Below are 144,179 nucleotides of genomic sequence, written 5' to 3'. Positions count from 1 at the left end.
TACAATGGAATGGTTCACAAATAAACGTATCCAGGTGTTAAAATGACCAAGTCAAAGTCCAGACCTGAATCCAATCGAGAATCTGTGGGAAGAGCTGAAAACTACTGTTCATGAACGATCTCCATCAAACCTCACTGAGCTCAAGTTGTTTGCATAGGAAGAATGGGCAAGAATTTCAGTCTCTCGATGTACAAAACTGATAGAGACATACCCCAAGCGACTTGCAGCTGTAATTGCAGCAAAAGGTGGTGTAACAAAGTATTAAGTTAAAGGGGCCAAATAATATTGCATGCCCCACTTTTCAGTTTTTGAATTTCCACAAAAATTTAAAATAACCAATAAATTTCGTTCAACTTCACAATTGTGTCCCACTTGTTGATTCTTCACCAAAAAATTTACATTTGGTATCTCTATGTTTGAAGCATGACATGTGAGAAAATGTTGAAAAGTTCCAGGGGGCCGAATAGTTTCGCAAGGCACTGTATGACCCATTTTTAATGTCCTGGTGGAAGGAAGGAGGTTGTCACTCAGGATTTTACAGTACATGGCTCCATCCATCTCCCATTGATGTGGTGAAGTAGTCCTGTTCCCTTAGCAGAGAAACACCCCCAAAACATAATGTTTCCACCTCCATGCTTGACAGTGGGGATGGTGTTCTTTGGGTCATAGGCATCATTTCTCTTCCTCCGAACACGGCGAGTTGAGTTAATGACAAAAAGCTCGATTTTTGTCTCATCTGACCACAGCTTGTTCTCCCAATCATTCATTGAATGATCCAGGTGTTCATTGGCAAATTTCAGACAGGACTGCACATGTGCCTTTTTGAACAGGGGGATCTTGCGGGCACTGCAGGATTTTAAACCTTTATGGCGTAATGTGTTGCCAATGGTTTTCTTGGTGACTGTGTTCCCAGATGCCTTGAGAATATTAACCAGTTCCCCCCGTGTAGTTTTAGGCTGATCTCTCACCTTCCTCATGGTCAAGGATTGCCCACGAGTTGAGAATTAGTATGGTGCCCCAGTTCATTGTCGATTGACAGTCATTTTGTATTTCTTCCATTTTCTTACTTGACCCTGACATCCTTAGAAAGCTCTTTGGTCTTACCCATGTTATAGAGGTTAGAGTCTGACTGATTAATTGAGTCTGTAGACAGGAGTCTTTTAAAAGGTGACTATGCGAAAGAGCTGTCTTTTATGCAGGTAACAAGTTGATTAGGAGCGTCTAACTGGTCGGTAGGAGCCAGAACTCTTAATGGCTGGCAGGGGATCAACTACTTATTTCTCAGTGCAAAATGCAAATAAAATTATATAATTTATACAATGTGATTTTCTGGATTTTATTTTTTGATATTCTTACAATGTTAACATTAACCTACCCTTAGAATTATATTATATTAATTATAATTAGCAAGGGATCAAAGAATTATTTTCCTCACTGCATGTATAAATATTGCATATAAAGTGTATTGTCTAGTGTGACATTAACCCCTTACCTACAAAGGACGTAATATTCCGTCCATGTGATCCTGGACCTAACTACCATGGACGGAATATTACGTCCCAGCGATCAGCGGCTCCCACGTGGTGAGCGCCGCTGATCGTGGCCGGGTGTCAGCTAATTATCATAGCTGACACCCGGCACAATGTGTCAGGGGCGGTCACGGACCGCCCCCGACACGTTAACCCCTTGCACACCACGATCAAACGCGATCACGGTGTACCGGAGGTTAAAGGGAAGCATCGGCAGGGAGGGGGCTCCCTCCGTGCTTCCCTGAGCCCCCCACGGCAGCGCAATGTGCAGCGCTGCTGCGGAGGGCTCTTTCCCTACAGGCCCCCAGATCCAAGATGGCGACGGGGGCCTGCAGGGAGCTGACTTCCTCACTGCCTGCAAAGCGCAGGCATGAGGAAGTCTGCAGCAGTGCCTGTGATATATCGCTGATCTGTCACAGTGATCTGTGATGTGACAGATCAGTGATCTGTGATGTGACAGATCAGCGATCTGTCACAGGACAGTGATGTCCCACCTGGGACAAGGTAATAAAGTAAAAAAAAAAAAGTGTTAAAAATAGTTAAAAAAAAAAATCGCTAAATAAATTAGTAAAAAAAAAAAAAAAATATTCCCCAATAAATCCATTTTTTCAAAATAAAAAAACCAAAAACAATAAAAGTACACATATTTGGTATCGCCGCGTCCGTAATGACCTGCCCTATAAAACTGTCCCATTAGTTAACCCCTTTAGCGAACCCCTTAAAAAATAAAAATAAAAAACGAAGCAAAAAATAATGATTTATTATCATACAACCGAACAAAAAGTGCAATAACGCGCGATCAAAAAGACGCATATAAATATCCATGGTACCGCTGAAAACGACATCTTGTCCCGCAAAAAACGAGCTGCCATACAGCATCATCCACAAAAAAATAAAAAAGTTATAGCTCGCAGAATAAAGCGATACAAAAATAATTATTTTTTATATAAAATTGTTTTCATTGCAAAAAACTGACAAAACATAAAAAAACGACCTAAATGAGGTATCAATGTAACCGTACTGACCCGAAGAATAAAAACGCTTTATCAATTTTACCGCATGCGGAACGGTGTAAACGCACCCCCCAAAAGAAATTCATGAAACGCTGGTTTTTGTTCATTCCGCGTCCCAAAAATCGGAATAAAAAGCGATCAAAAAATGTCACGTGCCCGAAAATGGTACCAATAAAAACGTCAACTCGTCCCGCAAAAAATAAGACCTCACATGACTCGGTGGGTCAAAATACGGAAAAATTATAGCTCACAATATGTGGTGATGCAAAAACTATTTTTACAATAAAAAGCGTCTTTTAGCGTGCAACAGCTGCCAAACATAAAAACCGCCATAAATAGTAAATCAAACCCCCCGCTATCACCCCCTTAGTTAGGGAAAAATAATAAAACTAAAAGAAAATGTATTTATTTCCATTTTCCCGCTACGGTTAGGGTTAGGGTAGGGTTAGGGTTAGGGTTAGGGCTAGGGTTAGGGCTAGGGTTAGGGCTAGGGTTAGGGTTAGGGCTAGGGTTAGGGCTAGGGTTAGGGTTAGGGCTAGGGCTAGGGCTCAGATTAGGGTTAGGGGTGTGTTGAGGTTAGGGTTGGAGTTATAATTGGGGGGTTTCCACTGATTGGGCACATCAGGTGCTCTCCAAAGGCAACATGGCGTCTGATCTCAATTCCAGCCAATTCTGCGTTGAAAAAGTCAAATGGTGCTCCTTCCCTTCCAAGCTCTGCCATGCGCCCAAACAGTGTTTTACCCCCACATGTAGGGTATCAGCCTACTCAGGACAAATTACAAAACAACTTTTGGGGTCCAATTTCTCCTGTTACCCTTAGGAAAATAAAAAATTGGGGGCAAAAATATAATTTTGCGGAAAAAAATGTTTTTTTTATTTTCACGCCCAGGCGTTATAAACTTCTGTGAAGCACTTGGGGGTTCAAAGTGCTCTCCACACATCTAGATAAGCTCGGTGGGGGGTCTAGTTTCCAAAATGGGGTCACTTGTGGGGTGTTTCAATAGTTTAGGTACATCAGGGGCTCTCCAAACGCACATGACACCCGCAGACCAATCCATCAAAGTCTGCATTCCAAAACGTCACTACTTCCCTTCCGAGCCCCGACGTGTGCCCATACAGTAGTTTTCTCCCACATATGAGGTATCAGCGTACTCAGGACAAATTGGACAACAACTTTTGGGGTCCAATTTCTCCTGTTACCCTTGGGAAAATAAAAAAATGGGGACTAAAAGATGATGTTTGTGGAAAAAATACGATTTTTTTATTTTCACGCCCGGACGTTATAAACTTCAGTGAAGCACTGGGGGGTTCAAAGTGCTCACCAAACATCTAGATAAGTTCCTTGGGGGGTCTAGTTTCCAAAATGGTGTCATTTGTGGGGGGTTTCTACTGTTTTGGTACATCAGGGGCTTTCCTAACGCGACATGGTGTCCGATCTCAATTCCAGCCAAAAACGTCAAATGGCGCTGCTTCCCTTCCGAGCTCTGCCATGCGCCCAAATAGTGGTTTACACCCACATGTGGGGTATCAGCGTACTCAGGATAAATTGCACAATATCTTTTAGGTCCTGTTACTTTTGGAAAAATAAGAATTGAGGGTGAAAAGATCATTTTTGTGGAAAAAATATGATTTTTTAATTGTACTGCTGTACGTTATAAACTTCAGTGAAGCACTGGGGGGTTCAAAGTGCTCACCACACATCTAGATAAGTTCCTTGGGGGGTCTAGTTTCCAAAATGGTGTCATTTGTGGGGGGTTTCTACTGTTTTGGTACATCAGGGGCTTTCCTAACGCGACATGGTGTCCGATCTCAATTCCAGCCAAAAACGTCAAATTGGCGCTGCTTCCCTTCCGAGCTCTGCCATGCGCCCAAATAGTGGTTTACACCCACATGTGGGGTATCAGCGTACTCAGGATAAATTGCACAATATCTTTTAGGGTCCTGTTACTTTTGGAAAAATAAGAATTGAGGGTGAAAAGATCATTTTTGTGGAAAAAATATGATTTTTTAATTGTACTGCTGTACGTTATAAACTTCAGTGAAGCACTGGGGGGTTCAAAGTGCTCACCACACATCTAGATAAGTTCCTTGGGGGGTCTAGTTTCCAAAATGGTGTCATTTTTGGGGGGTTTCTACTGTTTTGGTACATCAGGGGCTTTCCTAACGCGACATGGTGTCCGATCTCAATTCCAGCCAAAAACGTCAAATTGGCGCTGCTTCCCTTCCGAGCTCTGCCATGCGCCCAAATAGTGGTTTACACCCACATGTGGGGTATCAGCGTACTCAGGATAAATTGCACAATATCTTTTAGGGTCCTGTTACTTTTGGAAAAATAAGAATTGAGGGTGAAAAGATCATTTTTGTGGAAAAAATATGATTTTTTAATTGTACTGCTGTACGTTATAAACTTCTGTGAAGCCCTTGTGGGTTCAAAGTTCTCACCACACATCTAGATAAGTTCCTTGGGGGTCTAGTTTCCAAAATGGGGTCACTTGGGGGGGTTTTCACTGTTTAGGTACATCAGGGGCTCTCCAAACGCGACATGGCTTCCGATCTGAATTCCAGCCAATTTTGCATTGAAAAAGTCAAACGGCGCTCCTTCCCTACTGAGGTCTGCCATGCGCCGAAACAGTGGTTCCCCCCCACATATCAGGTATCAGCGTACTCAGGACAAATTGCACAATAACTTTTGAAGTCCAATTTCTCCTGTTACCCTTGGTAAAATAAAGAAAATTGAACCTGAAGTATTTTTTTTGTGAAAAAAAGTTAAATGTTCATTTTTTTTAATATTCAAAAAATTCCTGTGACGCACCTAAAGGGTTAATAAACTTCTTGAATGTGGTTTTAAGCACCTTAAGGGGTGCATTTTTTAGAATGGTGTCACTTTTGGGTATTTTCTATCATATAGACCCCTCAAAGTGGCTTCAAATGTGAAGTGGTCCCTAAAAATAAAATGGTGTTGCAAAAATGAGAAATCGCTGGTCAATTTTTAACCCTTATAACTTCCTAACAAAAAAAAATTTTGGTTCCAAAATTGTGCTGATGTAAAGTAAACATGTGGGAAATGTTATGTATTAAGTTTGCCGTATCGCTGTGATTTAAGGGCATAAAAATTCAAAGTTGGAAAATTGCGAAATTTTCAAAATTTTCACCAAATTTCCGTTTTTGTCACAAATAAACGCAAGTTATTTGAATGCAATTTTACCACTAACATGAAGTACAATATGTCACGAGAAAACAATGTCAGAATCACCGGGATCCATGGAAGCGTTCCAGAGTTATGACCTCATAAAGGTACAGTGGTCAGAATTGTAAAAATTGGCCCGGGAGTTAACGTGCAAACCACCCTTGGTAGTGAAGGGGTTAAGGTGATTAAATCATAATTTATCCTTGGGCTGCTCTTTTATCTTGATCCACGATTCTATATGTCTGTATTCTAAGTTTTAAGTTCACATGCCAGCGGGGCTGATTTCTGGCCTGATATAATTCTATTAACAGACTGGGCTTACATCTAACAAGGAACTGGTGGCAGTCCTACCGGATTGGCAGAGCTCTGTTTCACTGGTGCTAGTGAAAGGGGCCTCTCAGCCTGTCAGGATTGTAAGCGAGTGTGGTGCCACATCAGGGGCTGCGTGGGCTAACTTCTCTCACTCCCCATGCCTCCCTGGGTCCATGTGGAAAGGGGGTGTCTGTATAAAACTCTGCCAAGCTTACCCTATGTGTCCACAGAGGGCATGGAATGTCACGTTGGTTCAAGTGAGGAGACCGTACATACCGCATGATCCCTTTGACGTAATAGTGACGTCAGGTGAGGTGAAGGTTCATTACATTTAGTGAACACTAAAATACTAATCAAATACTGAACATGTGAATATGGCCTAATAGTTGCTTTAACACATAAAGTGCCAAGTGTAATGAGAATTTTTTGCAAGTGTCTATAAGTATACACAGCAACAATCCACTTATATTAAACCAATATTGTGTAAAACATTGTTATTGTGGGAGCTTCGTCCTTGAGGGTATAGAGAGACTCCATCAAATGGTCTTATATACAGTCATGGCCAAAAGTTTAGAGAATGACACAAATATTATATTTTCACATGATCTGCTGGCCTCTGGTTTTTATGTGTGTTTGTCAGATGTTTTTATCACATACAGAAATATAATTGCAATCATATTATGAGTATCAAAAGGTTATATTGACAGTTAGAATGAGTTAATGCAGCAAGTCAATATTTGCAGTGTTGACCCTTCTTCTTCAGGACCTCAGCAATTCTCCCTGGCATGCTCTCAATCAACTTCTGGATCAAATCCTGACTGATAGCAGTCCATTCTTGCAAAATCAATGCTTTTATTTTGTCTGAATTTGAAGGTTTTTGTCTGTCCACCCGTCTCTTGATGATTGACCACAAGTTCTCAATGGGATTAAGATCTGGGGAGTTTCCAGGCCATGGTCCCAAAATCTCTATGTTTTGTTCCCTGAGCCATTTAGTTATCACCTTTGCTTTATGGCAAGGTGCTCCATCATGTTGAAAAAGGCAGTGTTGATAGCCAAACTGCTCTTGGACGGTTGGGAGAAGTTGCTCTTGGAGGACATTCTGGTACCATGGCTGTGTTTTTAGGCAAGACTGAGAGAGAGCCCATTCCCTTGGCTGAGAAGCAACCCCACACATGAATGGTTTCAGGATGCTTGACAGTTGGCATGAGACAAGACTGGTTGTAGCGCTCACCTGGCCTTCTCCGAATAAGCCGTTTTCCAGATGTCCCAAACAATCGAAAAGGGGATTCATCAGAGAAAATGACTTTACCCCAGTCCTCAGCAGTCCACTCCCTGTACCTCTTGCAGAATATCAGTCTGTCCATGATGTTTTTTCTGGAGAGAAGTGGCTTCTTTGCTGCCCTCCTTGAGACCAGGCCTTGCTCCAAGAGTCTCCACCTCACAGTGCATGCAGATGCACTCACACCTGCCTGCTGCCATTCCTGAGCAAGCTCTGCACTGCTGGTAGCCCGATCCCGCAGCTGAAACACTTTTAAGAGACGGTCCTGGCGCTTGCTGGTCTTTCTTGGGCGCCCTGGAGCCTTTTTGGCAACAAGGGAACCTCTCTCCTTGAAGTTCTTGATGATGCGATAGATTGTTGACTGAGGTGCAATCTTTCTAGCTGCGATCCTCTTCCCTGTTAGGCCATTTTTGTGCAGTGCAATGATGACTGCACGTGTTTCTTTAGAGATAACCATGGTTAACAGAAAAGAAACAATGACGCCAAGCACCAGCCTCCTTTTAAAGTGTCCGGTGGTGTCATTCTTACTTAATCATGACAGATTCATCTCCAGCCCTGTCCTCATCAACACCCACACCTGTGTTAATGGAGCAATCACTGAAACGATGTTAGCCGTTCCTTTTAAGGCAGGGCTGCAATGATGTTGAAATATGTTTTGGGGGATAAAGTTCATTTTCTAGGCAAATATTGACTTTGCAAGTAATTGCTATTAAGCTGATCACTCTTTATAACATTCTGGAGTATATGCAAATTGCCATTAGAAAAAATGAAGCAGTAGACTTTGTAAAAATTAATATTTGTGTCATTCTCTAAACTTTTGGCCATGACTGTACTAACAGCTAAGGTTACCTCAGGTGCAACAAAATGGATGGCGCTGAGAGTCGCTGGCCTTCATCTCGGCATTTATCATCACGTTCCAAAGCCCACTTCCTGATCCATTTTCAATATTGCCTACCATTTTAAGGATATTCTATTTGGCTGTGCCACATGATCTGTTATTATTGTACTGCGTCTTAGCTTTCTTTTATTTTTACTGTATGTATTGTTAATTTTTAATAAAGTTTGGTAACTTTTGTAGTAGAGTCTAACTCTCTTTATATATAGTAATGTAATTTGTGGTGATACTACAAATAAAAAAAATCGTTAGGCAGGTTTATTGGTTACTCCTAGCACTTCCAATAGAGTTCTCCCTCTCAGGCTATCTGCATATTTATGAATTCTGAGTGGAGCATTGCATGGCTTGCAAGTCTCCTCATGCTGGCTTGGCACTTTCCACAATTAGAAACTTTACCCCTTTTTGATCTGTTAGTTTTCAGAACTATGCAAACTGTATAGGGGATGCATTATTTTTGGGAACGTAAGACAAATGTTTGCATATGTGGATGTTGGAATAATGTACACACATTAGAGAAAATGAATGTGTCATTGGGCTAAGATGCTTTTCTTAAACAAAGCAGGATTGTGCTGAAGATTCTGAATTGTGCATCTGTGGAATCTTAATAATGTTTTATATAAAATTTAGTGTTTTTCTTAAAAAGCTCCGATAGCCCAATTTTATTAGGAGTAAGATTGGCAAAACATGAAGCTAAAATTTTGCGTTTTATTTTGAATTAGATTAGAAACTAAGACATAAAAAAGGATTAGTTACCTATTTAAATCAGTAGTGAGATTGCAGGTCCTTTCTACTAATTACTGCCTGAAGTCAAGTAGATGTGTAAAGGAAACAAATGGATGATTTATGCCTAATGATTACATGTCTAATGGCACTGTATATTGATATGTACCCATCTACTTAGTGTCACTGAGTTTTCTACACCAAAAATGACAAATAAGTGGCTCCTGTTTCATTAAAAGCAGAATACCGTATATGGATCTGTTGGTGCTGTTTGTCTATAACCCTATCTAAGATCAGCAAGCGCTGCCATACTACATACAATATATTTCATGTTTTTTATAATGTTTGTTTCCCAACTTTCATTTTGTATTGATAAACGGAGAGAAATAAAAAGTCTTTAAGTTCCATAGCGCAAAAGACCCTTAAAAAAAATATCGCAATAGTGGCGATCCAGATGGGGATCTAGGTAATAGGATCACCTTGAGCAGATTTGCGCATGGCAGGCAGAACTTTTTTCTATAGCTAGACACAATTCCAGTTGCAGCAGTCCCCTCAGCCTGGACCATGAGTACTTGCTTGCAGAAATTTCTGGAAGGTTTCTGCATCTCTTGGTAGGAAAAATGCTGCAGCAAAAACACGTGTTTTTGGTGCATTTTTTATGCGTTTTTTGCACGTGTTTTTGAATGCGTTTTTTTTGTACAGCAAAGAAAGCTTTTTTAGCTAAATAAATATATTTAAAAAACATTTGTGATGTAATTTCTTGTATCAACACCACCTTTTTCATTCTGATGCAGTGGCATCAGGGTAATAGGATTAGGGCTTTGTGTCAACAGGTGTCATTTACATCAAGCATTAAATTTAGTAATGAGCAGGTGTCAGACTCATTACTAAGCCGATAAGTAAACACAAACACACACACAAGCAAACACACACACATTGTCATCAGCCTATGTAGGAGCATTAACAGAACTAACATACTTAGGCTGTAACCAAGCAGCAACTGTTAATTTTAATGAAAAAAATGAAAAAGAAATTGCGTGGGCTCCTGAGTAATTTTAATAACCAGCAGAGGGAAAGCCGATGGCTGAGGGCTGATGTTAATATTCTGGGAAAGAGCCAATAGCCATAAAGGTTCCCAGGCTATTAATATCAGCTCACAGCTCTTTGCTTAGCCTTTACTGGCTAGTTTACAGGGGGAGTCCAGAAAAAATGGACATAGGGTCCCCCTGTAAAATCTAACCAGCAAAAGCTAGGCAGACAGCTGCGGGTTGATATTAATAGCCTAGGAAGGGGCTGATGTGACTATTCTACACATCAGATCACCTTGGGACATTTGGGATTACATGGACTTTGGCAGACAGGTAAGTATATGATGGCTTATTATTTTTAATTATTTCTAGGAGACGAGGGCATCAGGGATTTGGTGTTAGGTCAGTATATTGTTTTCTTTATTTTTATTTGAATATGTATGTAATTATTTTACTTTTTTAAACTGTGAGCACAGGCGCCGGCTGATGCTAGGCCCTGACTCTGCCTCCTATCTGCACTATCACCCTAAGTTTTAACTGTCAAGGCTGAACAACACATGCATACCAAGGGTAGGGGTTTCATAGTGAGTCATTCACCAGAGACATTCAAACATGCATAAAACACTCACTCCACATGGTCTATACTAGCACACGGCTGTGCGGCCATGCAATCCTTTTATAACCACAGCCTTCCAGGACCTTGCTAATGGCCCAATCTGAGCTGATTGAGGACCTGAGCATGTGACCTCCGACCACCAATAAGCGGTCGCCTCACGGGCATGTTCAGATGGAGAAAAGCAGGACTTAGTCCCAGGAGCGTCTGCTCACCGCTGACTAATGCTGAATGCTATAGCTGAACCTGGCTCAGCAGCAGCAAGCAAATGCATAGCATTAGCCTGAGCAAGATGCAGAGGATATGGCTCGAGACTCCCTCTGTGCAGTGGTGGGAATTCGATGTCTTACACAAGGAAGTTTTTAATTTATGGGTCTACGTAACAATGATATAAAAAGCCCCCTTTGTTCTGTTCATGCAAAGTTGACATTTTGGTAACAATCCTTTGAAAATATCATAACTCTGGTTCAGATTGAGGCAAATATTTTGCTCAGGGTGAATTTCTAAACTCAGCACAGTCAATGTGAGTGATTCTGGAACTACATAGTGGCTTTGTTATGTCATGAGAGCCCTGCAGCCAGTTCTGGCTCCACTGTCCTCTCCTACAGGTGTAATTGACATCTGAAGGAAGAGATAGCTGTGGTTGCTCTCTCACTTCCTCAAAGTGCCTTGATTTGTCCAGAAAAGAGGAGAGTGAAGTCAGGGTGGATTCACCACATGGATTACATAACATAACAATGTCACACAATCCCCTGAAGAGCCAGTGTCAACACCGCCGAAACAGCCCCATCACCAGAGGTGAGTATAGGTGTTATTATTTTACTTAGGGTAAACATAGGTATTTATAAGGGTTTGTTTGTATACTCAGATCATCAGAGTTTGCAACTTTAGTTTGCCATTGATATTGAACAGAACCCAAATCCAGAAATAAAGCCTGCTGACTTTCACAGACTCACAGACTGAGCAAAATGTGAGCTCACAGTGATGTGTTCTGATTTCCTATTTTATAACTACTTAATTATGCGATTTATAAAAAAAAAACCTAATATTGGAAATAAATGTATTGTCTTGATACGTTTGGCTTGATTTTTGCATTTTTGAAGCTAGAATAAGTTGGATAAATTTAGCATGTACTCCATTTGCAAGCAAAAAATAATAGCTTGTCCCTTGAGGTAGTCTCCTGATCACCAATGGTCTGGGCTGATCTGTACCGTAGACATTCTGTTGGCATGGAGACTTAGGACTACTCAAACTTCCAGACAATCAGTTGCTTAGCAACCCAAAATCAGCAGCATTGTGAAAGGTGAAAGGTTAAAAACAAGGGCACGGAAAGAAGATTAGAACAAGATAGACAGAGGAGAAGAATAAGTGAATATCCTTCAAGATTTAAACTGTAATAAATGTAAGCTATCCATCTTTATTCACAGTTTATCATACATGAGAAGACACCAAGGCCCTGGCGCTGCCATGAAATTGCCCCTATTATGTCTCTGTAATTACTCTAGCAATGCTGATACTGAGACTGTAGATCAACAATTCCCTGTGTGATTTCTATGTCTACACGATATTCCCAGCACAGACGCTTTTATAAATATAACCACTGTTTAAATATTCACCGATATTAAAGTACATTGCAACTGGAATAGCTGCAAATGAAATTGTAAAGTTTCATTATACATGACTTTCTTACAATGAAGATAGAGTGTGGTTCAGGGCAATAATAGGAGCAGTTCCCTGTGCTTTCTGCACAAAATCACAAAGGTTTATAGAGCACAAATGCTTGGTCAGTAGAAGATACAGAAGCTTCCTCTCCCACTCAAAAACTTAATTGAGGCCCTCAGAATGCCTTAAAATAATACAAGAAATCAAGATGAACAGAAAGATTTGAGAGGTCATTGTCCCATGGTCACATCAATAGTCTGTAGCCATGTAAAGGAGTGGAGAAGCGGTCGATACCCCCCTTGAAGACCTTATGGTTATCTAATACATTGTAGCATTTTAAGTGTTACTTAACGTATTTTGTGGCCTGCAACACTTAGCTAACGTGTGAATATAGTTACCTACTGGGGCCAGCCCATAAAGGGAGGACTTAAAAGAATATAGGAAACTCAGTTTTTTGTTGTTGGGCAGATAGTAAAGAGTTCTGGATAGAGAAAGGGTCCCGTTACATTTAGCGATGCACCAGCGATCCCGACAACGATCAGGATCGCTGATGCATTGCTAAATGGTCGCTAGTGAGCTGCCAAACAGGCAGATCTCACCAGCGATGCAGCAGCGATGATGACATCTTCCGACTGCGTCCATGCGTTGCTAGTCGGCGCCAGCGGGACGCCAACGAGAAACAAATGGCCCGGGACGTTCGAGCGCGATCAGCAATATCCAGTGGGGGAGGCCAGTCGGAGGTAAGTGTCACATGTAGCTAGCGATATCGCTGTTGCGTCACAAAATCGGTGACGCTTTAGTGATATCGCTAGCGATCTCGCTATGTGTAAAAGGCCCTAAAGACCTATGGTCTTATTATTTGTAGACCAGCATTGAAAAAGGGTGTTCTGTGTGAAGAGAGAACATACTTGGGCAACATGTTCTGAAGTAAACAAGGATTAAGTGCCAGATGAATTCCTTATCTCAGGCTAGAGGGGGCCTACAGCAAATCTTATCTATACTAGATGAGAAGTGGAAGTGTAGCTAGACCTGAGTGTCTTAAGCCCCCGTCACACATAGCGATCTCGCTAGCGAGAGTTTTGTGACGCAACAGCGATCTCACCAGCGAGATCGCTGTGTGTGACAGTGACCAGCGACCGGCCCCCCTGCCGGTTATCGCTGATCGCTGTAAGAAATCTCTGGACATTTTTTTGATCGCTGGTCTCCCGCTGGCCAGCACACATCGCTGCGTGTGACAGGCGGGAGACCAGCGATCAGCGATCAGCGCACTGGTAACTAAGGTAAATGCAGGGTTTCTAAGCATCGGGCGGTGCTTAGAAACCTGATGTGTACCTTAGTTACCAGCGCACTGATGCAGGGAGCTGGTAACCAAGGTACACATCGGGTTTCTAAGTGATGCACGTCCCTTAGAAACCCGATGTGTAATTAGTTAACAACTCCCTGCATCAGTGCGCTGGTAACTAAAGTACACAGCAACACCGCCTGCTCGGCGTCGCTGGTGCTGATCGCTGGTGAAGCTGTCTGTTTGACAGCTCACCAGCGATCATGTAGCGACTCACCAGCGATCCTGACACGTTGATATCGTTGTCGGGATCGCTGGTGAGTCGCTATGTGTGACGGGGCCCTTAGAAGTAGAAGATGGCCAGGCTAGGGCACTTGTTCTTTTACAGGGAACTGAAGATGCCGTGGCACACCAAGGAGTGTGTGATCCACTGGACTTTGAGGATAGTACTGAGGTAGTTGTAGTAATGCACATCAGGCAGTAAGGTCCTGAACAAAGGCAAAATTAAGATTCCCCTAAGGTTTTGCTGGCATATACTGTAGTATCATGTAACAGACATGATATACAACCCCATGTTACCATGAAATTCCTGCCTCTAGATAGTGCACAAGATGTTTTCTTTAAACGTTATGCCTTCTCATCAGTTTGTTCAGTAAAGAAAAGTTTATTTTTGGACTCTGGTCTCCCTCATTCATTTCTCATATCAAGCAGTAGCATGCGGTCTACAGTGACATTTTGCTAAGTAAAAGCACACACCCAGCCATGATCCCCATTTTCCTCTAGCATAGTGGAGCACGGAACCTCAGCTACGGCCTCCCCACCCATTGAAGTCGTCAGAACAGAACTTTGCAGACCTTATCATAACTGACACCATCCTTCACTCCTCTATTGATTAGTAAGCCAAAAACAGTGTCTTGTGTAGGTCACAGCAGACCTTCTAATTAGAAGAAATGCCAGGGATTCCAGGAGGTAGGAGGAGGTTCACAGGGCAATGGACTTCTGATGGGGCCCCTGGACCTGTGAATATTTTTAATCATCTCTAAACATAAATAATACTTACCTTACCCATCTGTTATGACTCCTGGTCCATCTCTCCCATAGTCATGGCAGATCTCCAAACTGTTCCAGACAGGCTGGTTGGTTGCGGTGGTGACCAATCCATCACCACTGTTGACAGTGAATGACGGCAGTCGTCACATGTCCTTATAGACTGAACAGAAAGTATACATCCAATGTCTGTACTTTCTGTTCTGTGCGCCAATCTGGACCATTTATTGAGTATTGCTGGAGACTTATGCAGGAAATTGAATTTTCTACAAGAGGAAGATTTAATGGTGCGAAATGCCTTTTTAAACAAGTTAGGTTTAATTGCAAATTGTGATGAAGATTTGTGATAATTAAACCAATAAGGACTTTGAAAGGACATGGGTCATGTTCAATTTCCATTTCATGTGACAAGCAACCAATCGTTGAGGTTAAAATGGATTTTAGCCTTTGGCAACTGACATGATTGCATTGTGATTCCCGCTTTCTGCTTCAAATACTGCTTCAAACTCTTGCAGATTGTAAGGGTTACCTCCTCCAATGTACCTGTCCATCACTGTTAGTTTGTTATTGTACTTGCTTGTACTTTCTATTTTATACAAACAATATGTAAATCCTCTTTCACATGTACAGCTCCCTGGAATAAATGGGGCTTTAAAATATGTGGTAATTAAACAAACTAAAATTTTATGTCTTCCAGTCTGCATTAGCTGAAAATAGAGCCTGGCCTCTTAAAACATTTGTGGTCTCGCAAAATAATTCTAGTCCTGCTAATGAAGCAAGAAGCCATTATAGAAGATAACAGCCAGTCCTTGGATAAATATGGTTGACAGCTTGAACTAGGAGATGAAAAACAGATACGGTACAGTGCCTTGCGAAAGTATTCGGCCCCCTGGAACTTTTCAACCTTTTCCCACATATCATGCTTCAAACATAAAGATACCAAATGTAAATTTTTGGTGAAGAATCAACAAGTGGAACACAATTGTGAAGTTGAAGGAAATTTATTGGTTATTTTAAGTTTTTGTGGAAAGTCAAAAACTGAAAAGTGGGGCGTGCAATATTATTCGGCCCCTTTACTTTCAGTGCAGCATTCATCTCTGAATGATCCAATGTTGTCCTAAATGACTAATGATGATAAATATAATCCACCTGTGAGTAATCAAGTCTCCATGTAAATGCACCTGCTCTGTGATAGTCTCACGGTACTGTTTGATGCACAGAGCATCATGAAGACCAAGGAACACAACAGGCAGGTCCGTGATACTGTTGTGGAGAAGTTTAAAGGTGGATTTGGATACAAAATGATTTCCAAAACTTTAAACATCCCAAGGAGCACTGTGCAAGCCATCATATTGAAATGGAAGGAGTATCATACCACTGCAATCTACCAAGACCTGGCCGTCCCTCTAAACTTTCATCTCAAACTAGGAGAAGACTGATCAGAGATGCAGCCAAGAGGCCCATGATCACTCTGGAGGAACTGCAGAGATCTACAGCTGAGGTGGGACAGTCTGTCCATAGGACAACAATCAGTCGTACACTGCACAAATCTGGCCTTTATGGAAGAGTGGCAAGAAGAATGCCCTTTCTCAAAGATATCCATAAAATGTGTAATTTAAAGTTTGCAACAAGCCACCTGGGAGACACACCAAACACGTGGAAGAAGGTGCTCTGGTCAGATGAAACCAAAATCAAACTTTTTGGCAACAATGCCAAACGATATGTTTGGCATAAAGGCAACACAGCTCATCACCCTGAACACACCACCCCCACTGTCAAACATGGTGGTGGCAGCATCATGGTTTGGGCCTGCTTTTCTTCAGAAGGGACAGGGAAGGTTAAAATTGATGGGAAGATGGATGGAGCCAAATACAGGACCATTCTTGAAGAAAACCTTTTGGAGTCTGCAAAAGACTTGAGACTGGGATGGAGATTTGTCTTCCAACAAGACAATGATCCCAAACATAAAGAAGAATCTACAATGGAATGGTTCACAAATAAATGTATCCAGGTGTTAAAATGACCAAGTCAAAGTCCAGACCTGAATCCAATCGAGAATCTGTGGAAAGAGCTGAAAACTGCTGTTCACAAATGATCTCCATCAAACCTCACTGAGCTCGAGCTGTTTGCCAAGGAAAAATGGGCAAGAATTTCAGTCTCTCGGCTGTAATAGCAGCAAAAGGTGGCGCAACAAAGTATTAAGTTAAAGGGGCTGAATAATATTGCACGCCCCACTTTTCAGTTTTTGAATTTCCACAAAAATTTTAAATAACCAATAAATTTCGTTCAACTTCACAATTGTGTCCCACTTGTTGTTGATTCTTCACCAAAAATTTACGTTTGGTATCTTTATGTTTGAAGCATGATATGTGGGAAGAGGTTGAAAACTTCCAGGGGGCCAAATACTTTCGCAAGGCACCGTAAGTAGAAAAAAAGTAGATTCTGTGCATAGTGCTAAGGGGTTTTTTTTCAGACTAAAAATGGGAAGTTTTTGCAGTGAAAATGACTTCAAATATCCATTAGCTGTAAATACATACAGTCTTTTTTTTTTTTTTTTAACTTCGCAGCAGATACATAAATGTCACAAATTTATAATATTGGCGCATGACGAGACTCCAATTGATATTTACTTTTTTTCCTAAAAAAAAAAAGTAATTCCACTACTTTTCCTCCTCTTTATCTGGAAAACGATGTACCTGGCATTACAATAAAAATAACTAGAAACCCCAGAACAGCAGTCTATGACCTTTGGGTCACCACTGGCGTAAATGAATTCACCTGTCCATTAAAAACATGGTCAAGCTGGGTTCTATTATTTTATTTTTGTGAACTATGGTTTTCTAGAGGTATAATAGTATTAAAGGGGTCTCATGGTCTAACAAAAAAGTCTTCAGTCTCCTTGATTTCTTGTGCGAATGGGCGGTTATATAACCACATGTAACGCGATTTGCAATTCTATGAGAAAAGCCAGATGAGATTAGTCAGCTTGTAAGCGCAAGTATGCGAATCTCATACATGCGTTTAAGTGACTGCCCCTTTGCATGGGAAAGGCAAGAGAAATTCACCGCACACTCATTGTGATAAAGACCCCAGTCGGGTCGAAACGTCCTTACTTTGTCGCATACTTCAAAGTCACAATTAATGTTTTTTGTTTGCATGAAATAAAGAAACTTACATCACCATAAACAGAGTGTGCAGTGAATCTCTCTAGCCTTGGTCAAGTGGTCCCAGGCACCATTCCACCTGCACTTTGACACTTTGACTGAGTGCATGCAAATCTTCCAGGAACCTTTGCAAGGGAAATAAAGGGCTATCCTGACAGTGTGCCCATCTGCATTCACATTCAGTGACTACAGCCATTTCGTCTTAAATTGGAAATCCTCATCAATAAATAGGGTCAAGAACAGGAGTAGTTTTTGCAATGAGGTAAGACTTACGATATTGATTATTAAGCCGATTGTATTTTCAGTCCGAGGACGATTTGACGAGACGTTGGATTGCAATCGGACAAATGTTAGTCGAAGGGGCTATGAACATGTCCAGTTGTTTCCTCGGGCAGAGTCTGTAAGAGGACAAAATCACAGCATGCACGATTTGCATCCAATATTTTCGGTTCACAAGCGGCCATGCAAGTCAGTGGGACCCTGGAATACCCTGGACAGTGCTTGAATGACATGAGATAAGTGCGGTGCAATTTTCATGGAATGGAGAAGATGGAAAAATTTCCATGTTCTCCACATCTGAGAAAATCAGGTCACACTATGATCATACACTGATCAAACTCTGATCAGAGTGTAATTAGCCTAAACAGTCCGATTCTATTGGATGAGAAAAAATACGATGGTGTAGCCCTAACCACTAGGATAGGTCATCAGTGTCAGATCAATGATGTTCCCACCAACCATGGTGCATCTGCTCAGTTTGCCATTTACATCCGTCCCACCAGACCTGAAAACAGCAGATTGTGGGGTTCCAATTCTAGCTGCCGGACTGCATCAAACAGATATTGATGATCTATTCTAGCGATAGGCCACCAATACTGAAATGTTGAATTTCCCCTTTAAGGAAATGCACTATGAACAATCACCTCTCTCTTATATCAATTAATATCAATCACTAAAAGAATGAATGAGAGATTCTACATTTACAGGCAATGCAGTCACTGTGCTGTTAATGATGTATTTATTCTACTGATAACATCATGAATTCAGACACATGGTATTTTAATTCCTCGCTACTGTCCTTCATTGCCAAAAATCCTCCCTGTACAATAATATAAAATTAATGCAAAAGTGGAACTTTACATTGAACACTTATAATTTATAATAGACTATCTCAGTTATGGTCCCACAAAAAATAATTGCTAATGTAAAATAAAAAAAAATAACATATTATATCCAAAGCTGCAGGGAAATTGATGGAGATACCTGGCCTTAAAATATATTTCTAGAAGTGCTCACCCATTGTCAGAAATAGACTACTATACACTTTGCTCATACCTCATACTGTGAAATAGCCAATATAATTCTTTAGATTCGGTTTTCATTTCTTACATCAGTCCTCTAAACTGTAGCTTTGACAAATCCTGGATATGTATGCTATTTTATAGTCTGACAGCTGTATCTAAAGCCATTACATTTTTAATTGTTGGTACACAAGATGGAATTGTTCTGGAAACAAGACATCTGCTTTTTTTCACGCCTTTTAGTGTGCACCATCAGCAATAATAAAATGTCCTACATAAACAGAATCTAAACATAAACCTTAAAGCTATAACCTACCGTATAAAAATAAATACACTTACACCACAGATGTCATCATAGTAAACAAGGCATGAGATAAAAAAAAACTGCGAGAAAGCATTTTTCATGTAGAGCTAATTAAAAAAAATCTTGAGATTAAAATAAATAACAGATTTTTGCCTGGTAAAAGAGCTTAGGTACAGGGCAAAAACCGCTCTGTGCTCAAAATACGTAAAAACTCACAATTTTAATTCATCCAATTCATCCATTGACCCATCAATTGTGCTATAAATAAATAATTTAAACATTTTTTACATGGGTTACCCTGTATTTTTGATAACAAGCAAGGCAAAACTGACAGCTGCGGGCTGCAACCCTCAGCTGTCAGCATTAGCATGGCTGGTTATCAAGAATAGAGGGGTCTCCACACAGTTTTTATAATTATTTAAATGAATAATTAAAAAAAAAATGGTGTGAGGTCCAGCCCCATTTTTGACAACCAGCCAAGTTGAAGCTGATAGCTATAGGGAGGTATTCTCACGCTGGTAAAGGGCCATGGATATTCGCCCCCCAGCTTAAAAATAGCAGGGCGCAGCCGCCCCAGAAAAGGTGCATCTATTAGATGCCCTAATTATGGTGTTTTGCCAGACTCTTCTCATTTGCCCTGTGGCGGTGGCAAGAGGAGTTCATATTTGAGGGGTTGGTGTCACCTTTGTATTGTCCCGTGACATCAAACCCATGGTTTAGTAATGAAGAGGTGTCTATAAGATGCCTTTCCATTACTAATCTTATAGTTATATTGTAAATAAACACACATCCAGAATAAAGTCATTTCAATTAAAGAATTACACAGACTCATTTAATGAATCTAAATGAAATAATATTCACATCATCGCCCTGTCCACAGAAGCCAATGTCTCCTGTAACAGAATTAAAATAATAAACAATATTTCTCACCTGTTCACAGAGAAGATAATAATCCATTTGTCCGTAATGTATCTAGCTCTGCTACATCTACATGGCAGGCTGCATTGTTGCATGATGCGACTATACAGCCTGCCATCCAGCAGAGACACTGAACAGTGTGTGCTACCACTACTCAGTGTCTCATAGTGAACTCATATGACTCCACAGATCTCAAGCTCACGGTGCTGTCAGAAAGGTCTTGGGAGTTCACAGCCAATTAACTCAGTTCAACTCACTGTTGTCACTGATAGCGCCATTACAACTTTTCCCATTGCGCTTGATGACATCAATGAGTTGAACTGAGTTCTTTGGCTGTGAACTTCTAAGACCTTTCTGATGGCACTGCAAGAGTGAGAACTTTCTTATAGATGTTGCTCTATTACTAAGCTATAGGCTTGATGTCACTGGACAATACAAAGGTGACATCAACCCCACAAATATAAATGCAAATTGCTACCATCAGAGGGCATGTGGAAAGAGCAGGGCAAAGTGTCAGAATTGGAGCATCTAATAGATGCGCCTTTTCTGAGGCAGCTGCGGAATACTATTTTTAGGCTGGGGGGCCAATATCCATGGCCCCTTACCAGCCTGAGAATACTAGCCCTCAGTTGTCTGCTTTAGCTTGGCTGCCTGTCATCAATGGGGGGACCCCATGCCATTTCTTTAAATTATTCATTTAAATAATTAAAAAATATGGTGTGAGGAACCCTCTATTCTTGATAAGCAGCCTTACTAACGCTGAATGCTGAGGGTTTCAGCCCGCAGCTGTCAATTTTGCCTGGCTGGTTATCAAAATTACAGGGGAACCCCACATAATTTTTTTTATATTTATTTATTTATAGCACATGAGAATATGGGTGTATTCATCAGCTGCCACCTGCTCTCGCTGTTAACAGTTGAATACAGCTTTCAACATAATCCCCTGTTGGAGCTGAGCTCAGCGCGATCAGGCAACAGTGATGTGAGCTGTCTTCTTCAGCATCCAGCCTGGGGAACAGCGTGTACAGTCAGCTGATTCCTAGGAGCCGGTATGTGTCACACTGATGACACAGGGATGCAGTATGTTTTACAGCCCATGCTGCTTCCAGAAAAACTTACGTCTCAAAGAGCACTTAGTGAACTCAATCATTTACGAAAATTTGGCTGACTTTTGCTATTTTTTAGGAAAAAAGATGGGGAATCCGAACATGAATCCAAATGTGCAACTTTGTGCTGAATTTGAGATGGGAGAACGTTTTCCAAACAAGTTTGTTCATTTCTAGTTGCTATCTCTCAGGGTTATGGACTTTCACCAGGATATCCCTAGATCATTTTTCTGACTTAGTCTCCAATAATGCAGACAATAGTTCTAAAGCGAGATATCAGAATCGGTAAGCCGAAGTATGGTTGAACAAATCCTCATTCAGTGCAGAAAGAAATTCATGCAATATGATAATTCATTGAGTGAAGCAGAAAATCAAGTGAACAAGTTTCCCATGGAGCAGTTTCATTTGAGTCCACACTAGAATGATAAAACTAACCCCAACATCACATCCGCTGTATATGTAAGTCAGAAATGAGTGTATTGAGTAGACTCATGAGTTGAGTCTGCCCCATACCTTGCAGGTAATGGCTGTGCATTAGAGCCAGGACCTGCCTCTAAGAATACGTGGTGCGAAGCACCGCCCGCAATTGTTAACCTTTTAAAAGCTTGCCAGCACGGTGGTGCATTAGTTTAAGCACCTCTCCGCATGCCAGTGACGTGATCGCTGATCACCAATGGGTTGCTATGACAGTTGAGGGACTAGTGAAGACCTCCATACTTGTATTTCCAGATACAAGTATGGAGGCATTGCTGTATATAACACAAGCGATCAGACGATCGCAGTTTCAAGAGGACTAAAAGGACTAATAAGGCTGGGGTCACACTGCGTTAAACATATTAACATAGTTTTGAAGGCTGAAGGAAGACCTTATGTCCATCTAGTTCAGCCTATTTTTAGTGCAGCTGTTCTGCATTGTTGATCCTGGGGAAGGCAAAAAACCCACAGAGTAGAAGCCAATTTTCTCCATAGGGAAAACAATTCCTTCCCCTAAGCTGGGTCAACCATCTACCTATAATATACTGTTACTCACAAGAAAAGCATCCATCCCTTTCTTAAATTCATTCAGTGAGTTGGCCATCACCACTTCCTCAGGAAGAGAATTCCAGAGCCTCACTGCTCTTACCGTGAAGAACCCTCTTCTATGCTGGTGCAGAAATTCCCTTTCCTCCAAACGAAGAGCATGCCCCCTTGTTCTTGTCACAGTCCTTGGTACAAACAGTTCATTGGAGAGATCTCTGTATTGCCCTCTGATATGCTTGTACATATATATAAAGTCTCCCCTAAGTCTCCCCTAAGTATTCTTGCTATGGCAGTCCGTTTAATGGACTGCATTACACCGCGGTATAATGCGGTGTAACGCAGTCCGTTAACGCTGCCATTCAGCCCCATTATGTGGCGCATCGCGACGCATGCCGTAAAGCGGCACGCGTTCGCGATGTGCCATCATTCACTGACGGAGCCTCGGACGCGGGCTGCAGCGTCTGAGGCTCCGTCACCGCTAGCGCTGATGAATCATCAGCGCTAGCAGTATAGCATAACGCATATCGCGTTATGCTATAGTGTTAACGCAGCCCGTCAACTCTATGCGTTGAACGGGCTGTGTTAACACTATGTGAACCTGGCCTAATAAGAACAGTTTCAAGTTTCAGACAATGGTGACACAGCCCCCAAATTTTTGTTTGCAAGCTTAGGATTTTTTTTGTACCAATGTAATCGCACCAATGAGGAGAATCATACTGTAAGGTAATCATTCCAACAAAATGTGCAACCTAAACAGAAATCCCCAAAAACAATGTCAGAATTTAGTTTTTTCACAATTTCTCATCACGTGGATTTTTTTTTTCCCTTTTTCATAACACTATGAAAGTCATCCAAAAGTATATCTTGTCCTGCAAAAAACAAGGCTTCATATGTCTATGTGGACAGAAAAATAAAAAGTTATGGCTCTGGGAAGAAGAGGAGGAAAACACAAAAGCCTAATCACGGAAATTGGTGGTGTCATGAAGGGGTTCAGTTATCTTAGCAACTTATGGTTATTGTTGCTAGTTGAGCCGGGTCCAGGATTTCAAAAGCTGTCATTATTGTGGGTTTTTTTGTGCAACCCTGTCGAGTATACTGAAAATAGTGTGATCAAGAAAAAACATCCAGTGAAGGGAGTCCTGTCGGAGTAAGCAATTCATCTACAAAAGGGGTTAAAGGTGATGTCAAGAATCGTTACCTGAAAATGAAATCACTGATCAGTAAGAAAACATTGCTAGGTCAGGTGAAATCAGATTTTGTTGCATCATACTAATGGAAGTGTAAAGCGCTAAGGCTAGGTAGCTTCATCAGGAATAATTGGGCTTTTTGGGGCTTTTTTGATTGTCATTTACTGTTGGTATAGTTATCTACAAACCAAAAAAAGTATGGGGAGTGGGGCCCCAATCAAATAGCTAAACCACCAGAAATAGACCCCTAAAATATAACCTTTGTTAACCAAGTTAAAAAGTCACAAAAAACTAACCAGAAAAATCTAAATAGAGGTATGTTTCCAAACATGCGTTAATAGCTAGAATCTAAATGGGTCCACTAAAAAATGACAGAATATGATAAAAGGAACTAGCACACTCTAATACTCCCTATAGGAATCTCTACCTGCCAGCGGAGGTTGAATAAACAGTGACTGTGAAGGGTGAAGCACACAATAGGGTAAAACAGTAACATAGGAGACAGTAAACACAATAGGTTTGATTACCATGGGTGGTAAAGGTTGAGACAGCCAATTGCCACTGCCGCGTGGCTGGGGGAAGGATCTGCCAGAGGGAAATTACCTAAACAGAAAAATACAATGATGAAAAATTGTCTGCAATGCTGGATAGAAGTCTGTGGCTGCAGTTTTCATTAGAAGGTTCTTTATTGTCCACTACACGTTTCAATGCCGTGCTGACATCTTTATCAAATGTCAGAAAAACCCAACAGGTTGAGCAGAGGTTGGCACCCTAAACTGTACAATGTGGCGATATATTATTGGTATAGGTGTCTCTAGGATTTTGTACCCTAATGTATTTATGTTTTCTAGCCCCTTTTCATCAGTGTCTTGTTTGTGTTTATAATAAAATCTAATGATATATTTTATATATTTGGATGTGAACTTTCCCTTTTATTGTTTAGCTCCCCTATTTTTATTATTACTTACTTGACACAATGAGGTACACTCCCTATTTTATTGACTGTGGTGCCCACAATTCATCTTTCAAGTGTCAACAGTCCATATTTTCTTGACAGACCTTAGATCTTCTAAGAGCTGTGGATGAATGTTTGAACTGTAGGGCTAGCCAAGCAATCTGGATCACCAAGATCATCCCAATTTTGATGTCCTGTGGAAAAAATACACCATGTGAAAAATGTTATATAGTCATGAATTGGTCCCAGGAACACAACAGCCTGTTTTCTATGTTTCCGTGGCCTCCACAGTGTCAAGATCCTAATTCCATTGAGCATCTCTGAGCTGTGGTGAAGGAGGCTGCTTATGCCGCATCAGTATCTCCACCTAATTTACGAAAAGCAATCCTGGATTGGATGGGCCAACATTCCTGAAGAATTATTTTAACACCTAGCACAATGTATGCGATGATGAAATGCTACCATTCTGAAGACCAAACAAAGTCTAGCACACTTCAGTACTTGACTGGTATCTGATAAAGTGGCCATTCAGTGTATGTGCAGTGATTAGCAAGCCATGACACATTTTCAGAACAGCAACTGCACACTAAATTGTAAACTGTACATCAAAGCATGAAAACGGGTGAAAAATGTTCATTCAAAATTATAAATCTCTCCAAGGGACACATCTATGTAAAAAATATAATGTATAATTATAAATGACACACAATACAGCTACGTACTGTATGTATCAAGTATAAAATTATATAAATGATCTTCATAACAAACCATACACAAAGCAACCTTTAGAGTGTATAGTAAATCAATAAGACTACCCTGCTAAGTAGACCACCAAACAACTTAGGGATCAATTCAGGAGAATGTGTGGCATTAAAGGGAACCCATCAGGTGATGATACATGCTGCTCAAACAGTGGACAGCATGTGTCAGCCACTGGCTGTATGATAACAGCCAGGTATGTTTAACTCTGAAATGTTGCTGTGTTTCAAAGACATACTGTAAAAGCTGTCAGGGACCAAAACGGCACAGGCACGAATATTGAGAGACTTGCCAGTCACTGGCAGTGGTTGTGTATGTAGGGTTTGGGCTGAGTGAGGCGATATTAGGTGTTGTTGATGCTGATAGGCGGGGGAAGGTGTGCTGTTCCCACAGAACTGGGGGGGTGACCCACTTCTTAGCGTCGACAGACTGGAGACTGACACAGAAATTGGGTTCAACAGATCTGTGTTTATTCGCCGTTCTGGACGACTTCCAACACTTTGTTACAGGAACTTCACATCTCCTTTATATACAGTCCCGGGATACCTTCTCTTCCTCTGTTTCACTGTCGTGGCGTCCTTTGTGACTCTGTCCACTATGGCTGCCCTAGGCCCATCCACCACAGCAGTTCGCCATTCAAAGTACGCCGTTATCTGTCGCTCTCAGACCGTCTCTGTCTGACGCCACTGTCCTTTTGGGTGACCCCCGTGACCGTCTCTCCTGTCAGATACTCTCTGAGGGCCCTCCGCTGCCTTTCACTTAACAGCAGACCCTCCTATCTAGTGAGCTCCCCTGGCTGACTGAAGCTTCTGGAACCTTCCCTCAGCCTATATACTACCAGTCCCAGTAGCTCCGCCCATTATCACCTGACAGTTATTCTTTAGCCAATGACAGTGACCTTGACCCCTGGCAGTTAAGTAACCACTTTCTTCTTCGCTCCTCACTGCCCTCTAATGGTCACACTCAGCACAGCACCACTATTCTCTTCATCTCAGTGCTTCCATTCCTACACTGAGCTACCCCCGGGCCCCTAACCACAGGCAGATCCATCCGCCAGCTCAACCTCCCCACATTCTACCTTCCTTTAACCATTGTCGTCCTCGACAATCTTGTCCTATTCTCCTGGGGTGTACGTGGTGTCAGGGACCTGGCACTGTAAAACAAGTCATGGTTGGCATCTTGGTCACACAGACCCCTTTGTCACACAGACCCTCGGTCACACAGACCCCTTGGTCACACAGACCCCTTGGTCACACAGACCCCTTGGTCACACAGACCCTCGGTCACACAGACCCCTTGGTCACACAGACCCTCGCTCACATAGACCCCTTGGTCACACAGACCCCTTGGTCACACAGACTCTCATACCCGGAACTACACCAAATGTAGTGGCATGGGCCGCACTGAGGACCTGACTCATGTACCCCGGTCTGTCTACCTTCTTCGTGTCTCGTCATCCAGTCACCTTGAGTAAGTCCACAGCCGTGAAGTCCCGGGATTCTTGGGGTGTCTCTATGAGTCCCTTTTACGGGGGCACGTAGTCCTCATCCTCGGGGGCAGTACTCCTTATAATAAGAGACCCAGTCTCCTTCCTGTAGAGCCCGGCGGTGACCGATGGATGCCACATTTAAATACACTTTTTCTCCAGTGGCGCAATCCCGGATAAAGCCATACCCTTTCTCCCGGTTCGCGTGCACCAGCCTCCAGATGGAACGTGGAACCGCCATACCAGCCTCTCCTTTTTCATGTAGCAGCCCCCAGATCTCCTGCTCTCTGGCCTTCTTTCCTTCGATGACCTCCGTAACCCAGTTCGAGGGTCTGGTATAGGCCGCAGAGTCCGATGGGCAGGCCGCGGTCGAGGTCGGGGGCGGGGCAGAAGCGGCCGCAGGCGCCGGTGGTGAGTAGGCCGCAGCCGGCTTTGACAGCGACGTCGGCGTGGCCGCAGGGGAGGCCGCAGCTGGTACCAAGGTGTCCACAGGCTCCGTCAGAGCAACCACAGGTAGGTCCGCAGATGAACCAGCGGCCGTAATTGCAGGTGAGTCAGACACTGCAGCTGATAGCCTAATTTCAGCAGTGACCGGGAGTGGGACCGATGCGGTGGCAGTCAGCTTGATGGGGGCCACGCCGTTGCTCAGAGCGGGAGGCACCACTGCGTAAGGAGGCGAGCGGGGAGGCCGAGGACCGGTGTCAAGGCCCCGTGGTCTGTCTGCTGCATGGTGCATGGGGACGGAGTTTGCCCTGGGTGTTGCCGGCGGGGCCGGGGACACGCTCACCTTCTCAGCCGCCGTGGCTCCCAGCAGGCTCTCCCACCGCTCCTTTTTCGGCCATGGATTTTCACCCCACCGTCCGAAAGGGCCAGCCTCCAGGCCCGACAGCTCCGCGGGGAGGCTCTCTGGGCAGGTTTCCCGACGAGTCTTCAATTCTTGGCGCCACCGCTATTCCTGGCATCCGATACCCCGACAGCTGCAGCGTCTCATGCCGTCCGAGATCCAGTAGCTGAATGGCACCAAACAGCCGCAACAGGTCTCTCCACCTGGGCCACTCCCATTCTTGGGTGTTGCGGCGGTGGGCTTCTACACCCATCTTCCAGGGTCCAACATGAGGGGACAGTTCTCTCCAGATGAACACCACTTCCCCCAGGGGCGGATTTGATATAGCCCCGGATCATCCAGTACAATCAGCAATGTCTGTATCTCTTTCTTTGGACGCCAAATCACCACAGTCATATTTTTTTTTAAACAGTGCACTTTTCTGCTCCGGTTGTACTTATTGGCAGCCAGCAATCCACAGTCCAGTTTTAAATTGTAATCCACAGGGAACAGAGAGAGAAAAAAAAAACTTCTTCACCCCACACAGCTTGGGGGGCCTCTGTTACTTGGTGGCAGGCTTGCCGCTGAAGATGTTGCATTGGCAGCAACGATCCTGCCGACTACGCCAAATGTAGGGTTCGGGCTGAGGGAGGTGATACTAGGTGTTGTTGATGCTGATAGGTGGGGGACCGTGTGCTGTTCCCACAGAACTGGGGGGTGACCCACTTCTTAGCGTCGACAGACTGGAGACTGAGACAGAAATTGGGTTCAACATGTCTGTGTTTATTTGCCGTTCTGGACGACTTCCAACACTTTGTTACAGGAACTTCACATCTCCTTTATACACAGACCCGGGGTACCTTCTCTTCCTCTGTTTCACTGTCGTGGCGTACTTTGTGACTCTGTCCACTATGGCTGCCCTAGGCCCATCCACCACAGCAGTTCGCCATTCAAAGTACGCCGTTATCTGTCGCTCTCAGACCGTCTCTGTCTGATGCCTCTGTCCTTTTGGGTCACCCCCGTGACCGTCTCTCCTGTCAGATACTCTCTGAGGGCCCTCCGCTGCCTTTCACTTAACAGCAGACCCTCCTATCTAGTGAGTTCCCCTGGCTGACTGAAGCTTCTGGAACCTTCCCTCAGCCTATATACTACCAGTCCCAGTAGCTCCACCCATTATCACCTGACAGTTATTCTTTAGCCAATGACAGTGACCTTGACCCCTGGCAGTTACGTAATCACTTTCTTCTTCACTCCTCACTGCCCTCTAATGGTCACACTCAGCACAGCACCACTATTCTCTTCATCTCAGTGCTTCCATTCCTACACTGAGCTATCCCTCTGCCCCACACCACAGGCAGATCCATCCGCCAGGTCAACCTCCCCACATGTAGAAGACACTGGGGACCCACCTGTAAAACTAGTCACCCACCTCGGTCCCCAAAGGCTATTAAAAGTATGTTTTTTCCCTGAAATACCACAGTGTTTTAGAGTCAAACATACATGACCGAGATCATACAGACAGTGCCTACCTGATATATGCTGCTCACGGATCTGGCAGCGTGTCTCACCTGACAGGTTGCTTTTAATATTTTATGCATACTGTTCAGAGATTACTTGACTTGAGGGGAATAAATTAGTACAAACCTCAATACTGGAAAGCTTGTAAATGCTTGAAAAATACACATGGTGCAGAGGAGATAGAGCAAGCACAAGGCTGAAGATAAGACCTCAAACACTACAGAAGAGAGAGAGGAACCCGCTCATCACAAGAGCGCACACTCTACTGGAGAAAGATAGAAGGAGGACCCAGCTGACCATAAGAGCTTACACACTACAGAAAAAAGAGACTTACCCAGTGACTTTGGAGATGGAAAATGACTATGTGGCGCCCCTGAGGCTCAGTCGCCACAGAGGTACTGCACCTTCTCCTAAGGTGTAGTGCCCCACCATCCAGGTAAGGTGGGAACTCCTTTACACACTCCAACACTCGCACCCCACACAACAGGGTAGTTCTGCACAACCACATTGCGGCTCAGTGCTTAGAGAGTAGCAGAGCACCTTTGGTGGTTCCCTGCTTGGAACACTGGATGTGCTGGGAGGTGGGTGGAGTTAAGATACATAAAAGAGTGGGAAAGTGTAGGATGTGAGGTTCAGTCTGACAGAAGGTCAGTCGGGTAGGAAGTCACTTAGACAGGAGTGAGGATCCCTGGAAGTAGGGATGAAGGAAGGAGTGCTGCAGCTGCCTCAGTGATCTGAGCCAGCTGGCACGGGAAAGGAAAAGAAGGAGAAAGACGTAGAACTGAAACCTAAGCTTCCATAAGAAAGAAAGACAAGTACGGAACGAAGGAGTAGAGAGAACAGAGAGGATATGGATTAGAAGAGGAACCCCGCATAGAGGTTCTCAGCGCAAGGCCGGGGCCCGGTCCCCGAGGTTGTATGGACACTTATGGTTCTGCAGCAGAAACCGGTGGAGTAGTTTGCTGTAAATGCACTACTCCCATCTAAGACTTGGGGCACAACAGCAATTGGATAGAGATCCGGGATTCAGGAGAAGGGAGTCCCCGAAGCAGGCTACAGCTGTCTGCCGTACTAGTGGAGTTCTTGGGAACATCTGTCAGGAGGAACTTCAGAGTACCACGGTACTGGAGATCTTCACACTAAAAGGCGCTATAGAGGAGACATTCAGGAAAGGCACATAAGTTGGCAGAGTGTGGAGAGGAGCTTTCCATCTTGCCTGGAGGTTGACTGAGTCCCTGACCCGGAGGACACGGCACAGAAGTGGGCACTACTGACTGTGAGTAAAGCGTTGGAACTACATGCCCTGGTGTCCTCCATTCCTTCCTGCGTCCGTCTGCCTGACACTGCTACATCCCCTGCGCTGGACACTACACCACCTAAGTGTCCCCACATCTACACTGCTCTGGGACAACAGCCCTGCCTGTGGAGGGCTATACCATCATTGCTGCACCACACCATCTGTCCCGGACGATCTGCATGCAGCGTCGGCTTAACACCTCCCTTGCCGAGCACCACAGGTGGCGTCACGAACTATTCCATTCCATTAACTACATTCCCCCATTACTTGGGCGCCCAGGGCCACGGACCGGGTCACTGCTGCAGTGACACATTCCCCTGACACCGGCCCGGTACCGAGTACCCCACGGCCCTGGAGGGCGACCCAACTCTGCCATACATTCTGTGGTAAACTGGGAACTGTTAATCACTGATGGCCACTGATGGCCAGTGGGAACCGCTATTCCATGACTAAGCATTACTGTACAAGGTATGCTAGATGTCATAGCTGTTGGACAATATGGGGAAATCCGCGCAGCTATGCAAAAAGACATTAGCAAACTCTCTGATGCTTCACCAGTATACAAAAAGGTGCAAAGCATGTTTTTTTTGCGTGCTGTAAATCGAATCTCATAGGCAGCAAGCATTACAGGGTCAAGCTGTGATCAAGAGAAGTCATCGTGGCGGCCTGCTTCAGAGAAAAAAGGGAGAGAGAACAAATTTAGTCAGTTCTCTATGAGTTGTTAAACTTAAAGGAGTTGTCCACTACTTGAACAACCCCTTCTAAATCATTATTAGAGATGAGCGAGCAATAAAATGCTAGGATGCTCATTACTCGAACCAAGCAATTACAAATTTTCGTTTTGAGTAACGAGTATAATGGGAGTCAATGAGAAATTGCAAGCATTTTTCCAGGGAGACATACAAATAGGTCTGGGGGGGGCAGTGAAAATGTTGAAATGGAATGAAAAAGTGCTCAATGAGGAGAACAGCATGGGGAAGACCACTGGAAGTATCTTTGACTCCCATATTGCTTCTGAGAACAATGGTGTCATACTTTTACTCCACTTTAAGGACTACTTAAAAAAAATTCAAAATCAACAAGAAATTGGAGTTTACATTAAAAAAATTAAGAAATATTTTTTCCTGTATAATGACTTTTATATAAGGCAAATATTAAAAAGGATTTTTTTAAAAAAATGGTAAATTAGTAATTTTTTTAGTAAAAAATTGTCAATTTCAGTGTAATTTATGAAGGATTGCCAAAAATGTGATGTAAGAGAGACACAGATACACTCTGTATTATACATAAAGGAGGGACTCATATATATTCTGTTCAAATTGTCATGTAGTTTAATGTATCAATAACCATGTTCAACTGTATAAATGACTAATTGAATCAAGAAAAATGTATTTAATGTAAATATTTAGAAAGTGTAGTTGATGTACTTCTACACTCATAAAAGCTTTGCAGAAAATACAAAGCTAGGAAAAAATTATAAGAAGGGTCATTCATAGACCCTTGAAAGGCAGAAGCTGGCAGGCCTCATTCAGATATTTTTTAAATGTAGTTCAGTGGTTCCCAAACTCCAGTCCTCGCGGACCCCAACAGGTTATGTTTTCAGGATTTCCTTAGTATTTCACATGTGATGGAAGTATAATCAAGGCATCAGGAATTCTCTCACATGTGTAACACTATGTAAATCCTGAAAACATGACCTGCTGGGGTCCGCGAGGACTGGAGTTTGGGAACCACTGATGAAGTTGCTGTACTTCTCCCCTCATAAAGGCTTTACACAGAGGACAAAGCCATGGAAAAGTTATAAGGAGGGTTATCCATACAACCTTGAAGACAACAAGTGTAGTGCCTCAAAAAAACATTAACAATTTAGTGCGGTTGATCACCTGTTCACACTTCTTCAGTAGTGGTGTACCATGCTTCCGTGCAAAGTGGGGCAGGAAACTGTCATGGATGGGCATGTTTCTTTTGCTCCAGTAACAGTCGCAGTCGCACATGCCCCACGTCTTCGGCATCTTCAAGCACCATCATCAGCACCTCAATTTCCCCGTCACTTACCACACGCTTTACTACCAAAAGTACAGAGCGCAAATGATAGTGCACACACAGCATGTACCGTAAATAAAAAGGGCTTTATTGATACAAAAATGCCAAACCGACAGAAAATCACTCAGCTTAGAATGGCCGTTGTCAAAAATAGTATTAATTTACCCTAACTAAGGGGGTGATAAAGGGGGGTTTGATTTACTATTTATGGCGGTTTTTATTTTTGGCAGCTGTCGCACGCTAAAAGACGCTTTTTATTGTAAAAATAGTTTTTACATCACCACATATTGAGAGCTATAATTTTTCCATATTTTGACCCACTGAGTCATGTGAGGTCTTATTTTTTGCGGGACAAGTTGACGTTTTTATTGGGACCATTTTCGGGCACATGACTTTTTTTATCACTTTATATTCCGATTTTTGTGACGCAGAATGAACAAAAAGCAGCATTTCATGAATTTCTTTTGGGGGGTGCGTTTACACCATTCTGCGTGTGGTAAAATTGATAAAGTAGTTTTATTCTTCAAGTCTGTACGTTTACAGCGATACCTCATTTATGTTTTTTTTTATGTTTTGGCGCTTTTATGCAATAAAAACAATTTTATATAAAAAATAATTATTTTTGGATCGCTTTATTCTGCGAGCTATAACTTTTCTAATATTTGGCAGATGATGCTGTATGGCAGCTCATTTTTTGCGGGACAAGATGACGTTTTCAGCAGTACCATGTTTATTTATATACGTCTTTTTGATCGCTTGTTATTGCACTTTTTGTTTGGCGTTATGATAAAGCATTTGTTTTTTGCCTAGTTTTTTTTTTGAAGGGGTTCACTAAAGGGGTTAACTAGTGGGACAGTTTTATAGGGCAGGTATTTATGGACGCTGCGATACTAAATATGTGTATTTTTATTGTTTTTGCTTTTTTACTTACAAAAAAAAAGAATTTATTAGGGATTTTTTTAAAATTATTTATTTAGGATTTATTTTATAAATTATTTTTACACTTGTTTTTTTTTTCACTTTATTATATTGTCCCAATGTGGAATATTACAATAAAGTGTCAGATCGCTGATCTGACAGTTTGCACAGCACAGCGATCTGACAGGCGCTGCACAGGCTTTCTCTGTGCCTGCTCTCAGCAGGCACTGAAGAAGCCGCCTCCCTGCAGGCCCCCGAAGACCCCCTGTGGCCATCTTAGACCCCGGGGCCTGTGGAGAAAGAGACCCTCAGAGCAGCGCAGCACATCCCGCTGATTCGGGGGTCTCAGGGAAGCACGCAGAGGAGCCCTCTACCTGCAGGATTCTTCCAGGGGCTAATGTGCCGGGGGCAGTCCGTGACCACCCTGACACATAGTGCCAGGCGTCAGCTGTGATAATCAGCTGACACTCGGCCGCGATCAGTGGCACCTCCCCCCCGGGAGTGAAGCTGATCGCTATGACGTACTATCCCGTCCCCGGTCTTACGGGCCAGGGTACCGTGGACGGGATAGTAAGTGTGATGTCAGAAAGGGGTTAAAGGGAATCTGTACCCATTTTTTGTGATATGATGTAAAAATATCTTTCGATTTAGTGTCATATAAGCATTATAGCAGTACTTTTGATACCCCCTGACTCCCCACATTTGATGCATAAATACCGTTTTTATTCCTGCTGCGGTGTATGTAAATGTCGTCGGTCTGGTCTGATGGGCAGGGCTTTTCTCCTTCTCTCTCCCCCTCCTGTCTTGCTCTATGCATTTCTTTCTGGTCTTTCCTGCGTTCACGTAGAGTTGTAGCTTGTGCCCATTGAAATGACCTCTCGCATGCGCAGTATGCTTTGCAGTCAGAAATGGCTTATTATTCAGTGTGATTTGGAGAGACTAAAGGGTACTTCACACATAGCGAGATTGTTAGCGAGATCGCTGAAGCGTCACAGGTTTTGTGACACAACAGCGACCTCGCCAGCGATCTACGTGTGACACATAGCGGCGACCTCCCCCCGCTGGATATCGCTGATTGTGCTCGAATGTCATAGGCCATTTTTTGATCGTTGTTGTCCAGCTGGCCAGCATGCATCGCTGTGTTCGATGCCATAACAACGACGAGCGACCTCATTTTCGACTCAGAACTCACGGACGCAGGCGTGATTTTGCTTTGTCTTTTCAACGCCCCTCAGCTCCGATTGGTGGTCTCAAGGTAGGATCTTTGTAGCGTTTCCTTCCATAGGTCAGCTATCAATTATATGCAATCAAAACATTTAGCATGTACAGTTATAATAATCGCGTGCCCCATGTCAGTGACTGTGGATCCACGAATAAATAGCGCACTAACGACTCAGACAGGGACACTGAAGCAAACCGCGTAGTGATAGCGCAGTAGTGGCCACCAATCGGAGTAGAGGGGTGTGGAAAAGGCAACGCTGAAGCACGCCTATCGAGGTCTGAGTTGTCAGAATAGCTGCTGTGTGACAAGGTCCCAACAACCGCCGAGATCGTTATATGGATCGCGGTATCGTTGCTGTGTCGTTGAGTAGATCTGCCTATTTGACAGCTTACTAGTGACCATGTAGCGACGTACCAGCGATCCTTACCAGGTCGTATCGTTGTCGGGATCGCTGGAGCGTCGCTATGTGTAACGGGACCCTTAATTTATCACAACGATATCTCTTCACTATTGGCACTCACTCACAATATAAGCGCTTCTAGAGAAGTTAAGCTGCTCTGTTATGTACTATGTACAAAGTTCTGGATGTATCATAGGTGTAAGAAAATAAGCTGTGATATTTAGGTTAGATGCAAACGGTTGTGTTTGACAAATGCTGATCAATTGGTCATCTTCAGCACTGCTCACTGCTGCAGCTCTCGTCTCCCAGTAGTGGCATGGCATCTCATTACAGCCCTGGAAGAAGAGATCTGCAGTGGTGAACAGTGACTAAGATGATCGTGAGAGCAAAGTTTGTTACATACAACTCTCTGGAGCTTTCTCAGGTATCATTGCATATTCACCCATACCTAATATACCTAATATATATTCAGAGCATTGAATGTAATAACATTACAGTGCAGCTCTCCTCTCCCAGCTCTTGATGCAGTAAGTGATGACTAAGAACATCTAAGTGTGATTAGGTTTAGATGCATCAAGTCTCACCAAATAGTGCATGTAATAGGGATCATGGAGCTTTGTTTCATGAATCTTTAAATACTTCACTTCAAGAGCAATCAGAAGAAAAATACTGGAGAGAAACCCCATGCTTTACATGATGTCACTTCGGTTTTGCCTGCAAATGACAAAGTGCAAATTACAGCATTTTTCTGTAAATATTATACATGGGTTGGGAATAGGTGAACCTGTGGATGTTCGGGTCCAGACAAAATTTTTTAGAAAAGTTAGTTTCGGGTATCACTTTTTGTGGGGATAGTTGTACTTTTGAATAACTTCATTAATTTTATCATATGATCCACTGGAAAATGGGAAAAAATTCAGAACTCGATGAAATTGCAATAAAAAAGGGGAATTTCCCAATTTTGTGGGGTTTATTTATTTACCCTATTGACTATACGGTAAAAAATAATCTCTGAAAGCTCTAGACCAAGCCTACAAATTCCTCCCTTCAGCCCGTTTTCTAGAAATGAGATTAAAATCTGTCATGGCTCTTATTGACTCCGCAAAAGGGTCATAGAATGGGGCTGTAAACAACTTCTGTTTTAAATGCCATTCCCCAGAAGCCAACCTGTTTCACTGCTTGTGGGCATGCCCGGTCATTAGACTATTTTGGGAAAGAGTACGATAATATATCGCCACACATGTGACAAACTTTGTTCCTGATGAACCCGTATGAGACATATTTGGATACCTAAAACCAGATAACTACGCCTATTCTCCAGGGGCCTGTAAACTATTGCATTTGGTGGCGGCACCCAGTGCTAAGCCCATTTTACAGACATGAATTTACGACCATGTCTCTCCTTCCAAAATCTTTCTAGAGAAGCTGTCATTCTTGCTTCAAATGGACTGGGTTGAGGCCTCTTTACATAAAGAGGGAAGGGTGCAGGCATTTCTCGAAACTTGGGAAATGTTAATCTCTCTACTCCCACAACGCATCCAGAGCGATATTAAGACCTGTTTTCAGCTGACGGTCTGGTACCAGGAGCAACTACTACTAGGGGAGACGCCTGCCCAATGATGTCGCTTGGTGAACCGCTGTGGAGAGATACTTCAGGGTGTTTGGGGTGTACTTTGGTGTCAGTGGGTCCTGAACATAGGGTTGGACACATGTGCTGGATGTCTGATGGGTAAACATTATGCTTGATTCTGACACACCCCCTTTCTTCCCCCTCCATTTTTCCCTTCCCCATTTTTTGTGTTTGTCTTGATTTATTGCTCCATATGCCAATGCTATCTCTAATGAGGATGTTTTGTTATATATGCCTCGAACATTATCTGCATTGATATATGAATGTGTAAAGTTCTAGCAGGAAGGCGGGATGCAGTGACGAGCAGGAGGCAGAGCAAGAGTTAATGGGTGTTTTATAAGGAGTTGTTATAACAGGGAGAGAGGTAATATAGATGAACAAGGGGTATACCACAATAGCGCAATAGAAAGAGTTCAAATAAAGGGTTAACTTATCAGTCTGTGATTCCCGGACGGCGGACTCTGCAAAATCCCATGATGGCGTCTTATGTGACGCGTGAGGTTCCCGAACTGGTCCCGGAGAAAGGTGAAACACTGTCTCTTAACAGAAGAGACATATCCTGGCCTTCTCACGCATAGTCTTGTGGTCCTGGAACAAGGTACTGCTCGAGTTGTTATCTGCGGTACCACGGTTAGTGAACTAAGTCCCGGAGTGGAAGCTGCAGTCATGCTACCTGCTTCAGCGTGCAGTGTTTGGTGAGTACTGTGACGCGCGCCAAAAGCGGTCAGCGGTATGGAATGGTTTGTCTTAGTCACGTCAAAGACTACAGAAGTAGTGGTTTCTGGAGGTACACAGTCTGTGTGCCCGGGGGAATGGAAAGTGCAAACCGGGCCTGCTTGTTGGCGTCGGTCTGCTGAGTGGGAGTCAACCCCCTCCTGTGGCACATGCTGTCTTCCCGCCAAAAGCCCCATTCTGGTGTGCCCCATCCCTTTTATGTCAGACCCGCCCCCTGCTGTCAGGTGCAAAGGTCCCTTCCAGTCAGAAAGTCCTTCCCCCCGGCAACAATGGTGACAGTCCTGACAGTACCGGCCCTGATACAAGAGGAACACCACCAGCCTGGTCCATCTCCCTTCATATTTATGAAAAACATTTTTTGCATTCAATTAAATCAAAGTTTAAAAAAAAATAAAAATAACCTGACAATATGATTCTCTAGGTTAGTACAATTATGCAGATATCAAACATATATTTTTTTTTATTTAAGTGGTGAAAACAAATCAGAAATTTGTAAATTAACAAAAAAAAATTCTAATGAAACCATTTTGGGCTAGATACAATATTTTGGTTACCTTTTATTGCATTTTATTGCAATGTTGTGGCAGTCAAAAAAATTTAATTCTGGTCGTTTGATTTTTTTCTCGTTACGCCGTTTACTGGTCAGATTAATTTACTTTTTGCTTTGATAATTGGACTTCTAAGAATGCAACGATACCAAATATCGGTATTTTTTCATTTTTGTACACTGCATGCAGAATTATTAGGCAAGTTGTATTTGATTCTTTTTATTATTGAACAACAACTATGTTCTCAATCAACCCAAAAGACTCAAATATCAAAGCTTAATATTTTTGGAAGTTGGAGTGTTTTTTTTTTTTACTAAGGAGGATATCTGTTTTTTCAGGTAACTATTACTGTGCAGAATTATTAGGCAACTTAATAAAAACCAAATATATATCCATCTCACTTGTTTATTTTCACCAGGCAAACCAATATAACACAAAATGTAGAAATAAACATTTCTGACATTCAGAAACTAAAAAAAAATCAGCGACCAATATAGCCACCTTTCTTTACAATGACACTCAAAAGCCTTCCATCCATTCTGTCAGTTGCTTGATCTGTTTACGATCAACATTGCGTGCAGCAGTCACCACAGCCTCCCAGACAATGTTCCGAGAGGTGTACTCTTTTCCCTCCTTGTAGATCTCTCATTTTATGAGGGACCACGGGTTCTCTATGGGGTTCAGATCAGGTGAACAAGGGAGCCATGTCATTATTTTTTCTTCTTTTAGACCTTTACTGGCCAGCCACGCTGTGGAGTATTTGGATGCATGTGATAGAGCATTGTCCTGCATGAAAATCATGTTTTTCTTGAACGATGCCAACTTCTTCCTGTACCACTGCTTGAAGAAGGTGTCTTCCAGAAACTGGCAGTAGGTCTGGGAGTTGAGCTTCACTCCATCCTCAATCCGAAAAGGTCCCACAAGTTCATCTTTTATGATACCAGCCCATACCAGTACCCCACCTCCACCTTGCTGGCGTCTGAGTCGGAGTGGAGCTCTCTGCCCTTTACTGATCCAGCCTCGGGCCCATCCATCTGGCCCATCAAGAGTCACTCTCATTTCATCAGTCCATAAAACCTTACAAATATCAGTCTTAAGATATTTCTCGGCCCAGTCTTGACATTTTATCTTATGTTTCTTGTTCAAAGGTGGTCATTTTTCAGCCTTCCTTACCTTGGCCATGGCCCTGAGTATGGCACACCTTGTGCTTTTTGATACTCCAGTAACGTTGCAGCTAGAGATGAGCGACTTTGCCTTTTTTCGAGTCGAGTCGGGTTTCACGAAACCCGACTTTCGCAAAAGTCGGGTCGAACGAAATCGGCCGATTATCGTGAAAAGTCGAAGGCCGACTGAAACACGAAACCCAATGTACGTCAATGGGGAAGAAAAGTCGGCAGTGAGTGGAGGACAGGAAACACACCTAGAGTGCCCATTTTAATGCTAAAAACATCAATTCTTATTCCTTAAGCTTGTCAACCTTAATTTACTTTATAATAATAGTTAGGCATTGAAAACTGGGGGTTATTTTGCTAAAGTCATGGGGGGGAGTGCTGGCTCCAGATTTTCGTGGGCCCAGGGCCAAAGAGTGTCACTGGGCTCCTTTAACCCCTTCATGACCCAGCCTATTTTGACCTTAATGACCTGGCCATTTTTTGCAGTTCTGACCAGTGTCCCTTTATGAGGTAATAACTCTGGAACACTTCAACGCATCTTAGCGATTCTGAGATTGTTTTTTCGTGACATATTGGGCTTCATGATAGTGGTAAATTTAGGTCGATAATTTTTGCGTTTATTTGTGAAAAAAACAGAAATTTGGCGAAAATTTTGAAAATTTCGCAATTTTCAAATTTTGAATTTTTATTCTGTTAAACCAGAGAGTGATGTGACACAAAATAGTTACTAAATAACATTTCCCACATGTCTACTTTACATCAGCACAATTTTGGAAACAATTTTTTTTTTGTTAGGAAGTTATAAGGGTTAAAAGTTGACCAGCGATTTCTCATTTTTACAACAATATTTACAAAACCATTTTTTTTAGGGACCACCTCACATTTGAAGTCACTTTGAGGGGTCTATAAGGCAGAAAATACCCAAAAGTGACACCATTCTAAAAACTGCACCCCTCAAGCTACTCAAAACTACATTCTAGGAGATTATTAACCCTACAGGTGCTTCACAGGAACTAAAGCAACGTGGAAGGAAAAAATGGACATTTTATTTTTTGCACCACAAATTTTCTTTTATCATTAATTTTTTTCATTTTCACATGGGCTACAGGATAAAATGGATCCTAAAATTTGTTGGGCAATTTCTCCTGAGTACACTGATACCTCATATGTGGTCATAAACCACTGTTTGGGTGCACGGCAGGGCTCGGAAGGGAAGGAGCACATTTGACTTTTTGAATGGAAAATATGCTGGAATATTTAGCGCTTGCCATGTCGCGTTTGGAGAGTCGCTGTGCGCCTAAGCACTGGAGCTTCCCCACAAGTGACCCCATTTTGGAAACTAGACCCCCCAAGGAACTTATCTACATGCATAGTGATCACTTTAAACCCCCCAGGTGCTTCACAAATTGATCGGTAAAAAAAAAAAGTACTTTTTTTTCACAAAAATTTTCTTTTGGTCTCAGTTTTTTCATTTTCACATGGGCAACAGGATAAAATGGATCCTAAAATGTGTTGGGCAATTTCTCCTGAGTGCACAGATACCTCATATGTGGTCATAAACCACTCTTTGGGCTCACGGCAGGGTCCGTAAGTGAAGGAGCGCTATTTGACTTTTTGAATGGAAAATTCGCTCCAATCGTTATCGGACACCATGTCGCGTTTGGAGAGCCCCTGTGTACCTAAACATTGGAGCTCCCCCACAAGTGACACCATTTTGGAAACTAGACCCCTTAAGGAACTTATCTAGATGTGTAGGGAGCACTTTGAACCCCCAAGTGCTTCACAAAAGTTTATAACACAAACAAAAAGCACAGAATGACAAATGTGCAAAAATACCTTGCAATAAGACATATAACAGTAGTCAGCAAGTGCTGATAAAAGGTAATAACAAACACAGGGTATTTAGTCTATACGTTTTTTTGCAAAAAAATGTATACCAAGCTGCCTCACCAACGTCAAGGTAACCCGTATTGAAGCAGTCCCTATCTAATGTATTTAATACCTGAACATATGAACTGTGTCTAAATGAGCAGGATTAAGATAGGCGCTTTCTGGTATGGGCACGTGATGCAAGACAGCTCCTTATGTGCATGTCACACAAGAGAGGGGTGGGGTCTCTCAAATCATGCATAAGCATGAAAAAAACTGGATTAAAAACACACATGTGACATGCATAATGTGAACAAGTCTGTTGGACCATGTTCACTCCACCCTGACTGAAACACAAACAAAAAGCACAGAATGACAAATGTGCAAAAATACCTTGCAATAAGACATATAACAGTATTCAGCAAGTGCTGTTAAATGGTTATAACAAACACAGGGTATTTAGTCTATACGTTTTTTTGCAAAAAAATGTATACCAAGCTGCCTCACCAACGTCAAGGTAACCCGTATTGAAGCAGTCCCTATCTAATGTATTTAATACCTGAACATATGAACTGTGTCTAAATGAGCAGGATTAAGATAGGCGCTTTCTGGTATGGGCACGTGATGCAAGACAGCTCCTTATGTGCATGTCACACAAGAGAGGGGTGGGGTCTCTCAAATCATGCATAAGCATGAAAAAAACTGGATTAAAAACACACATGTGACATGCACAATGTGAACAAGTCTGTTGGACCATGTTCACTCCACCCTGACTGAAACACAAACAAAAAGCACAGAATGACAAATGTGCAAAAATACCTTGCAATAAGACATATAACAGTAGTCAGCAAGTGCTGATAAAAGGTAATAACAAACACAGGGTATTTAGTCTATACGTTTTTTTGCAAAAAAATGTATACCAAGCTGCCTCACCAACGTCAAGGTAACCCGTATTGAAGCAGTCCCTATCTAATGTATTTAATACCTGAACAAGGTATTTTTGCACATTTGTCATTCTGTGCTTTTTGTTTGTGTTTCAGTCAGGGTGGAGTGAACATGGTCCAACAGACTTGTTCACATTGTGCATGTCACATGTGTGTTTTTAATCCAGTTTTTTTCATGCTTATGCATGATTTGAGAGACCCCACCCCTCTCTTGTGTGACATGCACATAAGGAGCTGTCTTGCATCACGTGCCCATACCAGAAAGCGCCTATCTTAATCCTGCTCATTTAGACACAGTTCATATGTCCAGGTATTAAATACATTAGATAGGGACTGCTTCAATACGGGTTACCTTGACGTTGGTGAGGCAGCTTGGTATACATTTTTTTGCAAAAAAAGTATAGACTAAATACCCTGTGTTTGTTATTACCTTTTATCAGCACTTGCTGACTACTGTTATATGTCTTATTGCAAGGTATTTTTGCACATTTGTCATTCTGTGCTTTTTGTTTGTGTTTCAGTCAGGGTGGAGTGAACATGGTCCAACAGACTTGTTCACATTGTGCATGTCACATGTGTGTTTTTAAAAGTTTATAACGTAGAGCAGTGAAAATAAAAAAATCATTTTTTTTCCTCAAAAAAGATTTTTTAGCACGCTATTTTTTATTTTCACAAGGGTAACAGGAGAAATTGGACCACAAAAGTTGTTGTCCAGTTTGTCCTGAGTACGCTGGTACCCCATATGTGGGGGGGAACCACTGTTTGGGCGCACGGCAGGGCTCAGAAGGGAAGGAGTGCCATTTGACTTTTTGAAATGAAAATTAGCTCCAATCGTTAGCGGACACCATGTCGTGTTTGGAGAGCCCCTGTGTGCCTAAACTTTGGAGCACCTCCACAAATGACCCCAGTATGGAAACTAGACCCCCTAAGGAACTTATCTAGATGCATAGTGAGCACTTTGAATCCCCAGGTGCTTCACAGAAGTTTATAACGCAGAGCCGTGAAAATAAAAAATATTTTTTTTCTTAAAAAAAAATTTTTAGTCCGCAATTTTTTATTTTCACAGGGGTACCAGGATAAATTGGACCCCAAAAGTTGTTGTACAGTTAGTCCTGAGTACACTGGTACCCCATATGTGGGGGGGGGACCACTGTTTGGGCACACGTCGGGGCTCAGCAGGGAGGTAGTGACATTTTGAAATGCTGACTTTGATGGCATGGTCTGAGGGTGTCATGTTACATTTGCAGAGCCCCTGTGTGCCTAAACAGTAGAAACCCCCGGCATGTGACCTCATTTTGGAAACTAGACCCCCCAAGGAACTTATCTAGATGTGTGGTGAGCACCTTGAACCCCCAAGTGCTTCACAGAAGTTTATAACGCAGAGCCATGAAAATAAAAAATCATTTTTTTTTCCTCAAAAAATGATTTTTTTAGCTCGCAATTTTTTATTTTCACAAGGGTAACAGGAGAAATTGGACCCCGAAGTTGTTGTACAGTTTGTCCTGAGTACGCTGATACCCCATATGTGGGGGGAAAACCACTGTATGGGCACACGTCAGGGCTCGGAAGGGAAGTAGTGACATTTTGAAATGCTGACTTTGATGGCATGGTCTGCGGGCGTCATGTAACATTTGCAGAGCCCTTGATGTACCTAATCTGTTGAAACCCCCCACAAGTGACCCCATTTTGGAAACTATACCCCATAAAGAAGTTGCCTAGATGTGTAGTGAGCACACTGAACCCCCAAGTGCTTCATAGAAGATTATAACGCAGAGCCATGACAATAAAAAATAATTTTTTTTCCTCAAAAAATGATTTTTTAGCTCGCAATTTTTTATTTTCACAAGGGTAACAGGAGAAATTGGACCCCAAAAGTTGTTGTCCAGTTTGTCCTGAGTACGCTGGTACCCCATATGTGGGGGGGAACCATTGTTTGGGCACACGTCAGGGCTCGGAATGGAAGTAGTGACGTTTTGAAATGCAGACTTTGATGGAATAGTCTGCGGTCGTAATTACGTTTGCAGAGCCCCTGATGTGCCTAAACAGTGGAAACCCCCCACAAGTGACCCCATTTTGGAAACTAGACCTTCCAAGGAACGTATGTAAGATGTGTTGTGAGTACTTTGAACCCCCAAGTGCTTCTCAGAAGTTTATAATGCAGAGACGTGAAAATGAAAAAATCATTTTTTTCCACATAAATAGTTTTTTAGCCCCCAATTTTTATTTTCCCAAGGGTAACACGGGAAATTAGTCCCCAAAAGTTGTTGTGCAATTTTTCCTGAGTACGCTGATACCCCATATGTTGGGGTAAACCACTGTTTGGGCACATGTCAGGGCTTGGAAGGGAGGGTGCACCGTTTGACTTTTTGAACGCAAAATTGGCTGGAATCAATGGTTGCACCATGTCGCGTTTGGAGACCCCCTGATGTGCCTAAACAGTGGAAACCCCTCAATTCTAACTCCAACCCTAACCGCAACACACCCCTAACCACAGCCCTAACCCCAACACATCCCTAACCACAAGCCTAACCCTAATTCCAAAGCTAACCCTAATTCCAACCCTAACCCTAATTCCAACCCTAACCCTAATTCCAACCCTAACCCTAATTCCAACCCTAACCCTAATTCCAACCCTAACCCTCTTTCCAACCCTAACCCTAACCCTCTTTCCAACCCTAACCCTCTTTCCAACCCTAACCCTCTTTCCAACCCTAACCCTAACCCTCTTTCCAACCCTAACCCTCTTTCCAACCCTAACCCTAACCCTAACCCTCTTTTCAACCCTAACCCTAACCCTAATGGAAAAATAAAAATAAAAATATTTTCTTTACTTTATTAGTTGTGATCCCCCTATGGGGGTGATAATCGGGGGGTTTATTTACTTTTTCTTTCATTTTGATCACTGTGAGATTGATCAAAATGAAAGAATGGAATCTGCAGCCGGCAGATGCGGGCGCACTGCGCTTGCGCCCACCTTTTTCAAGATGGCGGCGCCCATGATCCGGACCCGCCGGACACCGGGAGCGACAGGGGGACTTAGAAGGTGCCGGGGGAGGGGAGATGGAGTGAGGGGGTTATCGGAAGCTGGCGGGGAGCAGAGGGAATGGGAAGGGGGCAGATGATGACAGCGGCGGCAGATCGCCGCTGTCATTCAGTTGCGGGGGGGGCGATCGCTGGTGGGGGGGTGGAATCGGTGTCTCCAGCCATGTCCGATGCTACAGCAGCATCGGCCATGGCTGGATTGTAATATTTCATCAATTTTCATTGATGAAATATTACTATCGCTCTGATTGGCTGTTTCACTTTTAACAGCCAATCAGAGCGATCGTAGCCACGTGGGGCGAAGCCACGCCCCCTGTGGTGAAGAACAAAGCCCCCTGTATCTGCGGGTCAGGTGACCTTTCAGTGACCCCGGTCACCCGACCCGCAAGGGGGCTTTAAAGTCATGACGCCACATAGGCGTCATGGGTCGTTCTGGCACGACTTTTCATGACGCCTACGTGGCGTCAAAGGTCGTGAAGGGGTTAACACATGACACAATTCATGATCCTTTGTTACGGCAGAGAAATAGCGGTACAGTACAATGAAAAATACTTCAATTCGTACATCACATGACTGATATCCATTTTAAATTCTCCAATAGCTCCAAAAACAGACAGTATATTCCTCCATAAAGTATTATGGCCACCGCATAGTGCGCCATACAGAGTAATGAGGCCCATATATTTCTCCATACAGAATCATTGGTCCCATATAATGTTCGATACAGTATATGATGAGCTCCACATAATGCTACAGTATACGGTATGTTGTTCACCATGGATGAAGCTCCAGTGTCTTATGGGCCCAAATAATGCTTCATACATAATGGGCCACATTTCTAATGCTCCAGTGTATAATGTAATGGGCCCAGTAAATGCTGCTCCAGTGACTGATGTCCACCTTTGGAATGCTCCAGTGTATGGTAGGCCCCAGATATCATTCTCCAGAGTATCGTGCTCCCAACCTTTAAAACAATTAAATAAGTCTCCTCGCTAGGGAATCCCTGTACTCTGGACTCCTCGTCGTCCTCATCTTCCATCTCTCTGCACTTGGACTGTTTAGGCAGAGGGCGTACAGACGTGATGTCATCGCGCTCTTTGACCAGAATGTCACTGTCAGGAAAAGTGTTTGGTTTCCGGGGGCAGTATGGTTGCAAAGCTAAACCTTAAAGGAATGTCCAGAAGGGCACCACCAGGAGTGGAGCCTGTGGCTTAATTGGACTCAACACGGGCAACCTCAACCATGCCATCCACAAAAAAGCTGCACAGATTGCAAGCTTAATTCCGTTAACGAACGAGACTCAGGCATGCCCCTGCGGTCCGCGTCGAGCTTACTAGAGGGACACGCGAGGCTCTGGCACGCGAGATCGGCCAATAACAGGTCTGTCATGCCCTTACATGTCTGGGACTGCACGCGTGCTACAATGAAAGGACCAGCGTGTATCACTTACAGGTGCGGATAATGCGCTGAACCCCGTTAGTGATGGGGATCTGGGATTACAATTCTTCCCCGCGAACAAGCATTTCCCAGTAAGTGCAGGTCAATCGTAATTCCGGAATTAGGCCTAAACAGCATTCCAGAAAGAATGTGAAAAAATTAAGTGTCCAAACCACAGGTGCTGTAGCTTGCTTAACAGCTGGGCTCCTCTGCTGAGTAGCACACAGTTCTTACATAAACAGGCGGCATAGCTTGGTTCACGGGTGGCCAACTCTGCTGAGTAGCATACACAGTTATTAGGCCCAAAGTATTAAGTGGTGTAAATGCAGTCAAAAACTGGTTCTTTCATAAACAGGCGACATAGCTCGGTTCACGGGTGGGCTCCTCTTTTGAGTAGCAGACACAGTTACTAGGCCCAAAAGGATTTTCGGGACAATATGCGGTAAAAAATTATTAGAAACACACAAGGCGTAGCTCCTTCACAGGTGTACTACACCGCTGGCTACCAAACACCGCTACTATGCCATAAAACTGTCTATTATCATTGAAAACCATTATTAATGTGAAAAAAAAGATACGCTTTTGTTTAACGACACGTTCTCGAACAGCCGAATTTTAAGCAAAGTGTTGTAGTTCGACGAACGGATCTAACACCGCCCAAAGCAGCTAGAATTTGAACTTGGCCAACAGTTCTACTCAAACACCACTCATCTGTAATCAGGAGGCAGACTCAGATGGTCTCAGGCACAGTATGGATTCAACAAGATTGCAGAAAGTTGAGAAAGGGTACAGTATCACTGGATAACAGGTACAGTTGTGGCCAAAAGTATTGACACCCCTGCAATTTTGTCAGATTATACTCAGTTTCTTCCTGAAAATGATTGCAAACACAAATTCTTTGTTATTATTATCTTCATTTAATTTATCTTAAATGAAAAACACAAAAATAATTGTCCTAAAGCCAAATTGGATATAATTCCACACCAAACATAAAAAAGAGGGTGGACAAAAGTATTGACACTGTTTGAAAAATCAGGTGATGCTTAATTTTTGTAATTAACAGCACCTGTAACTTACCTGTGGCACCTAACAGGTGTTGGCAATAACTAAATCACACTTGCAGCCAGTTGACATGGATTAAAGTTGACTCAACCTCTGTCCTGTGTCCTTGTGTGTACCACATTGAGCATGGAGAAAAGAAAGAAGACCAAAGAACTGTCTGAGGACTTGAGAAACCAAATTGTGAGGAAGCATGAGCAATCTCAAGGCTACAAGTCCATCTCCAAAGACCTGAATGTTCCTGTGTCTACCGTGCGCAGTATCATCAAGAAGTTTAAAGCCCATGGCACCGTGGCTAACCTCCCTAGATTTGGACTGAAAAGAAAAATTGACAAGAGATTTCAACGCAAGATTGTGCTAATGTTGGATAAAGAACCTCGACTATCATCCAAACAAGTTCAAGCTGCCCTGCAGTCCGAGGGTACAACAGTGTCAACCCGTACTATCCGTCGGCGTCTGAATGAAAAGGGACTGTATGGTAGGAGACCCAGGAAGACACAACTTCTTACCCCGAGACATAAGAAAGCCAGGCTGGAGTTTGCCAAAACTTACCAGAAAAAGCCTAAAACGTTTTGGAAGAATGTTCTCTGGTCAGACAGACAAAAGTAGAGCTTTTTGGGCAAAGGCATCAACATAGAGTTTACAGAAGAAAAAAAGAGGCATTCAAAGAAAAAAACACGGTCCCTACAGTCAAACATGGCGGAGGTTCCCTGATGTTTTGGGGTTGCTTTGCTGCCTCTGGCACTGGACTGCTTGACCGTGTGCATGGCATTATGAAGTCTGAAGACTACCAACAAAGTTTGCAGCATAATGTAGGGCCCAGTGTGAGAAAGCTGGGTCTCCCTCAGAGGTCATGAGTCTTCCAGCAGGACAATGACCTAAAACACACTTCAAAAAGCACTAGAAAATGGTTTGAGATAATCACTGGAGACTTCTAAGGTGGCCAGCAATGAGTCCAGACCTGAATCCCATAGAAAACCTTTGGAGAGATCTAAAAATGGCAGTTTGGAGAAGGCTCCCTTCTAATATCAGGGACCTGGAGCAGTTTGCCAAAGAAGAATGGTCTAAAATTCCAGCAGAGCATTGTAAGAAATTCATTGATGGTTACCGGAAGCGGTTGGTCGCAGTTATTTTGGCTAAAGGTTGTGCAACCAAGTATTAGGCTGAGGGTGCCAATACTTTTGTCTGGCCCATTTTTGGAGTTTTGTGTGAAATGATCAATGTTTTGCTTTTTGCTTCATTCTCTTTTGCGCTTTTTCATTTAAGACAAATTAAATGAAGATAATAATACCAAAGAATTTGTGATTGCAATCATTTTCAGGAAGAAACTGAGTATTTTCTAACAAAATTGCAGGGGTGTCAATACTTTTGGCCACAACTGTATATATAGCATAGTTTAAACATTTAAAATCTCCGTGTTTATTTCCGGAGTCCGACAAAGACACTCACAGCCTCAGTATGGATTACACAACAATCTAAAAAGTAGAAAAAAGGAAATGTTTTTGAAGCGTACACCAGTATACACTGTTGGGGTATTTTTAAATCTTCATATATATTTCTGTCTCAGTAAGACAGTCCAGACTCTCCGCAAGAGGAAACGAGATGGATAAAAGTACAGACATAAAGTCGATTGATTGCAGAAATTTAGGAATTACTAATCAGGGGAAAAACTGCCGGGAGAATTCTCAGAGGCGATGCTGTTCCTCAATTACTTTGTGTGTGGAGACAGCGAAAACAGTTCTTTGTGAAGAAAGGGTTGCTATATCGCAGTACCGTTGATCCTATCACTGTTACTCATCTCCATCAAATTTTGATCACAGGGAGAGATGTAGACATGGTCCTCATTGCCTATCATGATCTATCAGGTAACTTTGGAGTGCAAAAGACAGAAGCCACAGGCTGTAGGCGATTCTATTGGATTGGCATGAGAGGGCACATATAAAAATGTGGGCAGGAATGTCACATGTCTGTGAGTAGGAAAACTGTCAAAGCTGATGATAAACCACCACTGCCTCTCATTGTGAGTCGACATCCATAAGAAATGGAAGCCATTGATCATCTGAAGCTAAAGCCCGGCCAGCAGGACAGGGCATAGCTACGTCTTAACCATCATCTATCAGTTCACCAAATTTGTAGTGGCAGTCCCAGGGAAGGATTTGACAGCCCAGACTACACAGCGGAGGAGCAGGGAGAGGTAAATATTGCAAATGCTGGGGCCCTGCCCGAGCAAGGGGGGCCCACTCGTGGGCGTCGGTACTGGCACTGGGCCCAACATAGTACGCCGGTGTGTCTGACAGCGGGTGTGCACCCCCACCGTCAGAGACACTTGATTGCACTATGAGGGACCCTGTGCCAGTGACGGCGCCCAAGAGTCGGCCCACCCACATGTCCAGGGCAATGGCACTCGCACGGTTGTGTGCGCTAGGTGGTGACCCCGGCCATGGGGGGACAAAAGCGAGCCATTTTTCTGCCAACCTATGTGTCATCAGGGGAAGGTGGGACAAAATCCTTTGAAACCCATGCATGGCTCACTTTAATGAAGGTTAGATCATCAACATTTTAGGTCAACAGACGGGTCATTTTTTCTGTCAGGATTGAGCCAGCAGCACTGAAGACTCTTTCCGATAGCACACTAGCAGCAGGGCAAGCGAGCTCCTGTAAGGCATATTGTGCCAATTCAGGCCAGGTGTCCAGTTTAGAGGCCCAATAGTCAAAGGGGAATGACCTGTGAGGGAGAACATCGATATGGGATGAGAAGTAGTTTGAAACCATAGTTGACAACTGCCGTCTCCTGTCACTTTCAATCGATGCAGTATTACCAGTCGTGTAAGCGGGACTTGAAAAATCAGTCTACAACATGGTCATGAAACCCCTGTCTCCAATGCCACTTCTGATGTGTGCACCACGAACACCTCTTCCATGTTGCCCCATACGGTTCGTTGGAGAACCATCACTGCTGCTGTGTGCTGGGAATGCCTCAAACAAACGGTTTACCAGAGTTGCTTGCTTGTTAGCCAATATTAGGCCAAGGTTCTCCTGTGGCATGATATTTTGGAATTTGCCTTTATAGCGTGGATCCAGGATGCTGGCCTACCAGTAGTCATCATCGTTCATCATTTTGGCAATGCGGGGGGTCCCTTTTTTAGGATCTGCAAGGCATAATCTGACATGTGGGCCAATATTCCAGGTGTCAATGATGCCCTGCTAGTGCTGGTTGGAAAAGCACTTTCTGGCAAATCCACATCCCTCCAGTCACGCACAAACCCTGTACCAGACCTTGCCATGCCAACATTTTCTCTTACCCCACGAGAAGCATTCTCGTCCCCTAAATAATCATCCCCATCATCATCCTCCTCCTCCTCTTCTTCCTCCACCTCATCCAGGAGAGGTCCCGGAGCAGACAATGGCTGACTGTCATCAAGGCTTCCCTCCTCCTCTTCCTTATCCTCCTCGGCTGCAGACGCCTGCTCCTTAATGTGCGTCAAAGTTTGCATGAGCAGACGCATAAGTGGGATGCTCATGCTTATGATGACGTCGTCTGCGCTTACCAGTCGTGTGCATTCCTCAAAACACTGAAGGACTTTACAGAGGTCTTTCAGCTTCGACCACTGCACACCCAACAACTCCATGTCTTCCCTCAAAGTGCCTGGCCGTGTATCCTCCCACAAATGCATTACAGCCTGCCTCTGTTCGCACAGCCTCTCAACCAGGTGCAGGGTGGAGTTCCACCTTGTTGCAACGTCGATAATTAGGTGGTGCTTGGGAAGTTGGAGCAATCGCTGCAGCTTCTGCATACAACTGGAGTGTACGGGCGACCGGCGGATGTGCGAGCACAGTCTTCGGACCTTCTGGAGCAGGCCTGTTAACTCTGGATAATTATTGAGGAAGCACTGCACCACCAGGTTCAAGGTGTGAGCCAGGCGAGGTATGTGTCAGAGTTTTGAAAGGGCTATGGCTGCCACAAAATTTTGGCCGTTATCACTAACTACCTTGCCTGCCTCAAAATGTAGACTGCCCAGCCATGACTCAGTTTGTCGCTGCAAGTATTCGGCCAGTACCTCCGCGGTGTGTCTGTCGCCCAAACACATCATCTTTAACACAGCCTGCTGATGCTTACCACTAGCTGTTCGATAGTGGGACACCGAGTGTGCAACACTGGCAGCTGCGGATGGAGTGCTCGTGCGACTGCGCTCTGTGGATGAGCTTTCGCTTCTGGAGGAGTAGGAGGGTTGAATGCCTACACCCAACTGTTTCCTATACCGTGGGCTAGGCAGCACTGTCCCACCGCCACTGTCCCCTGTGGACCCTGCATCCACCACATTAACCCAGAGCGCAGTGATGGACACGTAATGGCCCGGGCCATGCCTACTGGACCATGCATCTGTTGTGAGGTGCACCTTTCCACTCACTGATTGCTTGAGTGCATGGACAATGCGGTCTTTCACATGAAGGTGGAGGGCTGGGATGGCTTTGCGAGAAAAGAAGTGCCGACTGGGTAGGTCATAGCGTGGTACTGCGTAGGCCATGAGTTCGCGGAAAGCTTCGCTTTCAACCAACCGGTAGGGCATCATCTCTAACGAGATTAGTTTGGCAATGTGGGAATTCAAACCCAGTGTACGCGGATGAGAGGATGAGTACTTTCTTGTCCTACTCATAGTCTCTGGTAGGGTGAGCTGGACTTGAGAGCTGCATATGGTTGAACTAGTGGTGGACATGGCGGACTGAGAGAGGGTTGATGATGGTGATGGAGTTGGTGTTCTTTCTGATGGCCTAGATTCAGTCTTTCGTAGCAATAACATTGGGATTCCCTGACTGCTTTGGCCTTGCGACAACTCAACATTTGCTGCTGGTGGTGTGCTAACTGGTGGGCTTACAGTGGGGGAAACGATGTAGCGTTGCTGACTACCTTCATTGGGAGCAGTTACACATGTGGTACGTGAGGTTAGGTAGTCCGTCCATGCTTGCAAGTGCATGGTGGTTAAATGTCTAAGCATGCAATTAGTATTCAAATTTCTCAGATTTTTCCCTCGGCTAAAGGTCTTTGCGCACTTCTTACAGATAACCTTTGCCTGATCATGAGGATTTTGTTCAAAAAAGTGCCACACTGCACTTTTCCTACTATGGAAGACATTTTGAGGCCTTGCATGCTATGCTAATTTGACCGTCTGGCCTAGCTGTCCTGCAACTATTTTGTAACCCGTTTTTGGACTGCTCCGGGCCTGCCAGATAACAGCTGTTGCGATGTCGATGCCTGCTTCGGATGCTCCTCCTCCTCTTCTGAGCTATTGGCAGCTGCACCCTCTTCTCCCAATGGATGCCAATCTGGGTCAACAACTGGGTCATCCATCACCTCCTCTTCAATGTCATGTGCACCTTCCTCTGTGTCACCATGTAAGGTGGAATAGTATGCGGGAAGGGGCACCTGAGTTTCATCAGTGTCAGATTCTGGCTCAGTACACTGCGAGGACAATGTAGTGCTCTGAGTGAATGTACCAGCAGATAAATCTAGCAGTGGCAGTGCATCAGTGCACTCCATGTCAGATTCTTCTTGGACTGGGTAATTCACGATTTGACTTGATAACCCAGGCATGGTATGTGAAAAGAGCTCCATGGAGTAATCTGTAGTGTGGCCTGCCACATCCTTTACTTTTGGTAGGGGTGAAGAACACAAGGAAAGGTGTGGTTTCTGACTATGAGCCTCCAATGACGACTCAGTGCTTTTATTTTTTGAAAGTTCAGAAGAGGAGGCGATAGAGCTGGAGGCTGTGTCAGCAATGTAAGCCAAAACTTGTTCTTGAAGCTCCGGCTTTAAAAGCGGTTTACCTACTCCCAGAAAAGGGAGCCTTCGAGGCCTTGTGGAGCCAGACGATGAGATGATGCAGGCTCAACACCTCCTGCATTAGGTGCTATTGAACTTTTGCCACTACCAGCACATCCACCACCACCACCAACACCATCATTACCAGCTGGCAACCCCCGCCCACTTCCACGGTCTCTTCCAACACACTTCCTCATTTTTGGGAAAATGTACCCAAAATACCACCAGCAATATGGTACTGTAAAACAAGGTGCAAGGTGTATATAGTATTGGGGAGAATTTGAATATCCCTACAGACTTGAGGACACTGAACTAATATCTCAGGCCCAGTGTAGATTATACCTTAATATAACAGGCTGAAATTGGATGGTGTATAAAATGTCTGTATAGGACTGGGGAGAATTTGAATGTCCCTACAGACTTGAGGACACTGAACTGAACTATTATCTCAGGCCCAGTGTAGATTACACCTCAATATAACAGGCTGAAATTGGATGGTGTATAAAATGTCTATATAGGACTGGGGAGAATTTTAATCTCCCTACAGACTTGAGGACACTGAACTGTTATCTCAGGCCCAGTGTAGATTACACCTCAGTATAACAGGCTGAAATTGGATGGTGTAAAAAATGTCTATATAGGACTGGGGAGAATTTGAATCTCCCTACAGACTTGAGGACACTGAACTATTATCTCAGGCCCAGTGTAGATTGCACCTCAATATAACAGGCTGAAATTTGATGGTGTAAAAAATGTCTATATAGGACTGTGTAGAATTTGAATCTCCCTACAGACTTGAGGACACTGAACTATTATCTCAGGCCCAGTGTAGATTACACCTCAATATAACAGGCTGAAATTGGATGGTGTATAAAATGTCTATATAGGACTGGGGAGAATTTGAATCTCCCTACAGACTTGAGGACACTGAACTATTATCTCAGGCCCAGTGTAGATTACACCTCAATATAAAAGGCTGAAATTGGAGCAGAAGCAGTTTTTTGTATCTTCTTCCCTGCCTAACGCTCTCCCCACAGAATCATCAGCAGCAGCAGCTCTCCCTATTCTGAGATCAGCAGAAGTAAGATGGCGGTCGGCGTGCATGCCCTTTTATTGCCCCTGTGACGCCACACAAAGCAAGCCAATCACTTGCATGCCCTTCTCAAAGATGGTGGTGACCGCTGCCTATGTCATCGCGTTCCCCACAGTGTGCGTCCTCCATCATTAGCTGAAAAAGGGCGCTGGAAGCATCTTTTGAAACGCGACTTTGGCGCTCTGGTCGCCGACCTCATGGCTGACCTCAAGCTATGGTCGGGTTTCATTTCATGAAACCCGACATTTGCGAAAGTCGGCGACTTTTGAAATTGACTGACCCGTTTCACTCAACTCTAGCTACTGCCCCTCTGGGTTGGGCTGAAGCCTCCACCCTTGACCTCCTAGATGAAATCATTCCTAATATCTATGATGGGTCATAACTTCCTAGGGGAGGTCCAAACGGGACGACTGACATCTCAATGGGTTTTGAAATTGACCGACCCGTTTTGCTCAACTCTAGCTGCAGCTCTGAAATATGGCAAAACTGGTGGCAAATGGCATCTTGGCAGCTTGACGCTTGATTTTCCTTAACTCATGGGCAGTTATTTTTTGCCTTTTTTTATCAACACGCTTCTTGCGACCCTGTTGGCTATTTGCCATGAAACGCTTGATTGTTCAGTAATCACGCTTCAAAAGTTTGGCAATTTCAAGACTGCTGCATCCCTCTGCAAGACATCTCACAATTTTTGACTTTTCAGAGTCCGTCAAATCTTTCTTCTGACCCATTTTGCCAAAGGAAAGGAAGTTGCCTAATAATTAAGCACACCTTATATAGGGTGTTGATGTCATTAGACCACACCCCTCCTCATTACAGAGATGCAAATCATCTGATTTACATAATTGGCAGTTGGCTTTCAAGCCTGTACAGTTTGCAGTAGGACAACATGTATAAAAAGGATGATGTGATCAAAATACTCATTTGCCTAATAATTCTGCACACAGTGTAATTGTTTTATTTTTAATGGGGCAAAAGGGTTGCTGATTTTAACTTTTGTGGGGTTTTCTTCATATTTTTAAAAACTTTTTGTAACTTTTTACTATACTTAATAGTCCCCCTTAAAGCTACAATCTTCTGAATGCTTGTGCACTGCTATGTACAGTGAAAATCGCAATCCACTATGAATGCTAGTTACAGTTTGGTTTTCACAGGAGAGCCATCATCACAAAAATGAGGAACTTCAGCAGATCTCCGGCTGTCATTATAACCCATCGCTGTCCCGTGATCTTGTCATGGGCTCGACGATGGGAGAATGGAATGACGAGCCTCATTGCTGGCCAGTGTTAAATGCCGATGACAGAGATCAACAGGGGCATTTAACAGGTTAACAGCCATGGGTTGAGCGGAGCTGATTAAATCATCCATCATCTATTGGGAAAAATGTGGGCTCGGCGTGCGAGCGTGCATTAAAGTTAGGGATGTTACATATGATGTAAAGGTATGTCATATGTCATGAAGGGAGAAAAAAAGAATAACAAATAAGTATAGTGATAAATAAAATTATTTCTCTTTTCCTGACTTACAGCAAATAATGACAATATACATTCCCATTACTGTGATTTAATACTGGGTTTGAAATGGCTAGGTGGATAACTCCTCCCATGCCTTTATAGTGTTAAGTGCTATTGTAAAGTCTGTATAAATCTGTTATAAAGCAGTACAATGCACCAGAGACATCGTCATATTTGGTATATTAATTCCTTTGCCCTACATCACATTTGCTCATTCATAAATGCATCAGATTCTTTCTTTTCAAATAATTTATTACAAGAACGATATTCCTGCCGAGCCTTTTTGTTGCGATGAAACAATCACAGAGCTTCAGGATTACACTTGGGTACATCCAGCAGTTTCCCCTGGTGATAAAACGTTCAGGTAACCGTCTTCACAAAAAATCATTGTGAATTTTATCCTAGGAATTATAAATGAAATGTATTCAGGATGAAAGCAAATCATAGTGATATTTACAAAAAGTCATCTATCTGAAGCTTAACCCTTCTTCTAAACAATAGTGTGGTGCCGGACAAAAGCCATGTAAGGCTACTTTCACACGTCCGTCGGTGGCATTCCGGCTCCGTGCGGCAAAAAGATGGAGTGCCAGATCCAGCCGTGAATGGAGGGACCGGAAGTATATGCGGCGCATCTTACGGCGCCTGACACAGCTATGTTGCGGAGTCGCCGGGGAAGAAAAGGATCCACGAGCCAGTGAACCGGGTATGAAAAAGAGAGAACGGGGTATGAAAGAGAGAGAGAGAGAGAACAGGGTATGAAAGAGAGAGAGAACGGGGTATGAAAGAGAGAGAGAACGGGGTATGAAAGAGAGAGAGAACGGGGTATGAAAAAGAGAACGGGGTATGAAAGAGAGAGAGAACGGGGTATGAAAGAGAGAGAGAACGGGGTATGAAAGAGAGAGAGAACAGGGTATGAAAGAGAGAGAGAGATATCCGGGCATGCGCACAGGGTAAAACCGTGCATGCGGTGGCTGGATCAGATAGAAGCCTGATCCGGCGGCCGGAATGTGCCATAGCGTAACATTGTCCCGCAGAGTCGGGAGGGCCGCATCCGGCCATGTCCGGCTTTTTTCGCCGGACAAAAAAACGCTGCAGCACCCGTCCTGTCCGGCCACCGGACAGAGGAATTCAGCCGGATCTGGTAAAAACCGGAACAAACGGAAGCACATGCGGCGCGATCCGGCGCATGTGCTTCTCAATGACAAAAAAACGCATCCGGCGGTAAAAAAAAACGGATCCGGTTTTTTACACACATGCCGGATTGTGCCTGACGGCACAAACTGGATGTGTGAAAGAGGCCTAAGAATGCCTTCGAAATTATAACGACATTCAATTGTGGTGGATAAAGTCTCAAATAATAGCATCAAATCTTTACTCACTGCCAAAATAAAATCTTGATTTGTTTTCAATCTTAGGGCTCAGTCAGACATCAGTTTTTCATGTACATTATGAGTTGTAGCCATGTTTCTTAGGTGCACTGATTCTTGTCACAGCTGAAATTCGCCAATGCAAGTCAATGGGTCTATGAAGAAACCGGACAGTACTCAGATGCAAACCATGAGCTGTCTATTTTCACTGACTGTTTTATAGAAGTTTGAAAAAACCCAATCATTTCTTTTTTGCATTTGAGAAAAAGCTTGACGATAAAATAAGAAGAAACAATTTGATTACCTTCTATATATACAGATGTGCTCAAAAGTTTACATACCTCGGCAGAATTTTTGCTTTCTTGGCCCTTATTTCAGAAAATATGAATGACAACACCAAAACTTTTTCTCCACTCATGGTTATTGGTTGGGTGAAGCCATTTATTGTCAAACTACTGTGCTTTCACTAAATATCAATGACAACCCAAAACATCCAAATGACATTTATCAAAAGTTTACATACCCTGGTGACTTTGGCCTGATAACATGCACAGAAGTTGACACAAATAGGTTTGAATGGCTACTAAAGGTAACATCCACACCTGTGTCCTGTTTGCTTGTGTGTGCATAAAAGCAGAGTGATTTTCTGGAATGCAGACAGACTGTTGCATCTTTCATCCAGCCACTGACGTTTCTGGATTGTGAGTCATAAGGAAAGCAAAAGAATTGCCAATGAATCTATGGAAAAAGGTAGTTTAACTGTATAAAACAGGAAAGGGATACAAATAGATTTCCAAGGAATTGATAATGCCAGACAACAGTGTACAAATTGTGATTAACAAATGGAAATTCAGGGGCTCTGTAAAAACAAAACCACGGTCAGGTAGACCAACAGAAATTTTGTTCACAACTGCCAGGAAAATTGTTTAGGATGCAAAGAAAAACCCACAAGTAACATCAGCTGAAATACTGGACTCTCTGAAAACTAGCGGTGTGGCTGTTTCAAGATGCACAATAAGGAGGCACTTAAAGAAAAATGAACTGCATGGTCGAGTAGCCAGAGGAAAGCCATTACTGCAAAAATGCCACAAAGTATCTTGCCTACAATATGCAAAACAGCACAGAGACTTCTGAAAAAAGGTAATTTGGAGTGATGAGATGAAAATTGAACTTTTTGGCCACAACCATAAACGTTACATTTGGAAAGAGGTCAGCAAGTTGCCTTGCTACACTCATCAGGAGATCTTTAAACTAGAACTATGTGGGAAGGGAATCAAAAGGCCAGAAAAAGCCATACACCTGACAAATACTATTGAGAACTCTGCTATTAGAAGTGGAAAGAACAAAGACAAAAAATCTAAATAATAAAAATATTGGAGAAAGAGAAACCAATCACAAACTAAAATGTTTCCATACAAATGCACAAAGCATGGGCAACAAACAAGGAGAATTGGAACTACTAACACAGGAAAAGAAATATGATATCATTGGAATCACTGAAACTTGGTGGGATGATACACATGATTGGAATACAAGGCTAGAAGGATACAACTTATTTGCAAGAAACTGACTTGATAAACGAGGAAGAGGTGTTGCATTGTGTGTTAGAAAAGCATATATCTGCACAGAGATTGAAGCTTCAGAGACTGGGAGTTCTGTGGAAACTGTTTGGGTAAGAATACAAGGAGACAACAACGGAAATGACACAATTGTAGGCATTTACTACACGCTGCCCATACAAGCTGAAGATATGGATGAACTCTTTATGCATCAAATGGCCAAGTTCTCCAAAAAATATTACATAGTGGTTATGGGAGATTTCAACTATCCAGACATTTGTTGGGAATCTCACTCAGGCAAAACTAACAGGTCAAGAAAATTCTTATGCTCTCTTACTGACAACTTTATCTTCCAAAAGGTAGGGAAGAAAACAGGGGGATCTGCTAACATGGATCTAATCCTTATAAACAGGGAGGAAATAGTTGAGGAGGTAAGAGTGGCTGGAACCCTAGGAGGTAACGACCATGCTATTTTAGAATTTTGGATAACTATAGGAGGAAGACCTGTGAAGACTCAGACTTCAAGGTTAGATTTCAGAAAGGCAAATTTTAAGCGACTCAGAGAGAGAATTGGAGGGATCCAATGGCTGGATAACCTTAAGGACAAAAATGCCCAGGAAGGATGGGAAATCTTGAAAAATTAGATTCTCAAAGCACAATCATTAACAATTCCAAAAGGAGGGAAGAATAGGAAGCATTTAAGGAAACCAGGATGGATGAACACAGAACTTAAACACATGCTAAAAAGGAAGAAACAAATGTTTATAAAATGGATAGAAGGAGGCATATCTAAAGAAGAATATAATGCTGTCTGCAGAACCTGCAGGGCAAGAATCAGATTACTAAAGCTGACAGTGAATTAAGGCTTGCAAGAGATGTCAAAAGAAATAAAAAATGATTTGGGGAATATGTCAAAAGTAAAAGAAAAGTCAAAGATGCTATACGATTTTTAAAGGATGAAAATGATGAAATGGTAAGAAATTTTAAATTCATATTTTGTTTTCTGTTTTCTCTCAGAAAGGACATGTAACATCAACTGATCGTCACTGTCCTATTAAAGGAAAAGAAGAATCCAGGATATCTATAAACAGAGAGATAGTGAGGAAATACTTAGCTAACATAAATGAATTCAAGTCTCCAGGTCCAGATGAATTACATCCCAGAGTACAGGAGATAGCAGAAAATAATTTTGAACCACTCTCCATTAACTTTGAAAATTCTTGGAGAACAGGAGAAGTCCCAGAAGACTGGAGAAGAGCAAATGTTGTTCCTATTTTCAAAAAGGGGAAGAAGGTGGACCCAGAGAAATATAGGCCGGCAAGTCTGACTTCTATACCAGGAAAGATCTTTGAACAAATTATTAAACAACATGTATGTAAATACCTGGATAAGAATTGCGTGATTAGCCAGAGTCAGCATGGGTTGGTAACTAATAAGTAATGTGAGACTGACTTAATTTCTTTTTATGACAGAATCACTGACTGGGTGGATCAAGGAAATGCTGTAGATATAGTATATATTGACTTCAGCAAAGCATTTCACAAAGTATCTCACACAATCCTTATTGAAAAAATGACTAAGTATGGAATGGACAAGGCAACTGTTAGGTGGATTCATAACTGGCTTAGTGATCGGACACAAAGAGTGGTCATAAATGGCTGTACATCCTGTTGGAAGAATGTCTCAAGTGGGGTACCACAGGGCTCTGTCCTGGGCCCTGTATTGTTCAACATCTTTATCAATGATTTAGATGAAGGAATTGAGGGTGAACTGAATAAATTTGCTGATGACATAAAGGAGGGATAGCTAATACTAGAGAGAGAGAGAGGATTAAAAAAGATATAAATAAACTGGAGCAGTGGGCAGCAACTAACAGAATGATTTTTAACAAGGAAAAATGCAAAGTACTACATCTGGGCAATAAAAAAAGCATATACAGAATGGGAGGAATAGGGCTAAGCAACAGCAAATGTGGAAAAGACTTGGGTTTACTAATAGATAACAGACTGACCATGTGTCAACAGTGTGATGCAGCAGCAAAAAAGGCAAATACAATTCTGGGATGTATTAACAGAAGCATAGAGTCTAGATCACGTGAAGTCATTTTCCCCTCTACTCCTCCTTGGTCAGACCTCATCTGGAACACTGAGTCCAATTTTGGGCACCACATTTTAAAAAAGACATCAACAAACTGGAGCAAGTTCAGAAAAAAGGGACCAGAATGGTGACCGGTCTGCATATGACGATCCTATGAGGAACAGTTACGGGATTTGGAAATATTTAGCTTGCAGAAAAGAAGACTGAGAGAAGACTTAATAGCTGTCTACAAATATCTCAAGGGCTGTCACATTGTAGAAGGATCATCTTTATTCTCATTTGCACACGGAAAGACTAGAAGCAATGGGATAAAACTGAATGGGAGGAGACAAAGATTATATATTAGAAAATCGTTTTGACTGTTAGGGTGATCAATGAGTGGAACAGGCTGCCATGAGAGGTGGTGAGTTCTCCTTTGATGGAAGTCTTCAAACAGAGGCTGGACAGACATCTGTCTGGAGTGATTTAATGAATCCTGCTTTGAGCAGGGGGTTGGACCAAATGATCCAGGAGGTCACTTCCAACTCTACCATTCTATGATTTTATGATTCTATAAGGCCTATGATGAAAGGAACACTATTCCTACTGTAAAGCACGGAGGTGGATCTCTGATGGTTTGGGGATGTGTGAGCTGCAAGGCATAGGAAACTTGGTCAAAGTGGAAGGAAAGATGAATACAGCACATTATCAGCAAATACTGGAGGCAAATTTGTAATCACCAGCCTGGAATGTTTGCATGGGACTTACTTGGACGTTCCAACATGACAACAATCCAAAACACAAGGCCAATTCGACTTGTCATTGGCTACAGCAGAACAAAGTGAAGGTTCTGGAGTGGCCAGGAATTTACAGGAACTGGAATCTTTTTGCCAAGAAGAGTGGGCAGCTTTACCATCTGAGAAAACATAGAACCTAATTCACTTCTACCACAAAAGACTTCAAGCTGTCATTGATGTTAGAGATGTTACCAATTCATATGATATATCCTGCCCCCTTCATACATATGTTGTTTTATTTTTTTATCTTCTATGTGTGATCATGTTTTATTATTCATTTGTTGTGCAATCATGTTTTATTATTCAGTAATAAAATATTATATTTGTACCCACTTTCGTTGAATACTCTATAGGGCAAGAGAAGCTGAACTGATTGATATGTATTTATGTGTGAAAAGATACACCTACCTCAAATTTATTGAAATTTGAATTTGCCATGTTTTAGAAAATTTTTCTAAATTCCATTTAGGCTGTGTGCCCACATAGCGTTTTTTAAGTGTTTCCGCGGCAATTTTAAACTCGTGATTCTGCCCCGGAAATGCTTAAAAAAGCATCCCATACATTAAAATGGAAAACGCATATGTTGTGCTAATTTTGCGATTTTAACCGCTGCGGTATCGCTAAGCGGTAAAAATCGCAGCATGTTCATTAATTTGCGGAATCGCATGCGATTCCGCCTACATACAGTTATATTGAAATGCTTGAAAATCGCAAATGTAACAAACATTTGCGGTTTTTCAAGCATCTCAAACCGCACACTACAGGAAGTGGCATCGGCCTATCCCATAATGCGGTCCCATGAGCATCCCATAATCCAGGAAGACAAGAAGAAATCCTATAAATCCTGCCTTCCCGGATCATGGCTGCCGGAATGGAGTGGTACCGCAGGATGGACCTGGATGTGGGCCTCCTCATCAGTGTGGTAAGTGTCGGTGTGTGTCTGTGTGTGTGTCTCGGTGTGTGTGTCGGGTGTGCGGTGTATATGTGGTGTGTGTGCGGCGTCTGTGTGCTGTCTGGCATAGGCCGATAAGACTACTCCTCCCATCGGCCTATGTCTGTTCCCCTACACACGAGTGGCAGCAGGCTCAGCATGATGGGAGCAGTATTTCCCATCGAGCTGTTCCTGCTGTAAAAAAAAACACTTTTTTTATTGTCCCGCCCCCCGTCCATCCATAAAATAACCCCCCCTTATATATCTAAATAAATATATATATATATATATATATAATATTTTTTGGGGGCCCTTCTGTTAAATTTTTTTTTCAAATTTTTTTTTTTACAAAATTATAAAATGTGTCCAATAATTTTTTTTCATTGGTGGCCAGTGGTTACCTGTGGAAAAAAAATTATAATTACCTGTCCCCGATGTCGCCACCTAAAAAAAAATAAAATAAAAAACCCATACTCACCTACACAGCTAATTCCCCGAAGACCATGTTCCACCTAAATAAAAAATATAAAAAAAACAAACCACAAAAATACCTACCCTCCGCAGCATCCCATAAAAATGAGTGTCCCACGAAGATCTAAAGTTTAGAGCAGCCACATAACACGTGGCCGCTCTAAACCACCGACGCCGCTACAATGAACGGGGCCGTAAAGCGCCCCAGTTCATTGTATACCGACTTCACCCGAAGGCAGCTCGCGCTGCTCGGGTGAACTCGGGCGGTGCAGTCTGTGTATGCGCGGACTCCCAGGCTGAATATATATATTTCCCATTTTTAACCCCCCCGCCAGAAAATTTTTTTTTTAAATATATATATATATATATATATATACATATGGTAGTCCCCATTTTTAACCCCCCCTGTCAGAAAAAAAATTAAAATATACATATATGTGTGTATATATATATATATATATATATATATATATTTCCCATTTTTAACCCCCCTGCCAGAATTTAAAAAAAAAAAAAAAATATATATATATATATATATATATATATATATAATTCCCCATTTTTAACCCCCCTGCCAGAAAAAAAAAAATATATATATATACCCCATTTTTAACCCCCCCGCCAGAAAAAAAGAACTATATATATATCCCAACTCTATGCTAATCATTAACCATAATCCCATCCCAAATCCTAATTTGAATTAAAAATGACAATTTAAAATTATGGTTTTGTTTGGGATTGTTGGAGTTGGGATTAGGGTTAGGGTTGGGATTAGGGTTAGGGTTGGGATTATGGTTGGGATTGGGATTAGGGTTAGGGTTGGGATTACATAGTAACATAGTAACATAGTTATTAAGGTTGAAGGAAGACTTTAAGTCCATCTAGTTCAACCCATATTCTATCCTAACTTGCTCTAACATGTTGATCCAGAGGAAGGCAAAAAAACCCATATGGCAAACAGTAAGCTTCACATTGGGGAAAAAAATTCCTTCCCGACTCAACATACGGCAATCAGACTAGCTCCCTGGATCAACGCAATATTAAGGAAACTAGTGTATATACCCTGTAATATTATACTTTTCAAGAAAGGCATCCAGTCCCGTCTTAAATTTTATTAGGGATTAGGGTTAGGGTTGGGATTAGGATTAGGGCAATCGTAATGGAGAGTAGGCTGAAAGAGCCGTGTTGGGGTGGTTGTGTGTGTGTGCACATGTGTACATGGATTCATACATATCTATATTGGTTTTGAAAGTGTGTTTGTGGGTGGATATATATGAATTTATGGGTGCAAATGTAGATATTGATATAATATTCATATTGTTGACCACACAATTATTTAAAAAAAATTTCTTCACTTTATTGTAGATTGAGAAATATCCGGCTGTCTGGGACCGCTCCTGTGAACAGTACAAGGGTTCAAAGCGGGATGTATGGCCTGCAATCGTAAAAGAATTGAACCCACAGTGGGCTAATCTGCATTCAGCTGGCCAAAAAATAATTAGTATGTATTTCAAAAATTGAATTTTTCCAAGTTTTGTAATGATTTCATTTTAAAAATCCTTTTCTTATTTTTTCATTTCAGTGGAAGATGTTAAGAAACGCTGGAGGTCTGTCACAGACCTCTTCATGAAGTCCATCAAACCTCCAAGCGGAAGCTCGCCTCCGAGGGGGAGAGTCCAGTCTGCTGACTAGCTCCAATTTATTCTAACTAGCCGGAATTTGCGGAGGTAAATTTTATATATAAAATGTTTTTTTCATTTTGTTAACATTTTAAAGTATTCTTAAATTAATATGGCTTTTGTCTTCCTTCTACAGAACTGATGGCAACATCAGGGCCGAAACACCACCGGCCCATCAAAATAGCCCAGAGCAGAGTCTGGGAGAGGAGGTGGAGGAACATTTCTTCTCATCCCCGGATGGATCGGAGGACAGGCCATCAGCCTCGACGCCCACAGATACATTATCGGAAACGGCAACAATTTATGCAGCGGGCACTTCGGCATCTGGGGTGGAGGTGGTGTCAGAGTCCTGTGTTGCTGCTCCTGCCTCGGGCGCTGCCTGTAGCTCTGCTGGTAGCATGTCAAGGCCCACTCGGATGGGGGCACCTTCTGCCCATCCCGTGGCATCAAGAAGGGCGGCACAAAAAAAGGTCCCAAATACTGAGACTTTGACTAGTGCGTTAGAAAACTTCATTAGTCGAACCCTCAGTATGCTCGACACTTAGTCGAAGCAAGATGAGCTCGGCTCATTTTTAGCCGGCCGCCTATGATCCATGACACGGGACCGGCAGAATGTTTTGATGTCAGCAGTCAATTTACTGTTAATGACTGTTGACGTCCCATCCCCAATTCCCCCGTCATCAGCTATAATGACGGGGATTTTTCATATTTTTAATTCCCTAATTGGGCCTCCACCAGCAGCAGCTGCATGGCAGCGTTTTGGGCAGGCGGCAGCATACAGGCCTGACGCTGCCGAACCATCTGGTTATGGCCGACCAACAACACCACATACCTCAGGCCATAATACTACCCCCAACTCTACAAAATGTCATCCCAAAACATGTATCCAACCTATGGGTATGACCCAGACTATCATACTTTGTGATAAATTGTCTGGTATCACCACAAACCAGTCTTGACATCCCACCCCACCTACTCTGTCCTGTTGACAGGGTGCTTTTGTAATTTCAAGATTTTTTGTTTTTTAAAAACATTAATGTTTATTAAAAATTTTTTCAAAAGAAAATCTGTGTGTATTTTAATTTCTTAAAAAAAAAAAAAAAATTAAACACCCATGACTAGGGAGGATGATGTAAAAGGAACTGACCTGGGATGGGAGGGGGGCATTTTTACAGGAAGAAGACATTGAATGGGGATATTTTACCAAAAAGGGTTCAGAAGGGTATGTTCACATGTTGTATTTTTTTGCAGCAGTACTTTTCTGCGTTTATTATTTTTCCAGCATTTTTTTTTTGCATTTTTCATCCATTCAGCAAAAAAAATGAAATAATTGACATGATGGGTCTTGTAAGAAATGCAGCAGAGCTCAAATTATGAGTAAAAAAATAGATTATGCTAATACGATAAAATGCTGTATATTTTATGCACCAAAAACACACCAAAAAATGCGTGTGAACATACCCTTAGGCCGGAGTCACACTTGCGTGTGCAATGCGAGGAACTCGCGCAAGTCTCTCTCATCAATGCGCGGCACTGCCGTCAACACTTGGACCGAAGTGTGCGGCTGCATACAAATATATGCGGCCGCACACTCCCGTCCCGAGTGCAGCAGCATTGATGCGTGAGTTTCAGAATGTCTTCAAACATCCCCCAATAACTGCCCTTACCAACAACCACTATTATTGAATAATAATAATAATGGAGACAAGATTTTATTTTGAAAACAAAGTTGATTTTTAATAACTTTTTTTGGGTTTTCACATTTTTATATAACAACAGACCTTGCTTGCTTGTAGTTAGTCTTCAGATCTTCTCTGCTGTCCTGGCTGCACAACACCAGCACAGGAGTATTGCCAGTGCACGGCACCTTCAGGACTCATGAAGTAGTCAGTGAAGGATTCACGCACATCCGAGTTGAATACCCTTCCTTGACCCAAATTTGCAACAGCATTTTATTCAGACAGCTGTGACTCCTCTTCTACGTCAGTGCTATATTCTCGAGCGTAGTTGTGGAGTACACAGCATGCCTTAATTACTGTGTTAGCGGTCTGCGTATCCCACTGGATGGCTGTGTGAAAGATCCGCCACTGACTACACATGATCCCAAAGGTGCATTCCACATATCTGCGTGCACGACTCAGCCGATAATTAAAAACCCTCCGCCAGTCATCCAGTGCCCTTCGTGGGTATGGGCGCAGCAGGTTGGTCTTTAAGGGAAATGCCTCATCCGATACCATCACAAAGGGTACTGGATGTGTGGAACCCGGCAAAGGTCTTGGGTCTGGGAGCGTTCCGCCATCTTGAAGAATTTGCAGTCCAATCTGTGATGCTCGCAACACCCGAGAATCCCCAGTACTGCCATAAGCACCAACGTCAGTGGCAAAAAATTTGCAATGTGCATCAGCCACCGCCATCAGGACCACCGAAAAATACTTCTTATAATTAAAAAAGCGTGATCCTGATCGTGGTGGCTTCAGCACTCTCACATGTTTGCCATCAACAGCACATATGCAGTTTGGGAAATTGGCCACAGACTGAAAGCCTGCTGCGACCTGCAGCCAAGTCTCCTCAGTTGGGGAAGGCATCACCATGGGCTGCAACTTCTGCCAGATGACGACACGTGCACCTCACAATTCTAGAGATGGTGGTTTTACCAACCCTAAATTGGAGGTGCAGTGATGTGTAGCTCTCTCCTGTGGCCAAAAACCTGAAAAAAAAATTGATAAGCAAAAAAAAAGGCCATGCGTAAATAGCACATTCGAAATATAGATATAGATGGCAGCAGTATGGGGGCAGTGGCGGGCAGTGGCTGGCAGCAGTATGGGGGGCAGTGGAAAGGGCAGTGGCTGGCAGCAGTATGGGGGCAGTGGCGGACAGTGGCTGGCAGCAGTATGGGGGCAGTGGGGAGCAGTGGCTGACAGCAGTATGGGGGCTGTGGAAAGGGCAGTGGCTGGAAGCAGTAGGGGGCAGTGGAAAGAGCAGTGGCTGGCAGCAGTATGGGGGCAGTGGAAAGGGCAGTGGCTGGCAGCAGGATGGGGCAGTGGAAAGGGCAGTGGCTGGCAGCAGTATGGGGCAGTGGCTGGCAGCAGTATGGGGGCAGTGACTGGCAGCAGTATAGGGGCAGTGGCTGGCAGCAGTATGGTGGCAGTGTGTCTAACAGTCTTTTGGGGGACAAATGTGTTACCGAAACCCAAAAAAAAAACTTACCGCAAGGTGATGAGCAGCCTTTCCGCAGCAGAGATGGCTCGTCGCATGACCGTGTCCTCATAATCTAAAGCTGGAGAAAGAAGGCCGAGTAGGCGATCAAATGCTTCAATTGGGATCCTGCAGAACTGTATGAATTTTTCAGGATGACTGTGAAAAAAAAAATTACGATTAAGCACACAGATGAAAATTTGACATAACTAGAGTTGAGCGATACCGTCCGATACTTCAAAGTATCGGATCGGAATGGATCAGCCGATCTTAAAAAAAAGTATCGGTATCGCCGATTCTGATACCGGAAGTCCCATTCAAGTCTATGGGACTTCCGGTATCGGAATAAGAAAAATCCTGTTTTTCCCTTGTACAGCCTCTCTGGGGTCTGTACGGGCCTTTCGGGGGGCTGTGCCGGCCTGCCAGGGGGTCTGTGCAGGCTCCGGTGGTCTGTGCCGGCCTGCCGGGGGGCTGTGCAGGCTCCGGTGGGCTGTGCCGGCCTGCCGGGGGGCTGTGCCGGCCTGCCGGGGGGCTGTGCAGGCTCCGGGGGGCTGTGCCGGCCTGCCGGGGGGCTGTGCAGGCTTCGGGGGTCTGTGCAGGCATCGTCCGATGGGACTACAAGTCCCATCGGGCGATGCCTGCTACCATGATAGTGATTGACACATTAACCAATGATGGGACAGTAGTAGTCCCATCATCCAGCTAATGTGTTGAATGTAAAAAAAAAAAAAAAAAATTACATGCTACATACATGCTACATACATACAACATGCATACTACATACATGCTACATTCATACTACATACTACATACATGCTACATTCATACTACATATATACTACATGCAACATACATACTACATGCATGCAACATGCATACTACATATATACTACATGCATGCAACATGCATACTACATATATACTACATGCATGCAACATGCATACTACATATATACTACATGCTACATACATACTACATATATACTACATACATACTGCATGCTACATGCATACTACATATATACTACATGCATGCTACATACATACTACATGCTACATGCATACTACATATATACTACATGCATGCTACATACATACTACATGCTACATACATACTACATATATACTACATGCATGCTACTTACATACTACATGCTACATACATACTACATATATACTACATGCATGCTACATACATACTACATGCTACATACATACTACATATATACTACATACATGCTACATACATACTACATGCTACATACATACCACATACATACTACATACATACTACATGCTACATACATACTACATATAAACTACATGCATGCTACATACATACTGCATGCTACATGCATGCTACATACATACTACATACATACTACATGCTACATACATACCACATATATACTACATACATACTACATACAATACATTCATACAATACATACATAGACATACAGTACATATAACATAGAGTAACATACTTACCAATACTTGTCACATTGTTCCCCGAAGCCATTGTCTTTTACGGAATAAATATTAACATAACAAACCACAAAAATACTCACCCACGATCCAAAGCAGTCCATGAGTGTGTCCCACGACGAGTGTGTCCCACGACGATCCCACGAATTTCCCACGCAGCAATGGCATAAAGTGAGACTAGGGACTTTTTTTTTTTTAAGTGGCGGAGGAATACAGTGCGGAAGGATACCTACCTTCCGTCATTGGATTCCTGCAGCCCGTAGAGAACGGCAGCAACAGCTGATGCTGCAGTTCTCTACCCAAGATCGTCGTGGGACACACTCGTGGACTGCTTCGGATCGTGGGTGAGTATTTTTGTGGTTTGTTATGTTAATATTTATTCCGTAAAAGACAATGGCTTCGGGGAACAATGTGACAAGTATTGGTAAGTATGTTACTCTATGTTATATGTACTGTATGTCTATGTATGTATTGTATGAATGTATTGTATGTAGTATATATGTGGTATGTATGTAGCATGTAGTATGTATGTAGTATGTATGCAGCATGCATGTAGCATGCAGTATGTATGTAGCATGCATGTAGTATATATGTAGTATGTATGTAGTATGTATGTAGTATGTATGTGGTATGTATGTAGCATGTAGTATGTATGTAGCATGCATGTAGTATGTATGTAGTATGTATGTAGTATATATGTAGTATGTATGTAGCATGCATGTAGTATATATGTAGTATGTATGTAGCATGTAGTATGTATGTAGCATGCATGTAGTATATATGTAGTATGTATGTAGCATGTAGCATGCATGTAGTATGTATGTAGTATGTATGTAGTATGTATGTAGTATGTATGAAGTATTTTTTTTTTTTTTTTTTTTTTAACATTTAACACATTAGCCGGATGATGGGACTACTACTGTCCCATCATTGGCTAATGTGTCAATCACTGTCATGGTAGCAGGCATCGCCAGATGGGACTTGTAGTCCCATCGGACGATGCTTGCACAGACCCCCGGACATCAGCACAGCCCCCCAGCAGGCCGGCACAGCCCCCCGGCAGGCCGGTACAGACCCCCACAGGGTGCACAGACCACCGGCAGGCCGGCACAGCCCCCCGGCAGGCCGGTACAGACCCCCACAGGGTGCACAGACCACCGGCAGGCCGGCACAGCCCCCCGGCAGGCCGGTACAGACCCCGGGCAGTCCACACAGCCCCCCGGCAGGCCGGCAGAGACCCCCGGAAGGCCCGAAATGACGGCGCATCATGATGCGCACACACCGCGCATCATGATGACGTCAGGCTGTCAATCAACTTTGAACTTCCGATTCCGATGCCGACTTCCGATATTGAAAAAATATCGGAAGTCGGTATCGGAATTCCGATACAGCAAGTATCGGCCGATACCCGATACTTGCGGTATCGGAATGCTCGACACTAGACATAACAACAAAAAATAAACTTAACTATCCATTAGGTTCACACGGCTACCAATAGACCGATTTTCCATTATATATCTTACCTCCATATATCCTGGTAAAGGAGATGGAAGTGGCCCTTTGCCGCCTGCTCTTGAACTATCGGGTGCACCCACATTCTTGTTCTCCTACTCCTCCTCTTCCTCCTAGAGCGCTCCTATGAGAGAATATAGACTTTAGTCAAAAATACATAAAATATTTAATAAAATATTAAACAGATCAAAATATCGAATGACATTATGTTACCTGCTCGTTGTGGTGTAGGTGTAGCAGATCCAGTAACAAAGTCAGCAGCAAAATCCGCAAGTTTTCTTCACTCAGACTCCACTGGTGCTGCATGTGAGACATTTTGAAAACAGCCCTAAAACAAAATGGAGAAAAGGGGTTGGAAAAGGAAATGACCTCATAGTAGCCTTTTTTTTTTATAAACAATTTTATTTGGGGGTCAAAAACGCTTAAAAAAACGCAAAAAAAAGCATGAAAAACGCGTCAAAATCGCGTCAGAAAACGCGTAAAAAACCTCATGCGTTTTTCATGGCAAGGGTATGCGTTTCTGCTCAGGAAAAAAACACTTCAAAAGCGCATCGTGGGCACATAGCCTTATAGATAGTAAATTGTACTCCAATTGCCCAGAAGACATTTGCAACACTCTGAGATTTCCACGGCTGTGTCCAACCATTTTTCATTTCTGAGGCTAGTTTCACACTTGCTTTTTTTTTCAGCGCGTTTTTCCCGCAAAAAAACGCATTGAAAAAACGCATACATAAGCATACAACTGCTGCGTTTTTTTCAAGCATTTTTATGAGCATGCATGAAAAAAACGCAGCGTTTTTATGCGTTTGTATGCGTTTTTAGCGCGTTTTTACCGCGTTTGCGTTTTTTTCCAACATTTTTAGGTGGCCCCTCACACTACCCAAACCATGACTTTACTAACCCTAACCCTGACCCTAACCCTAACCCTAACCCTGACCCTAACCCTAACCCTAACCCTGACCCTAACCCTTAACCAAATCATACTTAACCCTAACCCAAACCCTAAACCCTAACTAACCCTAACCCTAACCCTAACCCTGACCCTAACCCTAACCCTAACCCTAACCCTGACCCTAACCCTAACCCTAACCCTGACCCTAACCCTTAACAAAACCATACTTAACCCTAACCCTGACCCTAACCCTAACCCTAACCCTAACCCTGACCCTGACCCTAACCCTTAACCAAACCATACTTAACCCTAATCCTGACCCTAACCCTGACCCTAACCCTAACCCTAACCCTAACCCTGACCCTAACCCTTAACAAAACCATACTAACCCTAATCCTGACCCTAACCCTGACCCTAATCCTTAACCAAACCATACTTAACCCTAATCCTGACCCTAACCCTGACCCTAACCCTAACCCTAACCCTAACCCTGACCCTAACCCTAACCCTAACCCTAACCCTGACCCTAACCCTTAAAAAAACCATACTTAACCCTAATCCTGACCCTAACCATGACCCTAATCCTTAACAAAACCATACTTAACCCTAATCCTGACCCTAACCCTGACCCTAACCCTAACCCTAACCCTAACCCTGACCCTAACCCTAACCCTAACCCTAACCCTGACCCTAACCCTTAACAAAACCATACTTAACCCTAATCCTGACCCTAACCATGACCCTAATCCTTAACAAAACCATACTTAACCCTAACCCTGACCCAAACCCCAACCCTAACCCTGACCCTGACCATAACCCTAACCCTAAACCCCCTTAACTAACCCTAACTCTAACCCAAACCCCTAAATTCCATGGTTTAAAAAAAAAAACGCATATGCAAAAAAACGCATACATGAGCATGCCAGTGCGCACATATGCGCATCCATAGGCTATAATGGCCATTTTTAGCGCAAAACGTGCGCATATGTGCGCATGCGCTTTTTTGCAGGGCCAAAAAATGCAACATGCTGCGTCTGGAAAATCCCAACGCACACCCCAAAAAAACGCAGCGCATGAAAATCGCATACATGCGCTTACCAGCGCGCAGGTATGCGCACCCATGTTAAATATAGGGGAAAAAACGCATGCGCAGGTGTGCGTTTTTTTCCAGCGCTAAAAAACGCAAATGTGAAACCAGCCTTAAACTCTTTCTTAACATATGATGTACATGCACAGCAACAACATATGTTCAGGGCTGCCACTAGGAATTTCGGGGCCCCATACTGGCAAATTTTATGGGGCCACCCCGAGTTCCGCCTCCACTCTTGCTCCTCCTACACCACGCAAACCTTCCAAAATCCCTCTGCCCTTTCTTGGAAAAACTCCACTTCTGCACCACGCCCTAACCAATCACACATTAACACCATATCACATACATAACCATCTGCTTTTGTTTTGACCAAAATATTTTTTAAGCTTGCCACCACGACAATGTAGACTCTATTGACTGATTTCCCCCTTTCAAAAATTACAGTGCCATAATAATAAAGATTTTTCCCAATCATATATACTCACTTCCATCAATAATTCCCCCACCCCCCTTCCTAACCCCAAGCAAAACTTATAAACTACTGGATTATCCTGAGCACTGCTGCCTGATGTTACAATTGGGCATTTGGTTTTCCAGCAAGTCAGGATCATCCAGTAGCTTTTATATACATTGCTACTGGGGAGTCGAAAGGGGAGGGAGAAGGAATAATTATACAATCATTCCTTCCCCCTCCCCCTTCGACTCCCCAATAGCAATATATATATAAGTACAATCATGTACTGAAATGGTGAACAAACGAATACATGGACTTGTTATTTACTCACACAGCCGCCGCGCCCACCACCCAATCAAGAAGAATCTAAAGCCCCCGTTACACACTGCGATATCGCTAGCAATATCGCTGTAAAGTCACCGATTTTGTGACGTTACAGCGATATTACTAGCGATATCGCTGCATGTGATACTTACCTCCGACCGGCTCCCCCGCTGGTTATCGCTGATCGCGCGAGAAGCTGCTGGACCATTCCTCGTCGTCCACTTCCTGCGGCGCTTCCTGCTGTGACGACGAGCGACGCGTGGAGCCGGGCGGGAGGACGCAGGATGGCCGCGTCTGACAGGTAAGTAGCGACCCCCGTCCCCAGCGATGTCGCTGGTGAGATCTGCCTTAGTGGCAGCTCACAAGCGACCACCCAGCGATTCACCAGCGATCCTGACCACGTCATATCGCTGGTCGGGATCGCTGGTGAGTCGCAAGGTGTAACGGTACCCTAATGGTCATCTCAGCCTGCCCACTGCTGCCCCCTCAGCCTGCCCACCAAATAGATAGAAAGTGTATATTATTGCATATATAATCACTGATTACACACTACAAAAAACTCTTTATTGGTATTTATTAAAAACCTATAAATTATAGAACATAAATACACCTCAAAACATAACTCTAAGGGATTATGTAAAAAAACAAAAATAAATAAAATAGGAGTCGAGTAAAGGGCTGATCACCCCATTTGTTTAGTTTACTAATTTTTATACAGTAAAAATTTCAAAACTCTTTAGGGTATGTTCCCACGGTCTGTAAATGCTATGCTAGGAACGGCAGAACGCACTAAATAAAAATAAATAATAAAGTGCGTTCGCCGCTCGGGGTCCACCGTGCAGTAGGTGTTACACCACTGCTAGGTAATGACAGAGGAGCAATATGGCGGTATGATGCGCATGGGTTCAACTTCACCCGGAGTGCGCAGAGCGGGCTCTGTTCACACACAGAGGTGCCTCAAAAAAAACATACCAAATGCTGAACCTGTTAGAGACACAGGCCTCAGGTAAATGCACACATGGTATCAGGTCACAGGAACAGGAACTAAGACAGAGGGGCTGCGTCCGTCTAGACCTACCGTGTGTGCGGAGTCGCTACTGCGAACGCCAAGAAGGGCTGCAACTGCAGCGTGGCGCAGGACACTGCCGCTGGACGACACAGCTACAAAGCAGGCGCTATGACGGACGCTAGCGCAGAGGTACGGTGTACACAGTGGCCTAAGGCTTGCCACAGACTGGCGCAGACTACTGAACTAATTCCCTAACCACATGGGTAATATCAGAGGGAAGGGGTTTCATAATAAGTCAGTCACCAGAATCATACATCCGTCACCATTCACTCATAGCAGTATAGTCTATACTAGCGCATGGCGGAACGGCCATGCGCACTTTTTATAGCCGTGCGGGACCTTCCAGATCTCTGAGATGGACCAATGAGATCTGGAACAGGACCTGGACACATGACTCCCGATCTCCAATGGGAAATCATCTGGTGAGCATGTCCAGTAGGAGCACAGACGGACTTAGTCTCTGGAGCGGTCTGCTGCAAAGTAATCTCCTCTGCAGTAGAAAGACAGCAGGAGACCGCAGAATGTGAGGCTGTGGATTCCTTCAGAGCAGACGCAGAAACCTGATGCCTAACATGCTATGGTAAAGTAGACACCTTAAGGAACTTATTTAGATGTGTGGTGAGCGCTTTGAACCCCCAAGTGCTTGACAGAAGTTTATAATGTAGAGCCATAAAAATAAAAAAATCTTATTTTTTTTTCACAAAAATGATCTTTTCACCCCAAATTTTTTATTTTCCCAAGGGTAACATGAGAAATTGGACCCTAACAGTTGTTGTGCAATTTGTCCTGAGTAGGCTGATACCTCATATGTGTTTGGGCGCATGGCAGAGCTTGGAAGGGAAGGAGCACCGTTAGACTTTTTCAATGCAGAATTGAGATCAGACGCCATGTCACGTTTGGAGAGCCCCTGATGTGCCTAAACAGTGGAAAACCCCAATTCTAACTCCATCCCCAATCCCAACACAGTCAGCAGCATGCTGGTACTGGTCAGCACATTCTGTGCTGACTAAAAGGAAAGGATTACGGGCTGAGCTGCAGGTGGAAACTGTCAACATGCTAGTACTGGTCAGCACAGTTTGTGCTGACTGAAAAGATAGGACTATGAGCTGAGCTGCAGGTGGAGACAGTCAACAATGTGCATGGTAATCATGGATGCTGGAGATTTGCCCCCCTGGCTCACCCCATCATCAGCCCCCTTGCTCACGCCATAATCGATCAACACCTTGGCTCACCCCATCTTCGATCATCCCCCTGGCTCACCCCATCATCCATCAGCCCCCTGGCTCACCCCATAATCCATCAGCCCCCTGGCTCACTCCATCATCCATCAGCCCCCTGGCTCACCCCATCATCCATCAGCCCTCTGGCTCACCCCATCATCCATCAGCCCCCTGGCTCACCTCATCATCCATCAGCCCCCTGGCTCACCTCATCATCAGCCGGGCCCCCTGGCTCACCCCATCATCAGTGCTTCTGCCACGGAGAGAGAGTGAGAGAGAGGCAGACAAGACAAAGACTACTTACCTTACCCTGGTCGCTCACCGCTGCCTCGTGACTCTGCCTGGCTGCAGTCTGCGCCTCGCCGTCCCGCCAACGCCACCACCCACCATCTTCTGCCACCGTTCCCAGTCCTACGTGGAACGTGCACAACGCTCTGCTACAGACTGAGGAAGAGTAGCAGAGCAGCGTGTGACATCACATGAGGGGGCGGCGCTGGACCATGGGGTACCGAGGGGGCCGTCATGCCTGGGTCATGATTTAATTCGGGGCCAAACTGTGAAACCTGAACAAAGGGTAGGGGGGCCCGGGGCCTGAGTGCGGACCGGGCTGCAAGTGACAGCGTGCTCAGGCGCCGGCCGGGCCCCCCTAATCACCGGGCCCCATACACTTCTTAGGGGTGTCAGCCCTGATGGCGGCCCTGCATATGTTGTGACCCTGCCTTTGTTGCATGCTCCCATGCAGTGCGGGCATCTTTCCTGGCACAAGATGGCTGATATAAACAGCCTTGAGTAGAACGGAGTGGCTGTTAACATGTTAAATTCTGCTGTCAATCTCCGATAGCAGGATTTAGCACACATTGGCAGAGGGGACTCATCATTTTACACTCACATTGGCGCTTCCATGACCGTGATGAGATCGCGAGACAACGATGGGTTGTCATGACAGCTGGGAGATCGTGATTTTATGTATATACAGCACAAGCTAGCTGCCTAGCTTGTGCTATACATAGAGTAAAGCACAACCGATCAGATGATCCCTAAGGGGACTAACAAATGCAGTAAAAAGTGAAAAAAAAAGTTTTTAAAAATGAGAAAAAACTAAAAAAAATTGCAAAGGTTCGATTCACCCCCTGAAACAATAAAAAAAATATAAAATACACATATTTGGTGTTGTATTCATTAGAGTCAAATCTGTCAAATTATTAATTAAATAATGCAATTTGTAAACAACATAATGAAAAAAAAATCAAAATGCCAAAATTATGTTTTTTTGGCCTCCACACTGCAATAACATGCAATAAGAGGCAATCAAAATATCATATCTACCACAAAATGGTATCAGTAAAAATGTAAGCTCAGGTTGCAAAAAATAGGCCCTTACACCACCCCATATTCTGAAAAATGTATACATTACTGGTTTTGGAAAATAGTGAAAAAAGCAATTTTTTTAAACCACTTAGTGAAAAAAAATGCATGCTTGGTATCTGCTTTATTGTTATGCCCTGGAGAATCATATTGGCAGTTCAATATTAACAAATAATGAACATGGTAAATAAAAAACAAACCAAATATTTGTGGAGTTGAACTTTTGTTTTTGCAATTTCACCGTATTTGGAATTTTTTTCCCTCTTTCCCAATACACTATGTGGTACAATTGAATAGTTTCATTGAAAAGTACAAATCGTCCTGCAGAAAATACGAAAGTGAAAAAAATGAAAAATCGCTATGTCATGTTAATGCAAGCACAACTTTAGTAATGTCAAAGAGGCCTCACTATAGAATGTCATGTAGTAACGCAGCACACTTTCCCCAAATATGCATGGCTATATCCTGGTGTGGCATCTAGAGTACGCACATTGGTGGCTTGAGTAAAATAGTGCCTGCAGTTTATATTGCCCTTTGTGGCTCATAAAAAGTCCTGACTAACGTCTTTTTCTGGTACATATCTCCTAAAAATGTCCCCATAATGCCCACGAGAGTTGTGACTATCGCCTGAAATTTGGCCTTTTTGAAGTTGGGAGGTGTGTCAGTTTGAGCATTTCCTAAAACTCCACTATGGCTTATTTCAAACCTTTTAAAACTTTACTGGTATGTCTATTTTGGACCTCCTATCTTGAACAATTATTTCCTAGTCAATGTATGTTTCCTTTTTTACAGGAAGTGTAAGAATTAAGTCATATACCTAAATACAAGTTCTTCCAGTATTTACAAATTCGGCATGCTAGTTTTTCAGAACTTGGTTCATTGGAGGTCCAGTTAGAATGCTCATCTCTCAAGTCCCTACTTTGTACCATAGATTTATTTATATCTGAAAAGATCTAAAAAAAAATTAAAGTTAAAGATGACGCATTTCCTTTGTATATTGGGCAAAAAATAATAAAATAAATAAATTATATATATATGTCATTTTTTACATTTTAAAAATTGCAAAAAATGAAAAAGGGCTGATGCAAAAGTTTGGGCACCCTTGGAGATTTATGTGCTGAGATAACTTTGACTACAGTGTCAGACCTTAAATAACCTGTTAGGGTTATGGCTTGCTTACTATCATTGTTAGGAAGTTAGGAAATGCCAGGCAATGCAAATTTCCTAGCTTTATAAAAATCCAGCCTCCTGTAACCTTGTGCCAAAAAACTACAGCCATGGGCTCTTCTAAGCAGCTTCCTAGCACTCTGAAAATGGAAATGGTGGAGGCCCACAAAGCAGGAGAAGGCTTTAAGAAGATAGCAAAGCATTTTCAAGTTACGAAATGACAGTTAAAAAGAACAGTGGAGGTCAGGATAAGATCTGGAAGACCAAGCAAAATTTCAGTGAGAGCTGCTCATAGGATTGCTAGAGAGACAAATCAGAACCTCTCACTTGACTGCAGAAGACCTTCAGAAAGATTTAGCAGACTCTGGAGCTTTGGGAAATTGTTCTACTGTTCAGAGACGGCTGCACAAATATTGCCTTCATTGAAAAGTCATCAAAAGGATACATCTTCTGCATCTGTACTATAAAACTCAGGGTGAGAAGTATGCAAAAAGTACATCTAAACAAGCCTGATGTATTTTTGAAAACAAGTCCTGTTGACCATTGAGGCTAAAATAGTCCACAATGATCAAACGTTTGTGTGGAAGAAAAAAAGGCACAGAATTTCAGAAAAAGAACATCTCGCAAACCAATAAGTATGGGGATGGATCAATGAAATCAGCTGACATGTGTCGGGAAAGTTGCGGGCTCACCGCCAGAGCCCACAGCAAACAAGGGGAGCCCACCTTAGATGTAATTATACATCTAAGGTAGGAAAGGGGTTAAGACCTTTATTAATTTTAAAGTAAAAAAATCGGTGTGCGTGGAAAGATGTTAATGAAAGCCCTTTTAAGATCTTCTGAAATAAACCCTTTATTAAAGATATCGTTCACTAACTCATCTATACAGTATCTATATATATATATATATATAAAACTGAATGTATGTATGTGTGTATCACCAACCAATCACGAAGCATCTTTCATTTGTTCAAAAGAAGCTGAGCTGTGATTGGTTGCTATGAGCAACAGTTTTCCTTGCAACCAATCACTAAGCATCTCTCATTTCATCAGAGCTGGTTAAAAGAAGCTGAGCTGTGATTGGTTACTATGAGCAAGTTTTCCCAATTAAAGGGGATCTGTGACCCTTTTTAACCTCTATTAGCCGCCGGCATAGACATGGGGGGCTTATCTACAGCATTCTGTAATGCTGTAGATAAGCCCCCGATGTAACCTGAAAGAGAAGAAAAACACGTTATATTATACTCACCAAGGTGGGTGGTCCGGTCTGATGGGTGTTGCGGTCCAGTCCGGCTCCTCCCTTCTCCATGCAATGACGTCCTCTTCTCTCGTCCTGAAATGGCTCCGGCGCAGGCGCACTGCTCAGCCCTGTTGAGGGCAGAGCAAAATTGTGCAGTGCGCAGGCGCCAGACCTCTCCCGACACCTGCGCACTGCAGGACTCTACTCTGCCCTCAACAGGGCAAAGCAGTGCGCCTGCGCCAGAGCCATTACAGGAATGGAGAAGAGGATGTCATCGCATGAAGAAGGGAGGCGCCGGACGGGACGGCGACACCCATCGGACCGCCGACCTCGGTGAGTATAATATAACGTGTTTTTCTTCTCTTTCAGGTTACATCGGAGGCTTAGCTACAGCACTACAGAATGCTGTAGATAAGCCCCCGATGTCTATGCCAGCAGCTGCAAAGCCAAAAAAAGGGTGACAGATTCCCTTTAACAACACCTCAGCAGACACAGAAAGGAGCAGAGAGCACTTTGGTTTTGACCCCAGGCCTCTCTTAAAAGGATCTCCGGTATGGAAGTTAAAACCGTTCCACTCAGCTCTGTGGTTCTGACCCCAGAGTCAAGTAAAGGGATGATTGGTATGGAAGTTAGGGCAAATCCACTCTGTGCTTTGGTACTGACCCTAGGCCATTTTTAAAGAGATCTCCAGTATTGAAGTCAGGGTGAATCCATCCAGTGCTTTGGTTCTGACCCCAGACCCCTCTTAACAAGATCCCCGGTATGGAAGTCAGGGCAATTGCCTTCAAATGCTCTGGTACTGACCCCAGGCTCTCTTAAAGGGATCTCCTGTATGCAAGTCAGGGCTAAGCCACTCTGCTCTCTGGTACTGACCCCAGGCCTCTCTTAAAGGGATCTCCAGTATGGAAGTTAGGGTAAATCCGTCAGCGCTCTGATTATCACCCCAGGCTTCTCTTAAGGGGATCCATGGTATGGAAGATAGGACCGTTCCACTCAGCGCTCTGGTTCTGATGCTACGCCTCTCTTAAAGGGATCCCCGGTATGGAAGTTAAGACCGTTCCACTCAGCGCTCTGGTTCTGACCCCAGGCTGACGGGATGATGTGGGATATTAGTGGTAGTAGTCCGATGGCTCTGGCTCACGGGATGATGTGGGATATTAGGGGTAGTAGTCCGGTAGCTCTGGCTGATGGGATGATGTGGGATATTAGGGGTAGTAGTCCGGTGGCTCTGGCTGATGGGATGATAGTAAACACCTCATGAAATACATTACACCAACAAGATCTAGAAGATTATCAAAGGTGTAATATTGGTACGGACATCATGTTGGAAAAATCTCAAAACAACATAGAAAAACAAAGACAAACTGCGACCAAAAATTCCAGTACTATATACTGTAATTGCAAGGGTATCTGGAGGGGAAGGGGTCCACCAGATGACACATGTTAAAAGGGAAGCTCACCGGACATCTAAATGGTGATCATAATAGTGTATACATACATATATCCATTCTTAAGAAACCACAGATAGGATAATATTCATTTAATCAAAAAGATATATTGCCCATATCCCATATGGCCTAAGAGAAACTAAAGAGGCATGTAAAACCCGCATAGATAATTAATCATCCTTATATAAAATTACCAGATTATTAGGCGGGAGTATGTCCAGGAGCATCCACCCATTGATGGTTACTGGAAGCGGTTGGTCGCAGTTATTTTGGCTAAAGGTTGTGCAACCAAGTATTAGGCTGAGAGTGCCAATACTTTTGTCTGGCCCATTTTTGGAGTTTTGTGTGAAATGATCAATGTTTTGCTTTTTGCTTCATTCTCTTTTGTGTTTTTTCATTTAAGACAAATTAAATGAAGATAATAATAACAAAGAATTTGTGTTTGCAATCATTTTCAGGAAGAAACTGAGTATTATCTGACAGAATTGCAGGGGTGTCAATACTTTTGGCCGCAACTGTACACAATAGACTCTATTAAATGATTTTACCCATGTTTATCCTGTCGAATTGTGCTGCTATTATTATTTTTTTTAAACTTGTTTTATTGAACAATACTTCATAATAAATGTTACAAACATGCAGGAAAACAAAAGTAACTCAAAGTCATGTTATTAACACACAGAGGATTAGAGATCATAAACGGTAATGTAAACATTATAACCTACAATTAGCAACGGTAATTGCAATACATTAGGGTATGCATAAATATAAGGAATAACTGAAAAAGTAGAAAAGAAAAATTACACATATTTTATTTATGCAAAACAATATAAAAATAATTTGAAAAGCTCATGGTCTTAGAGAGTTGACCAATCAACCTGTAATGGAGCTGTGGCTTACCCTAACCAAACAAGTAGCACAATAAATATACACAATAATATGTACAAAAATAATTTTTTTACTGAATAAATTGTAAAAATGATTCACAATAGTGACTCAGAATAATCCTGCTCAATTGTTATTATAATAGCGGATAATATAATGCCACCATGTACAACAAAGAATACAAAAGGAAAGCACCAAAAATGCATCTGAAATCTGATGACAAATAAAAATAAATCTGAAAATAATGGCACCACACTCACTTGTAATACACCCAATGTTAGTTATCTTTTGAAATGTGGGAAATCCAATGTTGGCAAAACTGTTTGAAGATGCAAAATACTAATAAATAAACATAAATCATCTATTCAGGTTTTTGAAAAGAAAACATGGGGGACGAATGAAGATGATACTAATAAAGAAGGGGTTAAAAAGAAAAAATTAGTAAAATAACAATAGCTAGACATTTTCATGAAGCCAGTCATCAGGTTTATGGTCTGAGATGGCTTGTTTTGGAGGATGAGAGTGGCCCTTATAATGAAACAACTAAAATTAGATTACTCCAACAATCAATGTTCTGCATATCTACACTGGTACTCTTAGTCCCTATGATTAAATAAATCTTGTATTTGTATTGTTCCTTTGTAGTCTATAACTGCGAATATGCAGCGGTTTACTGTTTATTTGAATTTTCATTGTAAATATACTGCTTTTTAAATATGCATCGGTCCTCATATAGGTGCCAGATTGAGTGTAATACTGACCATTAATAGTGTCGTAGGTAGCAATAAATGCTACGCCATGTATCACATTAAGTGCATTGACTGAAATTATAGTTGATGTATTTGTTTTATTGTGAATATTATTAAACTACTTTGCATGCCTATTGTATCCACACAATGTAAGTTTAAAGCACCAATCTAGCATTTTTTTAATTTTACCACTGAAGTGGTGCTCCAAATCCAAGTCCCCTGTCCGCTGTCTGATATTGACCTACTGGCGTCTTTTTCTGTTATCACCGCTGCTCCCATCGGTCTCCGATATCTTGTGACCTGTCGGCTGCTCCAGTGTTTCATAAAGCAAGACTGAGGTAGCAGTGCTGAAGGGGTTGCAGGAAGAAGGCAATGACACGACAGGGTGCAGTTTCCTTTACCTTTACTTTGCTTTGTAAGTGCAGTCCAGGATCCAGATTACCGATGGAACAGGAGCTGATCAGCCTGAAAGCAACTTAGGAATCTCTCTATGCAGATGGGTTGTGTAGTCTCCTTCCTAGCGCTTATCTGAGGTACTTGCAGTACTGAGTTACACTGAAGTTCCTCTTGCTTGCTCTCTTTTAGAACTCCCCTTGTATGGCAGGCAGCTGTAGTCTCCTCTTTCTGGCTCACACAAGTTGCTGCTGTGCCTCTGAGTCTTAGCTGGGAACAGAGCATTTACAGCCTCTTTGTTCCTCACGTTTCTGCTGCAGGACCATCAGCATCCATACAACCTCGGATACCAGACTCTGGACCATGCGCTATAGCTAGAAGTGAGCCTGAATTCTGCTCAATCCTCCAGCTCCTCTCTCCACGTCTCCACTTTTTTCCCTCTCCACACGAACTGAACTAACTTCCCTTTCCTGGCCCCAGAGAGCAGCTCCTCCCCCAGTTTGGTTCAGAGCTCCCTCTGCTGGCCTGGAGTGGGAACTGTGCTGTGTGCTAGATTTGTCTGATAGAGAGCTCCTTCATTGCTTCCAAGCATGACATCACACTCCCTAGGAGGAAGGTAATGCCACTGTGGCGACCATACTCCTGGGGGCACCACACATCAAAGTCTTAATTTAGTTTCTCTTACATCATTCAGAGGTGGACTTGCTGGTATGTTTTGGTCCATTGTCCTGCAGCATAACCCAAGTTCTCTTCACCTTGAGGCCACAAACAGATGGCCGGACATTCTCTTTCAGGATTTTTTGGTAGACAGCAGAATTCATGGTTCCATTTATCACAGCAAGTCTTCCAGGTCCTGCATCAGGAAAACAGCTCCAGACCATCACACTAAAACCACCATATTTTTCTGTTGGTATGATGTTCCTTTTCCGAAATGCTGTGTTACTTCTACTGTACACTAGATGTTCAACTTTTGTCTCGTCAGTCCACAGAGTATTCTCCCAAAAGTCTTGGGGATCATCAAGATATTTTCTGGCAAAATTGAGACAAGCCATTATATTCTTATTGCTCAGCAGTGTTTTTTTCTTGGAATTCTGCCATGCAGACCATTTTTGACCAGTCTCTGTCTTATGGTAGAGTCATGAACACTGACCTTAACTGAGGCAAATGAGGCCAGCAGCTCTTTGGATGTTGTTGTGGGGTCTTTTGTGACCTCTTGGATGAGTCGTAGCTGCGCTCTTGGGGTCATTTTGGTCTGCCGGTTATTCCTGGGAAGGTTCAACACTGTTCCATGTTTTTGCCATTTGTGGATAATGGCTCTCACTGTGGTTCACTGGAGTCCCAAAGCTTTAGAAATGGCTTTATAACCTTTTCCCGAGTGATCAATTTCAATTACTTTATCATTTCTCATTTGTTCCAGAATTTCTTTGGATCATGGCATGATGTCTGTTTTCTGAGAATCTTTTAGTCTACTTCACTTTGTCAGCCACATCCTATTTAAGTGATTTCTTGATTGAGAACAGGTGTGGTAGTAACCAGGCCTGGGTATGGCTATGGACTTTGAACTCATCTTCCCAAAGATGTGATAAACCACAGTTAATTTATGTTTTAAGGGGAGGGGGCAATCATTTTTTTCACACAGTGTCCTGTAGGTTTAGATTTCTTTTTCCTTTAATAATAAGACCTTAACTTAAAAACTGCATTTTGCGTTTACTTGTGTTATCTTTTTCTAATATTTAAATTTGTTTGGTGATCTGAAATATTTAAGTGTGCCAAACATGCAAAGGAATAGGAAATCAGGAAGGGGGAAAACACTTTTCACACCACTATATATATATACCAGGTTGAGGGGCCCATTTGAAATATTGCATCGGAGCCGATGGAACTCTAGCTATGTCACTGAGGACCACCATTGATTAAAAGAATGATGGACTGTACCCACTATTTCAAATGAGAGATGGTCAGATTACAGCGCCATTGAACATCTATGTGACTGACAGAGATGGATGAGTGTTATACTAACTTAGCCAGTCCCCTAGTCCTTTAATAACAATTACAGTGTGCGCACTTACGCATGAAAGGCGGTTAGTCAGTGAATAAGAGTTCTCTCTGGACTTCTATGGATAGAATGACAAGGATCCCTCCTGCATCATTTAGCCAGAAAGGAAAACATGGGAACAGCATAGTTTAGCAAGTTCTAGCCTCTCCCACTTCCTTTTCTGTTCGCTAATGATAACTTTTTGATGAGTTTAGTTCAAAGTCAGCAGGCCGAGCTCATGAGTTTTTTGGAAGATTGTTTGGAGGGCTCAGGTTCATTTGATTTGATTAGGGACACTTGTGAAGATTTGGCAATAAAAGGCTAGCACAGTGAGAAGAATCCACCTTAAGAGGACACCTCGATTCCCCCCCCTTTCATTTGACTGCTGTATTAGACGTGGTTAGTCATACAGTTATTATTGGGTAAGCTTGATTTGCAGAAAATTATATTTCATGATTCTTTAAAATTGCTTCATTATTTAAATATTTAGTTACCTTTTATAAGCATGGTGACCTTTATATAACTATAACCTCTATTATTATGGTATTAGGACGATGGGGTTTGTGCTACCATGAGCAAGGAGTTAATAAAAAATAAAAGGTTTTCTGATTTGTTTCCCACAATCTGTAGAATTCTGCTCAGCAAATTCAGTTCGGATTGGACACTATTTTCAAAGTAACTGGTTCCCTTTCAAAGGCCATGTAGACCTTGTAACCATTTTTTTAAATAGCTTTTGTTTTTCAAAATTATCAATTGATTTCATAGTCTAAAATATATTTCTATTTTTTCATCACCAATTTAAATGATTAACAGTTCAGTGACATAACGAATAAATAAAGAGGAGGACACCAGGTAAAAATACAAACTAGTCCCTCAATAATGAAAATTTATACCAGAATGTAGAGATGCTTTGAAACGCTTTAAGTGAATTTCTTTATTTGGAAGATTAGGAAAAAGTTTGATATCTAAATATAGAATTATGGTAGATGTATGAAGCACAAAATGAAATCTTAGTATTCCATATGACTTTTCTCATTCACACTCACTCCTCTGAATAGTTGTATTCAAGTAATCAGCCTTGACTTTTATATGTATTTTTGACAAGTAACTAATTGCCAATTAAAAGATAATAGTTGATAACAATGGACCATGGTCTTGTCTCATCACTTCATAAAAATATAATTGACATTGTTTCACTTAACGATCGAGTATTTGTTTCGCAGCAATAGATTTTCTTTTGATCCCTGTAAGAACACAGATAAATTGTGATCCAGCGAGGTTGAAGAAAGCAAGGAGAAGCATGTCTATGTATCTTAATAGCATGTATTAACTAGCATCTACAGATTGATTTAGCTCTTTTCTTTTTTACTGTCACATGTCTGATCATAGGTTCTGAATCCATTTATTGAGGTGTCCTTTTGATTCTAAAAAGAGATGTCCTACAAGAAAGATGTTTAGTCTCTTTAAATCCAATCTTGACCAGCCCTATTGGTTTCTTGAGTGGTACTCTCACTTTTTAACTCTCCTTTTGTTATCAATAGAGTTGAGCGATACCAGCCGAAACTTGAAAATATCGGATCGGAATGGATCGGCCGATCTTAAAAAAAAGTATCGGTATCGCCGATTCCGATACCGGGAACCAATGCAAGTCAATGGGGCCAAAATATCGGAATTAAAAAAACCCCTTTCTTTCCTTGTAGGTTAATTCTACATGAAGAAAAACAACTAAGAATAATGTAGAATGTATTGTGGGAGGTGGAGGAGACATTAAAGCCATAGAGGTTTATCCCAATCAAATGGAATAGCAGGAATTAAACATTTTTTTAAAGACGTTAGGAGTTACAAAGATATTGACTATGTTAGCCTCATTTATATTTTGCCAGACATGTATGTCTTCTTCTTCTTTCTTCTTTCTTCTTCTTTCTTATTCTTCTTCCTTTTTTTACCTTCTTCTTCTTCTTATTCCTTTTTTTACATTCTTCTTCTTCCTTTTTTACATTCTTCTACTTCCTTTTTTTACATTCTTCTTCTCATTCCTTTTTTTACATTCTTCTTCTTCCTTTTTTTAAATTCTTCTACTTCCTTTTTTTACATTCTTCTTCTTCTTCCTTTTCTTACATTCTTCATATTCTTCTTATTCAACAATTATTATTCTACATATTCAACTTCTTCATCTTCTTCCTATTCTTCTTCATCATATTCTTGTTTGTGTCAGGCATTCCTGTAGTTGTTATCTAGAAAAGTTAGAAGTTTACACCTTCCGTTCTGCCTGTCACAAAAGATTTACAACAGGATTTGTCCGTGTTCAGTTTGGCCTGCAGCAGCAGGCCTTTTCCAGGGGCACCACGAGGAGGAACAGACTCACCCCCATACACTGCTTAGTCTTCTTCTGCTTATAAATAAGATAATATAGAATCATAGAATCATAGAATCGTAGAGTTGGAAGGGACCTCCTGGGCCATCTGGTCCAACCCCCTGCTCAAAGCAGGATTCGCTAAATCATCCCAGTCAGATGTCTGTCCAGCCTCTGTTTGAAGACTTCCATTGAAGGAGAACTCACCACTTCTCGTGGCAGCCTGTTCCACTCATTGATCACTCTAACTGTCAAAAAGTTTTTTCTAATATCTAATCTGTGTCTCCTCCCATTCAGTTTCATCCCATTGCTTCTAGTCTTTCCTTGTGCAAATGAGAATAAAGTTGATCCTTCTACAATGTGACAGCCCTTTAGATATTTGTAGACAGCAATTAAGTCTCCTCTCAGTCTTCTCTTTTGCAAACTAAACATTCCCAAATCCTGCAACCTTTCCTCATAAGACAGGGTTTGCAGACCGGTCACCATTCTGGTCGCTCTTTTCTGAACTTGCTCCAGTTTGTTGATGTCTTTTTTAAAATGTGGTGCCCAAAACTGGACACAATATTCCAGATGAGGTCTGACCAAAGAGGAGTAGAGGGAAATAATGACTTCACGTGATCTAGACTGTATGCTTCTGTTAATACATCCTAGAACTGCATTTGCCTTTTTTGCTGCTGCATCACACTGTTGACTCATATTCAGTCTGTGATCTATTAGTATACCCAAGTCTTTTTCACATGTGCTGTCACTTAGCCCTATTCCTCCCATTCTATATATGCTTTTTTCATTTTTATTGCCCAGATGTAGTACTTTGCATTTCTCCCTGTTAAAAACCATTCTGTTAGTTACTGCCCACTTCTCCAGTTTATTTAAATCTTTTTGAATCCTCTCTCTCTCTTCTCTAGTATTAGCTATCCCTCCTAGCTTTGTGTCATCAGCAAATTTAATCAGTTTACCCTCAATTCCTTCATCTAAATCGTTGATAAAGATGTTGAACAATACAGGGCCCAGGACAGAGCCCTGTGGTACCCCACTTGAGACATTCTTCCAACTGGATGTGCAGCCATTTACGACCACTCTTTGGGTCCGATCACTAAGCCAGCTATGAATCCACCTAACAGTTGCCTTGTCCATTCCATACTTAGTCATTTTTTCAATAAGGATTGTATGAGAGACTTTGTCAAATGCTTTGCTGAAGTCAAGATATACTATATCTACAGCATTTCCTTGATCCACCCAATCAGTGATACCGTCATAGAAGGAAATTAAGTTAGTCTGACATGACTTATTAGTTACAAACCCATGCTGACTCTGTTTGATCACTTCATTCTTATCCAGGTATTGACTTACATGTTGTTTAATAATTTGTTCAAAGATCTTTCCTGGTATAGAAGTCAGACTCACCGGCCTATAGTTGCCTGGGTCCACCTTCTTCCCCTTTTTGAAGATAGGAACAACATTTGCTCTTCTCCAGTCTTCTGGCACTTCTCCTGTTCTCCAAGAATTTTCAAAGATTATGGAGAGTGGTTCAGAAATTTCTTCTGCTATCTCCTTCAGTACTCTGGGGTGTAATTCATCTGGACCTGGAGACTTGAATTCATTTAGGTTAGCTAAGTGTTTCCTCACTATCTTTCTGTTTATAGATATCCTCGATTCTTCTATTCCCTTAATAGGACAGTGAATAACAGTTGGTGTTACATTTCCTTTCTGAGAGAAAACAGATGCAAAATAGGAATTTAAAAGTTCAGCCTTCTCAACATCCTGTCTTACCATTTCATTATTTTCATCCTGTAAAAATCCTATAGCATCTTTGACTTTTCTTTTACTTTTGACATATCCCCAAAATCCTTTATTATTGCTTTTGACATCTCTTGCAAGCCTCAATTCATTTTCAGCTTTAGCTAATCTGATTTGTGCCCTGCAGATTCTGCAGACAGCATTATATTCTTCTTTAGATATGCCTCCCTCTTTCCATTTTATAAACATTTTTTTCTTCCTTTTTAGCATGTGCTTAAGTTCTGTGTTCACCCATCCTGGTTTCCTTAAATGCTTCCTATTCTTCCCTCTTTTCGGAATTGTTAACAACTGTGCTTTGAGAATTTCATTTTTCAAGATTTCCCATCCTTCCTGGACATTTTTGTCTTTAAGGATATCCAGCCATTGGATCCCTCCAATTATCTTTCTGAATCCCTTAAAATCTGCCTTTCTGAAATCTAACCTTGACGTCTGAGTCTTCACAGGTCTTCCGCCTCTAGTTATCCAAAATTCTAAAATAGCATGGTCGCTACCTCCTAGGGTTCCAGCCACTTTTACCTCCTCAACCATTTCCTCCCTGTTTATAAGGATTAGATCCAAGGTAGCAGTTCCCCTTGTTTTCTCCCCTACCTTTTGGAAGATAAAGTTGTCAGCAAGAGAGGATAAGAATTTCCTTGACCTGTTAGTTTTGCCTGAGAGAGATTCCCAACAAATGTCTGGATAGTTGAAATCTCCCATGACAACTATGTCATATTTTTTGGAGAACTTGGCCATTTGATGCATAAAGAGTTCATCCATATCTTCAGCTTGCACAGGCGGCCTGTAGTAAATGCCTACAATGGTGTCCTTTCCATTGTTCTGTCCTTGTATTCTTACCCAAACAGTTTCCACAGAACTCCCAGTCTCTGAAGCTTCAATCTCTGTGCAGATATACGCGTTTCTAACATACAATGCAACACCTCCTCCTCGTTTATCAAGTCTGTTTCTTGCAAATAAGTTGTATCCTTCTAGTCTTGTATTCCAATCATGTGTATTGTCCCACCAAGTTTCAGTGATTCCAATGACATCATATTTCTTTTCCTGTGTTAGTAGTTCCAATTCTCCTTGTTTGTTGCCCATGCTTTGTGCATTAGTATAGAAACATTTTAGTTTGTGATTGGTTTCTCTTTCTCCAATATTTTTATTAATTAGATTCTTTCGTCTTTGTTCTTCCTTTCCACTTCTATTAGCAGAGTTCTCAATAGCATTTGTCAGGTGTATGGCTTTTTCTGGTCTTTTGCTTCCCTTCCCATGTTGTTCTAGTTTAAAGCTCTCCTTACAAGTGTAGCAAGGCGACTTCCAAATACATGCTTTCCAGTCTTCGTAAGGTGCACCCCATCTCTAGCAAGTAGTCCATCGTATAAGTAGTTCACTCCGTGATCCAGAAATCCAAATCGTTGCTGACGGCACCATCGACGTAGCCAGTTGTTCACCTGCAGAATCTTATTCCACCTCCTTGTTCCATGGCCATCCACTGGGAGGATGGAAGAGAAGACCACCTGCGCTCCCAGTTCTTTCACTTTCTTGCCTAAGTCTTCAAAGTCTCTGCAGATGGTTTCCAGGTCGTTTCTTGCGGTGTCATTTGTCCCCACATGTAGTAGCAGGAATGGGTAGTCATCTGTAGGTCTGAAGAGTCCTGATATCCTGTCAGACACATCTTTAATTTTTGCACCTGGTAGACAGCACATTTCTCTTGAAGTTATATCCGGTCTGCAGATAGCGGCCTCTGTTCCTCTCAACAGGGAATCCCCCATGACCACCACTCTCCGTTTCTTCTTCACAACATTTTTCTTTCTCCATCCAGGAGGACTCTGAAGGCGTACAAGGTTGCTGTTTGTTGGCAAAGTCTTATCCTGATGTATTCTTCATCATTTTCCTGCGTGAGAGCCTGGTACTGGTTTCTGAGCAGTATGGGTGCTGACTGCCTCCTGATCCTCCTGCTTCTCTGGGTCACATGTCTCCATTCCTCTGTTTCTTCAGGTGCACTTCGAATTTCTTCTCTTTCTGTAACATGAAGAGATAATTCTGCTCTGTCCAAGAACTCTTCACCTTCCTTAATGATCTTCAAAGTAGCCAACCTCTCTTCGAGATTTTGCAACTTTTCCTCCAACAGGGACACAAGCTTGCATTTGTGGCATGTGAAATTTGGCTTTTCCACTGGTAAGTCTGTGAACATGTAGCAAGAAATGCAGCTCACCAAATGGCTCCTGGCCTCTTCCATCTTGAGATTTCTTAAAAACGATGAAAGATGAGCCAAAATTCGCGCGCCGGTAGGCGCGCGGTTTTTCCGATTTCCTCTTTTCAGCTGCAACGGCCAAAACCCAGTGATCGTAGAGCTCGCGGAGACTCTTCACTTATCCCAGAAGGCACTGGGAATATGCAAATGATCTCCTCAAGACTCTTCCCCTGGTTTTCCGATTTCCTCTTTTCAGCTGCAACGGCCAAAACCCAGTGATCGTAGAGCTCGCGGAGACTCTTCACTTATCCCAGAAGGCACTGGGAATATGCAAATGATCTCCTCAAGACTCTTCCCCTGGTTTTCCGATTTCCTCTTTTCAGCTGCAACGGCCAAAACCCAGTGATCGTAGAGCTCGCGGAGACTCTTCACTTATCCCAGAAGGCACTGGGAATATGCAAATGATCTCCTCAAGACTCTTCCCCTGGTTTTCCGATTTCCTCTTTTCAGCTGCAACGGCCAAAACCCAGTGATCGTAGAGCTCGCGGAGACTCTTCACTTATCCCAGAAGGCACTGGGAATATGCAAATGATCTCCTCAAGACTCTTCCCCTGGTTTTCCGATTTCCTCTTTTCAGCTGCAACGGCCAAAACCCAGTGATCGTAGAGCTCGCGGAGACTCTTCACTTATCCCAGAAGGCACTGGGAATATGCAAATGATCTCCTCAAGACTCTTCCCCTGGTTTTCCGATTTCCTCTTTTCAGCTGCAACGGCCAAAACCCAGTGATCGTAGAGCTCGCGGAGACTCTTCACTTATCCCAGAAGGCACTGGGAATATGCAAATGATCTCCTCAAGACTCTTCCCCTGGTTTTCCGATTTCCTCTTTTCAGCTGCAACGGCCAAAACCCAGTGATCGTAGAGCTCGCGGAGACTCTTCACTTATCCCAGAAGGCACTGGGAATATGCAAATGATCTCCTCAAGACTCTTCCCCTGGTTTTCCGATTTCCTCTTTTCAGCTGCAACGGCCAAAACCCAGTGATCGTAGAGCTCGCGGAGACTCTTCACTTATCCCAGAAGGCACTGGGAATATGCAAATGATCTCCTCAAGACTCTTCCCCTGGTTTTCCGATTTCCTCTTTTCAGCTGCAACGGCCAAAACCCAGTGATCGTAGAGCTCGCGGAGACTCTTCACTTATCCCAGAAGGCACTGGGAATATGCAAATGATCTCCTCAAGACTCTTCCCCTGGTTTTCCGATTTCCTCTTTTCAGCTGCAACGGCCAAAACCCAGTGATCGTAGAGCTCGCGGAGACTCTTCACTTATCCCAGAAGGCACTGGGAATATGCAAATGATCTCCTCAAGACTCTTCCCCTGGTTTTCCGATTTCCTCTTTTCAGCTGCAACGGCCAAAACCCAGTGATCGTAGAGCTCGCGGAGACTCTTCACTTATCCCAGAAGGCACTGGGAATATGCAAATGATCTCCTCAAGACTCTTCCCCTGGTTTTCCGATTTCCTCTTTTCAGCTGCAACGGCCAAAACCCAGTGATCGTAGAGCTCGCGGAGACTCTTCACTTATCCCAGAAGGCACTGGGAATATGCAAATGATCTCCTCAAGACTCTTCCCCTGGTTTTCCGATTTCCTCTTTTCAGCTGCAACGGCCAAAACCCAGTGATCGTAGAGCTCGCGGAGACTCTTCACTTATCCCAGAAGGCACTGGGAATATGCAAATGATCTCCTCAAGACTCTTCCCCTGGTTTTCCGATTTCCTCTTTTCAGCTGCAACGGCCAAAACCCAGTGATCGTAGAGCTCGCGGAGACTCTTCACTTATCCCAGAAGGCACTGGGAATATGCAAATGATCTCCTCAAGACTCTTCCCCTGGTTTTCCGATTTCCTCTTTTCAGCTGCAACGGCCAAAACCCAGTGATCGTAGAGCTCGCGGAGACTCTTCACTTATCCCAGAAGGCACTGGGAATATGCAAATGATCTCCTCAAGACTCTTCCCCTGGTTTTCCGATTTCCTCTTTTCAGCTGCAACGGCCAAAACCCAGTGATCGTAGAGCTCGCGGAGACTCTTCACTTATCCCAGAAGGCACTGGGAATATGCAAATGATCTCCTCAAGACTCTTCCCCTGGTTTTCCGATTTCCTCTTTTCAGCTGCAACGGCCAAAACCCAGTGATCGTAGAGCTCGCGGAGACTCTTCACTTATCCCAGAAGGCACTGGGAATATGCAAATGATCTCCTCAAGACTCTTCCCCTGGTTTTCCGATTTCCTCTTTTCAGCTGCAACGGCCAAAACCCAGTGATCGTAGAGCTCGCGGAGACTCTTCACTTATCCCAGAAGGCACTGGGAATATGCAAATGATCTCCTCAAGACTCTTCCCCTGGTTTTCCGATTTCCTCTTTTCAGCTGCAACGGCCAAAACCCAGTGATCGTAGAGCTCGCGGAGACTCTTCACTTATCCCAGAAGGCACTGGGAATATGCAAATGATCTCCTCAAGACTCTTCCCCTGGTTTTCCGATTTCCTCTTTTCAGCTGCAACGGCCAAAACCCAGTGATCGTAGAGCTCGCGGAGACTCTTCACTTATCCCAGAAGGCACTGGGAATATGCAAATGATCTCCTCAAGACTCTTCCCCTGGTTTTCCGATTTCCTCTTTTCAGCTGCAACGGCCAAAACCCAGTGATCGTAGAGCTCGCGGAGACTCTTCACTTATCCCAGAAGGCACTGGGAATATGCAAATGATCTCCTCAAGACTCTTCCCCTGGTTTTCCGATTTCCTCTTTTCAGCTGCAACGGCCAAAACCCAGTGATCGTAGAGCTCGCGGAGACTCTTCACTTATCCCAGAAGGCACTGGGAATATGCAAATGATCTCCTCAAGACTCTTCCCCTGGTTTTCCGATTTCCTCTTTTCAGCTGCAACGGCCAAAACCCAGTGATCGTAGAGCTCGCGGAGACTCTTCACTTATCCCAGAAGGCACTGGGAATATGCAAATGATCTCCTCAAGACTCTTCCCCTGGTTTTCCGATTTCCTCTTTTCAGCTGCAACGGCCAAAACCCAGTGATCGTAGAGCTCGCGGAGACTCTTCACTTATCCCAGAAGGCACTGGGAATATGCAAATGATCTCCTCAAGACTCTTCCCCTGGTTTTCCGATTTCCTCTTTTCAGCTGCAACGGCCAAAACCCAGTGATCGTAGAGCTCGCGGAGACTCTTCACTTATCCCAGAAGGCACTGGGAATATGCAAATGATCTCCTCAAGACTCTTCCCCTGGTTTTCCGATTTCCTCTTTTCAGCTGCAACGGCCAAAACCCAGTGATCGTAGAGCTCGCGGAGACTCTTCACTTATCCCAGAAGGCACTGGGAATATGCAAATGATCTCCTCAAGACTCTTCCCCTGGTTTTCCGATTTCCTCTTTTCAGCTGCAACGGCCAAAACCCAGTGATCGTAGAGCTCGCGGAGACTCTTCACTTATCCCAGAAGGCACTGGGAATATGCAAATGATCTCCTCAAGACTCTTCCCCTGGTTTTCCGATTTCCTCTTTTCAGCTGCAACGGCCAAAACCCAGTGATCGTAGAGCTCGCGGAGACTCTTCACTTATCCCAGAAGGCACTGGGAATATGCAAATGATCTCCTCAAGACTCTTCCCCTGGTTTTCCGATTTCCTCTTTTCAGCTGCAACGGCCAAAACCCAGTGATCGTAGAGCTCGCGGAGACTCTTCACTTATCCCAGAAGGCACTGGGAATATGCAAATGATCTCCTCAAGACTCTTCCCCTGGTTTTCCGATTTCCTCTTTTCAGCTGCAACGGCCAAAACCCAGTGATCGTAGAGCTCGCGGAGACTCTTCACTTATCCCAGAAGGCACTGGGAATATGCAAATGATCTCCTCAAGACTCTTCCCCTGGTTTTCCGATTTCCTCTTTTCAGCTGCAACGGCCAAAACCCAGTGATCGTAGAGCTCGCGGAGACTCTTCACTTATCCCAGAAGGCACTGGGAATATGCAAATGATCTCCTCAAGACTCTTCCCCTGGTTTCAATTTCAATATCACTTGCTCAGAGTATTAGTCTTATGCTTAATGTTCTTCTGCTTTGTTTTTTTATGCTTCTTTGTCTTCTCTCTCTTGTTGTTCTGCATCTTGGTGGTTGTCTTCCTGTTCTTTGTCCTCTTGAACCAGCTGACGGTACTGGCACCCGGAGGGGCAGCAGAAGGAACAAGAGCCAATGGCACAACCGAGGACCAGCTGACGGTGCTGGAACCCGGTTACTAAGCAGGAGGTACCTGTGCTACAAAGCACTACCAAGGACTAGCAGACGTTGCCGGAACTCGGATACCGAGATGGAGGCACCTAGGCCAAAGGCTCTGACAAGAACCAGCTGACGGTGCTGGAACCCGGAGGGGTAGCATAAGCTGCAAGAGCAAATGGAAATAGCGAGGACCAGCTGACAGTGCTGGCACCCGGAGGGGCAGCAGAAGGAATAAGAGCCAATGGCACAACCGAGGACCAGCTGACGGTGCTGGAACCCGGTTACTAAGCAGGAGGTACCTGTGCTACAAAGCACTACCAAGGACCAGCAGACGTTGCCGGAACTCGGATACCGAGATGGAGGCACCTAGGCCAAAGGCTCTGACGAGAACCAGCTGACGGTGCTGGAACCCGGAGGGGTAGCAGAAGTTACCCCTGAAAAGCAAAGTTGGCATGCCGCAAGCTGGCCGCAGTTACCGAATCACACAGTCCTACAGGGGGTGCTTGTCCTACTGGCACTACGGAACAAGCCTTTCTTACCAGAACCCGCAGTCCACATAGGAAGCACCTAAACTGCTGGCACCCTAGCCTCGGCTAACCCAATCGCAACACGACATGGCAACTTGGGGTGGCAAACTGACATTGACACTTCCCGGAAACAGCAGGCAGGGCTGGAACCAAGCTGGGCAGGAGGGAGTACCCGTGCCAAAGTCAGTTATGAGCAGCAACTGGCGATGTTGGAGCCCAGGGACAAGCACTTAGCAGGCTGAGGCCTGATGTGCTGTCAATTGGGAGGCAGCAGGACAGATTGCCATCAAAACAGCAGGGGAACAGCTGACGTTACTGAACCCCAAAAACACAGGAGCTAGTATTTTACTCTGTGAAGACGGCACTTCCGAGCAACAACTGGCTGTGTTGAAGCCCAGGGACAAGCACGGAGCAGCTGAGGCTGCATTGAAGAAATTTTAAGATCGGTTGTAGACTTCTACTAATTTTAACCAAGCTCCACTTAGGCCTGTGGCTTCACTGATTTTCGTATTTCCCCTGTCCTCCAACCCCGCCAGTTACAGCTCCGAAGTGGCGTCTGCACAATCCACACTTGTTCCTGTGTTACAGGTGTTCAGTCCGGTCAGTTAATCCCCTGATGTGTGTCCGGCAATGTCGCCTGCTCTGTCCACATTCCCATAACTAGTGGACAGAGCAGGCGACATTGCCGGACACACATCAGGGGATTAACTGACCGGACTGAACACCTGTAACACAGGAACAAGTGTGGATTGTGCAGACGCCACTTCGGAGCTGTAACTGGCGGGGTTGGAGGACAGGGGAAATACAAATATCAGTGATACTCGTATTTCCCCTGTCCTCCAACCCTGCCAGTTACAGCTCCGAAGTGGCGTCTGCACAATCCACACTTGTTCCTGTGTTACAGGTGTTCAGTCTGGTCAGTTAATCCCCTGATGTGTGTCCGGCAATGTCGCCTGCTTTGTCCACATTCCCATTATGGGAATGTGGACAGAGCAGGCGACATTGCCGGACACACATCAGGGGATTAACTGACCCGACTGAACACCTGTAACACAGGAACAAGTGTGGATTGTGCAGACGCCACTTCGGAGCTGTAACTGGCAGGGTTGGAGGACAGGGGAAATACGAGAGACAGTGGAGCCACAGGCCTAATTGGAGCACGGTTAAAAATCAGAAGTGGTACGACTGTGTAGGCAGCAGGAGACTTTGCCATCCACACAGCAGGGGATCAGCTGACGTTACTGAACCCCACTGAGACACGGGAGCAAGTATCTCTTTCCGTGTGGACGGCACTTCCGAGCTACAACTGGCTGTGTTGAAGCCCAGGAAATAGGAGGGTGTAGGCAGAGGCCTACTGTCTTTGGAATGTGGAGACAGCAGGAGAGACTGCCATCCACACAGCAGGGGATCAGCTGACGTTACTGAACCCCACTGAGACACGGGAGCAAGTGTCTCTTTCCGTGTGGAGGGCACTTCCGAGCTACAACTGGCTGTGTTGAAGCCCAGGAAATAGGAGGGTGTAGGCTGAGGCCTACTGTCTTTGGAATGTGGAGACAGCAGGAGAGACTGCCATCCACACAGCAGGGGATCAGCTGACGTTACTGAACCCCACTGAGACACGGGAGCAAGTATCTCTTTCCGTGTGGAGGGCACTTCCGAGCTACAACTGGCTGTGTTGAAGCCCAGGAAATAGGAGGGTGTAGGCAGAGGCCTACTGTCTTTGGAATGTGGAGACAGCAGGAGAGACTGCCATCCACACAGCAGGGGATCAGCTGACGTTACTGAACCCCACTGAGACACGGGAGCAAGTGTCTCTTTCCGTGTGGACGGCACTTCCGAGCTACAACTGGCTGTGTTGAAGCCCAGGAAATAGGAGGGTGTAGGCTGAGGCCTACTGTCTTTGGAATGTGGAGACAGCAGGAGAGACTGCCATCTCCACAGCAGGGGAACAGCTGGCAGTGCTGAACCCCACTAACACTTGAAACGAATGTGTTTGGCTCTGTGGAGATGACCCTTCTGAACACCAACTGACGCTGTTGGAGCCCAGGATTAGGCGAGGAGCAGGCTGGGGCCTGTTGCTTTTGGCAGGTGAAGGCAGCAGGAGACTTGCCATCTCCACAGCAGGGGAACAGCTGGCAGTGCTGAACCCCACTAACACTCGAACAAATGTGTTTGGCTCTGTGGAGACGACACTTCTGAACACCAACTGACGCTGTTGGAGCCCAGGATTAGGCGAGGAGCAGGCTGGGGCCTGTTGCTTTTGGCTGGTGAAGGCAGCAGGAGACTTGCCATCTCCACAGCAGGGGAACAGCTGGCAGTGCTGAACCCCTCTAACACTCGAACAAATGTGTTTGGCTCTGTGGAGACGACACTTCTGAACACCAACTGACGCTGTTGGAGCCCAGGATTAGGCGAGGAGCAGGCTGGGGCCTGTTGCTTTTGGCTGGTGAAGGCAGCAGGAGACTTGCCATCTCCACAGCAGGGGAACAGCTGGCAGTGCTGAACCCCACTAACACTCGAACAAATGTGTTTGGCTCTGTGGAGACGACACTTCTGAACACCAACTGACGCTGTTGGAGCCCAGGATTAGGCGCGGAGCAGGCTGGGGCCTACTGGATTTTGGCAGGTGAAGGCAGCAGGAGACTTGCCATCTCCACAGCAGGGGAACAGCTGGCAGTGCTGAACCCCACTAACACTCGAACAAATGTGTTTGGCTCTGTGGAGACGACACTTCTGAACACCAACTGACGCTGTTGGAGCCCAGGATTAGGTGCGGAGCAGGCTGGGGCCTACTGGATTTTGGCAGGTGAAGGCAGCAGGAGACTTGCCATCTCCACAGCAGGGGAACAGCTGGCAGTGCTGAACCCCACTAACACTCGAACAAATGTGTTTGGCTCTGTGGAGACGACACTTCTGAACACCAACTGACGCTGTTGGAGCCCAGGATTAGGCGCGGAGCAGGCTGGGGCCTACTGGATTTTGGCAGGTGAAGGCAGCAGGAGACTTGCCATCTCCACAGCAGGGGAACAGCTGGCAGTGCTGAACCCCACTAACACTCGAACGAATGTGTTTGGCTCTGTGGAGACGACACTTCTGAACACCAACTGACGCTGTTGGAGCCCAGGATTAGGCGAGGAGCAGGCTGGGGCCTGTTGCTTTTGGCTGGTGAAGGCAGCAGGAGACTTGCCATCTCCACAGCAGGGGAACAGCTGGCAGTGCTGAACCCCACTAACACTCGAACAAATGTGTTTGGCTCTGTGGAGACGACACTTCTGAACACCAACTGACGCTGTTGGAGCCCAGGATTAGGCGAGGAGCAGGCTGGGGCCTGTTGCTTTTGGCTGGTGAAGGCAGCAGGAGACTTGCCATCTCCACAGCAGGGGAACAGCTGGCAGTGCTGAAGCCCACTAACACTTGAACGAATGTGTTTGGCTCTGTGGAGACGACACTTCTGAACACCAACTGACACTGTTGGAGCCCAGGATTACGCATGCCGCATGCAGAGGCCAATGGGCAGCGGTTTTTATGGAGGTTGTTGACTACTACTGATTCTAACCTTGCTCCACTTAGGCCTCTGGCTCCACTGTCTTTACTATTTACCCTGGCCTCCAACCCCGCCAGCTACGTCTCTGAAGTGGCGTCAGCACAATCTACACTTGTTCCTGTGTTACTGGTGCTCAGTCCCGTCAGTTGATCCCCTGATGTTTGTCCGGCAAGTTCGCCAGCTCTGTCCTCATTCCCACTACTGGTTATGGGAATGTGGACAGAGCAGGAGACCTTGCCGGACACACATCAGGGGATAAACTGATGGGACTGAGCCACAGGAACACAGGAACAAGTGTAGATTGTGCTGACGCCACTTCAGAGATGTAGATGGCGGGGTTGGAGGTCAGGGGAAATAGTAGAGACAGTGGAGCCAGAGACCTAAGTTGGGCACGGTTAAAAATCAGTAGTGGTTTGAATGTTGATGGAGCTGGTGACTTTGCCGTCCACACAGCAGGGGATCAGCTGGTGTTACTGAACCCCACTAACACAGGAGCTAGTGTGTTTCTCTGTGCAGACGACACATCTGAGCGACAACTGGCTGTGTTGAAGCACAGGGATTATAGTTCAGGTGGTAGAAAAATGAACACACCAGCAGACCTGGATACAGTTGCCAACCACTAATTTAGTCTGTATGAGGAATGGCAAAGTCTTTGGAGATCCAGGCCTTGTTCATTTTCAGAAAAGTCAGCCGGTCAACATTATCGGAAGATAGTCACGTGCGACGGTCTGTTAGTACACCACCTGCGGCACTAAAGACACGTTCCAATAATACACTGGCAGCAGGGCAAGCCAGCACCTCCAATGCATACTGGCTAAGCTCTGGCCATGTATACAGCTTAGAGACCCAAAACTTGAAGGGGGAAGAGCCATCTGGGAGTACAGTGACAGGGCAAGACATGTAGTCTGACACCATCTGACGAAAGCGTTGCCTCCTGCTGACTCGAGGCGTCGCTGATGGTGTAGACAATTGTGGTGGACACACAAAACTTTGCCACATTTGGGCCATAGTGGTCTTGCTTTGTGCTGCGGCGCTGCCTCTGCTCCCTCTTTGTGCAGAGTTTCCTCCACTGCCTCGACGCACAGAGCTGCTTTGTAAAGCACTAGCAACAATGCTGTCGGGTGGAATGGAAAACATTATGGACTGCACCAGTGACTCTTCGTACTCCCGCAGTTTACGCTCCCGGTTCAACGTTGGTATGAGCCTTTGTACGCTGTCCCGGTAGCGAGGATCTAGGAGGGTGTACACCCAATAATCAGCCGAGACGAGAATGTGGGCGATGCGGCGGTCGTTTCTCAGGCACTGCAGCATGAAATCAACCATGTGCTGCAGACTCCCAACTGCCAAAGAACCGCTGTCCCCTGTTTGAGGCGTGACCTCGGCCTGCTCTGCATCACCCCACCCTCGCTGTACATACTGAGTAGAGGTTTGTGTACCTCCCTCCTCTGGAGAGATGTCTTCCTCCTCCATCGACTCCTCCTCATCCTCCTCACAAAGTGTCCCCTGCCTAGGACTTTGTGAGGAAACACGTAGCGCAGACTGTCCAGAAGCAGATGGCATTTGGGACTCCTCATCCTCCACCTCTTCCGAAACCTCATCCCTTAGTGCTTGCAGTGTTTGTTGAAGCAGGCAGATAAGGGGGACAGTCATGCTGACTAGTGCATCATCTGCACTCGCCATCCGCGTGGATTCATCGAAGGCACGCAAAACGAGGCAGATGTCCTTCATAGAGGCCCACTCAATGGTGCTGAAGTGTGTCCGGCGCACAGTGCGACTTGTTTGCGCCTGATGCAGCTGGTACTCCATGACTGCTGCCTGCTGCTCACACAACCGCTCCAACATACGTAACGTTGAATTCCACCGGGTGGGTAGGTCACATATGATGCGATGTTCCGGAAGGCCAAATCGTCGCTGCAGAGCAGCGAGGCGCGATCTTGCCGTGCTGGAACGCCGCAAGTGAGCGCACTCTATGCGGACCTTGTGCAACAGTGCATCAAGATCCGGATAGTCCCTCAGAAAGCTCTGCACGACCAAGTTAAGCACATGTGCCAGACATGGGATGTGTGTGAGGTTGCCTAGGCCAAGAGCTGCCACCAGATTTCGGCCATTGTCACACACTACCAAGCCCGGCTGGAGATTCGCTGGCCCAAACCACACATCGCTCTCCAGCTTGATAGCATTCCAGAGCTCCTGCGCTGTGTGGCTTCGATTCCCCAAAGAAATTAATTTGAGTACAGCCTGTTGACGATTGGCCACGGCTGTGCTCATATCGGTCGTAACAGGCTCCTGCTCTGCTGTTTCTGAGGAACTTGAGTAGGAGGAGGAGTCTATGTGTACAGACTGGAGTCCTGCAATCCGTGGCGTTGGAAGAACACGTACAGCGCCACTCTCCAGATCTGTACCCGGCTCCACAACATTGACCCAGTGGGCAGTGAGGGAAAGGTATCGTCCCTGTCCATGGTTACTGGTCCACGCATCGGTGGTCAGGTGGACCTTGCTACTAACGGCGTTTAGTAGCGCATGTTTTATTTTGCCCTCAACATGTTTCTGCAGGGCAGGGACGGCTCGCCTGCTGAAATAAAAGCGGCTGGGCACGTTGTATTGGGGGACTGCCAATGCCATTAAGTCCCGGAAGGTGTCAGTGTCCACCAGCCTGAATGACAGCATTTCAACTGCCAGAAGTTTGGCAATGCCAGCATTCAGAGACTGTGCTCGGGGATGGTTTGCCGAGTAAGGGTGCCTTTTATCCCATGCCTGTGCTACCGATGGCTGTGATGGATGGGAACGTGCTGCTATGGGTGGAATCTGACAGGGTTTCCGGACAACAGTGGCAGAGGTTCTTCCTTGGCGATCCTGAGAGGAAGCCGAACCAGCAGTGTGTGAGCTGGAGGAAGAGGCCCCAACAGGAACTGAAGAGGTGGTAGGTGGTGCTGTACGTTGGCCTACGTCTTCAGGGTGTCTCTGCAACTCCAACTCGTGCTTGGTGCGCACATGTTTCCACATATTTGTGGTATTGAGGTTGCTGACATTTCTCCCTCTTTTGACTATCTGATGACACAGCTTGCATTTGACAAAGCAAATGTCATCTGCAACTGTGTCAAAAAAGGACCACGCACTGCAACTCTTGGGAGCGCCCGTTTTGCCTTTGGAATGAGGAATGCTCCTAACGGGTGCCGAAGTGGAGGGTACAGGCAACCAAGTCTTCCCCCTCCCTCTGCCTCCTGTTTTGGCCGGTAGGGGAATCTCTTCCTCCGAGCTGCTCCCACCACCTTCCTGTTCCTCACGCCATGATGGGTCAAGGACCTCATCATCTTCCCTCCCCTCTTCAAACAGCTGCTTCTCCGGGGTTGTCTCGCCAGCACCGTACGCACCAGAAAGTGGCAACTGAGTCTCGTCATCATCTGATGCGTACTGAGGTGTGCTGACCATAGGCACTGGCCCACTCGCCTCTTCAGATTCAGAGGGACAAAGAAGTTGCGCATCACTGCATACTCCCTCTTCTTCACATTCAGGAATGCTGCTTGGCTGGCCCCCTCTTTCCAAGCCAACAGATTCCGAGAACAGAAGTAGAGACTGTGATGGCTCCTGTCCATGTCTCTCTGACGGCCTGGGCACTTTGGCAGGTGGTGAAGAGACAGATGGTTGCTCTTTGGTGCTTTGGTCCTGAGAGGCTGTGGAAGTAATTGAAGTCGATGCGTTAGCTGCCATCCATCCGACAACGGCTTCAATTTGTTCCTCCCGCAGCAGTGGGGTACGTTGAGGTCCTACAAAGCTGCGCATAAAGGACTGTTGCCTGCTAAAACTGGGGGATGCTGATCCACTGGTGCCCGCAGCAGGCCCAGAATCCCCACGTCCTCTACCTGCAGAATCCCCACGTCCTCTCCCTGCAGAATCCCCACGTCCTCTCCCTGCTGAAACTCCACGCCCACGTCCACGCGCCTTACTCCCTGCCTTCTTCATCTTGCAAGACTGCTTAAGATAGGCAGAAAAGTACAAAGGGGGGCCTTAGTGTGCTTATTCCTGAACAGCTGGTTACAGGTACAAGAAACTAATTTTATGAAGTGTGTGTGTGTGGACTACACTTTAATAGGAGCTGATGTGGCCTACACAAGTTCCAAATGTAGTGTTTGGTGAACTTTTTTTGTGGTTTCTTTGTTGGAAACAAACTCAAAGTATGTGAACAAAGAATTGAAACTGATAGTATCACCAACTTTTTGGAGCTATTACAATGCAGGCAGGTAACCTACAATGCAAAAGATGAGGCTCCAAAAAAATTGGGTAATACTAATCTGGCTGCGCCGGCAGGGCACAAGCCAGAAAAAAAGGCTCCTCTATCTACTCCTATATAGTGTTTGCAACCAACCAATGTTGATGGATACGGATGGATGCACACTAATAGGAGAAGAAAAAATGAGCTGCACTCAAAGACAAATATGTGTGAGGCAGTGACGCACGTTGAGCGTCCTACAACCAGACGTAGCTGCAGGACACTCTATTCAGCGTGAGCTGCACTCACACACAGTCAGAGACCTCTCAGACAGCCGTCAACAGTGCAGCTAAGTGGGCACTGGCACTGACAGGCTGCAGAAAGGCTCCGCTGTGTACTCCTATATAGTGTTTGCAACCACCGTAGATGGAGACAGATGGATGCACACTAATAGAAGAAAAAATGAGCTGCACTCAAATACAAATATGTGTGAGGCACTGACGCACGCTGAGCGTCCTACAGCCAGACGTAGCTGCAGGACACACTACTCAGCGTGAGCTGCACTCACACACAGTCAGAGACCTCTCAGACAGCCGTGAACAGTGCAGCAAAGTGGACACTAGCACTGAAAGGTTGCAGAAAGGCTCCGCTGTCTACTACTAGTGTTTGCAACCAACGTATATGGATACGGATGGAAGCACACTAGATTGAAATTATGTAAAAAATGCAGCTCAAAAATTAAAAGATGTATGAGGCAGCAGTGATCACACTGGGTGGCCTACAGCCTGACGTGGCTGCAGGACCCACTCCACAGCGTGAGCTGCACTCACACAGCCCTTGCAGACAGCTGTGAACACTGCTGCTAGGGCAAAGAAGGCTACAGTGGTGGTTTATGTAGCCTGGGTAAAGCACTAGAAGTTTGGTGGAATCGCTATTTCTAACTGTCCCTCACAGTCTTCTACAGCAGCCTGTCCCTAACTGAATTCCCAGCAGAGTGAACCAGAAATGGCGGCTGCAGTGGCTTTTATAGTGCATCATGACATCATTTCAGCAGCCAATCACAGCCATGCCAATAGTTAACATGCCTACATGCCTAACAGGATGTGCCCACACTTCGGAGGATTCCCATTGGCTTAATCAAAGCAAGCAGGCTCATAGCATGATGGGAACTTCCGATTCCGATTCCGGAATCCGATATGACAAAAGTATCGGAAGTCAGTATCGGAATTCCGATACCGCTAATATCGGCCGATACCCGATACTTGCGGTATCGGAATGCTCAACACTAGTTATCAAGTTTGCTGGATTGCCTCATCAACATTGCATTGCTGGCTGTCACGAACCAATACGGTTAAGTCCAGTGGACTACACAACTTGCACCAACAACGGGATGGAATGGGGAGAGGAAGGACCTCACAGTAGGGAACAAGGGATGGGGCACCTCCTGAGCTCCAACCTGTGCCTGTCCCAAAGATCCCCTAACACCCTGAACTTATATTTTTTCATTTTTTCTAATTTTTAAACACTTTTTTTCCTCACTTTTTTTGCTTTTGCCATGCTTAGCATCCCATACTTGATCGGCTCTGCTACAGAGATACAGAAATACAGCATTGCCATGAGCGCCGACCACAGGGTGGCGCTCATAGCAACCTGCCATCAACAGCCATAAAGGTCTCGAGGAGACCTTTGGTTGTCATGGCAACGCGTCCCTGACCCCCGATTACGTGACGGGGGTCGGCGATGCGCTTATTTCCAGATGCACGCCGGAAGTTCTAGTTAAATGGCCGCTGTCAGCGTTTGTCAGCAGGATTTAACTAGTTAATAGGCGTAGGCGGATCGCGATTTCACCCGTGTCTATTGCGGAGCCCACCTCAAAGCAGGGGATACTGACCGCTGACGTAGTATCCCATCAGCGGTCAGTAAGGGGTTAAGCTCCAAATTTTGCATTTGCATAAGGGTAGAAGGAGAAATTGCACCACACAATTTGTTGAACAATTTCTCCTGAGGACATACTGTAGCTACCCAATATGTGGATGAAAACTACTGTTTGGGCACACCGCAGAGCTTGGAAGGGACGGAGACCAGCCATTTGACTTTTTGAAGCGGATGCCATGTCACATTTGGAGAGCCCCTTAAGGGCCGAAACAGTGGGAACCCCCCCACAAGTGACCCCATTTTGGAAACAAGACCCCACAGGGATGTAATCTACAATAGATGTGTATTGTGCACCTTGAACCCACAGGTGCTTCACAGAAGTTTATAACATTAAACCATGAAAAAAAATCATATTTTTCTCACAAAAAATGTTTTTTAGCCCCAAAATTTTGCATTTTCACAAGGGTAACTGTAAAAAATGGACCAAAATGTTTTTTTGTGCAATTACTCCAGAGTTCATCGATACCCCATATGTGGTCAAAGCTCAGAAGGGAAGGGAAGGTGCGCCATATCACAGTGCAGATTTTGCTGCACTGGTTTGTGGGTGCCATGTCACATTGGCAGAGCACCAGAGGGGCCAGAACAGCACAGCCCTCAATGAATTCAGCTAGGGTTGCAATGATCATATTGATGCCACAGGTGTGTCACATAATTTTATACCATGGGGCACTGAACAAGAAAAAATTACATTTTTATCACCAAGATTTTGTGATAACCCAAAATTTTACATTTTCATACTGGGAAATGGGTAAAAACAGCACCAAAATGTGTCCCACAATTTCTTTTGAATGTATAAATAACCTACATATGGCTGACAGTACTGCTTAGCCACATGGCGGGACTCAGGAGGAACGGAGCTCTTTTTGCCTCCTATAGTGCACATTTTACTAGAGTAGTTTGCAGGCTCCATATACAGAACCCCATAAGTGCTAGAAAAACAGAGTACCCCCTCAACTGACCCCATTTTGGAAATTATACCCCTTTGGGAAATTATCTACAGATGTAGTGATGATTTTGACTCCATGGGTGTTTTAAAGAAACAAGAAGTAATGGATGTTGCTGAGTGAAAATTGCAAACTGCCATTGTAGTGACCAGTATGTTGAAGTGACCAGTACACTGTAGTGACCAGTACATTATGCCCAGCCCATGCTTCTGGAGACACGAACCTGTAACTTAGACAGAAATGCCAAACATGTGGGAGTTAAATGTGGTTTAGACACACTGGGGCACAGAAGGAAGGGGGGCACTTGGATTTGGAAGTGCAGAATTTGTTTTGAGGGGCAAGGAGCCATTTCGCTCTTCCAGAACCTTTGCACTACCAGTAACGTGAATGCCCTCTATATTTCCATTGACAGATGACAGACCTGAGTGGGGACTTGCTTTTTTGTGGATTGATTTGAAGCTTTTATTGGGAACATTTTACATAACATTTAGGATCACATTTGTCCGGCGTTCTACACTGAGCACTTACTTTGTGGTTTCCATCTAAATCTCCGAATGACATGACAGATGAAACCCCCACAGGATCTATTCGCTATAATGAGGCAGCAGAGTTACTATGGACTCTATCTGGCCTCTGTTCAGTGCTGTCATTCTTTTCAGAAGTGCACAAAACTGTGTTTGTTGTGAATTCTCTCTCTGGCTTCCCTTTGGTGATTACTGAAGGTAGTGGAGCTGGTCAGATTGACAGAGGGGTTGCGAGTTCTCTTTCTGGGCTCCCTCTGGTGGTTGCTGGAGGTGGTGGAGCTGATCTGATTGACAGAGGCTTGCCACCTGATAATGAGGAGGACGATTGGAGATCTGGGGTTTCAGATTGGGATTTAAGACAGCCGACTCTCTCTATCCCTGCTGGTGATTTTTGTCACGTGGACCCGTCCTGTGTGACATGGCTCGCAGGCCGGTAACTAAAACAACAGGACGCGGTACGTGATACTGTCCTTTGTGACACGGCTCGAAGGCTAGTAGCTAAAACAACAAGACAAGGGGTAGGGAAAACAGTTACAATGGTGGGCCCTGCGATAGGGAAAGGGGACACGGAGACCTCCTGCACTCCCCTGAGTGAGTGTCCCTACTGCTCCTAACGTTCCCTATGAAGGTTCCACACCGGGCGCCGATCACGAACCTGTTGCCCTAGTACACCCTACACCTATTCCTTGCTAGGGAGCTGGGTGGTGCAGGCACTGGCCCCACTGCTGCACTAATACACACTAAGGAAAACACACAAACGGGGAAACACAACTAGCTTTGCTCTGCTGCACTTGCTCCTGGCAACAGAGTCCACCACCAGCATGCAGCTCTACTCCAAAATTGCTGCCACCAAGCTCTGTCAGAGCTAAGGAAATCCCCTTTGACTCCTTTCACACCAGGCTCTGTCAGAGCTGCTTTCCAGCTCCTTCCACCACCAAGGATGGTTGAAATGAACACTATCACCAACACTGATTGCAACACCTCTGACTTTTTTATAGCAGAGCCAGCAATCACACCTGCATTATAATCATGTGCACTAAACAAAAGAAACTAGAGTGCAATGACGCTCACCACCACCGGGGGGAAAACTTAGAACAAACGACACACTGCAATAATCCTAATGGCCACCGGGGGCAAAAACACCTTAAGCACAGCTTACGGAAAAAAAGGTTACCTGTGCCTTATATCAGTCATGATCCAGCATGGATCATGACAGTACCCTCCCCTTAATGAGGGGCCTCTGGACCCTCAAGACCGTTCCCCCTCAGGGAACCACCTACAGCAGGGATGCCCAGACCCAGAGTTCACCCCAGCAACTACCTGCATGTCAGGTTGATGAGAGACGAGCCCGCTGGTATTGGCAACGTATGTTCTGGAGACAACACACATCTCCAAAGATCTGACCTGGGGAACGGGTTGTGTATGTGTATGTTTGGTATGAGCTGGTAAGACTCCACAAGACACTTCCACTGGATGTTCTTTGGTGGCCACCCATACACGCTCGTTCACACACAGGTCCGGACCTGAACGTTTATTGCCACTCGTTCGTTTGTCACCACTTGGAGAACTCTTTCTGGGATTGAAAACAGAGGCGTCCCCCTGTGTCACCACACTCACACCCCTGCACCTCACCAAAGGGTATACCACCCTCCAACCCTTTCCACCACGAGGTCTGCACCTCCCAGGGTTGGCCAATGGCGAGGGTTATGACTTGCCCCTACTCTCCAGCAGCACATCTGCTGCCCTCACTGGAGAGGAAGTGGTCCGTTGAAGAGAGACGGCAGAGACAGTAGTTCCTAGGCAGCAGCCCTCACACGAGTACCCCCAGCTGACCACTTCCCTTGCCCGCCAAACTGTTACCAGATTGTGTCTCTTCAGCCAAGGGAGGCCTAAAACAATAGGTACTGGCATTCCCTCCAAGACGTAGCATGACAAGGACTCCTCATGATGTCCTATATGCAGATGGATATTCTCTACGACCTTGGTCAAGCTCCCCTGGCTCAGTGGAACAGAGTTTATGGCCCGGACGCTTAAAGGCAGGGCTAGCATCCTACACCTCAGACCATGAGTTTGGACAAAGCAAGCATCCACCAGATTGACTCCTGCTCCGCTGTCCACAAACACCAGTATCACCTCCGGTACCCCGCCAGCCAAGACCTCTGCTGACATGGTACTTTGGGAGGGCAAAATGGGGGAAATGTATACTCCCTGGTCGCCTCCCTCCAAGCGACCAGGGGAATGTGGCTTCTCAGATGGCACAGATAATTTGGCGCATAATGGGCAAGCCTTCAGGACATGACCAGTCTGCCCACAGTACAAACATGCCGACACCACTCCTCGAACCGTAGGCAGCTCCGAAAACAAACTAGCTCCTCCTACTTGCATGGGTTCGTCAGGAGACTTGGCATGAATGGGCAGGCTCTCATAAAATGGCCAGGCTTCCCACAGGAAAAGCATACCCCCCCACCACAACGAGCCGCAGACACCCCCTTTTTTGTATCAACAACACCGGGCTGTCTAGGTTCCTCCGTCCGCCCTGGTGGGTCCTCCTCCCTAGCGAGGACATCAGGGGGCACTTATTGTATATGTCTTTCCCTAAGGCGTCTATCCACCCAGATGGCAAGGGACATGGTGGCCTCCAGTGACCTGGGAGCGGCGTACTTCACCAGAGTATCCTGCAACTTTGGAGACAAACCCTGCACAAATTGACTCCTAAGTGCAGGGTCATTCCACTGAGTATTAGTGGCCCATCTCCTAAACTCTGAGCAGTACTCCTCAGCGACCCGGGCTCCCTGTTTACATCTATGGATTCGAGATTCCGCCAGGGTGACGCCATCAGGATCCCCATACACAAGCGCCAAAGCCGCAAAGAACTCTTCCACGGACTCTAAAGATGGAGAATCGTCCAGTAGGGAGAAGGCCCAGGATTGGGGATCCCCTTTAAGAAGGGACATAATGATTCCCACCCTTTGCTCATCACTCCCTGATGAACGAGGGCGCAGCCTGAAATACAATTTACAGGCTTGTTGAAACACCAAGAATTGATCTCTCCCTCCAGAAAATCTGTCAGGGAGGGATATCTTGGGTTCTGGCTGAGCCTGTCTCTGAACCGAGCCCGCAAAGCCCACCAACTGCTGCAGTTGCTGCACCAACTCACTGTGCAGCCCCCTAATCTCATCAGTAAGGGTCTCCAGCATTTGGGCAAAGGTCTGAACTGGGTCCATGGCTCAGCAGAAAAAAAAAGTTGTGGTTGGTGATAAATGTCATGTGGACCCGTCCTGTGTGACAAGGCTCGCAGGCCGGTAACTAAAACAATAGGACGCGGCACGTGATACTGTCCTGTGTGACACGGCTCGCAGGCCGGTAACTAAAACAACAAGACAAGGGGTAGGGAAAACAGTTACAACGGTGGGCCCTGCGATAGGGAAAGGGGACGTGGAGACCTCCTGCACTCCCCTGAGTCAGTGTCCCTACTGCTCCTAACGTTTCCTATGCCGGTTCCGCACCGGCCGCTGATCACGAACCTGTCGCCCTAGCACACCCTACACCTATCCCTTGCTAGGGAGCTGGGTGGTGCAGGCACTGGCCCCACTGCTGCACTAATACACACTAAGGAGAAAACACAAACAGGGAAACACAACTTAGCTTTACTCTGTTGCACTTGCTCCTGGCAACAGAGTCCACCACCAGCATGCAGCTCTCCTCCTGAATCGCTGCCACCAAGCTCTGTCAGAGCTAAGGAAATCCCCTATGACTCCTTTCACACCAGGCTCTGTCAGAGCTGCTCTCCAGCTCCTTCCACCACCAAGGATGGTTGAAATGAACACTATCACCAACACTGCACTGATGGCAACACCTGTGACTGTTTTATAGCAGAGCCAGCAATCACACCTGCATTATAATCATGTGCACTAAACAAAAGAAACTAGAGTGCAATGACGCTCACCACCACCGGGGGGAAAACTTTGAACAAACGATACACAGTGCAATAATCCTAATGGCCACCGGGGGCAAAAACACCTTAAGCACAGCTTAGGGAAAAAAAAAAGGTTACCTGTGCTTTATATCAGTCATGATCCAGCATGGATCATGACAATTTTCTTCCTGTGCCTCCCGATGTCTGATGTCTCCTGCTCTGTCCCTGCATGTTCAGCTACGTGGTTCACTTGCTACTCTGTTTGCATTTGATCTGGTTTTGATCCGTTATATTGGTATCTTTTTGCTTTGCTTTCAGAATATACCAGAGTACTGATACAGTGGGGGCGAAGTCGTGCGACTTCAGTGTTTTTGTGCATCAAACGTGTTGGACTTTTGCAGGGATTTTGCGAGATTGCAGACAGTGTCTTTCCTTTCCTGTCCTGTCTAGTCAGTTTGGGCCCCATCGTTTGCTCAGTCTATTTTTCTGCCTGCATTTGTGTTTTCATCTTGTCTCATCGACAATATATGTTTGGGGGCTATCTATTCCTTTGGGGTCTGCTCCGGGGCAGTTTAGATTTCCCCTTTCTTGCTTTAGGCTTAGTTAGCTCTCCGACTGTGCCGAGGGGTCTAGGATCAACGTAGGTACGCTCCACGGCTACTGCTAGTTGTGTGGACAGGATCAGGGGTCTGCAATCCACTTAGTTACCAACCTTTCTGGTTTTCTGTGGCTTAGCCTGGGCCTGCTATCCTCCTCGGTGACCCATTCATAACATGTGTTCAACCATGCTTTTATGTTCGCCTAAAACGCGCACACCGTCGGATCATAGGGCTTATGGCATCCACAGTGCCTCCCATCTGCCTCATTTTAGGGACTCTTCCGTCAGAGGTTCCATCTGAATCACATATTTCAGAGATTTACATGGAAACTCCAGAGTAAGCGCTAAGTGCAGAGCGCAGGATAAATGTGAGCAGAGCCTTACTTCGATCTTTGGGACGCATAATGAGCAAATCAACAGCAGGTGAAGAATTGGTTTTATTTTTTATGCAGTTCCTCGTGTGGTATAAGTGATTAGATGACTTTATTTTTGTGGTGGGTGTGATTACGGGGATACCAGACTTACAGTATATCGGATTTTTCTGTTTGGCTGCTGTCACATACTAAAAGACGCTTTTTATTGCAAAAACTAGTTAGACAGCTATAATTCACATGACATCTTCTTCTTTATGGGATGAGTTGATATCTTTATTGGTACCATTTTCAGGCACATGACATTTTCTATTTTGATCTTTGAGAGGTAAAATGAACAAAAACCTTCAATTCAGGAATTTTTTGGGAGATTTTTTTAATACCGTTATGCGTGTTGTAAAATTGATAAGGCAGCATTATTCTTAGGGTCAGTATAATTACAGTGATACCCAATTTGTAAGGAAAACACGAGAGAGTCGGAGGATACGGATATTCCCCCGCCGTCACCAATCTGTGACAGAGGTTTCACAGCCACAGCTCTCTGGCGCCTCCTTTACCCTCAGGTCAGTCAGAGAACTGCACCTAGAATAAGTAGTCGCCGGTGGGGATTCCCTGTTACGCACTGGTTATCGAGGCACTCTGCAGTGAGGGTGGTATATATATATCACCAGTCCAGGAATATATATATATATATATATATATAAACCTCCAATCCATCACTGCCATGACAGTATGCTGCCACCAGTTTCTCCTTATATATAAGCCCGGTCCGTTAACAAGCTTATATCGGGTCAGAAACCAACCCAAGGTAGCGTATAAGTACTAGCCGGACTCACGGACATGGAAAATCGGGTTTCAAGATAAAAGAGGAGCCCAAAATTAATTGATGTTTTAATTGCCGAAAGGTGTACTAGATAATACAGATATATACAGAGTAATATACAGATATTACAGCCAGAAGTACAGATAAATATAGGGTACAGGTATGGGATAGCAGTTGGCTGTATGTGTCATGTTACAGTTTCTTATAACTTGTGGATGAAGGGAAGCTCGCGCATCCACAGGCACCTTTTTAGTTTCTGGTTTGTCTCCAGATGTGATGTGACATGACTTCCATGGCAGAACAATGACAATGGTTAAATGTGTGTAGCTAGCTTTTAACCCCTAGCTCGCCCCCTCCATATTTGCTACCGCTAGAGATGTGCGACTTTGCCTTTTTTCTGGTCGAGTCGGGTTTCACGAAAGTCGGGTCGAACGAAATCGGCTGATTATCGTGAAAAGTCAAAGACCGACTAAAACACGAAACCCAATGCAAGTCAATGGGGAAGAAAAGTCGGCAGTGAGTGGAGGACAGGAAACACACCTACAGTTCCCATTTTAATGCCAAAAACATCAATTCTTATTTCTTAAGCTTGTCAACCTTAATTTACTTTATAATAATAGTTAGGCATTGAAAACTGGGGGTTATTTGGCTAAAGTTGGGGGGGTAGTGCTGGCTCCAGATTTTCGTGGGCCCAGGGCCAAAGAGTGTCACTGGGCTCCTTTAACACATGAAACAATTCATGATCCTTTGATACGGCAGAGAAATAGCGGTACAGTACAATGAAAAATACTTCAATTCTTACATCACATAACTGATATCCATTTTAAATTCTCCAATAGCTCCAAAAACAGACAGTATATTCCTCCATACAGTATTATGGCCACCGCATAGTGCACCATACAGAGTAATGAGGCCCATATATTTCTCCTTACAGAATCATTGGTCCCATATAATGTTCGATACAGTATATGATGAGCTCCACATAATGCTACAGTATATGTTGTTCACCATGGATGAAGCTCCAGTGTCTTATGGGCCCAAATAATGCTCCATATATAATGGGCCCCATTTCTAATGCTCCAGTGTATAATGGGCCCTGTAAATGCTGCTCCAGTGACTGATGTCCACCTTTAGATTGCTCCAATGTATGGTGGGCCCCAGATATCATTCTCCAGAGTATCGTGCTCCCCAAAAATTGCTCCCAACATTTAAAACAATTAAATAAGTCTCCTCGCTAGGAAATCCCTGTACTCTGGACTCCTCGTCGTCCCCATCTTCCATCTCTCTGCACTTGGACTGTTTAGGCAGAGGGCGTACAGATGTGATGTAATCGTGCTCTTTGGTTGCAAAGCTGAACCTTAAAGGAATGTCCAGAAGGGCACCACCAGGAGTGGAGCCTTCGGCTTAATTGGACTCAACACGGGCAACCCCAACCATGCCATCCACAAAAAAGCTGCACAGATTGCAAGCTTAATTTCCTTAACGAACGAGACTCAGGCATGCCCCTGCGGTCCGCGTCCAGCTTACTAGAGGGACACGCGAGGCTCTGGCACGCGAGATCGGCCAATAACAGGTCTGTCATGCCCTTACTTGTCCGGGGCTGAACGCGTGCTACAATGAAAGGACCAGCGTGTATCGCTTACAGGTGCGGATAACACGCTGAACCCTGTTAGTGATGGGGATCTGGGATTACAATTCTTCCCCGCGAACAAGCATTTCCCAGTAAGTGCAGGTCAACCGTAATTCCGGAATTAGGCCTAAACGGCATTCCAAAAAGAATGTGAAAAAATTAAGTGTCCAAACCACAGGTGCTGTAGCTTGCTTAACAGCTGGGCTCCTCTGCTGAGTAGCACACAGTTCTTACATAAACAGGCGGCATAGCTTGGTTCACGGGTGGCCAACTCTGCTGAGTAGCATACACAGTTACTAGGCCCAAAGTATTAAGTGGTGTAAATGCAGTCAAAAACTGGTTCTTTCATAAACAGGCGGCATAGCTCGGTTCACGGGTGGGCTCCTCTTCTGAGTAGCAGACACAGTTACTAGGCCCAAAAGGATTTTCAGGACAATATGGGGGAAAAATTATTAGAAACACACACTGTGTAGCTCCTTCACAGGTGTACTACACCGCTGGCTACCAGACACCGCTACTATGCCCTAAAACTGTCTATTATCATTGAAAACCATTATTAATGTGAAAAAGAAAATACGTTTTTGCTTAACGAAACGTTCTCGATCGGAAACTCGAACAGCCGAATTTTAATCGAAGTGTTGTAGTTCGACGAACGGATCTAACACCGCCCAAAACAGCTAGAATTTGATCTTGGCCAACAGTTCCACTCAAACACCACTCATCTGTAATCAGGAGGCAGACTCAGACGGTCTCAGGCACAGCATGGATTCGACAAGATTGCAGACAGTTGAGAAAGGGTACAGTATCACCGGATAACAGGTATATATAGCATAGTTTAAACATTTAAAATCTCCATGTTTATTTCCGGAGTCCGACAAAGACACTCACAGCCTCAGTATGGATTAGACAACAATCTAAAAAGTAGAAAAAAATAAATGTTTTTGAAGCGTACATCAGTATACACTGTTGGGGTATTTTTAAATCTTCATATATATTTCTGTCTCAGTAAGACAGTCCAGACTCTCCGCAAGAGGAAATGAGATGGATAAAAGTACAGACATAAAGTCGAGTGATTGCAGAAATTTAGGAATTACTAATCAGGGGAAAAGCTCCCGGGAGAATTCTCAGAGGCGATGCTGACCCTCAATTACTTTGTGTGTAGAGACAGCGAAAACAGTTCTTTGTGAAGAAAGGGTTGCTGTATTGCAGTACCGTTGATCCCATCACCGTTACTCATCTCCATGAAATTTTGATCACAGGGAGAGATGTAGACATGGTCCTCACTGCCTATCATGATCTGTCAGGTAACTTTGCAGTGCAAAAGACAGAAGCCACAGGCTGTAGGCAATTCTATTGGATTGGCATGAGAGGGCACATTTAAAAATGTGGGCAGGAATGTCACACGTCTGTGAGTTGGAAAACTGTGAAAGCTGATGATAAACCACCACTGCATCTCATTGTGAGTCGACGTCCATAAGAAATGGAAATGGAAGCCATTGATCATCTGAAGCTAGAGCCCAGCCAGCAGGACAGGGCATAGCTACATCTTAACCATCATCTATCAGTTCACTAAATTTGTAGTGGCAGTCCCAGGGAAGGATTTGACAGCCCAGACTACACAGCGGAGGAGCAGGGAGAGGTAAATATTGCAAATGCTGGGGCCCTGCCCAAGCAAGGGGGCCCACTCGTGGGCGTCGGTACTGGCACTGGGCCCCTCATAGTACGCCGGTGTGTCTGACGGGGGGTGTGCACCCCCCCGTAGAGACACTTGATTGCACTATGAGGGACCCTGTGCCAGTGCCGGCACCCAAGAGACGGCACACCCACCTGTACAGGGCAATGACACTCGCACGGTTGCGTGCGCTAGGTGGTGACCACGGCCATGGGGGGGAGGCAGCCCAGTTAGGGAGGTTTAAAAAATGGCATATGTTGATGTTGGACATTCAGCAGCTGCAAATGGAGGAATTGGAGAAGTCCGAGGAAGAGGAGGACAAAAGCGAGCCATTTTTCTGGCAACCTATGTGTCATAAGGGGAAGGTGGGACAAAATCTTTTGAAACCCATGCATGATTTATTTTAATGAAGGTTAGATCATCAACATTTTGGGTTGACAGATGGGTCCTTTTTTCTGTCAGGATTGACCCAGCAGCACTGAAGAAGACTCTTTCCGATAGCACACTAGCAGCAGGGCAAGCCAGCTCCTGTAAGGCATATTGTGCCAATTCAGGCCAGGTGTCCAGTTTAGATGCCCAATAGTCAAAGGGGAATGGCCTGTGAGGGAGAACATCGATATGGGATGAGAAGTAGTTTGTAACCATAGTTGACAACTGCTGTCTCCTGTCACTTTCAATCGATGCAGTATTACCAGTCGTGTAAGCGGGACTTGAAAAATCAGTCCACAACATGGTCATGAAACCCTGTCTCCAATGCCACTTCGGATGTGTGCACCACGAACACCTCTTCCATGTTGCCCCCTATGGCTCGTTGGAGAACGATCACCCCTGCTGTGTGCTGGGAATGCCTCAAACAAATGGTTTACCAGAGTTGCTTGTTTGTTAGCCAATATTAGGTCAAGGTTCTCCTGTGGCATGATGTTTTGAAATTTGCCTTTATAGCATGGATCAAGGATGCTGGCCTACCAGTAGTTGTCATCGTTCATCGTTTTGGCAATGCTGGGGTCCCTTTTTAGGATCTGCAAGGCATAATCTGACATGTGGGCCAATGTTCCCGGTGTCAATGATGCACTGTGAGTGCTGGGTAGAGGAGCACTTTCTGGCAAATCCACATTCCTCCAGTCACGCACAAACCCTGTGCCAGACCTTGCCATGCCAACATTTTCTCTTGCCCCATGAGAAGCATCCTCCTCCCCTAAATAATCATCCCCATCATCATCCTCCTCCTCCTCTTCCTCTTCTTCCTCCACCTCGTCCAGGAGAGGTCCCGGAGCAGACAATGGCTGACTGTCATCAAGGCTTCCCTCCTCCCCTTCCTCATCCTCCTCGGATTCAGATGCCTGCTCCTTAATGTGCGTCAAAGTTTGCATGAGCAGATGCATAAGTGGCATGTTCATGCTTATGATGGCGTCGTCTGTGCTTACCAGTAGTGTGCATTCCTCAAAACACTGAAGGACTTTACAGAGGTCTTTCAGCTTCGACCACTGCACACCCAACAACTCCATGTCTGCCCTCAAAGTGCCTGGCCGTGTATCCTCCCACAAATGCATTACAGCCTGCCTCTGTTCGCACAGCCTCTCAACCATGTGCAGGGTGGAGTTCCATCTTGTTGCAACGTCAATAATTAGGCGGTGCTTGGGAAGTTGGAGCAATCGCTGCAGCTTCTGCATACGACTGGAGTGTACGGGCGACCGGCGGATGTGCGAGCACAGTCTTCGGACCTTCTGGAGCAGGCCTGTTAACTCCGGATAATTATTGAGGAAGCACTGCACCACCAGGTTAAAGGTGTGAGCCAGGCAAGGTACAGTATGTGTCGGAGTTTTGAAATGGCTTTCGCTGCCACAAAATTCCAGTCATTATCACTAACTACCTTGCCTGCCTCAAGATGTAGACTGCCCTTCCATGACTCAGTTTGTCCCTGCAAGTAGTCGGCCAGTACCTCCGTGGTGTGTCTGTCGTCTCCCAAACACATCATCTTCAACACAGCCTGCTGATGCTTACCACTAGCTGTTCGATGGTGGGACACCGAGTGTGCAACACTGGCAGCTGCGGATGGAGTGCTCGTGCGACTGTGCTTTGTGGACGAACTTTCACTTCTGGAGGAGGAAGGTCGAATGCCTAGACCCAACTGTTTCCTATACCGTGGGCTAGGCAGCACTGTCCCACCGCCGCTGTCCCCTGTGGACCCTGCATCCACCACATTTGTCCAGTGCACAGTGATGGACATGTAACAGCCCTGGCCATGCCTACCGGACCATGCATCTGTTGTGAGGTGCACCTTTCCACTCACTGATTGCTTGGGTGCATGGACAATGCGGTCTTTCACATGAAGGTGGAGGGCTGGGATGGCTTTGTGAGAAAAGAAGTGCCGACTGGGTAGGTCATAGCGTGGTACTGCGTAGGCCATGAGTTCGCGGAAAGCTTCGCTTTCAACCAACCGGTAGGGTATCATCTCTAACGAGATTAGTTTGGCAATGTGTGTATTCAAACTCAGTGTAGGCGGATGAGAGGATGAGTACTTTCTTGTCCTACTCATAGTTTCTGGTAGGGTGAGCTGGACTTGAGAGCTGCATATGGTGGAACTAGCGGTGGACATGGTGGACTGAGAAAGGGTTGATGATGGTGATGGAGTTGGTGTTCTTTCTGATGGCCTAGATTCTGTCTTTTGTAGCAATAACATTGTGATTCCCTGACTGCTTTGGCCTTGTGATGACACCTCAACATTTGCTGCTGGTGGTGTGCTAACTGGTGGGCTTACAGTGGGGGAAACGATGTAGCATTGCTGACTACCTTCATTGGGAGCAGGTGCACATGTGGTACGTGAGGTTTGGTAGTCCGTCCACGCTTGCAAGTGCATGGTGGCTAAATGTCTAAGCATGCAACTGGTATTCAAATTCCTCAGATTTTTCCCTCGGCGAAAGGTCTTTGCGCACTTCTTACAGATAACCTTTGCCTGATCATTATGATTTTGTTCAAAAAAGTGCCACACTGCACTCTTCCTACTATGGAAGACATTTTGAGGCCTTGCACGCTGTGCTTATTTGACCGTCTGGCCTAGATGTCCTGCAACTCTTTTGTTTTTTTTGTAACCCATTTTTGGACTGCTCCGGCCCTGCCAGATAACAGCTGTTGCGATGTCGATGCCTGCTGCGGATGCTTCTCCTCCTCTTCTGAGCTATTGGCAGTGGCACCCTCTTCCCCCAATGCATGCCAATCTGGGTCAACAACTGGGTCATCCATCACCTCCTCTTCAATTTCATGTGCACCTTCCTCTGTGTCACTGTGTAAGGTGGTATAGTATGCGGGAAGAGGCACCTGAGTTTCATCAGGGTCAGATTCTGGCTCACTACACTGCGAGGACAATGTAGTTCTCTGAGTGAATGTACCAGCAGAAAAATCTAGCAGTGGCTGTGCATCAGTGCACTCCATGTCAGATTCTTCTTGGACTGGGTAATTCACGATTTGACTTGATAACCCAGGCATGTTATGTGAAAAGAGCTCCATGGAGTAATCTGTAGTGTGGCCTGCCGCATCCTTTACTTTTGGTAGGGGTGAAGGACCATGAGCCTCCAATGACGACTCAGTGCTTTTATTTTTTGAAAGTTCAGAAGAGGAGGCGATACAGCTGGAGGCTGTGTCAGCAATGTAAGCCAAAACTTGTTCCTGATCTCCGGCTTTAAAAGCGGTTTACCTACTCCCAGAAAAGGGAGCCTTCGAGGCCTTGTGGAGCCAGACGATGATGCAGGCTCAACACCTCCTGTATTAGCTGCTATTGTGCTTTTGCCACTACCAGCAGATCCACCACCACCACCATCATTACCAGCTGGCAACCCCCGCCCACTTCCATGGCCTCTTCCAACACACTTCCTCATTTTTGGGAAAATGTACCCAAAATACCACCAGCAATATGGTACTGTAAAACAAGGTACAAGGTGTATATGGTATTGGGGAGAATTTGAACCTCCCTTCAGACTTGAGGACACTGAACTAATATCTCAGGCCCAGTGTAGATTACACCTCAATATTACAGGCTGACATTGGATGGTGTATAAAATGTCTATATAGGACTGGGGAGAATTTGAATCTTCCTACAGACTTGAGGACACTGAACGATTTTCTCAGGCCCAGTGTAGACTACACCTCAATATAACAGGCTGAAATTGGATGGTGTTTAAAATGTCTATATAGGACTGGGGAGAATTTGAATGTCCCTAGAGATTTTAGCAAGCTGACAATGATGCTCTCAGTCCCAAGTATGGCAGCAGGCAGCCTAATAAGCAGGACTGCTGCACACAAAAGTGTGAAAAAATGATCGCTTGGTAGCTGGGCAAAAAAGGATGAAAAGTATTTTTGCTTTTAAAAAAGCAGTTTGCACAGCAGTGTGAAAACAGCAATGCAGCTATCAGGAGCCTTATAAGGCAGCCTAATAACCAAGAGAGCTGATGCACCAAAATATTGCCTTCCCTTGCACTGCACATTAACTGGTGTGTTGTACAGGCAAAATCGCTAGCAGCAGAAGCAGTTTTTTGTATCTTCTTCCCTGCCTAACGCTCTCCCTACAGAATCAGCAGCAGCTCTCCCTATTCTGAGATCAGCAGAAGTAAGATGGCGGTCGGCGTGCACGGCCTTTTATAGCCCCTGTGATGCCACACAAAGCAAGCCAATCACTTGCATGCCCTTCTCAAAGATGGTAGTGACCGCTGCATATGTCATCGCGTTGCCCACAGTGTGCGTCCTCCATCATTGGCTGAAAAAGGGCGCTGGAAGCATCTTTTGAAACGCGACTTTGGCGCTCTGGTCGCCGACATCGTAGCCGACCTCACGCTATGGTCGGGTTTCGTTTCATGAAACCCAACTTTTGTGAAAATTGGCGACTTTTTAAATTGACCGACCCGTTTCGCTCAACTCTAGCTACCGCCCATCTGGGTTGGGCTGAAGCCTCCACCCTTGACCTCCTAGCTGAAATCATTCCTAATATCTATGATGGGTCATAACTTCCTATGGGGAGGTCTAAACGGGACGACTGACATCTCAATGGGTTCGTTGGGGCTGGACCGATATGGAGAGTCCAAACTTGGGTCAGCTAAGTGGTTCTGGAGAGCCAATCTCGATATCTTGGTATCCAGGACAGATAGAGAAAGATGAGATGAAGGGGTGTGTGCGGAGGGCTCCCAGCATTCTGGTGGTATATTAGACTTTACCCTGAGATTCACGGTACTCTCATAATTCAACTCTAGGTGTCGATGACCAAATTTCTACGCTTTCATGGTACTCTCGTAATTCATCTCTAGGTGTCGGTGCCCAAGTGTCTATGCTTTCCCTTGATAACTGATTTACATTGGCTACCTTGCACAAAAGGCAGCAAAGGTCCCAGCTCTGCTCCTCCTCACCTTCATTAACATGTGGCCTCTAATTCTCTGGCCATATGGCAAAGTTCTGGTCTTTTGGGAATTGTGTAAGGGAGGGAAAGGAGATCTCTGGAAAATCTATAGGGCCTGAATTAATAAATCCAAAATGGAGTCTCCCTCGTCCCTCACACCATTTATATAATTTGTATTATGTTTTTCACAATAAAAGCTATTTTATAGAAAAAAATAATTATTTTTCCATTGCTTTATTATGAGAGCTATAACTTTTTTTATTTTTCCACTGACAAAGCTTTATCACAGCTTGTTCTTTGCAGGAGAAGATGACGTTTTCGGAGGTACCATTTTTATTGACATTCGTTTTTTTTATCGCGTTTTCTTGTGCTTTTTTGTTTGGCAGTATGATGATAAAGCATAGTTTTTTGCCTCTTTCGTTCTTTTTTTACGGTGTTTACTGCAGGAGTTAGCTAGATAGAGTTTTATATGTTGTGTCATTCCGGACACGGCAATATCAAATATATGCACTTTTTGTTTATTTTTCTTACATAAATAATTGTATTGGGATTGGTGTTGAGCGATACCTTCCAATATCGTGAAATATCGGATCGGATTGGACCGATACCCAAAAAGTATCGGATATCGCCGATTCCGATACAGGAAACCAATGCAAGTCAATGGAACAGAAATATCGGAATTAAAATAAACCCTTTCTTTCCTTGTAGGTTGATTCTACATAAAGAAAAACAGCTAAGAATAATGTAGAATGTATTGGGGGAGGTGGAGGAGACATTAAAGGCATAGAGGTTTAGCCCAATCAAATGGAATAGCAAGAATATTTTTTTTTTTTAAGACGTTCGGAGTTACAAAGATATTGACTATGTTAACCTTTGTTATATTTTGTCAGATATGTATGTTTCACTACTTCCTTGCTATTCATCTTCTTTTTTACTCTCCCACACTTTCTACTTCAAGATCATCATCAGCAGCAGCATCTTTTTCATCAACTTCTTCTTCACCTTATTCATCTTCTTCACCTTCTTCCTATTATTCTTTTTTTTTACATTCTTCATATTCTTCTTATTCAACTATTCTTCTTCTTCATATTCTTCTTCTTCATCTTCTTCCTATTCTTCTTCATCATATTCTTATTTGTGACAGGCATTCCAGTAGTTGTTATCTATAAAAGTTTGAAGATTACACCTTCCGTTCAGCCTGTCACAAAAGATTTACAACAGGATTTGTCCGCGTTCAGTTTGGCTTGCAGCAGCAGGCATTTTCCAGGGGCACCACAAGGATGAAACGGACTCACCCCCATACACTGCTTAGTCTTCTTCTGCTTATAATTTAGATAATATCTTTTGCTCTGATTTTTAGCCTTATGCTTAATTTTCTTCTGCTTTTTGTTCTTTTGCTCTTTGTTCTTCTGCTTCTTGGTCTTCTGTCTCTTGTTGTTCTGTATCTTGGTGGTTGTCTTCATGCTCTTTGTCCTCTTGGTCATCTTCTTCAGGGTCATCTTTATGGTCTTCTTTGGGGTGGTCTTCAGGGTCGTCATCAGGGAGATCTAGAGTGATTACCAAAAACCTTTTCAAAAAGCTTGAACTTGGAAATGTAGCAGAAGGTACAAGAAGGCTGAGGAACTGCCGAGAACCAGCTAACGGTACTGGAACCCAGATGGGTAGCAGAAGGAACAAGAGCCAGTGGAACTACCGAGGACCAGCTGATGGTACTGGAACCCGTTTACTAAGCAGGAGGTACCTGTGCCAGAAAGCACTACCAAGGACCAGCAGACATTGCTGGAACTCGGATACCGAGATGGAGGAACCTAAGCCAAAGGTACTGCCGAGAACAGCTGACGGTGCTGGAACCCGGAGGGGCAGTAGAAGGAACAAGAGCCAATGGAACTACCGAGGACCAGCTGACATGCTGGAACCCGGAGGGGCAGCAGAAGGAACAAGAGCCAATGGCACTACCGAGGACCAGCTGACGGTACTGGAACCCGGTTACTAAGCAGGAGGTACCTGTGCTAGAAAGCACTACCAAGGACCAGCAGGTGCTGCTGGAACTCGGATACCGAGATAGAGGCACCTAAGCCAAAGGCACTGCCGAGAACCAGCTGATGGTGCTGGAACCCGGAGGGGCAGCAGAAGGAACAAGAGCCAATGGCACTACCGAGGACCAACTGATGGTACTGGAACCCGGTTACTAAGCAGGAGGTAACTGTGCTAGAAAGCACTACCAAGGACCAGCAGACATTGCTGGAACTTGGACACCGAGATGGAGGCACCTAAGCCAAAGGCACTGCCGAGAACCAGCTGAAGGAGCTGAAACCCGGAGGGTCAGCAGAAGGAACAAGAGCCATGGGCACTACCAAGGACCAGCTGACGGTACTGGAACCCGGTTACTAAGCAGGAGGTAACTGTGCTAGAAAGCACTACCATGGACCAGCAGACGTTGCTGGAACTCGGATACCGAGATGGAGGCACCTAAGCCAAAGGCACTGCCGACAACCAGCTGACGGTGCTGGAACCCGGAGGGGCAGCAGAAGGAACAAGAGCCAATGGCACTACCGAGGACCAGCTGACGGTGCTGGAACCCGGAGGGGCAGCAGAAGGAACAAGAGCCAATGGCACTACCGAGGACCGGCTGATGGTACTGGAACCTGGTTACTAAGCAGGAGTTACCTGTGCTAGAAAGCAGTACCAAGGACCAGCAGACGTTGCTGGAACTCGGATACCGAGAAGAAGGCACCTAAGCCTAAGGCACTGCTGAGAACCAGCTGACGGTACTGGAACCCGGATGGGTAGCAGAAGGTACCCCTGTAAAACAACGTTGCCAGACCGCGAGCCGGCCGAAGTTTCCGAAACCCACAGTCCTACAGGGAGTGCTTGTCCTATTGGCACTACGGAACCAGCCTTTATTGCCAGATCCCGCAGCCCACATAGGAAGCACCTAAACTGCAGGCACCATAGAGTCGGCTAACCCGACCGCAACATGACAGGACAACGTATTGGTGCCAAAGTGACGTTGACACTTCCCGGAAACAGCTGGCGTACTGGAACCAAGCTGGGCAGGAGGGAGTACCCGTGCCAAAGACACTGCCGAGAACCAGCTGATGGTGCTGGAACCTGGAGGGGCAGCAGAAGGAACAAGAGCCAATGGCACTACCGAGGACCAGCTGACGGTACTGGAACCCGGTTACTAAGCAAGAGGTACCTGTGCTAGAAAGCACTACCAAGGACCAGCAGACGTTGCTGGAACTCAAATACCGAGATGGAGGCACCTAAGCCAAAAGCACTGCCGGGAACCAGCTGACGGTGCTGGAACCCGGAGGGGCAGCAGAAGGAACAAGAGCCAATGGCACTACCGAGGACCAGCTGATGGTACTGGAACCCGGTTACTAAGCAGGAGGTACCTGTGCTAGAAAGCACTACCAAGGACCAGCAGACTTTGCTGGAACTCGGATACCGAGAAGAAGGCACCTAAGCCTAAGGCACTGCTGAGAACCAGCTGACGGTACTGGAATCCGGATGGGTAGCAGAAGGTACGCCTGAAAAGCAACGTTGCCAGGCTGCGAGCCGGCCGCAGTTACCGAAACCCACAGTCCTACATGGGGTGCTTGTCCTATTGGCACTACAGAACCAGCCTTTATTGCCAGATCCCGCAGCCCACATAGCAAGCACCAAAACTGCAGGCACCATAGAGTCGGCTAACCCGACCGCAACATGACAGGACAACGTATTGGTGCCAAAGTGACATTGACACTTCCCGGAAACAGCTGGCGTACTGGAAACAGGCTGGGCAGGAGGGAGTACCCGTGCCAAAGGCACTGCCGAGAACCAGATGACGGTGCTGTAAACCGGAGGGGTAGTAGAAGCTGCAAGAGCCAATGGCACTACCGAGGACCAGCTGACGGTGCTGGAACCCAGTTACTAAGCAGGAGGTATCTGTGCTAGAAAGCACTACCAAGGACCAGCAGACGTTGCTGGAACTCGGATACCGAGATGGAGGCACCAAAACCAAAAGCACTGCCGGGAACCAGCTGACGGTGCTGGAACCCAGAGGGGCAGCAGAAGGAACAAGAGCCAATGGCACTACCGAGGACCAGCTGATGGTACTGGAACCTGGTTACTAAGCAGGAGGTACCTGTGCTAGAAAGCAGTACCCAGGATCAGCAGACGTTGCTGGAACTTGGATACTGAGAAGAAGGCACCTAAGCCTAAGGCACTGCTGAGAACCAGCTGACGGTACTGGAACCCGGATGGGTAGCAGAAGGTACCCCTGAAAAACAACAATGCAAGGCTGCAAGCCGGCCGCAGTTACCGAAACCCACAGTCCTACAGGGGGTGCTTATCCTATTGGCACCACGGAACCAACCTTTATTGCCAGATCCCGCAGCCCACTTAGGAAGCACCTAAACTGCAGGCACTATAGAGTCGGCTAACCCAACCGCAACACAACAGGACAACTTATTGGTGCCAAAGTGACGTTGACATTTTCCGGAAACAGCTGGCGTGCTGGAACCAGGCTGGGCTGGAGGGAGTACCCGTGCCAAAGACACTGCCGAGAACCAGCTGATGGTGCTGGAAACTGGAGGGGTAGCAGAAGCTACAAGAGCCAATGGCACTACCGAGGACCAACTGACGGTGCTGGAACCCGGTTACTAAGCAGGAGGTACCTGTGCTAGAAAGCACTACCAAGGACCAGCAGATGTTGCTGGAACTTGGATACCGAGAAGGAGGCACCTAAGCCAAAGGCACTGCCGAGAACCAGCTGATGGTACTGGAACCTCGATGGGTAGCAGAAGGTACCCAAGAAAAACAAAGTTGCAAGACCGCGAGCTGGCCGCAGTTACCGAAACCCACAGTACGACAGTGGGTGCTTGTCCTTTTGACACTACAGAACCAGCCTTTATTGCCAGATCCCGCAGCCCACATAGGAAGCACCTAAACTGTTGGCACCATAGAGTCGTCTAACCCGACCGCAACATGACAGGACAACGTATTGGTGCCAAAGTGACGTTGACACTACCCGGAAACAGCTGGTGTGATCAGGGTCAATCATGGAGTAGGCTGAGGCCTAATTGGAGCAAGTTTAATATCTGATGTTGGGATGAATGTGGAGGGAGTAGGATATATTGCCGGACACACAGCAGGGGAGCAGCTGGCTTTACTGAACCCCACTAACACAGGAGCTAGTGTTTTTCTCTGTGCAGACGGCACTTCTGAGCAGCAACTGGCGGTGTTGGAGCCCAGGGTCAATCATGGAGTAGGCTGAGGCCTAATTGGAGCAAGTTTAATATCTGATGTTGGGATGAATGTGGAGGGAGCAGGAGATATTGCCAGACACACAGCAGGGGAGCAGCTGGCGTTACTTAACCCAACTAACACAGGAGCTAGTGTTTTTCTCTGTGCAGATTGCACTTCTGAGCAACAACTGGCGGTGTTGGGGCACAGGGTCAATCATGGTGTAGGCTGAGGCCTAATTGGAGCAAGTTTAATATCTGATGTTGGGTGAATTTTGAGGGAGCAGGAGATATTGCGGGACACACAGCAGGGGAGCAGCTGGCGTTACTGAACCCCACTAACACAGGAGCTAGTGTTTTTCTCTGTGCAGACGGCACTTCTAAGCAGCAGCTGGCGGTGTTGGAGCCCAGGGTCAATCATGGAGTAGGCTGAGGCCTAATTGGAGCAATTTTAATATTTGATGCTGGGTGAATTTTGAGGGAGCAGGAGATATTGCCAGACACACAGCAGAGAGCAGCTGCCATTACTGAACCCCACTAAAACCGGAGCTAGTGTTTTTCTCTTTGCAGACAGCACTTCTGAGAAATAACTGGCGGTGTTGGAGCCCAGGGTCATTCATGGAGTAGGATGAGGCCTAATTGGAACAAGTTTAATATCTGATGTTGGGATGAATGTGGAGGGAGTAGGAGATATTGCCGGACACACAGCAGGGGAGCAGCTGGCGTTACTGAACCCCACTAACACAGGAGCTAGTGTTTTTCTCTGTGCAGATGGCACTTCTGAGCAACAACTGGCGGTGTTGGAGCCCAGGGTCAATCATGGTGTAGGCTGAGACCTAATTGGAGCAAGTTTAATATTTGATGTTGGGATGAATGTGGGGGGAGCAGGAGATATTGCCGGACACACAACAGGGGAGCAGCTGGCGTTACTGAACCCCACTAACACAGGAGCTAGTGTTTTTCTCTGGGCATACGGCACATCTGAGCAGCAACTGGCGGTGTTGGAGCCCAGGGTCAATCACTGAGTAGGCAGAGGCCTAATTGGAGCAAGTTTAATATCTGATCTTGGGATGAACGTGGAGGGAGCAGAAGATATTGCCGGACACACAGCAGTGGAGCAGCTGGCGTTACTGAACCCCACTAACACAGGAGCTAGTGTTTTCCTCTGTGCAGATGGCACTTGTGAGCAGCAACTGGCGGTGTTAGAGCCCAGGGTCAATCATCGAGTAGGCTGAGGCCTAATAGGAGCAAGTTAAATATCAGATTTTGGGATGAATGTGGAGGGAGCAGGAGATATTGCCAGACACACAGCAGGGGAGCAGCTGGCGTTACTGAACCCCATTAACACAGGAGCTAGTGTTTTTCTCTGTGCAGATGGCACTTCTGAGCAACAACTGGCGGTGTTGGAGAACAGGGTCAATCATGGTGTAGGCTGAGGCCTAATTGGAGCAAGTTTAATATCTGATGTTGGGTGAATTTTGAGGGGGCAGGAGATATTGCGGGACACACAGCAGGGGAGCAGCTGGCGTTACTGAACCCCACTAACACAGGAGCTAGTGTTTTTCTCTGTGCAGATGGCGCTTCTGAGCAACAATTGGCAGTGTTGGAGCCCAGGGTCAATCATGGTGTAGGCGGAGGCCTAATTGGAGCCAGTTTAATATCTGATGTTGGGTGAATTTTGAGGGAGCAGGAGATATTGCTGGACACACAGCAGGGGAGCAGCTGACATTACTGAACCCCACTAACACAGGAGCTAGTGTTTTTCTCTTTGCACACGGCACTTCTGAGCAACAACTGGCGGTGTTGGAGCCCAGGGTCAATCATGGAGTAGGCTGAGGCCTAATTGGAGCAAGACTAATATCTGATGTTGGGATGAATGTGGAGGGAGCAGGAGATATTGCCGGACACACAGCAGAGGAGCAGCTGGCGTTACTGAACTCCACTAGCACAGGAGCTAGTGTTTTTCTATGTGCAGATGGCACTTCTGAGCAACAGCTGGCGGTGTTGGAGCACAGGGTCAATCATGGTGTAGGCTGAGGCCTAATTGGAGCAAGTTTAATATCTGATGTTGGGATGAATGTGGAGGGAGCAGAAGATATTGCCGGACACACAGCAGGGGAGCAGCTGGCGTTACTGAAACCCACTAACACAGGAGCTAGTGTTTTTCTCTGTGCAGACGGCACTTCTGAGCAGCAACTGGCGGTGTTGGAGCCCAGGGTCAATCATGGAGTAGGATGAGGCCTAATTGGAGCAAGTTTAATATCTGATGTTGGGATGAATGTGGAGGGAGTAGGAGATATTGCCGGACACACAGCAGGGGAGCAGCTGGCGTTACTGAACCCCACTAACACAGGAGCTAGTGTTTTTCTCTGTGCAGATGGCACTTCTGAGCAACAACTGGCGGTGTTGGAGCCCAGGGTCAATCATGGTGTAGGCTGAGACCTAATTGGAGCAAGTTTAATATTTGATGTTGGGATGAATGTGGGGGGAGCAGGAGATATTGCCGGACACACAACAGGGGAGCAGCTGGCGTTACTGAACCCCACTAACACAGGAGCTAGTGTTTTTCTCTGGGCATACGGCACTTCTGAGCAGCAACTGGCGGTGTTGGAGCCCAGGGTCAATCACTGAGTAGGCTGAGGCCTAATTGGAGCAAGTTTAATATCTGATGTTGGGATGAACGTGGAGGGAGCAGAAGATATTGCCGGACACACAGCAGGGGAGCAGCTGGCGTTACTGAACCCCACTAACACAGGAGCTAGTGTTTTTCTCTGTGCAGATGGCACTTGTGAGCAGCAACTGGCGGTGTTAGAGCCCAGGGTCAATCATCGAGTAGGCTGAGGCCTAATAGGAGCAAGTTAAATATCAGATTTTGGGATGAATGTGGAGGGAGCAGGAGATATTGCCAGACACACAGCAGGGGAGCAGCTGGCGTTACTGAACCCCATTAACACAGGAGCTAGTGTTTTTCTCTGTGCAGATGGCACTTCTGAGCAACAACTGGCGGTGTTGGAGAACAGGGTCAATCATGGTGTAGGCTGAGGCCTAATTGGAGCAAGTTTAATATCTGATGTTGGGTGAATTTTGAGGGGGCAGGAGATATTGCGGGACACACAGCAGGGGAGCAGCTGGCGTTACTGAACCCCACTAACACAGGAGCTAGTGTTTTTCTCTGTGCAGATGGCGCTTCTGAGCAACAATTGGCAGTGTTGGAGCCCAGGGTCAATCATGGTGTAGGCGGAGGCCTAATTGGAGCCAGTTTAATATCTGATGTTGGGTGAATTTTGAGGGAGCAGGAGATATTGCTGGACACACAGCAGGGGAGCAGCTGACATTACTGAACCCCACTAACACAGGAGCTAGTGTTTTTCTCTTTGCACACGGCACTTCTGAGCAACAACTGGCGGTGTTGGAGCCCAGGGTCAATCATGGAGTAGGCTGAGGCCTAATTGGAGCAAGACTAATATCTGATGTTGGGATGAATGTGGAGGGAGCAGGAGATATTGCCGGACACACAGCAGAGGAGCAGCTGGCGTTACTGAACTCCACTAGCACAGGAGCTAGTGTTTTTCTATGTGCAGATGGCACTTCTGAGCAACAGCTGGCGGTGTTGGAGCACAGGGTCAATCATGGTGTAGGCTGAGGCCTAATTGGAGCAAGTTTAATATCTGATGTTGGGATGAATGTGGAGGGAGCAGAAGATATTGCCGGACACACAGCAGGGGAGCAGCTGGCGTTACTGAAACCCACTAACACAGGAGCTAGTGTTTTTCTCTGTGCAGACGGCACTTCTGAGCAGCAACTGGCGGTGTTGGAGCCCAGGGTCAATCATGGAGTAGGATGAGGCCTAATTGGAGCAAGTTTAATATCTGATGTTGGGATGAATGTGGAGGGAGTAGGAGATATTGCCGGACACACAGCAGGGGAGCAGCTGGCGTTACTGAACCCCACTAACACAGGAGCTAGTGTTTTTCTCTGTGCAGATGGCACTTCTGAGCAACAACTGGCGGTGTTGGAGCCCAGGGTCAATCATGGTGTAGGCTGAGACCTAATTGGAGCAAGTTTAATATTTGATGTTGGGATGAATGTGGGGGGAGCAGGAGATATTGCCGGACACACAACAGGGGAGCAGCTGGCGTTACTGAACCCCACTAACACAGGAGCTAGTGTTTTTCTCTGGGCATACGGCACTTCTGAGCAGCAACTGGCGGTGTTGGAGCCCAGGGTCAATCACTGAGTAGGCTGAGGCCTAATTGGAGCAAGTTTAATATCTGATGTTGGGATGAACGTGGAGGGAGCAGAAGATATTGCCGGACACACAGCAGGGGAGCAGCTGGCGTTACTGAACCCCACTAACACAGGAGCTAGTGTTTTTCTCTGTGCAGATGGCACTTGTGAGCAGGAACTGGCGGTGTTAGAGCCCAGGGTCAATCATCGAGTAGGCTGAGGCCTAATAGGAGCAAGTTAAATATCAGATTTTGGGATGAATGTGGAGGGAGCAGGAGATATTGCCAGACACACAGCAGGGGAGCAGCTGGCGTTACTGAACCCCATTAACACAGGAGCTAGTGTTTTTCTCTGTGCAGATGGCACTTCTGAGCAACAACTGGCGGTGTTGGAGAACAGGGTCAATCATGGTGTAGGCTGAGGCCTAATTGGAGCAAGTTTAATATCTGATGTTGGGTGAATTTTGAGGGGGCAGGAGATATTGCGGGACACACAGCAGGGGAGCAGCTGGCGTTACTGAACCCCACTAACACAGGAGCTAGTGTTTTTCTCTGTGCAGATGGCGCTTCTGAGCAACAATTGGCAGTGTTGGAGCCCAGGGTCAATCATGGTGTAGGCGGAGGCCTAATTGGAGCCAGTTTAATATCTGATGTTGGGTGAATTTTGAGGGAGCAGGAGATATTGCTGGACACACAGCAGGGGAGCAGCTGACATTACTGAACCCCACTAACACAGGAGCTAGTGTTTTTCTCTGTGCAGACGGCACTTCTGAGCAGCAACTGGCGGTGTTGGAGCCCAGGGTCAATCATGGAGTAGGATGAGGCCTAATTGGAGCAAGTTTAATATCTGATGTTGGGATGAATGTGGAGGGAGTAGGAGATATTGCCGGACACACAGCAGGGGAGCAGCTGGCATTACTGAACCCCACTAACACAGGAGCTAGTGTTTTTTTCTGTGCAGATGGCACTTCTGAGCAACAACTGGCGGTGTTGGAGCCCAGGGTCAATCATGGTGTAGGCTGAGACCTAATTGGAGCAAGTTTAATATTTGATGTTGGGATGAATGTGGGGGGAGCAGGAGATATTGCCGGACACACAACAGGGGAGCAGCTGGCGTTACTGAACCCCACTAACACAGGAGCTAGTGTTTTTCTCTGGGCATACGGCACTTCTGAGCAGCAACTGGCGGTGTTGGAGCCCAGGGTCAATCACTGAGTAGGCAGAGGCCTAATTGGAGCAAGTTTAATATCTGATGTTGGCATGAACGTGGAGGGAGCAGAAGATATTGCCGGACACACAGCAGGGGAGCAGCTGGCGTTACTGAACCCCACTAACACAGGAGCTAGTGTTTTTCTCTGTGCAGATGGCACTTGTGAGCAGCAACTGGCGGTGTTAGAGCCCAGGGTCAATCATCGAGTAGGCTGAGGCCTAATAGGAGCAAGTTAAATATCAGATTTTGGGATGAATGTGGAGGGAGCAGGAGATATTGCCAGACACACAGCAGGGGAGCAGCTGGCGTTACTGAACCCCATTAACACAGGAGCTAGTGTTTTTCTCTGTGCAGATGGCACTTCTGAGCAACAACTGGTGGTGTTGGAGAACAGGGTCAATCATGGTGTAGGCTGAGGCCTAATTGGAGCAAGTTTAATATCCGATGTTGGGATGAATGTGGAGGGAGCAGAAGATATTGCCGGACACACAACAGGGGAGCAGCTGGCGTTACTGAAACCCACTAACACAGGAGCTAGTGTTTTTCTCTGTGCAGACGGCACTTCTGAGCAGCAACTGGCGGTGTTGGAGCCCAGGGTCAATCATGGAGTAGGATGAGGCCTAATTGGAGCAAGTTTAATATCTGATGTTGGGATGAATGTGGAGGGAGTAGGAGATATTGCCGGACACACAGCAGGGGAGCAGCTGGCATTACTGAACCCCACTAACACAGGAGCTAGTGTTTTTCTCTGTGCAGATGGCACTTCTGAGCAACAACTGGCGGTGTTGGAGCCCAGGGTCAATCATGGTGTAGGCTGAGACCTAATTGGAGCAAGTTTAATATTTGATGTTGGGATGAATGTGGGGGGAGCAGGAGATATTGCCGGACACACAACAGGGGAGCAGCTGGCGTTACTGAACCCCACTAACACAGGAGCTAGTGTTTTTCTCTGGGCATACGGCACTTCTGAGCAGCAACTGGCGGTGTTGGAGCCCAGGGTCAATCACTGAGTAGGCAGAGGCCTAATTGGAGCAAGTTTAATATCTGATGTTGGGATGAACGTGGAGGGAGCAGAAGATATTGCCGGACACACAGCAGGGGAGCAGCTGGCGTTACTGAACCCCACTAACACAGGAGCTAGTGTTTTTCTCTGTGCAGATGGCACTTGTGAGCAGCAACTGGCGGTGTTAGAGCCCAGGGTCAATCATCGAGTAGGCTGAGGCCTAATAGGAGCAAGTTAAATATCAGATTTTGGGATGAATGTGGAGGGAGCAGGAGATATTGCCAGACACACAGCAGGGGAGCAGCTGGCGTTACTGAACCCCATTAACACAGGAGCTAGTGTTTTTCTCTGTGCAGATGGCACTTCTGAGCAACAACTGGTGGTGTTGGAGAACAGGGTCAATCATGGTGTAGGCTGAGGCCTAATTGGAGCAAGTTTAATATCTGATGTTGGGTGAATTTTGAGGGGGCAGGAGATATTGCGGGACACACAGCAGGGGAGCAGCTGGCGTTACTGAACCCCACTAACACAGGAGCTAGTGTTTTTCTCTTTGCACACGGCACTTCTGAGCAACAACTGGCGGTGTTGGAGCCCAGGGTCAATCATGGAGTAGGCTGAGGCCTAATTGGAGCAAGATTAATATCTGATGTTGGGATGAATGTGGAGGGAGCAGGAGATATTGCCGGACACACAGCAGAGGAGCAGCTGGCGTTACTGAACCCCACTAGCACAGGAGCTAGTGTTTTTCTATGTGCAGATGGCACTTCTGAGCAACAACTGGCGGTGTTGGAGCACAGGGTCAATCATGGTGTAGGCTGAGGCCTAATTGGAGCAAGTTTAATATCTGATGTTGGGATGAATGTGGAGGGAGCAGAAGATATTGCCGGACACACAACAGGGGAGCAGCTGGCGTTACTGAAACCCACTAACACAGGAGCTAGTGTTTTTCTCTGTGCAGACGGCACTTCTGAGCAGCAACTGGCGGTGTTGGAGCCCAGGGTCAATCATGGAGTAGGATGAGGCCTAATTGGAGCAAGTTTAATATCTGATGTTGGGATGAATGTGGAGGGAGTAGGAGATATTGCCGGACACACAGCAGGGGAGCAGCTGGCATTACTGAACCCCACTAACACAGGAGCTAGTGTTTTTCTCTGTGCAGATGGCACTTCTGAGCAACAACTGGCGGTGTTGGAGCCCAGGGTCAATCATGGTGTAGGCTGAGACCTAATTGGAACAAGTTTAATATTTGATGTTGGGATGAATGTGGGGGGAGCAGGAGATATTGCCGGACACACAACAGGGGAGCAGCTGGCGTTACTGAACCCCACTAACACAGGAGCTAGTGTTTTTCTCTGGGCATACGGCACTTCTGAGCAGCAACTGGCGGTGTTGGAGCCCAGGGTCAATCACTGAGTAGGCAGAGGCCTAATTGGAGCAAGTTTAATATCTGATGTTGGGATGAACGTGGAGGGAGCAGAAGATATTGCCGGACACACAGCAGGGGAGCAGCTGGCGTTACTGAACTCCACTAACACAGGAGCTAGTGTTTTTCTCTGTGCAGATGGCACTTGTGAGCAGCAACTGGCGGTGTTAGAGCCCAGGGTCAATCATCGAGTAGGCTGAGGCCTAATAGGAGCAAGTTAAATATCAGATTTTGGGATGAATGTGGAGGGAGCAGGAGATATTGCCAGACACACAGCAGGGGAGCAGCTGGCGTTACTGAACCCCATTAACACAGGAGCTAGTGTTTTTCTCTGTGCAGATGGCACTTCTGAGCAACAACTGGTGGTGTTGGAGAACAGGGTCAATCATGGTGTAGGCTGAGGCCTAATTGGAGCAAGTTTAATATCTGATGTTGGGTGAATTTTGAGGGGGCAGGAGATATTGCGGGACACACAGCAGGGGAGCAGCTGGCGTTACTGAACCCCACTAACACAGGAGCTAGTGTTTTTCTCTTTGCACACGGCACTTCTGAGCAACAACTGGCGGTGTTGGAGCCCAGGGTCAATCATGGAGTAGGCTGAGGCCTAATTGGAGCAAGATTAATATCTGATGTTGGGATGAATGTGAAGGGAGCAGGAGATATTGCCGGACACACAGCAGAGGAGCAGCTGGCGTTACTGAACCCCACTAGCACAGGAGCTAGTGTTTTTCTATGTGCAGATGGCACTTCTGAGCAACAACTGGCGGTGTTGGAGCACAGGGTCAATCATGGTGTAGGCTGAGGCCTAATTGGAGCAAGTTTAATATCTGATGTTGGGATGAATGTGGAGGGAGCAGAAGATATTGCCGGACACACAGCAGGGGAGCAGCTGGCGTTACTGAAACCCACTAACACAGGAGCTAGTGTTTTTCTCTGTGCAGACGGCACTTCTGAGCAGCAACTGGCGGTGTTGGAGCCCAGGGTCAATCATGGAGTAGGCTGAGGCCTAATTGGAGCAAGTTTAATATCTGATGTTGGGATGAATGTGGAGGGAGCAGGAGATATTGCCAGACACACAGCAGGGGAGCAGCTGGCATTACTTAACCCAACTAACACATGAGCTAGTGTTTTTTTCTGTGCAGACGGCACTTCTGAGCAACAACTGGCGGTGTTGGGGCACAGGGTCAATCATGGTGTAGGCTGAGGCCTAATTGGAGCAAGTTTAATATCTGATGTTGGGTGAATTTTGAGGGAGCAGGAGATATTGCGGGATACACAGCAGGGGAGCAGCTGGCGTTACTGAACCCCACTAACACAGGAGCTAGTGTTTTTCTCTGTGCAGACGGCACTTCTAAGCAGCAGCTGGCGGTGTTGGAGCTCAGGGTCAATCATGGAGTAGGCTGAGGCCTAATTGGAGCAATTTTAATATCTGATGCTGGGTGAATTTTGAGGGAGCAGGAGATATTGCTGGACACACAGCAGGGGAGCAGCTGACATTACTGAACCCCACTAACACAGAAGCTAGTGTTTTTCTCTTTGCACACGGCACTTCTGAGCAACAACTGGCGGTGTTGGAGCCCAGGGTCAATCACTGAGTAGGCAGAGGCCTAATTGGAGCAAGTTTAATATCTGATGTTGGGATGAACGTGGAGGGAGCAGGAGATATTGCCAGACACACAGCAGGGGAGCAGCTGGCGTTACTGAACCCCATTAACACAGGAGCTAGTGTTTTTCTCTGTGCAGATGGCACTTCTGAGCAACAACTGGCGGTGTTGGAGAACAGGGTCAATCATGGTGTAGGCTGAGGCCTAATTGGAGCAAGTTTAATATCTGATGTTGGGTGAATTTTGAGGGGGCAGGAGATATTGCGGGACACACAGCAGGGGAGCAGCTGGCATTACTGAACCCCACTAACACAGGAGCTAGTGTTTTTCTCTGTGCAGATGGCGCTTCTGAGCAACAATTGGCAGTGTTGGAGCCCAGGGTCAATCATGGTGTAGGCGGAGGCCTAATTGGAGCCAGTTTAATATCTGATGTTGGGTGAATTTTGAGGGAGCAGGAGATATTGCTGGACACACAGCAGGGGAGCAGCTGACATTACTGAACCCCACTAACACAGAAGCTAGTGTTTTTCTCTTTGCACACGGCACTTCTGAGCAACAACTGGCGGTGTTGGAGCCCAGGGTCAATCATGGAGTAGGCTGAGGCCTAATTGGAGCAAGATTAATATCTGATGTTGGGATGAATGTGGAGGGAGCAGGAGATATTGCCGGACACACAGCAGAGGAGCATCTGGCGTTACTGAACCCCACTAGCACAGTAGCTAGAGTTTTTCTATGTGCAGATGGCACTTCTGAGCAACAACTGGCGGTGTTGGAGCACAGGGTCAATCATGGTGTAGGCTGAGGCCTAATTGGAGCAAGTTTAATATCCGATGTTGGGATGAATGTGGAGGGAGCAGAAGATATTGCCGGACACACAACAGGGGAGCAGCTGGCGTTACTGAAACCCACTAACACAGGAGCTAGTGTTTTTCTCTGTGCAGACGGCACTTCTGAGCAGCAACTGGCGGTGTTGGAGCCCAGGGTCAATCATGGAGTAGGATGAGGCCTAATTGGAGCAAGTTTAATATCTGATGTTGGGATGAATGTGGAGGGAGTAGGAGATATTGCCGGACACACAGCAGGGGAGCAGCTGGCATTACTGAACCCCACTAACACAGGAGCTAGTGTTTTTTTCTGTGCAGATGGCACTTCTGAGCAACAACTGGCGGTGTTGGAGCCCAGGGTCAATCATGGTGTAGGCTGATACCTAATTGGAGCAAGTTTAATATTTGATGTTGGGATGAATGTGGGGGGAGAAGGAGATATTGCCGGACACACAACAGGGGAGCAGCTGGCGTTACTGAACCCCACTAACACAGGAGCTAGTGTTTTTCTCTGGGCATACGGCACTTCTGAGCAGCAACTGGCGGTGTTGGAGCCCAGGGTCAATCACTGAGTAGGCAGAGGCCTAATTGGAGCAAGTTTAATATCTGATGTTGGCATGAACGTGGAGGGAGCAGAAGATATTGCCGGACACACAGCAGGGGAGCAGCTGGCGTTACTGAACCCCACTAACACAGGAGCTAGTGTTTTTCTCTGTGCAGATGGCACTTGTGAGCAGCAACTGGCGGTGTTAGAGCCCAGGGTCAATCATCGAGTAGGCTGAGGCCTAATAGGAGCAAGTTAAATATCAGATTTTGGGATGAATGTGGAGGGAGCAGGAGATATTGCCAGACACACAGCAGGGGAGCAGCTGGCGTTACTGAACCCCATTAACACAGGAGCTAGTGTTTTTCTCTGTGCAGATGGCACTTCTGAGCAACAACTGGTGGTGTTGGAGAACAGGGTCAATCATGGTGTAGGCTGAGGCCTAATTGGAGCAAGTTTAATATCCGATGTTGGGATGAATGTGGAGGGAGCAGAAGATATTGCCGGACACACAACAGGGGAGCAGCTGGCGTTACTGAAACCCACTAACACAGGAGCTAGTGTTTTTCTCTGTGCAGACGGCACTTCTGAGCAGCAACTGGCGGTGTTGGAGCCCAGGGTCAATCATGGAGTAGGATGAGGCCTAATTGGAGCAAGTTTAATATCTGATGTTGGGATGAATGTGGAGGGAGTAGGAGATATTGCCGGACACACAGCAGGGGAGCAGCTGGCATTACTGAACCCCACTAACACAGGAGCTAGTGTTTTTCTCTGTGCAGATGGCACTTCTGAGCAACAACTGGCGGTGTTGGAGCCCAGGGTCAATCATGGTGTAGGCTGAGACCTAATTGGAGCAAGTTTAATATTTGATGTTGGGATGAATGTGGGGGGAGCAGGAGATATTGCCGGACACACAACAGGGGAGCAGCTGGCGTTACTGAACCCCACTAACACAGGAGCTAGTGTTTTTCTCTGGGCATACGGCACTTCTGAGCAGCAACTGGCGGTGTTGGAGCCCAGGGTCAATCACTGAGTAGGCAGAGGCCTAATTGGAGCAAGTTTAATATCTGATGTTGGGATGAACGTGGAGGGAGCAGAAGATATTGCCGGACACACAGCAGGGGAGCAGCTGGCGTTACTGAACCCCACTAACACAGGAGCTAGTGTTTTTCTCTGTGCAGATGGCACTTGTGAGCAGCAACTGGCGGTGTTAGAGCCCAGGGTCAATCATCGAGTAGGCTGAGGCCTAATAGGAGCAAGTTAAATATCAGATTTTGGGATGAATGTGGAGGGAGCAGGAGATATTGCCAGACACACAGCAGGGGAGCAGCTGGCGTTACTGAACCCCATTAACACAGGAGCTAGTGTTTTTCTCTGTGCAGATGGCACTTCTGAGCAACAACTGGTGGTGTTGGAGAACAGGGTCAATCATGGTGTAGGCTGAGGCCTAATTGGAGCAAGTTTAATATCTGATGTTGGGTGAATTTTGAGGGGGCAGGAGATATTGCGGGACACACAGCAGGGGAGCAGCTGGCGTTACTGAACCCCACTAACACAGGAGCTAGTGTTTTTCTCTTTGCACACGGCACTTCTGAGCAACAACTGGCGGTGTTGGAGCCCAGGGTCAATCATGGAGTAGGCTGAGGCCTAATTGGAGCAAGATTAATATCTGATGTTGGGATGAATGTGGAGGGAGCAGGAGATATTGCCGGACACACAGCAGAGGAGCAGCTGGCGTTACTGAACCCCACTAGCACAGGAGCTAGTGTTTTTCTATGTGCAGATGGCACTTCTGAGCAACAACTGGCGGTGTTGGAGCACAGGGTCAATCATGGTGTAGGCTGAGGCCTAATTGGAGCAAGTTTAATATCTGATGTTGGGATGAATGTGGAGGGAGCAGAAGATATTGCCGGACACACAACAGGGGAGCAGCTGGCGTTACTGAAACCCACTAACACAGGAGCTAGTGTTTTTCTCTGTGCAGACGGCACTTCTGAGCAGCAACTGGCGGTGTTGGAGCCCAGGGTCAATCATGGAGTAGGATGAGGCCTAATTGGAGCAAGTTTAATATCTGATGTTGGGATGAATGTGGAGGGAGTAGGAGATATTGCCGGACACACAGCAGGGGAGCAGCTGGCATTACTGAACCCCACTAACACAGGAGCTAGTGTTTTTCTCTGTGCAGATGGCACTTCTGAGCAACAACTGGCGGTGTTGGAGCCCAGGGTCAATCATGGTGTAGGCTGAGACCTAATTGGAACAAGTTTAATATTTGATGTTGGGATGAATGTGGGGGGAGCAGGAGATATTGCCGGACACACAACAGGGGAGCAGCTGGCGTTACTGAACCCCACTAACACAGGAGCTAGTGTTTTTCTCTGGGCATACGGCACTTCTGAGCAGCAACTGGCGGTGTTGGAGCCCAGGGTCAATCACTGAGTAGGCAGAGGCCTAATTGGAGCAAGTTTAATATCTGATGTTGGGATGAACGTGGAGGGAGCAGAAGATATTGCCGGACACACAGCAGGGGAGCAGCTGGCGTTACTGAACTCCACTAACACAGGAGCTAGTGTTTTTCTCTGTGCAGATGGCACTTGTGAGCAGCAACTGGCGGTGTTAGAGCCCAGGGTCAATCATCGAGTAGGCTGAGGCCTAATAGGAGCAAGTTAAATATCAGATTTTGGGATGAATGTGGAGGGAGCAGGAGATATTGCCAGACACACAGCAGGGGAGCAGCTGGCGTTACTGAACCCCATTAACACAGGAGCTAGTGTTTTTCTCTGTGCAGATGGCACTTCTGAGCAACAACTGGTGGTGTTGGAGAACAGGGTCAATCATGGTGTAGGCTGAGGCCTAATTGGAGCAAGTTTAATATCTGATGTTGGGTGAATTTTGAGGGGGCAGGAGATATTGCGGGACACACAGCAGGGGAGCAGCTGGCGTTACTGAACCCCACTAACACAGGAGCTAGTGTTTTTCTCTTTGCACACGGCACTTCTGAGCAACAACTGGCGGTGTTGGAGCCCAGGGTCAATCATGGAGTAGGCTGAGGCCTAATTGGAGCAAGATTAATATCTGATGTTGGGATGAATGTGAAGGGAGCAGGAGATATTGCCGGACACACAGCAGAGGAGCAGCTGGCGTTACTGAACCCCACTAGCACAGGAGCTAGTGTTTTTCTATGTGCAGATGGCACTTCTGAGCAACAACTGGCGGTGTTGGAGCACAGGGTCAATCATGGTGTAGGCTGAGGCCTAATTGGAGCAAGTTTAATATCTGATGTTGGGATGAATGTGGAGGGAGCAGAAGATATTGCCGGACACACAGCAGGGGAGCAGCTGGCGTTACTGAAACCCACTAACACAGGAGCTAGTGTTTTTCTCTGTGCAGACGGCACTTCTGAGCAGCAACTGGCGGTGTTGGAGCCCAGGGTCAATCATGGAGTAGGCTGAGGCCTAATTGGAGCAAGTTTAATATCTGATGTTGGGATGAATGTGGAGGGAGCAGGAGATATTGCCAGACACACAGCAGGGGAGCAGCTGGCATTACTTAACCCAACTAACACATGAGCTAGTGTTTTTTTCTGTGCAGACGGCACTTCTGAGCAACAACTGGCGGTGTTGGGGCACAGGGTCAATCATGGTGTAGGCTGAGGCCTAATTGGAGCAAGTTTAATATCTGATGTTGGGTGAATTTTGAGGGAGCAGGAGATATTGCGGGATACACAGCAGGGGAGCAGCTGGCGTTACTGAACCCCACTAACACAGGAGCTAGTGTTTTTCTCTGTGCAGACGGCACTTCTAAGCAGCAGCTGGCGGTGTTGGAGCCCAGGGTCAATCATGGAGTAGGCTGAGGCCTAATTGGAGCAATTTTAATATCTGATGCTGGGTGAATTTTGAGGGAGCAGGAGATATTGCTGGACACACAGCAGGGGAGCAGCTGACATTACTGAACCCCACTAACACAGAAGCTAGTGTTTTTCTCTTTGCACACGGCACTTCTGAGCAACAACTGGCGGTGTTGGAGCCCAGGGTCAATCACTGAGTAGGCAGAGGCCTAATTGGAGCAAGTTTAATATCTGATGTTGGGATGAACGTGGAGGGAGCAGAAGATATTGCCGGACACACAGCAGGGGAGCAGCTGGCGTTACTGAACCCCACTAACACAGGAGCTAGTGTTTTTCTCTGTGCAGATGGCACTTGTGAGCAGCAACTGGCGGTGTTAGAGCCCAGGGTCAATCATCGAGTAGGCTGAGGCCTAATAGGAGCAAGTTAAATATCAGATTTTGGGATGAATGTGGAGGGAGCAGGAGATATTGCCAGACACACAGCAGGGGAGCAGCTGGCGCTACTGAACCCCATTAACACTGGAGCTAGTGTTTTTCTCTGTGCAGATGGCACTTCTGAGCAACAACTGGTGGTGTTGGAGAACAGGGTCAATCATGGTGTAGGCTGAGGCCTAATTGGAGCAAGTTTAATATCTGATGTTGGGTGAATTTTGAGGGGGCAGGAGATATTGCGGGACACACAGCAGGGGAGCAGCTGGCGTTACTGAACCCCACTAACACAGGAGCTAGTGTTTTTCTCTTTGCACACGGCACTTCTGAGCAACAACTGGCGGTGTTGGAGCCCAGGGTCAATCATGGAGTAGGCTGAGGCCTAATTGGAGCAAGATTAATATCTGATGTTGGGATGAATGTGGAGGGAGCAGGAGATATTGCCGGACACACAGCAGAGGAGCAGCTGGCGTTACTGAACCCCACTAGCACAGGAGCTAGTGTTTTTCTATGTGCAGATGGCACTTCTGAGCAACAACTGGCGGTGTTGGAGCACAGGGTCAATCATGGTGTAGGCTGAGGCCTAATTGGAGCAAGTTTAATATCTGATGTTGGGATGAATGTGGAGGGAGCAGAAGATATTGCCGGACACACAGCAGGGGAGCAGCTGGCGTTACTGAAACCCACTAACACAGGAGCTAGTGTTTTTCTCTGTGCAGACGGCACTTCTGAGCAGCAACTGGCGGTGTTGGAGCCCAGGGTCAATCATGGAGTAGGCTGAGGCCTAATTGGAGCAAGTTTAATATCTGATGTTTGGATGAATGTGGAGGGAGCAGGAGATATTGCCAGACACACAGCAGGGGAGCAGCTGGCATTACTTAACCCAACTAACACATGAGCTAGTGTTTTTTTCTGTGCAGACGGCACTTCTGAGCAACAACTGGCAGTGTTGGGGCACAGGGTCAATCATGGTGTAGGCTGAGGCCTAATTGGAGCAAGTTTAATATCTGATGTTGGGTGAATTTTGAGGGAGCAGGAGATATTGCGGGATACACAGCAGGGGAGCAGCTGGCGTTACTGAACCCCACTAACACAGGAGCTAGTGTTTTTCTCTGTGCAGACGGCACTTCTAAGCAGCAGCTGGCGGTGTTGGAGCCCAGGGTCAATCATGGAGTAGGCTGAGGCCTAATTGGAGCAATTTTAATATCTGATGCTGGGTGAATTTTGAGGGAGCAAGAGATATTGCCGGACACACAGCAGAGAGCAGCTGCCATTACTGAAGCCCACTAACACCGGAGCTAGTGTTTTTCTCTTTGCAGACAGCACTTCTGAGCAACAACTGGCGGTGTTGGAGCCCAGGGTCATTCATGGAATAGGATGACACCTAATTGGAGCAAGTTTAATATCTGATGTTGGGATGAATGTGGAGGGAGTAGGAGATATTGCCGGACACACAGCAGGGGAGCAGCTGGCGTTACTGAACCCCACTAACACAGGAGCTAGTGTTTTTCTCTGTGCAGATGGCACTTCTGAGCAACAACTGGCGGTGTTGGAGCCCAGGGTCAATCATGGTGTAGGCTGAGGCCTAATTGGAGCAAGTTTAATATCTGATGTTGGGTGAATTTTGAGGGAGCAGGAGATATTAACGGACACACAGCAGGGGAGCAGCTGACATTACTGAACCCCACTAACACAGGAGCTAGTGTTTTCTCTGTGCAGATGGCACTTCTGAGCAACAACTGGCGGTGTTGGAGCCCAGGGTCAATCATAGTGTAGGCTGAGACCTAATTGGAGCAAGTTTAATATTTGATGTTGGGATGAATGTGGGGGGAGCAGGAGATATTGCCAGACACACAACAGGGGAGCAGCTGGCGTTATTGAATCCCACTAACACAGGAGCTAGTGTTTTTCACTGGGCAGACGGCACTTCTGAGCAGC

The sequence above is a fragment of the Dendrobates tinctorius genome, unplaced genomic scaffold (assembly GCF_039654945.1).
Source record: "Dendrobates tinctorius isolate UK_male_01 unplaced genomic scaffold, ASM3965494v1 ptg000051l, whole genome shotgun sequence".
In the NCBI taxonomy this organism is placed as follows: Eukaryota; Metazoa; Chordata; class Amphibia; order Anura; family Dendrobatidae; genus Dendrobates; species Dendrobates tinctorius.
The sequence above is the reverse complement of the archived record's forward strand: the minus strand, read 5'-3'. Positions refer to the sequence as shown.